This window comes from Vigna unguiculata, chromosome 2, assembly GCF_037176805.1.
Source record: "Vigna unguiculata cultivar grain cowpea cultivar isolate G323 ecotype 2 chromosome 2, ASM3717680v1, whole genome shotgun sequence".
NCBI classification, from domain to species: Eukaryota; Viridiplantae; Streptophyta; class Magnoliopsida; order Fabales; family Fabaceae; genus Vigna; species Vigna unguiculata.
Genome location: NC_140793.1, coordinates 28809301 through 28925592, shown reverse-complemented (window position 1 = coordinate 28925592; position 116292 = coordinate 28809301). Strand labels below are relative to the sequence as shown.

General features: G+C 31.3%; 15 protein-coding genes across 20 annotated transcripts in view; 9 read left to right on the top strand and 6 right to left on the bottom strand.

Annotated features, from left to right (window-relative positions):
* Positions 1-11021: 11021 nt before the first annotated feature.
* PRK (phosphoribulokinase) lies at positions 11022-14217 on the bottom strand. The gene is made up of 5 exons (XM_028052150.2): positions 13477-14217; positions 12557-12641; positions 12383-12467; positions 12010-12254; positions 11022-11487 (listed from the first exon to the last, which is right to left on the bottom strand). Exons 1-5 carry the CDS (start codon positions 14040-14042, stop codon positions 11239-11241), a joined length of 1230 nt encoding a protein of 409 aa, XP_027907951.1. The 5' UTR covers positions 14043-14217; the 3' UTR covers positions 11022-11238.
* Positions 14218-17390: 3173 nt separating this feature from the next.
* Positions 17391-24548, bottom strand: SCAMP5 (SCAMP family protein). The gene is made up of 12 exons (XM_028058595.2): positions 24340-24548; positions 22978-23070; positions 22826-22888; positions 22630-22663; positions 22407-22529; positions 21462-21524; positions 21279-21372; positions 20930-20975; positions 20778-20845; positions 20101-20149; positions 19411-19476; positions 17391-17669 (listed from the first exon to the last, which is right to left on the bottom strand). Exons 1-12 carry the CDS (start codon positions 24394-24396, stop codon positions 17637-17639), a joined length of 789 nt encoding a protein of 262 aa, XP_027914396.1. The 5' UTR covers positions 24397-24548; the 3' UTR covers positions 17391-17636.
* Positions 24549-27187: 2639 nt separating this feature from the next.
* Positions 27188-28033, bottom strand: LOC146888497 (F-box protein At2g35280-like). Its single transcript, XM_085670128.1, has one exon. The coding sequence runs from the start codon at positions 28031-28033 to the stop codon at positions 27188-27190; it is 846 nt and encodes a 281-aa protein (XP_085526254.1).
* Positions 28034-38128: 10095 nt separating this feature from the next.
* On the top strand, positions 38129-42511 carry STRS1 (DEA(D/H)-box RNA helicase family protein). The gene is made up of 13 exons (XM_028058765.2): positions 38129-38722; positions 38798-38922; positions 39492-39599; positions 39735-39815; positions 40117-40195; positions 40393-40478; positions 40557-40613; positions 40691-40758; positions 40830-40898; positions 41015-41108; positions 41645-41809; positions 41909-42001; positions 42116-42511. The coding sequence occupies exons 1-13, from the start codon at positions 38227-38229 to the stop codon at positions 42206-42208; spliced, it is 1614 nt and encodes a 537-aa protein (XP_027914566.2). The 5' UTR covers positions 38129-38226; the 3' UTR covers positions 42209-42511.
* A 3840-nt stretch (positions 42512-46351) lies between these two features.
* Positions 46352-47197, top strand: LOC146888496 (putative disease resistance RPP13-like protein 3). The gene has a single exon (XM_085669965.1). It carries the CDS (start codon positions 46567-46569, stop codon positions 47050-47052), a length of 486 nt encoding a protein of 161 aa, XP_085526091.1. The 5' UTR covers positions 46352-46566; the 3' UTR covers positions 47053-47197.
* A 1486-nt stretch (positions 47198-48683) lies between these two features.
* LOC114173417 (disease resistance protein RPM1-like) lies at positions 48684-51905 on the top strand. The gene has a single exon (XM_028057798.2). It carries the CDS (start codon positions 48847-48849, stop codon positions 51673-51675), a length of 2829 nt encoding a protein of 942 aa, XP_027913599.1. The 5' UTR covers positions 48684-48846; the 3' UTR covers positions 51676-51905.
* Positions 51906-52858: 953 nt separating this feature from the next.
* Positions 52859-56008, top strand: LOC114169100 (zinc finger/BTB domain protein). The gene is made up of 3 exons (XM_028054126.2): positions 52859-53155; positions 54642-54756; positions 55765-56008. The coding sequence occupies exons 1-3, from the start codon at positions 52940-52942 to the stop codon at positions 55836-55838; spliced, it is 405 nt and encodes a 134-aa protein (XP_027909927.1). The 5' UTR covers positions 52859-52939; the 3' UTR covers positions 55839-56008.
* A 2262-nt stretch (positions 56009-58270) lies between these two features.
* LOC114173725 (disease resistance protein RPM1-like) lies at positions 58271-62219 on the top strand. Its single transcript, XM_028058292.2, has 3 exons — positions 58271-58419; positions 58744-59200; positions 59493-62219. Exons 2-3 carry the CDS (start codon positions 58771-58773, stop codon positions 61898-61900), a joined length of 2838 nt encoding a protein of 945 aa, XP_027914093.2. The 5' UTR covers positions 58271-58419; positions 58744-58770; the 3' UTR covers positions 61901-62219.
* A 1021-nt stretch (positions 62220-63240) lies between these two features.
* SUV2 (protein dimerization) lies at positions 63241-70698 on the bottom strand. The gene is made up of 12 exons (XM_028059179.2): positions 70287-70698; positions 69691-69729; positions 69432-69556; positions 68734-68810; positions 68283-68638; positions 67747-67815; positions 66213-66295; positions 65199-65468; positions 65010-65116; positions 64719-64873; positions 64182-64381; positions 63241-63821 (listed from the first exon to the last, which is right to left on the bottom strand). Exons 1-12 carry the CDS (start codon positions 70623-70625, stop codon positions 63557-63559), a joined length of 2085 nt encoding a protein of 694 aa, XP_027914980.2. The 5' UTR covers positions 70626-70698; the 3' UTR covers positions 63241-63556.
* A 1966-nt stretch (positions 70699-72664) lies between these two features.
* Positions 72665-76081, top strand: LOC114174344 (cystic fibrosis transmembrane conductance regulator). Of its 2 annotated transcripts, none has more exons than XM_028059181.2 (3): positions 72665-73108; positions 73454-73633; positions 75673-76081. In XM_028059181.2, the coding sequence occupies exons 1-3, from the start codon at positions 73043-73045 to the stop codon at positions 75880-75882; spliced, it is 456 nt and encodes a 151-aa protein (XP_027914982.1). In that variant the 5' UTR covers positions 72665-73042; the 3' UTR covers positions 75883-76081. The 2 variants fall into 2 exon arrangements, with proteins under 2 accessions (XP_027914982.1, XP_085526090.1); XM_085669964.1 differs by lacking the exon at positions 72665-73108 and adding an exon at positions 73111-73224.
* Positions 76082-82364: 6283 nt separating this feature from the next.
* Positions 82365-88014, top strand: LOC114173715 (26S proteasome non-ATPase regulatory subunit 13 homolog B). Its single transcript, XM_028058273.2, has 6 exons — positions 82365-82584; positions 83586-84032; positions 85633-85713; positions 85866-86062; positions 86164-86263; positions 87482-88014. The coding sequence occupies exons 1-6, from the start codon at positions 82435-82437 to the stop codon at positions 87665-87667; spliced, it is 1161 nt and encodes a 386-aa protein (XP_027914074.2). The 5' UTR covers positions 82365-82434; the 3' UTR covers positions 87668-88014.
* A 1937-nt stretch (positions 88015-89951) lies between these two features.
* On the top strand, positions 89952-92333 carry LOC114171236 (Tetratricopeptide repeat (TPR)-like superfamily protein). The gene has a single exon (XM_085669526.1). It carries the CDS (start codon positions 90405-90407, stop codon positions 92220-92222), a length of 1818 nt encoding a protein of 605 aa, XP_085525652.1. The 5' UTR covers positions 89952-90404; the 3' UTR covers positions 92223-92333.
* Positions 92334-93537: 1204 nt separating this feature from the next.
* LOC114174273 (zinc finger BED domain-containing protein RICESLEEPER 2-like) lies at positions 93538-97150 on the bottom strand. Its single transcript, XM_028059084.2, has 5 exons — positions 96622-97150; positions 94540-96177; positions 94130-94451; positions 93920-94039; positions 93538-93774 (listed from the first exon to the last, which is right to left on the bottom strand). The coding sequence occupies exons 2-4, from the start codon at positions 96154-96156 to the stop codon at positions 93942-93944; spliced, it is 2037 nt and encodes a 678-aa protein (XP_027914885.2). The 5' UTR covers positions 96157-96177; positions 96622-97150; the 3' UTR covers positions 93538-93774; positions 93920-93941.
* Positions 97151-99458: 2308 nt separating this feature from the next.
* On the bottom strand, positions 99459-105366 carry XLG3 (extra-large GTP-binding protein 3). Of its 4 annotated transcripts, none has more exons than XM_028057521.2 (9): positions 105043-105366; positions 103297-104529; positions 102894-103031; positions 102362-102466; positions 102087-102266; positions 101587-101782; positions 101151-101395; positions 100521-100693; positions 99459-100206 (listed from the first exon to the last, which is right to left on the bottom strand). In XM_028057521.2, the coding sequence occupies exons 2-9, from the start codon at positions 104251-104253 to the stop codon at positions 99609-99611; spliced, it is 2592 nt and encodes an 863-aa protein (XP_027913322.2). In that variant the 5' UTR covers positions 104254-104529; positions 105043-105366; the 3' UTR covers positions 99459-99608. The 4 variants fall into 4 exon arrangements, with proteins under 4 accessions (XP_027913322.2, XP_027913323.2, XP_027913324.2 ...); XM_028057522.2 differs by having other exon boundaries at positions 103297-104352; XM_028057523.2 differs by having other exon boundaries at positions 103297-104317.
* A 10291-nt stretch (positions 105367-115657) lies between these two features.
* The window catches only part of VPS25 (E2F/DP family winged-helix DNA-binding domain-containing protein), a 4300-nt gene continuing 3665 nt past the window's right edge, over positions 115658-116292 (top strand). Inside the window, exons 1-2 of one of the 2 annotated variants that reach the window (XM_028053343.2) lie at positions 115658-115854; positions 115938-116014. In XM_028053343.2, coding sequence (XP_027909144.1) covers positions 115956-116014 — 59 coding nt within the window. In that variant the 5' untranslated portion in view covers positions 115658-115854; positions 115938-115955. Of the gene's footprint in view, positions 116015-116292 lie in introns of both variants that reach the window. The other variant, XM_085669545.1, reaches the window with a different exon arrangement.

Below are 116292 nucleotides of genomic sequence, written 5' to 3'. Positions count from 1 at the left end.
AATTTTAATAAAAAAATAAGTGGTATATAAAAATAACAAAATCTACAAATATTAAATTTAAAGGTTTTATTTTAGAAATAATATCAAATCTTATAGAGTTTAATATGTTTTCAATATCACTTTTAGTGGAAATTGAAATTAGTCCTTCTATGACGATTTAGTCTAATTTAGTTTCTCAATTTCAGAAATGTGTAGATTTAGTCTTTTTAATACAAATTTGTTAAGTTTATTTGATGCTTTATATGTGTTTTATGATAGTATTTGAGTTGTTGATATTGTTTGACAAATCTTCGTCAGTTTCGACCTTAATTGAGAAATGTATTTGAATCATCAACTAAACTCAACAAAATTTGATTAAAATAACTAAATTCATGTATTTTTAAAATTGAAAGACTAAACTAGATCAAAATTTTAAAAAGAAACTCATTTCAATGACCGAAACAATTTAATCTAATATTTAATATTAAGAACTCAGATAAAAATTTCACCATAATTACGGTCAATAAAGGTGTATTGAACTAAACAGAGATAAAATAAATGACATGAGAAATTCAACATGGAGAGATATGAAAGTTAGGATAAAGGAGCGGGCACTGACGCACCGTGATTGGCGTAACAATCACACTTCTTAAGACCACTGCTGCTGCTTTAACTGTTATACATACATACAAATGTAACATAAAAAAGATATTACAAAAAGTTATTAGGTTTAAACGGTTACAACAACAACAACACACTTTTGTGTTTGGTACACAAACATATTATCTTGCCACACAATGAACCATTCATAGAACAACAACAGTGTTTGGTTTTGATAAACATGAAAATTGAATTAATGAGTTAAAAAATAAAAATAAAAGATAATTAATGAGAAGAACGTTGTATCGAAAGTAAACAAAATAGTTCAGAGGAAATGATAAGGTACCCGTGATAGGAAAGAAAGAGGGGTCTCATTCATTCTGAGAGCGTTGTTATGCATGCAGCAAACACAAATAACTAGTAAGCAGTGTGCCGAATCAGAAACAACCCTAACGACAATTTTAAATGTGTACAAATAAATTTGACGCTTTATTCCACCAATTTTGTCGGTAATTGCAGGTTTCTCGATTCACAATGTTGTCTCATTGGTTCTTCTAATATTCATCGCTCCGAGGACATGAACCTTCTGGCTACTGCTATCAAAACACAACAACAACATCATGTGATCGCATCTTAATTCATTAACTCACCAAAGTTCCCATTTCAGGATTAGTTATCTTAATTAGATATCTTAATATCTTCATCATGTTATTAAGTGATGATTACAAATCTTAAACAAATTACAAGTTTTTAAACCCATTTGGTTCTTCTGTGCTTGGTATTCAATTTCTCTGGTGAAAATATGTTAAGGCTTTGAGTTAAGAACTGAGTTTTCAGTGGAGAATTAAAAGAAGATTTTAAGTGTAGTATATAGTTGTATACATAAATAGTTTTGAGAATAAGTTTGTATTTAAAAGTGATCATTATTGTATTTTGTGTATGTTAAAGTAGGACATATTAGTAAGTTTTTTCATAATAATTTTTTTTTACAAGTATGAATAAATTAGACTTATACATGTTAATATGAATTAATTTTATCTTAAAATAATTATATAAATTAAAAGTTATATAGAATTATATGATTGGGTGCACACCAATGTATGTATAAATAAGGATAAAAAAACTGGTAACTGATAACAAATTAGTATGTATATCATTATTATTTAATTTAATTATGTAATTTTATTTTATTAAATGTATATTTAACTGGTATAATTAATAAATTTTGATTTTAGTCTTTGTAAATGTTTTTATTTGTTTTCTTATTGTTATGCAATTTAAAATTAATATTTTTAATTATTAAAAAATGTGTGACTAATAGTTTCAGTTCCTATAACATAATTCTCTTTGATTTTAATTCTTTTAAAATCTAAAATTATACTTTAAGTTCCTGATATTTACTATAAAATAAATTTATGTGTCTTAAAATTAAAACAAAATGGATGGATTTGTGCACCATATATTGTAAAACTTTTAAACAATTATGATAATTTATAATTTTTAAGAAATAAAAATAAATAAAAGTTATGAGATAAGAAAAAATCACTTGTATTCTAACCTTCTCACCAATTATTATTTTTAAATATTTCAATAATTTAATATTCAATGAACAAATAATTTAATTATATGAATTTATACAAATTAAAAATTAACATATTCTAAATTTGAAAGTTGATAAGAGTTACTTTTAAATTGTTAAATTAATTTGAATAAGTCATTTTGACACTTACCAATTAAATAATTAGATACGATTGTTAAATTAATTTGAATAAGTAATTTTGACACTTACCAATTAAATAATTAAATACGAGTGATGTTTTGATTTGATCTATATGACTAATTTAATTGAGTAATTAAAATAATTAGTTGTTCAAAATTATATTTGACTTTTTAAATATCTATGTTAACGTGATTGTTTAATTATTGAACATGTTAATTGACATTTTATCTTTTTTTTGACATCTTTATAAAAGATATCATAATACAACAATGTTCAAAATTATATTTAACATGTTCAAAATTATTTATTACATTTCATAATGTCGTTTCACTAAATTGATAGATTTTTTGAAAGGAAATTATCAAGAGACACAACATTAATAAAATGAGTTCACAACACCACCTCCAATACAAATCCGTAAGTTAGTGGATTTATCAGTCTTTTTTTGTGTGCTCAACTTTTTTATCTCTATAAAATGAAACTTAGACTCACTTATATTTTCAACAATCTCTCTTTCAAATTTGAGTCCCTACACACTAATACTTTCCCCTTGAGCATAAACATTTCAAACCACGAGTACCCTTATCACTATTGTAGTTCATCATAATAGGACACACTTGTCTGATCTATTAAAAAGACTTTCGATACAATGATTTACTTGAATCAGTCACCAAGACGAACATTTGTCTTTGATACGTGTTGGGTTGGATCGCAATTATATGCATATAAAATTTTTAACTAGTCAAAACCATTTTATTTCACTTAACCTAAATCGAGATGGGTCTTTTATGTCAATCGAAACCTAAATCGAGATGGGTCTTTTATGTCAATCGAAAGTGTACAATTTGTCAACCTTAAAGGGAGAGTAAAAGAAGAAAATGTTATTTTTGAAGCCTATTTAGAAGAGAGAAATCTTGTTGCCATTTCAATAAAATTACAATTTTTGCACTTCGTTGACAATTGGATTGGGATAAAATTTGGACAACAGATTCACGACCTATGATTCTTCATTTTAACCTAAAGTTTGCGGTTAGAAAAATTAGTTTTGTATTTTTGTTTTATTTTTTGTTTATCTTTCTTCATTCTTCATATTTAAAAATATTGTTAGTTTGATATATTAACTAACTCTGAATGTTAACCTTAGAAAGACTGTCAAAATGATTTGATGAATCGAATACATATAAATTTAAAGCAAAAAACATAAAGTTTGAAGAATTCATCTTGAGTTGTACCATTACTTTATGTTGATGTATGAAGATGTAAGCTGTTTAAATTTTTTATAGAATGTTCTATTGAAATCATAATTGATAAATAAGTATATTTCAATAAACTAGAGGTATAATTAAATTTGTTAAAATATTTTATAATAATATTTTAACTAGTTGATTTTACTTTAAATTTGTCCAAATAATTTGTGGTTTCATTTCTCGTCAATATTTTAGTATGTTAAAACTAGTTTTTACTTGGCTAGAATGTTCAAAGCTTATGGAATATGTATACTCTCAACAATTTAATCCATTAAAATAACTATCAATTAGCTAATTTCATAAATTAAGTGAAACCAATTGATGGATTGCTTATTATTATTAATTAATTAAACTAATCAAATAATAGATCTATAAAACAACACTCAACTCATATGAGCAGATAGAATTTTGAAAATATGTTTTGTAAAACTTGTTGGAGCTAGATTGAGTGTTATTGAGAAGATCTTCATCAGATTTCTGGAAATTGAGTTCAATAAAATATCACTTGATATGTCTAGTAGTGTGCAATAGGGTTTTGTTCTTTAACTCTGTCTTGTTAGTTCTTGATAATCTGGTAGATTGTTAGTAGTGTGCAATGGGCTTTGCATGTTTGTGTAGATTTTTTGTAAGGTTCAATAAGTGTGATTGTCATATTTGGTCTTTATTGTATAATAACTTTGTAATATCATTATTTAGTGGAACACTTATCTCAGATTACAAAGTAGATTAGATGTAGCTATTAAAAAGTTAACCGGTATAAATTTATTATAATTGGACTTTAATTTCATCTTAACGACTTTCTCAAAAACATATTTTGAACTTGACAATCAACAGTTTTGTTAAGAATGTTAATATGATATATCTGTGATATTTAGTTTTACTAAGTTTTGGTATATTGTTCAAATTATTAACCAACTAAAATGAATTTCAATTGACTAAATTAGTGACATGTTTACCTTTAATTTCATTTACTTGGTCAGAAACGAAAACATAAATATTGTTTTCGAAAATTCCTTTTTAGAAACAAAAAATTTTGATTGAGTTTAATTCACCCACCTCTTGAACTTGCTGATATGTTTTCAATTGTAAACATTTATTTATGTTTTTATTTGATTCTTTTATATTCATATTTGATTTATATCTATAATTTTTTACTTCTTGATCACATTGGTAGAGTTTTCTTTTTTTTTATGTTAAAAATATTAGTGTTCTTTTTTGTAATTATTACTTCCATTTTTTATTGTTGTTCCTCGTAAACTCTTGCAAATTTTGAAAAAAAAAATTGTTTCATATTTTGATATTTTTCGTGGTATTGTTTTTTCTCTATCACAAAGATATACATATATATATATATATATATATATAGACTTCACATGGTTCATATAACAAAACATATTTATCAAAAATATTTATTGATGCCTTTAGAAAAATATGTATTAAGCAAATTTTATTAGAGATTAATACTTTACTCTTTGTAGTATTTCAGATTTTAACTTCATATATAGTAAAAATTTAATGCCTTCAACACCCAAATTTAATTGCGTAAGAGTATGAAACAATAAACTCACTTGGAAAAATCACACAACAAATTTGCTTGTCATGCTGTTTAATCTTAATGTCAATGAGAAAAAAATGGTTATTTTTTTCAATGTGTTTCACTGCAACAATTAGAGGTGTCAATTTGACCAATGACTCATGGGCTAGCTTTGGCCACCCTTCATTAAGTTCCCTTTTAAGAACCCCAAATGAGGGGGCAAAAAAAAAACTCAAGCCCCTAAAGCCCCCTCTTAAGTGGGTTAGGATCATGGATAAGATGGGTTTGACCCCCTCTAAAAACAATACTTTGAGTTTGGGTCAAAGTTCAAGCAAAAATCGTCTTGGGCCGATTAGGACCAAAAGTCAAGACTGACCTGGTCAGGTTGGGCCGAACCAACGACCAATACAGGTTAGCCCGGGTCGACGCCTGAGACCAGACAGATCGGCCCGAACCGCAGGCTGGGATGAGTCAGACCAAGTCGGGTCAACGGGTGAGACAAGTTGGGTCGCCCTAGGCCGATGATCGAGACGAGCCAATGGCCAAGAAGGGCTGATGGCTGAGACAGGCGATCTCGTGTCAGCAGCGTGGGCCGAACACCGAGATGAGACGACTCAGACTAACACAAACTCACAACAAAGATCGACCGGCTTGGGCTGACGACAGAGACGAATCAACCTGGGCCAATGACCGAGAGGGGTTGACCAAGGTTGACGACCCATACTGGTCGACCAAGGCCCACCACCAAGATGGCCTAGCTAGGGCCCATAGTCCGGATAGGCTGGCATGAGCCCACTGTCGAGACGAGCTTGCACGAGTCATTTGTCCAAAGGGGTGGATCAAGCCAGCCTAGGCTGACGATTGAGACGAACGACCGCAACTAACAGTCGAGATGGGTTGGCTTGGGCCGATGGCAGAGACTAGTCATCCTATGTCGAGGGTCGAGACGAGTCATCCCATGTTGATGAAAAATCTTTGATCTGTTTCAATAAAATTTAATAAAAAGGACTACATTGCATCAATTTTTCAAAAATTATGTCCAAATTGAAACTTAAAAAAATTGGAGGACCAATTTGACATTTTTAGACAAAAATAATAACCAAAAGAATAATTAAACCTAAAAAAACTTAATTGGTTGACAAATTAGAGACAAAATGATAAAAATAACAACTCCTTCGTCTTGTTAATATAGAATTAAATGATAGACGAATAAACTAAATATTTGAGTACTCATTAGAATAATTATTTTTAATAAAAGGCTAAATTTGAAATACCTAAATTTATAAAGTATTTAAAGTTTAATTAAATCAAAAATTAAAATTAATAAATAACTCCTTAATTTGTGCTTGATTTTTATATAAGACGCTTCAATGTATAAAATATCTGGTGGTCATTTGGTGGTTTAGCATGATTTTTTTAATTTTTTTATCTTGCACAAATCTTGGCCCAAACTAGAGATGGAATATTATATAATTTTTTCTTAAAAAAACATTATAACATTTTTATTATAAGAAGACCGCAATACCTCTCTTGAGAAAACTTAGTGTATTTGAAGAGCTCACTACGGATGGATAAGAACCAACAATAGTTTAACGGCTATACTATGCAATAACAGCTGGATATGTGCATGCTTATTTAAACAATAGAGTGTTCTCCTTTTATTAGAGTTGTCAAAATAGATAACTTGATCCGATCCAACTTAATCTATTACGGGTTGATAATTTAGTGAGTCAATCTAATCCGTCTTATTTTTTAGCGAGCCAAAAAATTCGAATCCGGCCCGGTCCACCACGGGTTGACGAGTTAAACGGATTGGTTCACAGATTCACTTAATTAAAAAAATACAATTTTTTTATTTATTTTTCGGTCAAAACTAAATTATAATTATAATTAAAATCTAAATAAACTCTAATACTATCCAAATACAAACCAAAATCAAAAAAACACAAATTATTTATATGTTGGCTAAAAAAAACCTAATATGACCCAAATGTAAAACTCAACTTAATAAAAAACACTTGTGTGACTCTTTTATTTGCGGGTAGGTGAGCCAACCCGGCTATCAATCCGGCTCACCACGGATTTAACCCGGATGAGCCAGGTCAAAAATCAACCCATATTAAAATTTAAAAAAAAAATTCAACCCAACTCGACTCGAATCCGTGGTGAGCCGGGTTGACTCGCGGATTCCAACCTATTTTAAGAGCTCTACCCGGTATAAAAATCATAATTATAGATCATCATTAAATCATACTTGAACAGTTAATATTAATAAGAAATCATGATTTGTAATTAATTTTTTACATATTAATTCATTTGGAATCTTAATAATCCATATACAGATGTACTAACGAAGATATAAAAGTTTTAAAAAATGTGTATTTGAAAATGTGAAAAACACAGGTTTTAGAAACAAAAATAGTTAATTAAGTAAACAAGTTTTGAATAAAAAATATTCTTAAATTAGCATAAAGGAATAGTGTTATACAAAATTGAAACTTAGAATATAATATAAACATAAATTTCAATAATCTATATCTATATATAAACATACAACTTTTTTTTATATCTTTTTTGTTTTTTTAATTTTATTCTCTTAATAAATCTTTTTCAAAATTTAAAAAATTATTCACAATAAAAAAAACATTTTTTTAATCATTCTAGTAACTAATTTTCTAAATTCAAATAATTACTTATTATAAAATAACTATTTACTCCTTTATCATTTTAGTAACTACTTTTTCATATTTAAATAATTATTCATAATATTTTTTACACAAAATTACTTATAATATTTTTTATTTCAATAATTAAAATTTATTTTATCTATAGTTATATCTATAACTATGTACAACCTTTTTTTCAATTTTATTCTTTTAATTACTATTTTTAAAATTTTAAATAATTTATATATATTTTAAAAATAGTACACACGATAATATGTGTTTATGTGGTAGAAATAAAAAGGTTACATTCTTTTATATTTCTAATGACTACAAATGTAAGATTCAAATTCGATGTTTTAAATAACTTAAATTCCTTCATAAATAATAAGTAAATTAAAATACATTTTGAAAATACTCAAAAAATATTGTTACTAATTAATATATACCTTCACCAATATATATATATATATATATATATATATATATATATATATATATATATATATATGTGTAAATTACTAAGAAATTTGAGGGAGGCCATGAATTCTCATCTACCACTAAGCTCCCCATTGTACGATTCTACAAGTCAAATTTATGATCTTTTACTTATCATAGTAAAAAAATATTCACTTGATGTTGTATAAAGGAATTTTATTATTTTTGTTATTGTTAATAATCATTTTGCCTTTTAATAATTATGCAGGTGATATTATTTTAATTATTGGGCTTACTTTCTTGCGGTCTTGTCGGATCAACCCATCAACATCTCTATCACATAACGTCCAAAACAACAAACTACACTTTTGAATTGGGCCACTGCTATCGGTTCCGCCTTTTTACCATATAAAGTCTTCATCTTTTATCTCATTTTACAAAAGTATTTCTGTTGAAAAAAGTTAACACAACAGAAACAAATTTAATTTTTATTTCCATTAACACGGGTTTGAATTCAAATATTTAATGAAATTTATTATATATATATATATATATATATATATATATATATATATATATATATATATATTTCTTTTAGAAATGTACTCAAGGTGTTATTGATTCAACATAATTTTTTTTACTAGTGTTATTGGATGATTTTTTTTGGTTCAATTTGATTATTCTTTTGTTGTTAAACTAAATGTTATTCTATTTTCCATATACAATAATGTTAGTTTTGAATAATGTTAAATATGTTATTTTTAAACGTTTATCTGTCTGTGTCGTGGATTTTTTTTTCATGAAAAAATTTAGGATTTTAAACACTTTTTTTAAAGATAGAAATAATAATAATTTTTTAGATTATTTGTAGAGAAGTGGAAGATAAAAAAATTGTAAGAAAGGCTTTCTTGACTCTCTCACTTAGCTAAAAGTTTCCTAGTCAGCAACTCCTTCTGTGTGACTCTCATTCGCCCAATGAAACATAAACTCATTTGGCCGAAAAGACTATTAGTTAGTGTTAGCTAAGCCAATATTAACTTATATATCTAAATTAGTATTTGTAAGTCAACATTAACTTAAATAAATTTAAATATTAGAAAAATTAAGGTTAATTTTTGCTTGATCAAAACTAATCTTATTTATTTTTAATATTTATATTTAAGTTGACGTTAACTTATTTATTTGTAGTAATCTTTTTAATTAGCATTCAAAAAATTAATGCTAACTTAAATAAATTTAGATATTGAAAAGAAACAAGGTTAATTTCCGTTAGAACGACAGTATTTTTAATATTTATTTTAGATAATGATCACTAAATCAACACTAACTTATTTATTTTTAATACCTATTTTAGTTAGCATCAATAATCCAACGTAAACATAAATATTTACTTAATAAAAATTTAAAAATAATTTTACGTTTCTCTAAGTTTTTGCGTAAAAAATTAATTTAGAAGCAACTTAGTCAACTATAATAACATTGCAATTTGGTCGACACTAGATTTGGTGACTAAATTTATATTTTCATGTAATGATGAATGGGTATAGAGTCACTCATACTAAACATATCACCCAACCTTTATAAGGTGTTAATTTGGGCTGGGCCGGATCAAGTTTAGTCCAATTATAAATGAAACTCAATTCAATATATTATGTTGGATTGGGTCAAATTGAATCATCGATTAGTCTGACCAAATGAACATCATGTATAAACATTAATAAAAAGAATTTATTGAAATTTGTATAACTTAGTTTTATTATTATTATTATTATTATGCAAGGTTAAAGTAGTAGTTTTCATATTTAATAGTAATTGAAATAATTTATTAAATTGTTTTATCCAACAAAATATTGAAAAATTAAAAAAAATAAAAATAAAAATAATTAAAATTTAATATATTTGAATTTTCTGAATTTACACATTTATATGTAAATATATGTCTTCACATATTAACAATTTTTACCAATATTAAAATAACATTTTTATTGGTTGGGATTTAAACAATAACTTTGGGAGTGAAAATAACCCATATGTTACAAAAGTACATTTATTATGTATTTCTTTTAGATCATTTGAATCATAATTTTTCTCTTATATCTCACTTTAAATTTTTTAAGCTAGTCACAAAAGGTATTTTTGTTGTGTCTAGAAAGGTAATATTGAAAATAAATTTTCTCTTAAGAAAAAGTATTAATTTGATCGAGAGAAGTAGGTTGATGGTTTCACAAAATTAAAAGTTTACTACAAAATTGACATGTGTACCTCAGATAAAAGAAAAGAATGGAGTAATGATATTTTTACACAATTTTTTTACCGTCATTTAACATTAGGGAACGTCGATGGACAGAAGTTTTTCGGATTTAGAGTTTATGTTTAAGTTCAGGTGTTTATATATAAATTTATAAAAGATCTATATAGGAAACTTATTTTTTATGACTATTTTATAATGTTTTGTTAAATAAATGTAATGTGTGTATCATTAATAGGAAGAACTGTGACCTCATGGTCCAACCTCAAAAGTAAGGATAGTGTTGTCAGACTTTGTTAATCACAGAACCGTGTGAAAGTCTGGTTGATATTCATTTTTTGTTTGAATAATTCTAAGTAAAGGCCATTTAAAAACCGTCAATGTAGCGAACCTGTCCTTTTCCAATTAGAAAATCATCGAATTGGCCTACCATGATTTTTTATTTGACCTAATCTAATTTTAGAACGAACCATGGAAACTTGATGTTATTCATTGAAAGAGGGAACATTTATTCTGGTATAGATAATTCACTCCTCTTGATTTAAACCACACACACAAATGATAAGAAAGAAGATTCATGGTTATTCGTATATGTCACAATGGCAGCACAGCACATATATATATATTGTATCAACACAACTGAATCAATCTCAGCCTCCTTTTTTCATCTCGGATAAGTACATACATAGATACATAGATATAGTGTTTCCATTATGATGATGCAGAAGAGCCTAATAGGAGAGAAAATAAGATGAAATAGAGTGGAATGGTGGAAAGCATGAAGAAGAAAATGATTGTATAAATGGTTCCTAAGCTTTTGCAGCTACTGCAGTCTCAGCCCTGGTGGCTACTATCTGTTCATATAAATCTCTTATCTTCAAACCAACGATGGTTTGGAAGAGACCTGTGCCATTGTTGCTGCCGGGGAAATCAGCATGCTTCAACATCTGTTGAGTAACCTCTCCATAGAACTTCGTAGAGAGGTTGCTCAGGTGACTCTCAACGTATATTAGTTCATCTAATCTGTCAAATTGTCCATCCATTTCTACAACTGACACCTGTTGCACACAAATACAAACAAAAATATAAGTTCATACCTAAGCATGCATGCATGCAATAGCAACAACATCTCAGATTGTGTGTAAAAAGCCTGTGAATTGAACCAGCTCATTAGATTTTCAATACTACTTTTCAAACATTCCATAACTTTTTTTAATATTCCATTATGCAGTAGACTTTGTTCAAATAGTAAGTGTTCTGATACACTCAATAATTACACATTATTTAAGAGTCGAGGTCAAGGAAAGTTTAAATACGTTTTTTCACCTTCAATCTTCTGATAAGTCTTTTAATGAGAAAACCGTGATGAATTTCAAACTCCAAAACTGACGATACCTCATATGCGATGATTCATTCTATAGATGCATTAAAGTCATTGTACAGTTCTTTAGATATTTTTAAACAGCTATTTAATTGAAATTGAAGCTTTGTTCATATAAAATTTCATTTTCAATTAGAAAACAACTCTAAAAGTTCCAAAAGAAAAGTTGTGTCAAGCATATATGGAGAGTAGTTTGTACCTCATTTCCGTAGTAAGTGTCTGGTCCATAGGAGAATTTGATGCCAGGGTAGGAGCATGTAAGCTTCCTTCCACATGGAATCCATGAAATGGTAGAGCCCTCATCGAACAAGTAAACTGGACTGAAGAAATTAACTCCCTCTTTCTGTATCAATCTCACTCTTAAAATCTTACCCTCATTGTCATCTGGAATCAGTTGAGTTGGCAACACTTCTATCACAGCATCTGCATATTGCTTTTGTGGATCTGTGAAAAACAAGTGCAGAGGTTAACTTATACATCAATAACTAGCATTGACACAATAATAGAAGTTCTAGTTCAAAAACAGTGTTATGATTGTTTGTGATGAGTTGGAAATCTTAATTTATTATTACCAATGTATGCTTCAAAATCAGGCTTTCTTGCTTCAATGCTAGCCTTGATGCTTTCAAGACTGTGTCCACGCTCTGCCATGTCTCTCTGAAATATTTGAAAAATATTAATGGTTAGTTCACAGCAATGGAAAGAATGTAAGAAAGCTATTGAATTATTATATCTTTAAAAATTACCTGAATTTTCCAAGCGAATTTCACCTCATTGCTAATGTCTAGGTAGATGCTAAAGTCCAAGAGGTCTCTGACGCGGGAATCAAACCTGCATGCAAGGAGGAGTTTCAATATCATACTCACAATCAAATAAACTGATAAGATGCAAGACAATATTACTACTGGTTTATTCAACAACTACTCGAGAAAAAAGTATTATAATGAAATATAAGACTAGGGAGAGAAACATAGAGAACGGGAGAGAAAAACTTTATTAAGATGATTAAGAAACTTAGCCATATTAGCGGAAAGAGTCATCGTAATGGTCATGTATTCAGTTTAGACATGAAAGGTTGGATTAATCGATTATTTTATTTCCCTTTTATGTAAGCTTCAAATATATAATTATGGTGTATTTTTCACACTCTTTGAGTGTGAAACGGGTAAAAAGATGAGAGATAAAAAAAAAGGTGAAAAATGAAAAATTCCATGTCATGAAGAAAGAGAACAGAAACAATATAAAAGTAGTCAAAATCCTTCTAATATTTTATCTAGTTCAGAACTATGAAAGTATCGAAGTCAAAGAAGATTAGAGTAACAGTGAATAGTACGAGAAAAAGATTAACAGTGAGTAGTATCAAAAAAGAACAACAGTGGATCCATGTTGGCCCCACCATATATCGCGAAGGTTAGAAAGTCACTACCAAATTCCTCAGCCATACAATCAAAGAAAAATAGATAAGGTATATCAGCTTAACAACTCGTGTCACATTTCATTCCACACTTCACAACCCCTTTGAATCAGAACAGAAAAAGTTAGAGAATTTCAAACACAGTAACATCCCCAACTCAACCCAGTTTCTGAAGATTCACCATGCAACACAATCAACCATTAATCAAGTTTCAATTCATACAAAAGAAACATCATGAGTATATGAACTTACATTGGGTGCAAACCTTCAATGACTAAGATTTTGGGAGGTTTAATGAGCTCAGGGGGGTCCAAGAGACCAGTGACATGGTTGTAGATTGGTTTTTGAACAGCAATTCCATCTTTGATTGCTTTAACTTGTTCATACATGAGATCAAAATCATTGGCTCTAGGGTCAAGAGCAGTGACACCCTTCTCCTTTCTGCCAGTTCTATCCAAAGAGTGGTAATCATCCAAGCATATAACAGTGGTGGTGTCACTGATGAGAGTGTTGGAATCAGGGTTGCCACCCTTTGGAGGTTCTGCAGCTCCTCCAAACACACTGGTGAGCCTCCTCATGAAGGTACTTTTTCCACAACCTGAATCAGCAGCAAGACCAATCACCACTGTCTGTTGGTCACTGGCTGCACATGTTATCACATAGCTTCTGCCACTGTTGCTGCCCCTCTTGCTGTTCCTCCTGCTTGTGGTGTAGAACACTACCTGCTTTTGGTGAAAACTCAGCTGTGTTTTTGATGGGGTTGAGATGGAGCAGTTTGTGCTCAGAGATTGTGTTGAGTACACAGTGCAAGCTGCCATTTTTTTCTTTTTTTTTTTTGCTCTCTTTCCCCCTGTAGAGAATTTTCAGAGAAGAGATGTTGAAGTGGAGGGTTATTAAGGAAGTTACATTCCAAGAACAAGTTTGGAACACATATAAAATATGAGGTGGAACTAAAACCAAAACAAAAGGCAGTTAAGCAGAAAAAGAAAAAAAAGGGTATTTTCCTGTTTGAGTTTCTGTGACTACCCCTTGTTTTGGACAACCTTTGAATGATACAAGAGGTAGTGCCTTATCAAAATCAATCTGCAACAAAAGGGTATAGTTGTCTTTGTGTATTTTCCCATAAGAAAATAATAAACTGTGACTAAAACTACACCAGATATTTTTTTGCATTATTTGAGTTATTAGAAAAAGGAGAATTTGATCAGATTATGACAGACATGAATGAATAAATTAACAAACATGGAAGGCTTGTTTAGCTGAGTGGCTGGTGCAGCTTGGATATTTGATATGACACGTGGCATGAGTTTAGTGGGTGTTTGAGGATGAGGGATTAGGGGTGTAGAGTGAAGTAGATTTCAAGAGGAGAGTATGCCATCCAATTCTATCTTTGTCTCTTGGTCTCTACTAGTCCTTGTTGTGTGTGTGTGTGTGCAAATAAATGTCTCTTTTTTTTCTTTCCTTTCTTATTTTTTATCAAGTATGTGTGAAGTGTGAACCCTTGCTATAAAAACAAGGAGGAGGACTATGATTGATCAAGGACCACATTTTTTTCTTCCACAATCTCACTAAAAGATGTGGTTAGGTGGTGGTAACAAAAGTATATCATATAATGCCTCAAACCAGAAAACGTGAAGTTTAATCTGATATAGCCATTTTAAGAACCACATGGTGAAATCAATATGCTGCTAAAAGTGATGGAATCATTTATCAGTAATATGTGTGATGTGAGTTTCTCAGGGTTCTGCTACCTCATTGTGTTGTGTGTATCATATGGGTAACTTAGAAACCGAAGAAAATATTACTACCAATCACTTGTAAAGGCTTAATTAAGTTTTAAATATCTTATAAATTTGAACATTTTTAATTGACATATGTTAACTTTTTTTTTGCTTTATTAAATATTTAAAATGTTTTTCGTTTTTATATGTTTGAAATCCAATTATAAATTAAAACTTCTAAATTCAATAAAAGAAATGAAAAGATTAAGCAAGATTTAAAAAAAAAAGTTCATAAGTAATGGTTTGAAGAGATCTCATAATCCCTTATAGTAAATCTACTCTTCTTGATACTACAATTTAATTCAAGTTAGAATATTAAAAGTCTAGAATCATAATTATCCACATAAAAGTCAATCTAGGAGGAGTTTTGAGAATATACACCCGATCTTTAACATCAATCTTCATTGTTAGCATTGAAAAATGAAAACGAATTGTATTTTAAAAAATGAAAACATTAATTAAAAAAATACTCATTGGTAGAATAATACCAAATCCGTTGAGAAATTGTTTATTCACAACAATATTTAACAATGATATCATTGTAACAATTCTTGACAGAAGCTTCAAATTTTCTTGATTTAATAAACAGACACTTTAAAGTCAAAAGACAAACGTGGATCTTGGCATCAAATGGTATTAGTGTCTGTTTGGCTGATGATGTTCGATGACAGTTAGAATACATTGCGTATGTTCAATCGTTATTAAAGAAACTCTCAGCAAAAGCTTTACGAAGTTGTTCAACCATGGTCTATATATTCTGGTCATTTTTCAACCAAGCTAATATATATATATATATATATACACATTCCTTTGACTTTGAAAACTTAAAAAAGGGGTCTTCGACATTTGCACACGGACGCTGAAAGTTGCATGCTTTGGCCCATTTACGACATTCCAGTGGAAGTCAATTTGGTTTACTCAAGATCAACATATTATATATTTATAAACATTTTGCCGACTCTATTGTCGCTGTACTGCCATCAATTTAAAATGTAAAGGTTAGTGCGCATTTTTTACTTTTGAATTGTTTAAAACGCAAGGTTTAGCATGATTCGAAGTTCTGAAGTACGTCACAGATTGAAAAACATTTTGGGTTGATTACGTACACTAAACCATTGGCGTTTACTACCAAAGGAAAATGGTTTGAGCATGTTGCCTTATCTCCCATTTGCGAATGTGGAAATTATTATAAATTTGGCATACCAGAAATGTATACTATGCAAAGTTTGGTACGAGAAGTAGCATTCAAGTAGCATTACCTACAAATACTTGGGCTTTACCACGGAGAATTTTCTTGAATATCTAAATAAGTACTTATTAATCGACAACATGATAGTTCTTTCTGACATTTGAACTGGGGTTATCTCATGCACTAAGGTCTTTACTTAGGTGGGGAAACGCAAACTTCCAGCATGCGATTCAAGGTGATAACGACAGCGTAGTTTGAAGGGAAACGAAAATGTCTTTTTAACGAAATTTGAGTCGACCATTTCTGTTTTAATTTTGAAGTATCGAAATGTCTAGTTAATGTAAATGTTTGATATGTTTTGTTTTCCTTTTCAGTAAATATTAATATGCGCGTCAATGTCTGCGTTTTTATTAGTATTAATAAACTTGTAAATGAAAAAAATAAAGACAATTTATCTTCTTCCTCGTCAAATAATTGTAATTAAAAGAGAAAAATATTATTGGCAAATAATCTTCCTATAGGAAGCCATGGAAACCATAAAAACCAAATAGTGTTTATCGTGAGGTAAGAATGTAACTTTCGTAGACACAGTAACGCTTACCCACGAGCCACAGAAAACCAGATCTCATTTGCTGGTGCGGCTGGTGGCGTCCAGCTTTCTTGCTTATTCAATTCTTTTTACCGGCACAGTTTTTTTTTTTTTTTTTATGGTTAGTTTGCATAAAAATCACTGGTAAAATGAACTTGAATTATGAGAAGAAACATAAACAAAATTCTAAACTGAATTTGATCATGATAGTACTCCCCTACTAAAATGGGAAAAACCGAAACAATACATTTTAGTATTAACAAACATTTTTCGAACAACACGGATAAATATAAAGTGCTGCGGGCAAGTGGATGCTCAACTCATCCCCACCAAAATATTGTAACTAATTAAATTATCGAATATGTGTGCGATAACCGTGAAACAGGTTATAGCTAGCAAGGTGTGACAAACATGCTGATAAGGATCCAACTTTTTGGTATGTGTATGGTTTGCCATTGAAAAATAAGTTTTACCCCGAACGCACGATTAGTCGTACGAAAGTAAAAACAGATTTAATCACGGACAATAATACGAGTGCTTTTACCCTTTTACTGGAGAGCTATCTTTTTTAAGGCGCATCAAAACTGCAACACAACTACAATAATACTTCACAGAAAATACACTACATATCTGCCTATCGAAAGCAGATTCTCTTTTTAGCGGAGGGAAATACGTTACACAGTATAGTACAAGCTAAACCCAGGTACAGTGACTACAAAGAACACAACCAATATTACACACGAAGATATTGTATGACAAAAATAAGAGGATAGACAAAAAGAATATGCTAAGAAGCCACACTGGGAAGTGACAACACTATCAAAGCCGTCGGATCAAAATCCTGAGAACAGTCTCACTTATGCCCTCGGAAATACATGTATATTTTCTGCAGACACAATCGAAAAGGAAACAACCATATTAAACACGTATTCTATAAAACTTCATGGGCAAGTCAATGAAGCTGAAGTAAAAATATGCATAAAAAAAGCTATGACTGTCTTTAGCTAATTGTTGGTGTAGTCCTTAGTTAGTTGTAGCCAGAGATCGCAGTTAAAAGAAACAAAAATTGTATCTTCTAATCATCCCCTCCCCCAATGTTTCAAAACCAGACTAGACCAACAGTTCCTGAAATGTGTGCTTCAGGTTCAACCACCATTTTGAACAATATGCACAAAACAGAGGTTAACCTTTTCATTTTCCAGTTTGGTTTAAGCATATCCCCAAATCTCGTTCTTTTGCCCCCATTAGGATTACTTAAATTCTTCTATTAGAACACTATGATAATCAAACTGTACACTTATACTCCTTCAATCCATCTTTTTTATAAATCTTGTAAAACATAGTTAAATCGAGTTTCAAATGGTTCACAAATAATTTAGTTAAGGCATTTTCTTTTTTTACTGCTTATTAACTTTAAAAATCTAAAAGTAATTTGGGAAGAAAGACAAAGGAAAAAAAGAAAATGAGTTCATCTTAGGACATGGAGATCAAAGTTTTGAACCAGTCAATAGAACTAAAATCAAAACTAATACTGAACAAGGCCACACACCCCAAGAAAACTGAACAAGGTCATTCCAGTCATATATAATCTATTTAGCAATAACAAAAGTAAAGGCACACACCACTTTTTATAAATTAATGAAATTATTTAAACAAATTTTACGAGTGATTAAATTATTTTTTATTCAGTTAAGTATTGAAAATTTTTATAACAGGTACAGTTAAATTATTGTTGATTTTTATATCTGCATGTAATATAACATTTTAAGTATATCTATATTTTATTGTTGAATAAATAACTTTTAGTTATAATATAAAGGTATATATTTTATTGTTGAATAAATAACTTTTAGTTATAACTGCATGGAATTAAACTTTTATTTATTTCTATGACAGCATAAAATACTTTATAAAATAATATATACATCATTTATTTTTAAACTCGAGACATTTTTCTTTGTATTATAATTTTAGGAAGAACTTTTGCTTTTGAACTTACATGAGTAAATCGTTAATTAGAAATGATTTATATTAGAAAATAATATTAAATTATTTCTTCATTAGTGTCAAATAAAGCAAGTACAAGTGTATCACCAATATTCTTCGATGCTTGATATCTCCCACAAATATAACTGACATTATTCTTAAGTTACGGACCATCAAAACTCAGCAACTCGCTATTGATAAAGTATTATATACAATTTACAATAAATAATACATAAAAATATCATGAGGTTGCTACCATAAATCGTGTGTTTTTCCTGATGTTAGTCCTTTATTAGTAAAACACCATTTTATTATTCTCATTGTTCGACCTCAACTTTCTTTAATACATTGAGAAAATTCAAGTTTTGATTAAAAGATTAGATTAGATGAGTACACAACAGTGATATTGAAAGTGATTTCACCCATTGTAATATAAAGGTATATATTTTTAATCATACTATATTAAATTTAAAATGGCCAGCCACTAGTTCATCATTTAAAGTAACCCCCCGCGAGTCTGTTGTTTATATGCGACAACGCCATATAAACCACAAGAAATAAAAAATTAAAAAAAAAAAATTCTAAGGTTATTTTGTGGGAATAGAAAAAAGAGAATTCAAATCAATGAAGATGTCCCTTACCTGGAGTACCCATAAGCTTAGAAGAGCCTCCAAGCAAAACATCCCGAATCCAATCAAATAGAAAATCTGCAACAATACAAAAGATTCGTAGCATCAAACAAGTAAGCACAGGGAAAAAGTATAAGAAACTTGATTTTACCTACATTATAGACCACAAATTCAAAATAACAAAGGGATAGGATTTTTTCATTTTTCCGGCTACTTTAACAATTGATAAATGCGATCAAATGTTTTTCCACCCGTCCTTTGATAATTCACGGCACCTAAACTGTTGTGTGAAAACATAATACAACAGCAAGCGCAGACTTTACCAAGCCTTACTGAAAGCTGAGCAGCACTCAATCTATTTCAGTAAATGTCCAATTCCCGCAAATTTTACATCCTGATCCTTATGATAATCATTCTCTATTCTCAGACAAAGTCAATCAAACCATCATTACTTCAACATTCTCCAACTCCCCATGACACTTAGTGCAAATAAATTGCACACGAGATCATAATTCTGAGGGAAGAAGACGTATTCAACCATCATGCAAATATTATTTGAAACAAAACACTTAACCATATCAATTGCAACCTTAGAAAATAAAATGCTCATGGCTCATTAATATTAAATTATGATATTCTAAAACATAGCTAAAAATTTCACCCATCACAAAAATAGTTATGTGTACATGGAATACAACTTACCCCAACCAATACATGGTCTGAGAAGACATCAATTGCAGCAAGGATGCCCCTGAAATGTAAAATGAATTAATTGAAATGTACCAAAAAGAAAATATACTCGTGTATACATTTACTAATACAAACGACTAAGGAAAAGGTGACAGAAAAAAACTTGTTGATAAATTTATGAAGGGTTTGATCATTCTTAGAGTCCAGCAGTGTTTTCTTTCCCCATCTCAATTTGAATGATATGACAAAATACCAATAAACATATAAAAACACTATGATGTTCATTGCTTGCATATGCCTACATAATGGAAAAAACTGGCCCAAACAAACCTCCAGAAAACTTACAATATCCTATCATTCCCTTACACTCATGTGTTTTAAGGGCATTTTTTCCAAACAAGCTGAAAAAGAACCTTTGGTTACAAAACATCCAATTTTAGCAAACTTCCTCCATCATACAAAGAAAAAGCCAATCACTAGTACAAACCAGTACAGTCTTGGAACGCCAAGCTTTTAAAATTTCCATCCTTGGGGTGACTTAGCTTTTAAACCATTTTTTTATCAGCACTTGCTTTTAAACCATACTTTATTCAAAAAGTACACACCCAATAGCAACCAGATAAAAGAAAAAGAAAAAAAAAACTTCACAAAATTCAAGTGAACTGTGTAATACAATTTGTGGGACTTACGTCAATGATTTCCCATGAAAAACAACTGGAGGGGCGATTGCAGCAAATATGCAAAATGCAATATGAAGCTGCATCAAGCCAAAATAATAAAAGAATTAATGACACTATCTCGGTAGTATGAAGCAAGTATAATGTAATATAGATTAACATACCAAGTAGAACATGAAAAACCAACCAAACTTCAGTGCACTATCCGTCCTGCATATTAGAGACAATCATGAGCTCGAACTATTTGCACAACCAACTGCCTATTCTAGTCAGATTATTTAAGAAAAATAAGCACTTTGTTAATACCAGCTTCCAGAGAGAGATTGTAAAAATTAATAATCAATTATATCCAGGAAAATAGATTTTTCACAAAAAAAATAATGCACTAAATTATGATGTCTCTCTTGCCTGTAACAAACAAAGAGACCCTGTACTACACCTAATCCGTTTTGTGCTTAGGTGGTGCTGATATGCTTGTCAAGGTAAGGACTAGGAAAGAACAACACAGCTTACCTCATAGCACGATAGAGAGGCCTGTACCAAAGAACATATGAAAGGGGAACACCCATTAGGGCATATATCACCGCAAGGAAAAAAATTTTAACACCTGTACATTGTCAGCTTCGCATTAAGGTCCAACTCACATCAATAAACTAGATAGTTGTAAATATACCAAGTTTAGAAGAATGAGCTTACCACCGCCTCTGATCCAACAGACAATTACAGCAACTACATTAAAAACAAGGCAGAGAACAATTCCTGCCAAGATACCACATAATAAGTGGAAGAAAAATAATCAGATACATATAAGTTTATAAAGGAGCCTAGGACGTGGGAAAAAAATAAGGGAAACCTACAGGGGACGTTTGTGTTTACAACTTACAAGTGTGTCTATGAAGTTAAAAGTGTCTATAAACAAGGAATGCATTTTAAAAAACTATTTGTGAGGCTCTGGATGATTGCAATATAAAACACTCCTAGCACCTCTTTCTACTAATATGTTTGGACTGATGGAAAGTAATAGAATGCAGAGGAATAAAATTTAAAATGATGGAGTTCATGACATCCAATAGCTATTTTTCTTCCCTCTAATTTGGGGAATGTGGGAAAGAACTAATTTATTTTTCTTAACCATCCCAGTTATTTCCCACATTATGCAACGCAAATTTCCTCCCATCGTTAATAAAATATCAATTCACAGTAAAGTATTTTTCAATGTAGTCAAAATCATGATTCAGATTGAAGAACTGCATGATTACACAATTTCATATCACTCTGTGATTCATGGTTACACGAAGAATTCGAAATTTGCAGATGGCTTCAATCTACACATAAAATTGCACATATGTACGAATGGACAGCCTTTTACAAGTTGGGTTTCACATGTCAGATTCTCGACTTATTAGAGAAAAAACAGATTGTGTTCCGGAATTTTTCATTCTATACAATCCTTCATTAGATAATTTTAGTATAGCCCCAAGTTATGATTACGAGAAAAACACTTTTATTTGGCAGAACTACCAGAAGTTACTAAATACTAAATAAAAGAAGACACATAATAATAAGTTATACTACCCAGGAACCAGCATGTAATCCACGAACCTTGTAATGAATAAATAGAAAATATGTGAGCCATCATACCTAACCAACTTGCAAAGGCCAAATATTGCAGCCTCTGAGCATGAACTGGTATCTCATTTGCAATATCATGGTGAATGATTGGGAAAAGTGGAGGCCAATTCTTATCATCAACAGGAACACCAGCTGATAAGCATATTTATTTTTCAAACAAGAAAAATGTTATTAACTCAGCATAAATATAGAGACAATTGAAGGGCCAACATGGTGGGGTTTTGTCATTCACCTCTAGAAACAGCCTCTTCTCTTTTTTTTATTTCCTGCAGATGCATTTTCAAAGGGTCATAAAATCAACAAAAAGTATAGGATAAAATTAACGGTGGCAAGAGCAAGACTTGTACATTCAATCAGTTAAGGGAATATAGGTATATCACTGTTGATGACATCAACAAAAATAATGCTTAATTGTAAATAAAATCTACCTTCTCTCTCCGTTTTAAATCTGCTTCCCAAGCTGCTAGCTCCTGACCTTTTTTCTTCGAGTCCTATAAAATATCATGGAGAATAAAATCAGCCCATCCAAAAATAATCTTACAGTCTTAAGAGAAAGTCTCTGAATTAGCAATGACATTACATTTGTAGTATCCAAAGGAATGTCAACTGTAGCATCATGTCTTTGACCATAGCCCAGTGGTTCAGATGCTACTGGTGGACTACGTGCACGATTCTGTAAGAACCAATAGCATGAAACAAAAAAAAAAAAAAACACGCCGTGAATTAAATCAAACAATAAACATTAAATATCAAGCCTTCAAAACTAGCAAATTGCACAAGAGATGACACGTTATTTCACAAATGTGTTCTAAAATTAGAATTTAAAGTTAGTTCGTCAGAATTTACAAGGTCTTCAACACATAAATATCTCTTGTAAACACACATGCAGCTAAATTAACTCTGAACTCATGCCCAAACCAAGCCCTCGGTTATGTTCTGTTGTAAATGATAAACATCGCATTTAGGCAATGTAGCAAGTGAGAGCAAACTAACACATAGTACCCTGCTAACTAAATGAAATACATAACCACCAAACCACACTTTAGAGCAACTTTTAACATACAAATTCAATGGAGATGTCATTAAACTTGTATTCTTTTCATATAACTGGAATTTGAATAGTACATCTACAAGCCCACGACATATTTTGCTTCTATAATACATTGGTCCGAGGGACTTCACGGTTCACAAAAAAGACGCTTAATACAGCAGATGAAGCATGTACAAATTCTAACAGACCACAATTCTTCATTTGCCTTCAGCAAGCAACCCAAAACTTCATCTAGGCTATGCTTGTCCTAATAGACTAGCATGCGGAGTAACTTGAGCTACTCAGTTGTGCGCAAAACTGAGCAAACAAAAGACAACTATGCAGCATCAATCATTTCAAACCAAAAATCCACTTATTGGCTAATTCCAATTAACTCACTCACCCTTTGCAATTACGGATGTTCCCGACATTGAACCACAACAAAGAATAAAAACACCGTACTGCAGCTAACAGCTAAGCATCGAATAACCATTTCATTCAGCGCACATTTTCCAATTCGCGGATTCACTCAATTGAGCACGTCGGAAAAAACCGTAACCGAACCACAAACCTATAACAATTCCAGATCCAAGTCCTCCACAAAATCTACACTAAGTCCCGCACCGATTTCTCGTGTCGGTGCGATTCAGGACACACACTACGATTCAGAACGCACTCCTTCTCAAATAATCGCGTCCGCAGCAAAACAACAACAACAAAAATTCGAAACGAAGACATAGCGTCGCAAATCAACGACAGATCCAGATCAAACGACAAGTCACCTAAGCAATTCTATATTTATACCAATACCGTTAAACAGAAATTCAGAGCGAAAAAACTGTTGGATCCGATTGAGAAATCTTGTACACAACTAAATATAGACGTGGAAAGAGAGTGAGTGGATTAGATTACCGAGAAAGGATTCACTTCTTCCTCATCAAACGGATTGGGGTCGTGGTTGCGGTTCATGGCGAGAAGTTAGTTAGATCCGTGAGAATGTGCGAAGAAGATATGTTGAGATGATAACGGGTACGTAAGGGAGTGAGACAGTGGTAGTGCGTGCGGTGAGAGACCGCACTTCTCACGCCTTTTCTAGCTACCTGGCTTGTTTGAAACGCGGGATATAGTTTTGGAATAGGGAGAAAAAAGCAACTGAACTTGAATTTGTACACTTTGCCCCTTCATTGCTTCACATTTACGATTCGTGCCATTGCGTCGGTATGCAGCTGCTTTCAGTGAGGTGTGTGAAGTGTGAAGCTCAGCAGAGTTCACGTGATTCTCGCGTGCAGGTGTACGATGTGGAGAATGTTGGTTGGCCAGTTCAGCTATGGAGTATGGTAACAGGTGGAGGCTACGTCAGTGGATCAGTGCTCGTGCAAGCGGTGACTTCGTTCGTTTCGTACCAACTTTATCACTTCCTTTCATAAATTTTTCAAAATTTGGTCCCAACCGACTCCGTTTGGGACAGGTAATTCGCATCTCGGCACAAGTCATAAGTTCATTACCAAATTTGTCTCTATTAAAAAGAACAAAAAAAAAACGATTAACAAATTTGAAATTTGAACCACCAAAGTATATTTAAAATTTGAAATTTACATCATGTGTTCTTCTGTTTTGAGAAATAAAGCAGCTTTGCATACATCATTACGAACAACTTTTTGTTTCGCACCATATTAAATAGGATTGCATGATATCATAATGGATCAACAAAAATAACATATATATATCTTTGTTCATCACTTCATTAATATTATGTTATTGATTTTGAATATTATATTTACGTGCATTTTTTTCCCAATTAATATTTTATTATATTTATTTTATTGATTCTAAATATTATAGGTAGGTATTTTGTTTTATTTTATTTTATTGCATCTGAATGTAATATATGTGGCTATCTATATTATTTTAACTAGCATAAACACAGCGTTGTGCGATAACGTTTGTGTATATATATTCTTTAAATATGCGTGTTATTATATTAGTAGGTGATAATATTGTAATATTATTAAGTTAATATATAAATTAAAATTATATTTACTAAAAATGAACTAAAATATATGATAACAGATGAAATAATAACTATTAATAAATAAAGACGAAGAGAAGAAACAGAAACATCCGATTTTATAAAAATCTCGTAAAAATAACGGTCAATTTTTAAAAATTTAATAAATTATTATATTTATAGGATAAAATGGATATTTTAAAACGTAAACACAAAAAGGAGAATTTCTTTTATATATTGTTATAAATTACCAAATTTTTGTATAAATATTCTCTCGATGACTCAAAAAATAATAAATAAATATTTTTAGGTGTTTTTACATTATTTTTTAATTTAATTTTAATATTATTCTATTTACTCTGATTATTATAAATATATAGTTTATCTTGTTGATAAGATTAATATTTTTATCATTTCTTTTGAATCTGAGTACTAATAGATTTTTCGCAATCTTTTTTATCTTACTTACCCGTTTAATATCTTAGTCGGTAAATACAATTTTTTCATATTTTTATTTTATTTACCGATTTAGTATTTTATTAATATATTTTATTGAGTCTGAATATAATAGATCTATATTTATCCTATTATCCAAGTTAATTTTGTTAACCATGAACATGATTAATAGATCTTGCGATCTATTTTATCTAATTTACCGATTTAGATTTTTATCAATATTATAAAATTAATATTTAAAATCAATAAATAAATCTTGCTTTAACCTATATCATATTTATAATTTAATCTTTTATTATGGATGATGATAATTTTATTATACTAACATACTGTATATTTTTTTACTTTGTTATGTTATCTCATTTTAACACGTTAAATTAGTAATTATATTTATCTGAATTATATATATGTATATATTATTTTAATATGTGATATATAATGAAAATATGTTAAAGGAGATTTATACGAAAAAAGAAAACAAATAATTACATGTGAAATAGTGATATCTAAAATTATTTTAAATGGGTATTAGTTTATCTCTATTTTTTTAATGCTTTGTAAATAGTTGAAAAATAGTTTAGAGACCAAAATTAAAAATTAGCAATGTTATTAGCGGTGAAATAAGAATTTGTAAGAACTTTCGAATTTTATGATATAATATTGTCTTAATTATGTTTAGTTCCGGATAAATTTCGGATAGGAATTTCCAATTGAGTTTTTAATATTAAGTATTCAATAATTTTACTTTTTTTCAATTCAATCTTTATGTTAAATTATGATCTTAATTTAAAATTAAAGTATATCACAATCATTTATTTTATTCTAGAAGACATAGAACCGAAAAAAATACATGAAAAGTAGGATACAATTCAAACTATGAGGTGAATTACAAGTTGACTTTATTAAAATTCAGTATTCAAAATTTATTCACCTTGTTAAAGAGAAAAAGTTAATTAGTTTTATTCTTTCTCCTTTAATTTCTGAAAAAATAACTTAATACGAAAGAATCACACAAAAATTATGTACCGAAATTAGGCGTTATAATGTAACCGTTGCTAAAGCCCCCTTCAATAAATATTGTACGGTAAAAGTTAATATACTTACAAGAAAATAAATTAAATAAAATTATGATGTTCATTCTCTTGATTATTTTGATAATTCACTAAAATAATATCAATACTTTTCCATATTAATCGTAAATACTACAAATAGGTGTTTATAAAATGTAGAACGATCTAAAAAAATATTACACATCTAATAAACTGAAATTTTTATTCATTGTAAAGACAATTAAAACTAAACGGGATGAAACAAAACATTATAGAAGAAATCGAGTTCAACATCCCACCTACAATTTTCACATGAATTTTTAATACCATCTTCATCATCTTCATTGTCTACCATTTTCCAAGAACGACATTTTTTCATATTCCATCCATTGCATCGCCTATTATAACATAAAGGGATTGGATTGCGCATCAATGTTTCATAAGGTCTTCTCCATATGTTGCTCAATAAAGCTACTACCTTGTTTCTGCAACTTACAACACACTTGGCATTCCTCAAGAATCGCATATACTCAACTCCTTCTTTTCTTAAATCATCATCTTCTGAGCATAATAAAATCAATCCATATACATATTTTGCTTCTAGGTGACCCTTTTCTGCAGCAATCTTCAAATCTCCAATGCCCTTTTCAATGTTTCCCGCATATCTAACTATTTCTTGCAGTCCCTCCCTATACAAGACTTCAATATTTCCACCTTCCTTGCAGCTTTGGAGGAAAGAATCAAACATTGATACTCTTTCTTTACAAAACCACAAATTCAATGGGACATTTTTTAAAGAAACTTGTTGCCACATGTAGTTGTCTTTTGAAGCATGGAAAAAATCTTTACAACATACTTTCATGTTGTAATGATCAATGCAAGATTCAGAGCTTACCCTTGCAACCACATTAATCAACAAGTCTATGGGAAGTGATTTTATTGGAATCAAAGTAGACTTGTCATGTTCAGTGTGTTGCCTCTTGTTATCTCTCTGAACTAATTCTTCTACTGGAACTGAATGAGCAAACTCATTACTTTCATCACGTTGTCTCTTTTTGCACTGTGTCTTCTTCACCAATTCTGAAGTTGTCATACTTGTGTGATTGATGTTGATATTTAATTTTGAACACTCAAAATCAAAATTTGTATGTTAGAGAGTTGTGAAATATGGTTCATTGTGTGTGATATATATATAAGAAATTTAAAAGGCTTATATGAGATATTTTGTATATCCATGAAATATGATAAATAAAGGATAAGAATAATATTTTATTAGATATATAAAATGGATATTCTCTATTTTAAAATTAAGGTAATAATTTATTTTAATACGGTAAAGATGTAAAAAGATATAAATTTTATAACACTAGCCAAGATAATAGATTTTTTTATCTATTAAATCTTATTTACTAGATTAATCTTTTTATAATATCATCGTCTTAATGGTTATGTAATTTATTCGACTTATTTACGCATCTTTTCTTTATCAGTATTATATCTTTATTAATATTATGTTATTGATTCTGAATATTATATTTACTTGTATTTTTTTTCCTTTCGTCACATTAATATTTTATTATATTTATTTTATTGATTCTAAATATTGTTGATAAGTATTTTATTTTATTTTATTGTATCTGAATGTAAGATATCTTGCTATCTATATTATTTTAATTACCAAATTTTTTATAAATATTCTCTCGATGAGTGAAAAGATAATAAATAAATATTTGTAGGTGTTTTTACATTATTTTTTAATTTAATTTTAATATTATTCTATTTACTCTGATTGTTATAAATATATAGTTTATCTTATTGATCAGATTAATATTTTTATCATTTCTTTTGAATCTGAATACTTGTAGATTTTGCAATCTATTTTATCTTACTTACCCGTTTAATATCTTAGTCGGTAAATATATTTTTTACAAATTTTTATTTTATTTACCGAGTTAGTGTTTTATTAATAGATTTTATTGAGTCTGAATACAATAAATATATATTTATCCTATTATCCAAATTGATTTTGTTAACCATGAACATGATTAATAGATCTTGCGATCTATTTTATTTAATTTATCAATTTAGTTTTTTATCAATATTATAAAATTAATATTTGAAATCAATAAATAAATCTTGCTATTAACCTATATCATATTTATAATTTAATCTTTTATTATGGATGATGATGATAATTATATTATACTAACATACAGTATATTTTTATTACTTTATTATGTTATCTTATTTTAACAGGTTAAATTAGTAATTATATTTATCTGAATTATATATATGTATATATTATTTTAATATGCGATATATAGTGAAAATATGTTAAAGGACCTATATATAAGATAGATTTATACGAAAAAAGAAAACAGATAATTACATGTGAAATAGTGATATCTAAAATTATTTTAACTGATAATAGTTTATCTTTATTTTTTTAATGCTTTGTAATGAATAGAAAAATATTTAGAGACCAAAATTAAAAATTAGTAGTGTTATTAGCGGTGAAATAGGAATGTGTAATAACTTCAAATTTTCAAATTTTGTGATATAATATTGTCTTAATTATGTTAAGCTCATGATAAATTTCGGATAAGAATTTTGAATTGAGTTTTAATACTTTTTCACGGTTGATTAAGTATTTAATAATTTTATATGTTTTTCAACTGTATCGTTATGTTAAATTATGATTTTAGTTTAGAATTAAAAATATATCACAGTCATTTATTTTATTCCAAAAAACATAATACCTGAAAAAATATATGAAAAATAGGATACAGTTAATATATGAGATGAATTACAAGTTGATTTTATTAAAATTCAAGCATACACAATTTATTTCACCTTGTTAAAGAAAACAAAATTAAAAAATTAAAATTAAATGAAAATATTAAATATTTAAATATTTTTATATAAATAAAAATCAGTCGAAAAGATTCAAATTTTTGTTAACCATGAACATGATTAATAGATCTTGCAATCTATTTTATCTAATTTTCCAATCTAGTCTTTTATCAATATTATAATATTAATATTTGAAAACATTAAATAGATCTTGCTATTAACTTATATGATATTTATAATTTTATTTTTATCATGGATGATGATGATATTTTTCTTATACTATTAGAGTGTATATTTTTATTAGTTTATTAATGAAAAAAATTGTTAAAGAAACTATATATAAGGTAGATTTATACGAAAATTGAAAAAAATAATTATGATATATAAAATTATTTTAAATGGATATTAGTTTATCTATATTTTTTTAATGCTTTGTAAATAATAGAAAAAAGGTTAGAGAACAAAATGAAAAATTAGTAATGTTATATTTGGGATGAAATAAGAAGTCGTAATAACTTTCAAATTTTATAATATTATATTGAATTAATTGTGATTACGTCCATGATAAATTGAGAGTAAGAATTTTCAATTAAGTTTCTAGTAAATTTTTATGGGTTTGTTAAGTATTCAATAATGTTGTTTGTTTCAATCGAGTCTTTATGTTAAATAAACATGATTCTGAGTGAGTGACCTTTAAGTGATTGATCTTACTGTTCAATTATGATTTTAATAAAAAATTAAAAATATATTGTAGTTTTATATTTTAATTTGAAAAACATAAAATCATTAAAAATATATAACAAATAATATATAATAGTTAAAACTATGAAGTGAATTGCAATTTAACTTTAACAAAATTAATTAAAATGTATATAATTTAGTAAAAATTTAATTTATACAAATATATATCGCGGGTGGTAACGAGATTAGATAATAATTATTATTGATGTCTTATGAAATTATAAATTTTAAAATAAAATTTATATAGTTTTAAAATTATATGTAACGTATTTGCAAGATAATATGAAAAGATAATAAGAATTAAGTTCCTCATTAACAAAAAACTTTATAATAAATATCCAATTGAGAAAAATAAATAGATTGAGTATCCAATATACTATAACAAATCTATTAGGAACTAAAATTCTCAAATCTATAAAAGACCTAAAATATAATTAAGCCTATAATATTTTTCAAGAATAAATTATTAAATCATATTACTTTTAAATATATATTATCAAATGTTATTGGAGCAATTACAAAAATAAAAGTATTTTAAAATTCATAAAAAGTTTATAAAAGTAATTTTTTTTAAAAGAAAAAATAAATTTCTCTCCGTGCAGTAAATTATTATAAGTCTTTTTTTCAATCGTTACAAAGTATTTAAAAAAATAAAAAGTTAGCAAGTTATATATATATATATATATATATATATATATATATATATATATGAAAGTTAATACGTAAATAAAAAAAATTAAATTTCATATATTCTCGATATTTGATATTTTAAAATTTTTGTGCACCTATAATTTTAAGAGAACGAGACTTGATGAGAAAGTAAAATATAACTAAATATATTTTAGAGAATTAGGAGATACGTTATTACTTAAATTTTAGTACGTCATTAATATTTTAAGATAAAAAAATACATATATCATTTTTATGAGGCCTCTTAGCCACCTTATATGTATTGATTTGTTAATATTATAATTATATCTACCCAGGTCTCTAATTTTGTTATATTTATTAATTAAATTTGTAATTATTGTTTTTAATGAGATGTTTCTAATTTTATTGTATTGTTTATTTATTTATTTATAAGTTTAATAAGTTATGATCTCTCATAAATTTGATATTTTTTATTTAAATTTTATTATTATTATTTTATTTATTGGATTTTTGCAATTATTTTTTATCGTGTCATTTTACTTATTTATTTTCATGTATTAAGATATATGAGTTTTTGTAATTAATAAAAATAAAATATGATAATTAGTATAAAATGATAAATAACTTTTATTATTTAAAAAAAAATTATATTCGATAACAAAATTATAACGTCTTCTAATCGCTTTTATGTCATTAGCTATAGCCATAGTAACCAATGGATCATTACCATCGTCACCAAGGAAGTAGGTGAGGTCATAATCCCTTATTATCCAACACAATTTTTCTTACAATCAGAAAAAAAAGGTTAAATGGTAAAAATTAAATTGAAAAATACATTTTCTTTAGTAACAATAGACAAAAAAAAAAGTATGATTAAGAGTTATTTTTATATTTGGTTTAATTATTTGGATGATATCCACTTTGGTACATGTGTGTCAATTGATACCGTTTTTAAAAAAGTGTTAATTACATCCCAACTTTTGAAAAAGTGCTTCAATTAGGTCCCTTTCAGACGGAGTTGACTAACGCCGTTAGTCAACATGTCACATGTCAGTCTGCTGTGGTTTTTTTGATTTTTTTAATTTTTTAATTTTTTGAAAAAAAATAAAAATGCCACCTGCCAGGTCCCTACGTGTGACACGTGACATTGTTAGTGCCACGTGGCATTGTAATGTCACGTGTCAGTGTCACTATCAGATGTCATTGTGTTGATTTCGATTTAGTCCCTATATATGTTTTTTGTTTCAATTTGATACCCACTTATGTATATCTGATTCAGTTTTGTCTCAAATTTGCTTATGCGAACAATGTATTCACTCGCTCTCTCCCTCTCGTCAATAGTAAATTGACCGAAATGAACGCTACCTTATTCTCACCAGGCAATACAAAACTAATTTAAATGAATTATAGTTTGTTTTAGATAATGAATATTGATTTTTAGATAAGTACAAGAGGTTGATAAAATTTGGGTTTAGATGTTGTGCTTAAGGTTCACTTAGAATAAAAAACCCTATTGAGAGTATCCATTACCTGATTACTACTAAGAAATAAAGTGAAGAATAGTTGTTCTTGTCTTTTTAAATATTACACCATCAATAAAGGAAGATGTACACATTGAATGTTTTTTTTTTTGTCTAAGTCTCCTTTCAAATTTAGCATAGACAAAATATATTAATGAAATCTAAAGGTGATATGTTGATGAATCCATGACTCCTCATGAGGTTGGAGAAGATCTTTGTAGGAGAATCACTAGGAGCATGACAAGAAGAGAAGCTTTTTCCTCACCTTCTTTGAATTTATTTATCATTTCTATTTATGATGAATTTCTAACTTGGTGTGTTTATTTGTAGGTTTGCTGATGACACTTCCCCTTTTTGAGGTTGTCACTTTATAGAAGGACGAAGGGCCTAACCCAATGGAATGTACTCACCACACTCCTACTTTTGCAAAAAGGACATCCTTTTAAGTGGGAAAAAGAGTATCTTGCAAAGGGAAACCACATGGGGTTTGCACTTGCATGAAAAGAGAAAAAACACCTGAGTCCCACAAATATTTAAAGAGTATCTCATCTTTTGGTTGTCACAATTTATAGAATGTTACTTTTCTTTGTAATTACTGAGAGACCCCTCTCTTTGCCTACTTAAGAGAGTTTTTCCATCACATGTAAGAGGTTAAATATTTTGAATAGAAAAGTTGTTGTGTTCAACCATTTTTAGAGGGAGCTTATACAGTAATGTTCTTAAGCTCCCAAGTCTTATCTTGAACAAAGGTTTAAGTGACAACACAACCACTTATCTTTAGTGGCTTAGTAACCCCAATTGGTGTGACCACCTTACTTCCCCTTCCCCTTCTTGTTTTTTCACCTTTTGTTTCCATTTTTTCAACTTATGTTTTATTATATTGTGTTTTATGTTTTATTATGTTGTTTCTTCCTTTCATTAACTTTAATCCATTATATTAAAGTGAACTTTCACATCTATATAACTTAGTTATCTTAATATCCAACAAGAATCTTCATTATACCTTTTTAAGCAACTTTTATATTGTCTCAAAATAAAAAAAACAAATAATCAAGTTTAAAACTATTTCAAACGTTTTTTTAATTAATGAGATCCATTTTTTAATACTTGTTAAATGCAACATGTTTATTTTTCTACTTATAAATATATAACCTAATGTGTTCTGCACACAACAACCCTAAACTACTGTGAGTTTTGCTACTTTTTGTGATGTGTGACGGTGTGTTCGTATTCCTTTTTGTCGACAAGCACCATCATTGTACTCATTTCTTACTCATCTTCCTGTCGTCTTTCCAAATTTGTTACTTCCACCACGATTAGGGACGAGAAATAAATTTGTACATATGAATGTATGCATGTAAGCTTTGTGACGTATACTAAATGAATATCCTTAATTGATACCGCAAGTAATCAGTATAAGTATTTAATTACTCACTTGCTAATTGGATGAGTATGGATACCACTACCCACTAATAATTATTAGTGAATTTTATTTGGATATATTTTTAATCAAAATGATAAAAAATATATTAGTAAAACAAATATTAATCATGAAATAATAGTTTAAAATTTGACTTCACACACGCGCGCGCACACACACACACACACACACACACACACACATATATATATATATATAGAGAGAGAGAGAGAGAGAGATTTAGACATGTGAAATTGAAGTTATTTTGTAAAAGATTAATTTTTGACGTTTATATTTTGACGCAACTCATTTTAATTTTCTTTATTAACACTAGCGTGATACACATTTTTTAAATATGCATGATATTATAGTAGTAGGTGATAATATTGTAACGTTGTTAATTTAATATATAAAATAAAATTATATTTATTAAAAATAAAGTGAAATATATCAAAACAGACGAAAGAATAACTATTGATAAATAAAGAAGAGAAGAAACAGATAAACGATTTTATAAAAAACTTATAAAAGTAACGATCAATTTTAAAAAATTTAATAAATAATTATATTTAAAGGGTAAAAGTGGTATTTTGAAATGTGAACACAAAAAAGGAATCCCATTTATATATTTACTAGTGTAAACACAGGTAGGGATGACAACGGGGCGGGGCGGGGACGAGTTTCGCTATCCCATACCCATCCCCGCATAAAAAATTCATCCCCATCCCCATACCCAAACCCAACGGGTATCAAACTTTTTTCCCATCCCCATCCCCACCGGGTAACGGGTATAATCTCGTACCCATACCCGTACCCGTGTTCTAACTACTTCAATATTAATTTTTATAAAAGAAAAAAAATTACGGTAAAGAAAACATAATATTATGAAATATTCAATATTAGGAGGATTTTCTTCGATGCCAAATACCTTAAAATAAATTATAATTGTTTACATTTTATATTAGAATACCAAATAAAATTTCATGTGAACCAAAACATTTGTTAAATTTGCAAACTACAACATTGATGAACTTAGTTGATAAAATTAAAAAATATTTCAAAAAAATATAAAAGGAAAACAAATATTTAAATTAAAATATATTTTAAATGTTTGTTTACTTCAATTTTTTAAATTCTAATGAATATCTTTTTTATACACTAATAAAAGTTATAATATATCACTTGATCAAAATGACACAAAGAATAAATAATAAACATAATAATAAAAGGAAAACAAATATTCAAATTAAAATATATTTTAAATGTTTGTTTACTTCAATTTTTTAAATTATAATGAATCTCTTTTTTATACACTAATAAAAGTTATAATACATCACTTGATCAAAATGACACAAAGAACAAATAATAAACATAATAATAAAATTTTGACATAGATTTTGTATCTTTTGAACTTCAATATATGTTGGATAGTGACAAAAAAAATTCATAGCAATTACATTAAATTTTTATATTGTAGTAAATAAAAGTTATTTATACAATTAAAGTGGAAAAAATTACAGTATGATTAATAGTGAGTTATAAAATAACAAATAATTAGATAGAATATATCGAAATATTATTCTACATGATGAAAATAAACAATAAATAAAAATATTAAAAGACTAATAAATGTGTGTTTTAGAAATAATTTGAGAGACTATCGAAAGAAATCGCACAAAGGAAATCAAATGTATAATTAAGGTATGATAAAATGAAAAATACCTTACAGAACTAATTATTAAATTATGTTTGAAGTGGTTAAAATTAAATAGAAATATCATTAGTGACCAAAAAATTTGTCATTAAATTACATATAAATTAGTAATTAAATTGGTCACTAAATCAAGTACAGATTCGATCATTGAATCGGTCACTAATTTAGTCATTGATTCAGACAATAAATCAACTACTACCACCAATGACGAAAAATAGTGACTGATATGGGTTACTGACTAAATCAGTCATCATTTCATGTTTTTCTTGTAGTGAATTATCATATACTATTCCTAAATATCATTATATATATATATATATATATATATATATATATATATATATATATATATAAAATTTTAACCACTTCAAACAGAATTTAAAGTGAAAAAATTACATTATGATTAATAATGAGTTATAAAATAAAAAATAATTAGATAGAATATATCGAAATATTATTCTACATGATGAAAATAAAAAAAATAAATAAAAATATTAAAAAACTAACAAATGTGTGTTTTAGAAATAATTTGAGAGACTATCGAAAAAAATCACACAAAGGAAATCAAATGTATAACTAAGGTATGATAAGACGAAAAATATCTTAGAGAATTAAGAAAACTTTTCAAATATTAACATATAATTAATGGTTGAAAAATAACGAAAATTATTTTAATGAAACAAAAGAGTTCTTCAAATTAAACAAAAATTAATAATAATAATAAGTAAAGAATTTTTTTTATATTATCTTAAATTGAGAGTATAAACATTCTCATGTGAAAGAAAAATTTATAATAAATAAAAATATTAAAAAATAATATAAATATTCAAATGTGAGGCATAATTTTGTTTTAATTAACATACATCATTTTAACATAATTACATAAAGGTTATGATAAGATAAAAAATATATTGGAGAGAGAATGAGTTTCATGACAAATGAAATAATTAAAAGAAATAAAAAATAGAAAAATATATATATATATATAGGGGTTACTTGATTAATTGTGAATATTTTAATAATTTAAACGAGAATGGAGATATGGCGGGGACGGGTATTATGGCGGGTATATGTACATCCCCATACCCATCCCCATACCCAACTGAAAAAGTCGGGGATTCCCCATACCCATACCCATACCCAGTCAATGCGGGGATTCCCGTCAAAACGGGGACGGATTTATTTGCCATCTCTAAACACAGGCGCTATCGCGCCTGTGTGTATTTTTTAAATATGAATGATATTATATTAGTAGATGATAATAGTATAATGTTATTAAGTTAATATATAAAATAAATGTATATTTATTAAAAATAAAATGAAATAAATAGAGAGAATAATTGTTGATGAATAAAAAAAAGATAAACAATTTTATAAAAAATAGATAAAAATAATTATTAATTTTAAAAAATTAATAAATAATAATATTGTAAAGGGTATATTTGGTATTATGAAATGTGGACACAAAAGAGGGAATCCTCTTTATATATTGTTATAGATATATTGTTATATATTCAAATTTATTTACATTAATATTTTGTTAAATAATTTGATTTTGGTTTAATTATTTGTTGGTCTTTGTTATCATCGAAAAAAAAATGTAAAATTATTATTTTTGTCTCAATTTAATTCTAATTTTTGAAACATTGATGTAATTTGGTCATTTTTGTTAAGTTGAACGAAATAGTATAGAAAAAAATTGATCCATTAAATAACAAAAGAGTGCAGATAAAAACAAGTAAAACTAGATTGAATTATTCCATTTACTAACACAACAATACAGAGAAAGAAAAATAAAAATGGGTTTGCAGTTGTCAATTATGTAAAAAGGCAGGGAAAAACAAAATATGCGAGTCAGCCTGCGGGTCCGGTAACCCGTCCTGTTGCAAGACGAATTTCCTTTCTCAATTCATTTTTAAGTGACGGATGGATCTGAACTAACTCATTTTTGACAAACTAATATCAGATTGGGTTAAAACGGAGTGAACTAACCTCTTTTGTTATCCCACAATTATTATTTATTATTGAAATAAAATTTTCTTCTTTATCGTGTGTTTCATGATTTAAAAAAAATCCTCGTAATCGACTCTTATTTTCTTTACGATCGTTAAATTCATACAATTTTTATACATTATAACACATATATCATCATGGATATAGTTTTTTTATATAATTAATTATAAACATGATTACCCTTACCATACTAATTAAGATAATTATTATAAATTATGATATATGATATCAATCTTAACCTACAAAGTCAAAAGTCAAAACCCTAAAAATTTTAAATCTCCGTGCTTGCACTTCATGCAATTTTTGGCACTGGTTTTCGCTGTTTCGCGGCGTTGATAACTTCCCTTCTCCCACTACTTCCACAATCTCCAAAGATGGGTCGGAAACACGACGCCGTTTTGGTCAGCGAACCAGTCGCCGAAGAAGCACCCTACAGCCCCGAGCTCGATTCCGAGAAGAAGAAGAAGAAGAAAAAGAAGAACAAGAACAAAGACAAGCAGCAAGAAAGCGAAAACAGCCCCAAACGAAAGCTCGACGAACTCGACCCGCAAAACGGCACCGAATCGAAGAAGAAGAAAAAGAAGAAACACCATGACTCCAAAGAGAATGCAGAGGAAACCAACGGTGATAGGAACAACGACAACGGCGCTAATCGCGATGAGACGGTGGCGGACGGGTCTGTAGTGGTTACTGGAAAGAATGCCGGAGATGCAAAGTACGCGGCGGTAAAAAGCTTTTCGGATTCTGGGCTGCCGGAGAATGTATTGGAGTGTTGCAAGGGTTTCGAGAAGCCTTCTCCAATTCAATCGCGGGCGTGGCCTTTCTTACTGGACCGCCGTGATTTGATTGGAATCGCTGCCACTGGATCAGGTGCATTGTTGTTTGTGTATGTGTGTGTTTCGCGTGACTTGAAATCGGTTCTGATTTTGGTGGTTTTGCTTTCAGGGAAAACGTTGGCGTTCGGGATACCAGCGATTATGCATGTTTTGGGGAAGCGGAAGGGTAAAGGTTCCAGGGGGCGGAACCCTCTTTGCCTCGTGCTCTCTCCTACTCGAGAGCTAGCACAACAAGTACGAAGTTTGAATATATTGAATTTGAATTTAAACTTCATTCTTCAATCATTTCATGTCTGTTTTGTACTTTTCAGTTGCAAATTTAAATTAGAGTTCTATATTACTTCCGTTGAAATGAGAGAATTTGAATCGAAGGGCTTTGTAGTGTGAATGATGTAGTTGCTACTTGCTTCTTGCCTCATTGTGGGAGATGTATACTCGAGCATGAGAAACCATGGCTTACAGACAATTCATCACCCAACTGATATTGATCAATTAAATGGTGTGATGTGTTAAAATATTGGTGTCATGTGACACTATTATAACTTACACACATCTAAACACTATATTTATATAACAGGAAATTGATTGATGTTATTTATTTTAGAATAATATTTTTAAGTTCTTACAGTTATGTGAGTTTTACAGTCACCCCAAGCCTCCCCTCCCCCAAAAATGTTTCTTTTTTTTCCCTCATAAAATATGTACTTTGACTTTATCTTACTTTTCCGACATCCAAGAGTATGGATAATATTACTGATTTACTGAATGACAATATCTTATAGTTTTCTTCAATTGTTTTATAGATATCAGATGTCATCTGTGATGCTGGTAGTTCTTGTGGTGTTGAATCAATCTGTTTGTATGGTGGAACCTCCAAAGGCCCACAAATCTCCTCACTAAAATCTGGCATTGTAAGTTGTTACTTTGGATGGTTTGTACTCAGATGCCTGTTGAATTTAAATGCTTGTTCATTTACATGTTGAGTATTTTTTGCCCTCTTTTCATTATCATCATATGGATATTTTAATACCACTTTTTCCACCCAGGACATTGTCATTGGAACTCCTGGTCGTATTCAGGATCTAATTGAAATGGGTGTCTGTTGCCTCAAAGAAGTATCTTTTGTGGTAAGCTGTAAATTTTCAAGCAGAGTTCTGTTGTTAATTCCCTCTTACTTTTTAGTGCACTTTATACTATGTAAACAAGTTGTTATACCCATCTTATCTTTACTATATTCGTTGGTGGGAAGGTCAGTCTGAGTCTCTTTGTTCTACATATAATACATTTTGAATTACCATAATACCATACAATTTGCTTGTCAGTTGACTTTTTCTCTGGCTTTAAATATGTGAACTAGAAGTAGATGCTTGTTTATAAGCAACATGTAGTGAGACTTTTGCAAACATTGTCATTTATTTATTGTTCCAGGTACTTGATGAAGCAGATCGGATGCTTGACATGGGTTTTGAGCAAATAGTCCGCTCTATACTGGGTCAGACAAATTCTGGTATGATGCATTGTTATCAGCTGTTACCCCTATAACTGGTCATTAATTTATTCCTTTTAATACCTTGGCTAATATTTGGCTATTTGTCAAAACTGATCTATACAGCTGATTCTTCAAGAAGCTTACATAGATAGTTTGTTTGCTCAAGTTTTTCCACTTTATTTTTGTCTCAATAAAAATGGTATACTTGTCTGCAGATCGTCAAATGGTTATGTTCAGTGCTACATGGCCTTTGGCAGTTCATCAGTTGGCTCAGGAGTTTATGGATCCCGATCCTGTAAAAGTCTGTATCTTTTTCACAAAAGACATCAACTATTTTCATACAAGTTTTTGGAAGAAGAAATGCTTAAACTTGTGACAGGTTGTTGTAGGTTCAGAAGACTTGGCTGCCAATCATGATGTCATGCAGATAGTTGAGGTGTGAATTTGATAAAATCTATATTACTCATACATATTTATACTTTTGATTAATATTGATTCTTTTCACATTCATAGGTCTTGGACGATCGTGCTCGTGATAGGCGCCTGGTTGCGTTACTGGAAAAGTACCACAAATCTCAGAGGTATATTCTGCAATTTGCTTACGTGTTTTGTTTTGCTACGTGTTGCTAAGATCTTGTATATTTTTTCTCAGCAATCGAGTATTGGTCTTTGTTTTGTACAAAAATGAAGCCAAACGAGTTGAAAATATGCTTCAAGAAGGGTATGTCACCTCGCACTTTATAATAATTTCCTTGTGAAAATATCTAGTGCTTGCTCTAAAGCGCGTGCTGATGTAAATATGATAGTTACTTAGGATGTGTTAAATACCATCTTCAGGGGTTTGAAGGTTGTTTCGATACATGGGGACAAAGCTCAACATGATCGCACAAAGGCACTCTCATTGTTCAAAAAGGGAAGCTGTCCTTTAATGGTAACTTGTTTTACACTGTTTTTATTAGTGATAATTTTTATATCAGCATGACAACTCAAAAGTTAAATGAAATTTATGAATTCGTATCACAGCAATGTTTGACTGTTTTCTCCATGATACTGTGGCTATATATGAGAATGGTTGTTTTCTTCTCATCAATTTGACTTTATATTTTAGCAATATGTTTTTCTGCACTTGCTATCTCTGGAAAATGTTTTTATACAAACTTATTGTTTCTTATCCCTTTTAAAGCTCCGGTTTTAGTATTTTTACACTCCTGAACTGTGGTTGAATTTAAACCCACTTTTTAATTTCCCGTTAGTCCTCAACGAAAAATATTCAGTTCAGTTTAGGAAAGAAATTTTTAGGTTAATCTATTTTTGAACTTCAATATTATTGTAAGGGCTCCTGCTAATGCCTTTAGTGGTACAATATGAAATCTTGTAACGGAAATAGCTTTATGTCTATTGGACGGGACGTGGTCCCTCAAATATTGTTGCTTTATATCCAAGTATTTGACATAATTCAATGATCAGGTTGCTACTGATGTGGCTGCACGGGGATTGGATATTCCAGATGTTGAAGTAGTGATAAACTATAGTTTTCCTCTGACTACAGAAGATTATGTTCATAGAATTGGGCGGACTGGACGAGCTGGTAAGAAAGGTGTTGCCCATACATTCTTCACACAGCAGAATAAGGTAGTACTAACTAACAACTCTATAGGTGTATAATAACTAACAATTTGTTGCTTTGTGTTTTTTTTACCCTGGTATCAATTAAGAATTGAAATATTTCAGGGACTTGCTGGGGAGCTGGTGAATGTTTTGAGGGAAGCAGGGCAAGTTGTACCCGATGCCCTCCTGAAATTTGGCACACATGTAAAGAAAAAGGTCATTTTCTTCTCCATTTTTGTCGTTGCACCGGTTCAGAATTTTTCTATGATAAAGCTAGGATAAAAATTTGATTTTGGTTGATTGTAATTATAATTTTGCAATCCATTGTAGGAGTCCAAGCTTTACGGGGCGCACTTCAAGGAAATCCCTGTTGGTGCTCCAAAGTCTCAAAAGAAAACATTTGACTCTGACGATGAAGACTAAATGCTGTGACTTGTGTTTATCTTTGGCTGAAGGAATGTGAATTCGGTCATTTCTTATTCGAGTTATTTATTACTTTAAAAGGTAATAATGAAATATTAGTTATAAATAGGTTAGTGAGTTTTTTCCTGTTGTAGCTTGCACTTGTGTGTGCATGTAAGCTTTGTTTTTTTTTCCTCAGTACGAGATGATAATTTTAAATTCACACATATTTTTATCTGTCTAGGGTTGTCTTTTAAATTTCAAAGTTTGACATTTTAGACTTTTAATTGATTAATTAATTTATTACTATTTCCTTTGGTTGCATCACCGTCTTAAATCGGAGCTTGGTACACCGATTTGCTATGCTGTTCATTCTTTATATATTATCCCCAGTAATTGGCTTCAGTTTCTTTGGGGCGTGAGTATAAAATCATGGATCATCTTTACTTGAGTTTTTAACCATTTCACCTAAGGTTGCTTTTTATATGGAGCAGCGTATTTTTTTCATATTCACTTTTGATAAAATTAAACAAAGTTGAACAAGTATAAGGGGAGTTCATTAAACAAGATTTACAGATTTGTATTAACATTGCATGAAAACTTGTATGGAATAAAACTCACTACAAATTCCAAATTCTAAAATTAAAATAAGGATGAAACTAATATTAATCAACTAGCAATGTTGCATGAAGAAGACTTATATGAATTAATAAATTACTTTATGAAAAGTTGTGGTATATAAGTTAATTTTAAGTTAATGTGAAAAGATTGATTCAAATAACAAAATTGTTTTTTTTTTATTTCCTAATTTCCCCTTCCCACAAAACTCTCATTTATGTTGGAAGTTTCTCACCCCGTGCGTGTCAACGTTCCAATTTACCACCTTTCATTTGGGACGAAGAAAACCCCAAAAAATTGAACGCACGTAGCCAATTACCTACGCAGTAGTGCGTATGAAGCAACTATTCATTGAGAAGGTGCAGAGAAACTCACGATTTTGGAAAATGTGTTCTTCCTTTATACAACCAAGGCAGAAATATTCAATGAATTCAAATATGCAGATTAGTACGGGTTTCTGTTTGTAAGCAATTTATTTTAGTTAATGCTCTTTATAGCACTCAATGGCTAGTAGTCAAAGGATGCATTCTCTCATGTTCCAATTAGGAGAAATAACCGCGTATTGAAGTGGGCAAATTATTGTTGTTACTACTATTATTCCTACTTTTTCTTAGTTTGAACAATATGAAGTTTTGATTATTGAAGTTATTTTCTGTCAACTTGGTTGAGTCTCTTCATTTCTAAAATTAGGCAAATTTCTTCATACTAATCACACTTAACCAAATATATCGTAATTTTGTTTATACAAATTTGATTTAATCTCTAATAATATTATTTAGTTAATGATAAAGCTATAAATTAAAATATAAAGTGGTGCATCTTAGATTAGACTTCTCCATTAAACTATGTGTGCCAACCTTACGTGTAATCATTCTTGTGCATTGTCCAAAGCATCGTTTTCGGAAGTTGAATACCAATGATATGTCAAGAGATTCAACACGGAAATAACTTGCGAGTTTCTAATGTTTAGACTCTAACGATCATTTTTATGTGGAGGAGGAAAGCATAAAAAAAAGTCTTGTGTTTTTTAAAATAAGGCGTATGAATATTATTTGTAAATCGAATAATTGTGATCTCATAAATAATTTGAGAGTTTGAAATATTGCTTGTCTGCATTATTATTTCAGCTATTCTTAGATAACAAATATCTCATATTTATATATAGGTCTTCCATAATGCATATTTCTCATAATGACGATAACAACAATTTCATGTCGGTGGTCATAGAGTTTCTTTAGAGTGGGTCATTATGGAGTACCTTATACTCAACCTTCAACTTGCTTTATCTCTATCGTCTTACCGTGCCAAACTTGGTTTATCCTTTTTAATCTTTGACCTAGTCTTGTTAAATTTGATTTCGATTATAGAGCACCCCGTTAGTCCTCTGATGAAAAATATTATAACTTATAAGGAATTAATTAGATGAGTCAAATTCATTACACAGAGTCTACCACACAAAGAGAAACACCAACAGAGAAACCATAAAAGTAGACTGTAATCATTTTTGTTTCTGTGTTATACGTTCTATAATGAATTTAATCGACCCAATTCTTTACAAATTGGTGTAGTGAGTGTGAAATTCAATTATCATGACTTTCGCAAAGTATGAGTTTATGAAATTCATTGGTTTGAACAATTTCAGATTGTAGTAGTTGAAGATGTATGTTCTTCTGGAAGTTCAATCCAAACTTGATGCATGCATGACGGAGAATGACAAGAAAACATTGTTAGAGAAGGGTCACAATGTGATTATTCTTTGCCTCAATAATAAGGTGTTAGGATAAGTCTCAAAGGAGAAGACCACAAGAGAACTATAGATTACGCTTGAGTGTTTGTATATGACAAAGTCCTTAGTGAACCATTTGTATCTGAAACAACTGTTGTACTATACAAGATGAACAATAAAAAGACAATTAACAAACAATTGATGAATTCAACAAGTTGATCCTTAATTTGGAGAACATTGATTTTGAGGATCATATCCTACTGTTGTTATGTTGATTGCCTTAGACGCATGATCATTTCAAGGAAACCTTGTATGAAAGAGAGACCACCTATCTTAAGGAGGTTCAAACTACCCTTAGCTTGAAGGAGGTGAACATGAAGTTTGAAGTTAAGGCCTCCAGTGTTAAGAGGTGGCCTTGAAGCAAGGGATAAACTATAGTGATGATAGAGATCGGACACACTACTAAAAATTCTCATATTATATGAAAATTTTCTAATAAATTTGTTAAAAAAATTTGCAAAAAAAAAAGAAGACTTTTTTCTACTATTGACAGGTAATTCCTTCGTGAGTAATTATTTCTTACAAAATTATAAAATTCACAAATATTTTCTACAAAATTAATTGTGAAAAGTGTTTTATACAAAATATTTTTCAAAAAAAGACAACAATTTTCTGCAATTTTTTTTATAACAAAATTTACAAGTATTTTTTACAAAAAGAATTTCAAAATAAAATTGACAGGAAATATAAGTTTTTGTTTGTAGTGACAGTTATGGTTTTTTTCCCAAACTGGTGCAATTTAATTATGTATTTATCGAAATGGTGCAATTTTTTTTAAATTCCAGCGAAGGGTAAGTCGTGCTCAGGTGGTGCGATTTCAGTATGAAGAAGTCGTGCTAAAATAAGACGATGTTAATTAAAATAAGTTGAAGTCGTGCCAACATGGAGAGACTTCTGTGTTATGAAGAAGTCGTGTCATATTCAGACAACTTAAATAATTTTTTCTCTTTTTTATTTAACTTTTTTTTTCTTTATTCACGTATAACTATGAAGTCGTGCCATTATGGCAAGACTTCCTTTATACCCAAAACACTATAGTCGTGCCATAAAGGCAAGACTTTCTTAAAAACCTAATACTGAAGTCGTGCCATTATGGCAAGACTTTCTTAATAACCCAATATTGAAGTCGTGCCAATATGGCAAGATTTTCTTAAAATCCTAATATTGAAGTCGTGCCATTATGGCAAGACTTTCTCAATAACTCAATACTGAAGTCGTGTCAATATGGCAAGACTTTCCTTGTTATGAAGTTGTCCCATAGGACGACTTTGATTATTCTCGTAATTAATTTAAGTGAAGTCGTCTCTGTTTGATACGACTTCATGAAAGATATTGAAGTCTTCTCGGTTTGAGACGACTTCAGCTCGAATTAATCAAATTCACCTTAATTTGGCACGACTTCTTCAAGATGAAGTCGTGCCATTTTCTCACGACTTACCTCTGCCGGGAATTTTAAAAAAAAAGCGCACCATTTTAAGAAATTGGAAAAAAAATTGCACCAATTTGGGAAAAAAACCGACAGTTATAGGATAAGATAGTTATAGCATAGTCTTTTGATTTTTTTCATACAATTTTTGGATTAGTAAGATAAGCTTTGTATGTATATATATGACTTACTCTTCCTTTTTTTAATAAAGAAGAGAAAAACTTCATAGCTCTAGTTCTTCCTTCCTTTTACTATTATTTCTTCTTTTCATTCCTTTTTTTTTTCTTTTTCTATTAATCAAATAATAACGCGGTAGTTGACCGTTTCCTTGGTGGTTATACTAGTAAGAGCATATTTTCTTGTACACATTCGGAGAGTTATCCAGACACTTAACCTTGAAAATGATCATATAAGCACAACAAGAAGCCAGAAAGGAATTCATAAATCCCAAGATCAAGTCCTACAAACTGTTTCTATTCTTATACACAAAAACTCGACCCAGAAATCTGATGATAAAGTTCTGCAGAAACTCTTGGAATTAGAAAAAAAATGGCAGATAGTTCGGTATCGTTTTTACTGGACAAGTTGAATGCTTTACTTCAAGAGGAAGTGAATCTGCAGAGCGGGTTTTGTGATGATGTTCAGCACATAAAAAATGAGCTTGAACGTCACAAGGCCATTTTAAGGGATGCTGATGCTATGGAGGACAAAGACCCTGAACACAAAGCATGGGTCAGAGAAGTGAGAGATGTTGCTTATCACATGGAAGATGCCATAGATGAATTCAACTGTCTCCTTGCTGTTCAACATGGACAAAGCAGCAACGGTTCTTCAAGTCAACGGCTAGAAGAAGCTGATCTGGTGGGTATTCACAAACCCAAAAAGCAGCTTTGTGATTTGCCTTTCAATGAAGAACCAGAGAGGGCTGTGATTCAGATCTATGGAAAGGGAGGGTTGGGAAAAACCCCCTTGGCAAAACAGGTCTATGATCATCCAAAAATTAAGAAGCGTTGCAGGATTCATTGTAAAGTTTAATAAATTACTTTATGAAAACTAGGATGCCTTCTCTCATGTTCCAATTAGGAGAAATAACCTCGTATTGAAGGGGGCAAATTATTGTTGTTACTACTCTTATTCCTACTTTTCTTAGTTTGAAAAAGATGCAGTTTTGATTATTCAAGTTCTTTTCTAAAATTAGGCAAATTTATTCATACTAATCATACTTAACCAAATATATCGTATATCGTAATTTTATACACAGACATAAACGATAACAATGAAACCATAAAACTAGACAATAATCGTTTCTATTTGTGTAGTGGACAATAATCCTAAAGAATTGGTGTTGTGGACATGAAATGCAATCATCATGACTTTTACGAAGTACGAGGTTGAGAAAGTCACTAGTTTAAACGATTTCAGAATGTGCCAGATGAAGATGCATGCTCTTCTACTTCAAGGCCTCCTCGATGCTTTGGAAGGTGAAACCAAGTTTGATGCATCCATGATGGAGAAGGACAAGAAAATACTATTAGAGAATGCTCACAATGGGATTATTCTTTGCCTTGATGAAAAGGTGTTGAGACAAGTTTCGAAGGAAAAGACTGCAATAAGACTATACACTAAGCTTGAGGGCTTGTACATGATAAAAGAGAACAAAAGGTTAGAACTTAAGGCGTTTAGTGTTGGAGATGATGGCCTTGTAGCAAGGGGTATACATATACTAGTGCTAACAGAGGAAGTAGAAGGAGGAAAAAGTCGAGGATGAAAAATAGTGGAATACATTGTCTACTAGATGTTACCATTGTAAGAAAGAAGGTCAAAGTTTCTGTCCAAAGAATGAAGGAAGCCTTTTTGATTACATTCATGCTAACAATCTTCAACTTCATCACACTTTGGTGTTACTTCTTATCAGATGCAAAAGTTTGTGTTGTATTGTGAGTGAGAGTTTGCCAAGAGAAGAACAGTGAAACTGTAATATTTGAGTTTAGTAAATTCTTCCATTAATGCAAATTGAAATTCATTAACCCTTAACTGAACCACGTCAATAATTTCCTTCTACCGTATAATTTTGCAGGTTTCACTCTTATTATTCTCTATTTGTGTGATAGAGGTCTTGTAGTAAATTTGTTTTGAGATAATTCATTACAAATATGTTTCTAAAAATCTTGATACAATCCATAGTTTTCCTTTGATTTTATTCGAAGGCGATATTTCTTTTTATTTAATCTAAACTCTCATGTAGAGTTATCGAAGGCAGATTCTTTATTGAGCCAAATACATCATTACTTTTCATTTTTAATTTTAAGGAAGTCAAATTTGTTCATTGTTCTACTTCTTTCACAATAACCCCGTACAACGATAGTTGAATTGATGTTCACGCAAGATTTTGACTCAAAACAAAGGGCTCAATACGCGTAATATTTAAACTATTCTCCAGAATTCTTCAGCTGATGCGAATATCTTGATTCATTAATCTCACCAAAGTTTTCTAGTCTTCTTCTTTTGGATGTTTTCGTAAAATACAACATAACATCTTTTCCATCGAAGACATGGTTTTACGTAGTAGTTTTGTGACGCGGAAACATAAGGCCTTCAATCAAATCATAGCAGTTGACCATTTCCATGGTGGCTCTAGTAAGAGCACATTTTCTTTAGACATTCGGAGTGTTATTAAGACACGTAACCTCGAAAATGGCCATATAAGCACAACAACAAAGCCAGAAAGGAATTCATAAATCCCAAGATCAAATTCTTGTACACAAAAACTCGACCCAGAAATCTCATGATAAAGTTCTGCAGAAACTCTTCGGATTAGAAAAAAAAAAAATGGCAGATAGTTCAGTATCGTTTTTACTGGACAAGCTGAATGCTTTACTTCAAGAAGAAGTGAATCTGCAGAGAGGGGTTCGTGAAGATGTTCAGTACATCAAATACGAGCTTGAACGTCACAAAGCCATCTTAAGGGTGGCTGATGCCATGGAGGACAGAGACCCTGAACTCAAAGCATGGGTCAAAGGAGTGAGAGATGTTGCTCATGACATGGAAGATGCCATAGATGAATTCAACCTTCGTCTTGTTGATCAACATGGACAAGGCAACGGTTCTTCTCTTCACAGGTTTACTTTCGGCCTTAAAACCATGAAAGCTCGGCGCAGAATCGCTTTAGACATGCAGAGTATCAAATCCAAAGTGAACGTTATATCACTGGGACGACCAGAGTTACCTGGGTTAGGCTCGAGGTCAAGTCAACGGCTTTCATCAAGTCTTGATAGCCAAGGAGATGCGCTTCTGCTGGAAGAAGCTGATCTGGTGGGTATTGACAAACCCAAAAGGCAGCTTTGTGATTTGCTCTTCAATGAAGAACCAGGGAGGGCTGTGATTCCAGTTTATGGAATGGGAGGGTTGGGAAAAACCACCTTGGCAAAACAGGTCTATGATGATCCAAAGGTGAAGAAGCGTTTCAGGATTCATGCTTGGATTAACGTTTCTCAGTCTTTTAAGCTGCAAGAGCTTCTCAAGGACCTGGTTCAGCAGCTGCATAATGTCATTGGAAAACCAGCTCCGGAAGCAGTTGGGCAAATGAAAAGTGAGGAGCTCAAAGAGTTGATCAAGAACTTGCTTCAGAGTAGCAGGTACCTCATTGTGCTGGATGATGTGTGGCATGTGAAGGTATGGGATTCTGTCAAACTTGCTTTGCCTAATAGCAACCGTGGAAGTAGAGTGATGATCACAACACGGAAAAAGGATATAGCTTTGTATTCTTGTGCTGAACTGGGTAAGGATTTTGACCTTGAATTCTTACCTGAGGAAGAAGCTTGGTATCTTTTCTGCAAGAAAACATTTCAGGGTAACTCATGTCCTCCTCATCTGGAGGAGGTTTGCAGAAAGATCTTGAAAATGTGTGGTGGGTTGCCACTGGCAATTGTGGCAATTGGTGGTGCTTTGGCCACCAGAGGGAGGGCAAACATTGAAGAGTGGCAAATGGTTTGCAGAAGTTTTGGGTCTGAAATTGAAGGCAATGACAAACTGGAAGATATGAAGAAAGTGCTTTCTCTAAGTTTCAATGAGTTGCCTTACTATCTTAAATCCTGTTTGTTGTACCTAAGCATCTTCCCTGAGTTTCATGCCATTGAGCACATGAGACTGATTCGGTTGTGGATTGCTGAAGGTTTTGTGAATGGAGAAGATGGAAAGACAAGGGAGGAAGTTGCAGACAGTTACCTCAAGGAGCTCTTGGACAGAAGTCTGCTGCAAGTTGTTGCAAAAACCAGTGATGGCAGAATGAAGACTTGCCGCATGCATGATCTTCTAAGGGAGATTGTGAATTTGAAGGCAAAAGATCAAAACTTTGCAACAATAGCCAAAGATCAAGACATAATCTGGCCAGACAAAGTTAGACGCTTGTCAATCATAAACACATTGGATAATGTGCGACAAAATAGAACTTCATTCCAACTCCGGTCTCTTCTAATGTTTGACTTATCAGATCCACTGGAGCATTTTTCTATACGTGGATTATGTTCCACTGGGTATAAATTAATCAGGGTGTTAGATTTGCAGGATGCACCATTGGAGGTTTTTCCAGCTGAAATTGTCAACCTTTACCTTCTCAAGTATCTGAGTTTGAAGAATACAAAGGTTAAAAGCATTCCAGGTAGCATTAAAAAGCTGCAGCAGTTGGAGACACTAGATCTTAAACAATCCCTTGTCACTGTACTACCAGCTGAAATTGTGGAGCTGCAACAATTACGCCATCTTTTGGTGTATCGCTATGAGATTGAATCTTATGCTTATTTCCATTCAAGGCACGGCTTCAAGGTGGCTGCCCCTATAGGACTCATGAAATCTCTGCAAAAGCTATGTTTCATAGAAGCAGACCAGGCTTTGATGGTTGAGCTAGGAAAACTCACACAACTCAGAAGGCTTGGCATCAGAAAGATGAGGCAACAAGATGGTGCTGCTTTGAGTTTATCCATTGAGAAGATGACCAATCTCCGCTCACTGTCCATCACAGCAATTGAAGATGATGAGATAATTGACATTCACAACATTTTCAAGCCTCCTCCTTATCTCCAACAGTTATACTTGAGTGGCCGTTTAGACATTTTTCCTCACTGGATAAGTTCTCTGAAGAATCTGGTCAGAGTGTTTCTGAAATGGAGCAGGCTAAGAGAGGATCCTCTGGTGCATCTTCAGGATCTGCCAAATCTAAGACATCTCGAGTTTCTTCAAGTTTATGTAGGTGAGACATTGAATTTCAAGGCTAAAGGGTTTCCTAGTTTGAAGGTGTTAGGCCTTGATGATTTGGATGAACTCAAATGTATGATTGTGGAGGAAGGAGCAATGCCTGGTCTGAAAAAACTCATCATCCAACGCTGTGATTCACTGAAACAGGTACCCTTTGGGATTGAACATCTAACAAAGCTAAAATCAATTGAGTTTTTTGACATGCCTGAAGAATTGATCACAAGATTGCATCCAAATGGAGGTGAGGATTATTGGAGAGCACAACATGTTCCAGCAGTTTATTCCTCATATTGGAGGGATGGAGGTTGGGATGTGTACTCATTGGAGACTTTAGGGGAGCGAGAGACTGATTTCAGTCGCAGTACTGCAATGAGAAGTCTTGAAATTTGTACTCTCTGGAAGGTTTAACTCTCATTTCTTTTTTTCTGTTTTAACATGAATATGTGAGTGATGACAAGTTTTTGTTTCACTTCAGCTTGCATATGCTGCTGAATGCAGTCTTTTCTTTTGTTTCTGCAGTCATTTCGCTGCAAATTCTTAAACTTTCAACCGAATAATTCAGGGAGCGTTATCTGTTTCTTGAACATGTATTCTGAGGTTAATGAATAAAATAAAGTGTTCAACTTTTAGCTTTTGAATGTTTCATTGTGATCTGCAATTTCTGAACAGGGATTTAAGAAATAAGAAGCTGACGTTCTGAACAAAATATGATAACAAAGATCAGCTATTATTACTCTGATATCACTTCATGAGTTTAGAGAAAGGTTTCATAATAAAGATACAGTAACAATGAGATTTGAGTCCGATTACATATACAGTATTAATAAGATCTGAGTCTAATTACATAAAATATTATCATTATTTTTTATCAAAAACTTTAAGACAATCAATTTATAACTCTTTATCTTTATAAGATACTCCATTTTCTCACTTTTACCTAATTTAAGTCTATCACCTTATTAGAAAAAAAAATCATAAATTTGCTTTAAAGTTTTAAGATAAAGATTAATCTTTAATATAATCTAACCTGGTATCTCACTAATGTTGTCTTACTTCATGAATCCCTTTTAAAAGATCCATTAATCCATCACATGCCATACACCATGTTGCAGGGTTTGATGTCAATTTTAGTAAGACTATTTTACTTTTTATTTTACATTAAACTAATTATATTATTTTATTATACCATAAAATACAATACAGTAAAATTTCTGTCTAACAATAGCTAATATAATCTGTCAACTAAAAATTAACCTTTTATATTACTTTTATATATTTTTTAAGATTTAGCCCTTTAAAATGAGAATTTCAAGACATATTTTTCCATACGCGCACATGCTTTTTATTTATAGTTTTAAACTGATTATTAGTAATTTTGTATTACTATAAAAATTATTTATTATAAAATTTAATTGTAATAATATATTTCATTTATTTTTTAAAAAAATCATAGCTATATAAAGTACACGATTTATAATTTATCCTGAGAATTACACACGTACTTGTATTAGAATGGAAGTTAATTTTTTAATTATTTCAATTATTCCATTTTATTTTGATCTAAAGAGTTCCCAGAAAAAGACGAATAAGTTATAACGATAACGATAACCTAATATAAGAGGATAAAAGGAGAAAGAAGAGAATTGGGATAAGGAGAATTGAAATTTCAGCGATGGCGAAGAAGGGGAAGAAGCAATTGATGTCATCGGCACCGTGGCGAGGCGAGGAGAGCGAAGTGTTCGAAGAGGGAAAGCTGAAAGTGACGAGGCAGGGTGATGGCACTGCGACCATGCACGTTCCGGCTTCCAAGTCCAACCATCTTCACCAGGACGAAGATTCCATCGAAATTGATCCCGAACTACGCTACAGTTTCCAGCGCAATTTCCAGGTTCTTGTTTTTTTTTCTTAACAACAGTCTTCTATCTATGTAAGGGGAATTTCATTTCGAAATTAGGTGTAGGTCTGTTTGGATAAATTTATCCTCAAACACTCATTCGAGTAGAAACTAAGTAAGAAAACTAAGCAAAGTTGCTGAAATAAGTTAAGATTGGTTTCTGTAACTGTGAACAAACTTTTACATAAAAACTAGTTAGTATAGTTTTTCAATGCGTAGAAGCTATTTGTAATTTTTTTAGGTTTTTATTTTTTAACTTGTGTATTGTTATTTGTTTTCTTTTTCTTTTGGAGAACTTTGTCCTGAGAGAGTCTCTGTATGTAAATTAAATTTTGGTGTTATGAGAAATTACTAGATAGATTGAGAAATTAATTACGTAAGCTAATTTTAAGGTTATGGAGAAGTTTTTTATTTTGTTTTAACTTTTATAAGTGCTCTTTTTCCTTTGTCAAACTAGTTAAATAAAAAACACAGGATTGTTCATTGTCTTGGGACTTTCCCCTAGGCCCTGCAAGTGACAGATTTTAGTGCGAAATTTTTTGTAAGATGTGGATCATTGTTTTCATAATGTACTTTTCAGAGTCTGAGTTTCGTCTGCGGAATAAAGTGAGAAGTAACATAGAATCATGCTCTTTGACCCATGGTGATCGAAGAATTAGCTCATAAAGTCGAGCCAGTTTGAGTACAGAACCTTGTTTTGAGTTAACTTGGATGAAATTTGGTTTTTTATTAGGTCAGGGTGAACTCGGATGTACTCACGAGTTTGGGACTACCAGGCAGTTAATATTTTGTTTACTTTATTACGGGATTAAAATGTTGAACTATTATGCTAATTATAGGTATTTAATATTTTTATACAGAGTAAATTCATAGTCTAAGAAAAGTTGAGTTTGACAACCTTGTTATAACCTTTAACTGATATCATTATAAATTGCTGCATATCCAGGTTGGCTTCCTTCCTAGTAATTGCTTTTGCTATTACACTCTTATGCACCATGCCTGCATATTACATTACATGCTAGTGCTACCCACTTGTGAAGCACGGACACCCTCTTTAATGGTGTGTTCCCATGTGTTACGTATATCCAACATTGATACACACATGACCCTTGTAGGACATGTAAAGTGTTAAATTTAAAAGACATTTTTTTTGTGTCTTTGGCATTCATGTTGTGTCCCGTGTCTTGTAAGTGCTTCATAGCTACCCTTTTCTCTTTTTCCATATATTATCATATTTATGTTATTAATAGTATTACTCATTCTATATAAATGATTTCGAGCATGTTTGAAACTGATGTCAAAGAATGAAATGCAGAAGTAAAATTTTGTGTTATGGACAATGAATGTGAGTTTAACTGGATGGAACTAATAGCTAAACAAACACTACTATCATTTCCTCCTTGTTTGTGGTATTGATTTAGCATTGATGTGCTTCAAATTTTATACTGATTTGTTTTTTTCTTTTTTTTGTATAACGCAGTTTCTTCAACGTGTTTTTAGCATTGACACTGTTGTGAAACCTCTTCCTCCTGTCATGGCATACAATGTCTCTCGCAACTTGAGCTTCTTCACTCGCATTTTCACCCAATTCTTTGGTATGTTTGATTTGCAGCTCCTTTTTCCACAGCTGAGAATATATGGAACGAAATTGTCACAATTATTATAAGGATCACTGTTAATCTCTTTTTAGAACAAACAAGGAAGACCAAATATATATCCTCGGAAGTTTTACCCCCTCTTTTTACACAGGATCTGAAATTTTTACGTTTTTCTAATTTGTTGTATGGTGATTATGAAGCTTATGCTCTTGGCTTTGTTTGAATATCTGATGCCAAGTTGAATGAAATGGAAATGGAATTGGGCAGAATGAAATGAAATTATTTTATGTTGGGAATGGAGCAAAGTTTCCATCTATTAGTTGGAAAGTGAACAAAATGGTAAAGGGGATTAAACAATAAGTTGATTCCATTTCCATAATGCTTCCATTGAAAAAACATCAAAGCAATGGTAATTAAGAGCATTGTACTGCATATTCTTCCCTTATTCCTCTTTCCATCAATTCAAAAATGAGAACTGTTTTCTGGCTTCTGTTTATTAGCAATTCACTCAATACATTTCTTCTATCCTTCTCGTTTATTGGTTATATTTTGATAGGGAATTACAAAATTACGAGTGATACAAACTTTTTGTGATTTTCAATAAATTTCAATGATAGTAGAGTGTGTTCAAAATAGTGTCTTAGATTGTATCTTACTGGTGTTTTTCTTCAAACGTATTTTTATTTCAAATATTTTCTCTTGCATTTTATGCGAAGCCTTCAAGTTGTCCGTTAATCGTTGCCAACCTTTACTACTTTATGCATGCACAGTAATCTAAAACCATTTTTTTCATTTCTCTTTCATTATATATTATCTACTGTCTAAATTGATTATGTGAGTTTCTCTGTTTTATTTGGCATTTGAGTGATCATATCAATGTGTATGACCTATGATGGGAAAAAGTTATTGGTAGTATTTCGGCATCTTCATTGGATTAGCTATTATGTTTATTTTGGGAAACGGGTATTTGTTAATCTTTAATGTTTCCTTGCGTTTATTTTGCAGATCCTGAAGGTATTGCAAATGCCCAGAAATCCTTGGGCATAGGACAGGAAGATAAAGTTCGCAAAGTTCGTTGAAGACAATGGGTGAGGAGACATAGAATGGGATTCGAAAAAGGGAAAGAGCACTTAAATGAGGAAATAGACTTGTCATCTATGATTAACCTTTTTTCTGATTGATCACTTTTGGTATTGTTTAACTCGTAATTCAGTTATATAGATATATTGCAAATTGAGCAGCACGACAATTCGATTACTTCATTATCTTAAAAAAAGCAAGATATTGGAGCATGTTGATAGAAACTCTAATCTTATCACAATTTAGTTTAGTCAACAATGAAATTCTCTATTGGCCGAGCAAGATGGAATATTATTTTCAGTTAAAAAGATGGGGAAATTATTCGTTAATTATCATCTTTACAACATCAACAGTTATCCGATGGAATTATCAATAAAACGTTATTTTGGAATGTAACAAAGGAAGTTATATTGGATCACTTCTCCTAAAAGAGTAAAGCAAATTTAGGAGTCATTTTGTGCTCACTGAAGATAATTAAGTTATGATCTAGAAGGTTGAGGGAAAATAATTCTCCTGCTAATCAATAATAACATTAATTGCTTCTGATTAATAAATGAATCAGCTTTTAGAAAGACTAAAATAGACAAAAACCTGCTTGTGTAGTGTCGAACTAGTTTTTTTTTTTTTTTTCAGTAACTCAACCCTTCCTTTGAAATTAAGACCCATTTTTTATGTGGATAACGTTCAAAAATTGCTTCAATGGCATTGCGTGCTAAGTACTCAAGATTGTACAAACTCTTAGTCCTTCTGTAAATTACATCAACAATGACACTTTCAATGATACACTTCTCTAGCACAGTTTCCGCAGTACACTCAAGGTATTAAAAAAAAAAATACACATCTAGCACTATTCTGTTTGGACGGAAAAAATATACTCTTTTCCGTTACCAAAACATTTTCTAAATCACAAAAATAGGTTTTGAATAAAAGCCCTACATATGTGGTTCATATACTGTATTTGACTTTGCTTCTAAAAACCATTTCCCCTTCATAACATGATACGTGTCTTCTAGACTTTATTATTTTTCTATTTAGGCTACATTAAAAATATAAATGCACTTTGAATTCACTGAACATGTTCCAAGATTCTTATTGTAGTCAAACGTAGAACCAATTATGTGGACAACATGACACCATTGCAGTGCCCACTGTTTTAAGGCAAAGGAAAAGCCGAAAGTGCCAATTTATATACAATTTCTGTGTAAATCACCTTCTGAGTATGATTGATGTGCATCATTGATATTCCTATTTCCCCATGAAAAAGTCAGCAAAGACTTCTTGCATCTTTATGGTTCTAATTTTAGCCCATACCTGCTATATTTTTGTTGTTAATAGTGTATAAGTTAATCATTTACTTGCTTATAAACTCAAATCTCACTCTTTGACGGGGTTTCATTTGATTTTTAGTTAAAAATTCGTTTGAAACATGCAAAATGTATGTGATTAGTTTAATCTTAACAAAATTTAAATCAAACCAAATCAATTTTTTTTTTATTTGGACCGATTTTGCAATTTTATTCATAATTTTTATTGATATATATATATATATATATATATATATATATATATATATATATATATATATATATATAGAAAGTACATGAATATAAGTGTAGTTTGAAAAAAAATCCAAGAAAATATCATTGAAATTTACACAGGTTGATATTCGATTGCATATTCTAAGTTAGATTTATATAAAATGAGTGATTCATTTCTCCTCAAATAATCCTAATAAAAAAAAGACTAGTTAAGTTTTGAAGTAAATTATCAATTTTAATGATTTCAATTTAGTTTTTTAAAAACAAATCCTATCTATGCTTAAAATATCTTTTTAATCTAAGTATTCTATCATTTGATTTTGTTGTTAATGACTATACATCATCTTTTTAACTTAAATTCATCAACTTGCATTTTCTCTCTTATGTCTTTTAATATATCGGTCAACTTGCTCTTGAAGAAAAAAATCAACAAGTTAACCAACAAATTAGAAGAGATCGAAAAAAAAAAAGCAAGTTGATACATGAGTTAATGACAAGAAAATAAAATAATAATCATATCATCCGTTAAAACCAAAAATAAAAGAATACTTAAATGAAAAAAAAAAAATTAAACACTCGATATAAGAAAAAATTTCAATAAAGATTTAATTAAAAATACCTATGGGTATTCAAAACATAATCAACAATACAAGAAAATAAACCCAAATTTACTACTATCATTGTTTTCGTTGATCTCTATTTTTTCCTCCCACCAAAACGTACGATATAGCTAAATTCCTTCAAGCAAAGTCTTCTAGATTAAAATTGTCCCAAAGCTCAGAATCACTGATAATACTCTTTTGATACTTTTGGCATATGCAGATGCTTTCATTCCCTTTCAGTAAAGCCTTATTTTTAGTATAAAAGACAACTTACCTTTCCTAAAATACATTATGTCTAGGAAAAACGAAGGTATCTTGCCTTCAACCAAATTTCTTAAGGCATTAATCAGGCACCCCCTAAGCAGTAGAAGTTGCATTGTGGTAAGGAATATTGTTTTAAAACCCTTGACGCGTTTTCTCTCCACATTATCAAACTAATAGTAAGTCAGCAATTTTATATCTTGATTTTTCTCTTCATATATATTTAAGATAGCTTTTTAAGCTCAACTTGACATAATCTAAGATAACTTTTGAGCTTTAATTGCACTTTTCTTTTTTTGTTTCATTTTCTGACACGTTAACAGTTATCTACTGGTGATGCTGTCATGTTTCAATTTTTTGTGAGAAAAAAAATCTTGCATCTCTATCTCCTGTATAAACCATGCATCAATGGGTTGAATAAAAGGATATTATAAGAAATTTCAAAAGCTATGCACTTCACTTCCTATAGCTAGCAAGTCTAAAACCAAGTTTCTTTCCACTAGTTGCTGTAGAAAAAATGTACAGAGTTGATGGCTGAGAGTGCAGTGGGTTTTCTTCTCCAAAGGCTTGCACCTGTTTTTGAGAATAAGGTGAAATTGTTCACTGGAGTTCAAGCAGAAGTGATATGCCTGAAAGGACAGTTGGAGCTGATAAGAGCCTTCTTAAGGGTTGCAGATGCGTTAGAAGAGAACGATGAGGAACTTAAAGTCTGGGTTAAGCAAGTCAGAGATGTTGTTCATGAGGCTGAAGATCTTCTTGATGAATTGGAACTTGTCCAGGTACATAACCATAACAATGGATTCTCTATTTATCTCCGTATCAGGAATATGAAAGCTCGCTATCGGATTGCACATGAGTTAAAAACCATCAACTCGCGCTTGAAAGCTATTTCTTCAAGTCGGAAGAGATTCCGCAGTAAACTGGATACTTCTTCAGTGGCTTCAAATTCCGTTCATACAGGTACTATACTAACTGGCACAGACTCTATTCAAGTCTATAATATGGAAGCTTCAAGTAATAACAATGTGAACACCTCCAATTGGCGACCGTGTTTATCTCTCCCCTTAGAGTAGTGATTTATTTAGTGCCACTTGCATTTTTATACTAGACTTATAGTGGTAATGAAGTAGGTGCACCAAAAGTGAACATTAGGTAGTAAGCAAATTGGATTTTAACAATAAAAATGTACTTGTTTTGCTGTTTACACAATTCTCACTTGCGAGACTAGAACAATAAACATATCCTGAAACAGGTAACGCATGGCATGATCAACGAGGAGATGCTCTTCTCCTGGACAACACTGATCTAGTGGGCATAGACAGACCAAAAAAACAGGTAATAGGATGGTTGATCAATGGTTGTCCTGGACGAAAAGTGATTTCTGTTACTGGAATGGGAGGGATAGGAAAAACTACTTTGGTGAAGAAAGTATATGATGATCCAGACGTAAAAAAACACTTCAAAGCTTGTGCTTGGGTGACTGTTTCTCAATCTTGTAAAATTGAGGAGCTTCTCAAAGACTTGGCCAAGAAGCTCTTTTCTGAGATAAGGCGACCAATTCCAGAGGGAATGGAAAGCATGTGTAGTGATAAGCTCAAGATGATAATCAAAGACTTGCTGCAGAGGAAGAGGTATCTAGTAGTATTTGATGATGTGTGGCATATGTATGAATGGGAAGCTGTCAAATATGCATTGCCAAACAGTAATTGTTGTAGCAGGATCATGATCACCACTCGTAGATCTGATTTAGCCTTTAACTCCACAATAGAATCCAGCGGTAAGGTGTATAACTTGCAACCCTTGAAAGAAGATGAGGCTTGGGATCTATTTTGTAGGAACACCTTTCAGGGTGATTCATGTCCCTCGTATTTGATTGACATCTGTAAATATATCTTAAGAAAATGTGAGGGTCTTCCCCTTGCAATTGTGGCAATCAGTGGTGTCCTGGCCACAAAAGACAAGCGCAGGATTGATGAGTGGGATATGATTTGCCGTAGTCTTGGAGCTGAAATTCAAGGCAATGGCAAACTTGATAATTTTAAAACTGTACTCAACCTCAGTTTTAATGATTTACCTTACCATTTGAAATACTGTTTCTTGTACTTAAGCATCTTTCCTCAGGACTATCTGATTCAGCGCATGAGATTGATCCGCTTATGGATAGCAGAAGGATTTGTTGAAGCCAAAGAAGGAAAAACAAAGGAAGATGTTGCACATGATTACCTGAAGGAGCTCCTGAACAGAAACTTAATACAAGTAGCAGGGACAACATCTGATGGAAGGGTCAAAACTTTGCGAGTCCATGATCTTCTACGGGAGATCATCATTTTGAAGTCTAAAGACCAAAACTTTGCATCCATTGTCAAAGAACAAAGTGCGGCATGGCCAGAAAAGATTCGGCGGCTTTCAGTGCACGGTACATTACCATATCGGCAGCAACATAGGTCTGTCTCTCAACTCCGTTCTTTTTTAATGTTTGGGGTTGGAGAATATGTGCCCCTTGGAAAACTGTTCCCAAGTGGTTTTAAACTGCTCAGTGTTTTAGATTATCAAGATGCACCTTTGAAGAAGTTTCCACTAGCAGTTATTGATCTGTATCATTTAAGATATCTAAGCTTAAGGAACACAAAGGTGAAAACGGTTCCAGGTCACATAATAGGGAAGTTGCATAATCTAGAAACACTTGATCTAAAGAACACTTCTGTCAGAGAATTGCCTGTAGATATTCTCAAGCTTCAAAAGCTTCGTCATGTCCTTGTCTATCAGTTTAAATTCAAAGGTTATGCACAGTTTCACTCCAAAGATGGTCTTAAAGCTCCCTCTGAAATAGGAAATTTAAAGGCACTACAAAAGCTTTGTTTTGTGGAGGCAAACCAAGACTGTGGAATGATAATAAGGCAGTTAGGGGAGCTAAGTCAACTAAGAAGGTTAGGAATCTTGAAACTTAGAGAGGAAGATGGGATGGCTTTCTGTTTGTCCATTGAGAGATTAACTAATCTTCAAGCCCTCTCTGTTACTTCTGAGGGTGAGAGTAAAGTCATTGATCTGACATTTCTTTGTTCACCACCTCCATTTCTTCAACGCTTGTATTTGTCAGGGCGTCTACAAGAGTTACCATGTTGGATACAGTCTCTTCATAGCCTAGCCAGGCTATTTCTGAAATGGAGCTGTTTAAAATACGATCCTCTAGTGTATCTGCAAGATCTGCCAAACCTTGCACATCTTGAACTGCTTCAGGCTTATGATGGTGACACTTTGCATTTTAGGAGTGGAAAGTTCAAGAAGCTCAAGGTTTTAGGTCTTGACAAATTTGATGGACTCAAAGAGGTGACAGTGGGGAAGGATGCAATGACTCGCCTAGAAAAATTGAGCATAGGGCGGTGTGAATTGTTGAAGAAGGTTCCATCAGGCATTGAGAACTTGACTAAGTTGAAAGTCCTTGAGTTTTTCGATATGCCAGATGAACTGATGAAGACAATATGTCCACATGGTCCAGGAAAAGATTACGGTAAAGTTTTACATATACCAGATGTCTATTCTACCTACTGGAGAGATGGAGGTTGGGATGTTTATGCTCTAGACACTTTCAGCAGAGATTGTTCTCCAAGATCAGGTACTCTCATAAGAAGTCATGAACCTCGCATTCAGTGGAAGGTGTAGCTCTGAATTGTGGAATAATTGGTACAATTCTAGAGCATGTGTTGAATTTGAATCAGAATTGAAATTTCAGTTTAATTGGACAACAAATTTAACAGCACCAAAGGAAGTGTAACAATTTCTTTATATTACCTAAACTGTACTAAAAATTGAGCAGACTCATTTCCTGTATAGAAGTCAGTGCTCTAAATAAAGGTGTAGGTTTTTGTGCACCTTTGTTTAAATTTGATCAATGTAAATAAATTGCATAATCACCATTATTGAATACACAAATTGTATAATACAATTCTTCCTATATTACATATTCAGATTCGATTCTATCTTTTCATGATTACTGAAACAATTTGGATATCAGCAGTTGTTCCATTTACAAGATATATTTTATTATCAATGTAAATGAAAATTAATATAGCTACGCTTAGCAGTGAATGAAAAAAAAAAAAAAAACACAGAGAAGTTGTAAAAAATTACCTCGATGAACTTTTAATGCAGATGGGAGACAGACAAAACCTTTCATTTCCATTATATAGATCTATTGCCTGGTTCGCTCTGTTAGATTTCAGTCAGTTTTTCAAACCCAACCAAAACTCATCCTAGCGCGTATCAACGGAATCGTATTCTGTTTTAAAATTTCAAAATTAAGCTTTTCATTCAAAAGATTTACTGAGGTTTAGTTTATAGAAAGTTACTTTGTTTATGGCTAATTTTTAAAATTTCCGTTTTAAAATATAAATTAAAAATTCATATGAATCAGTTTATGATTTACGTAAGAAAATAATAATGGTACTTAAATGTAAAAAAGATGGAATATATATATATATATATATATATATATATATATATATATATATATATATATATATATATATATATATATGTGTGTGTGTGTGTGTGTAAAGGAAATAATAAGAGAAATTACAGTTGCAAGAGAAATAAAAAAAAACAACAAAAGACAAAATAGAACAATGTCATGGTACAATATTAAATTAAATTCACAATATACATGAAGTAATTTGCCAATGATATTTATTTTACTATAATATACATGCTAAATATACTTTCATGTAGTAATATCATTTTAATGCAGTCTCGATGTTTAATTTAATGACATCACATTAACATTATTCTGTGTGAATTTTCCGTCCGTGTAGTGCAGATATTCAAACTGTAGAGTTTATCCATTCTTTTTCCCATTTTGCCTTTCTCGTCTAATGTCTTCTCTTATAAATTAAAAATAAAAACTATCGAATAACAATATTATTTTAATTTTAAATGCATTATTTTCAATTTTACATCAAAAGATCTTTTAAGACATAAAAAATTCAGTCAACTTGGCTACAAACGAAGAATAAATGGTAGACTGGAATAATTCAAGGGAAATAACATTTCGACAAAAATGGTACATCATAAAACAAAAACGTTACATCATTTTCTTAAACCTGACTGACATTGCTCAATCTCGAGCACTAAATTATAACTTTCAATTACACAAAATTTTGAATAAGAACTTTTTTCATGGCAGTCAAAAATTTCTGGGCTGAACGACCATAGTGCCCTTGCTGCTTGTGCACCATTTCAGAAGCAGCTCTCCCACCTGAGTAGAATGATACAGACACAGACGTGTATATGTACAAAAAATTAGCACTGGAAGCGGACACTTCACGATACGTCATCACCTAAATATGCGAATATTCTTTTCTTGAAGAGGCGAGCAAGGTCAACAATTTCAGTTTCTCTTATATGCTTCACCATACTCTCCTGCTGCTCATTTTTTTTCCCTTTACGAGATAATCTGCTTGCAACATCAATTGTCAAACCACCCATATCCCTTCTGCTCGTTAAACCGCGCAAGACAATGGCAGAATATGAAGGATTCGACACTAGTCTGTTGAGTAATATCAGTATCTCCCGTATCAAAAATGTCCTGACAGTGACCACAAATGAGTCACACAAAATCAATAAGAAATATCTAATTTAAAAAGTACTAATATTTTTATAATGATAGTAATTTATAATTTTTTTATTTGACAAGATTTTAATAAACGTGATTTTAATTAGGATTTCCACAATTATAATTATATATTTATTATGTTTCAAGAATTTATATACACTTTTTAATATGTACACATTGATTAAACAAATGAACTTAACGAAATAAAAGAGAAGTAACCATTAGAAAACAATTCTAGAGTACAACTTTACACTTTACTTTTCTTTATCTGAGAAAGGATAAGTAAAGAAATGAACAATTTTATGATTGTACCCTAACAGTCAGTTTTATTACCTCTCCCTGAAAATTTCTGCCTGCTGCTCATATGATTCAGCTTCAAGATCCATCTCCGATACAAGTAATTGCAAAATCAACATAAGATAGTTTACCCCTCGATTAGAGAGCCTATGACCAACAAAAATTTCAAAACCCGGTTGTCCAGACGATGCAAGGAACGCCAGCACAAGAATCACATTTCTGCTGACTTTCAATCCCTGAAATTAGAATGACCTAAATTTTAGGCAGTAATATTTTGAAATATATATAACTACTTTCCCCAAACTGAAGTCGCTTGACTACATCCCTATCATAGAAGACAATAAGAAAGCTTTAAATCTTAATTTTCGTCTCAAAAGTTTCAGAAGAGTACTTAATTTATTTACGTAATTGTTAAACGAGTGTGGAAACGTAGATGCAAATGATAATCAAATGGACTATATCACAATAAATGTGCTATCCAATCCAACATAATTCATAATAAATTAATCACATCTCAATTTATACATTGCAGAATTGTATGGCCGGTGTCAGTATCTTTCATAGCAAACATACCAGTAAACCACTCCTATGAGGGGCTACACAATCAGACAATCCTTGAAGGATGATTTTAAAATATTGAAAATCTGAAGTCGATTCATTCTCATTCATAGCACTGCTAGCATCACCCTCTTTGCATCCACAGCAGAAAGCAGCCAACAGTTTTGGACCTTGAATGCGTGAAAATAAAAGTTCAAAAACATGTAGCAATTGCTAAAACAATTGAAATGAAGGGTGCTAGGAATCAAATTATGTAGTAATGAACGAAAAAAAAAATTGGCAAATTGGTTAGCAGAGGAAGCTTACAATTCAAAACCAGGTATAGAAGTCTTAGAGTGTGTTTCTTCACACACAGCCCAGCATCCTTCTTTAGCAATTCTGAAATAGTTTCAAAAAGTATTTTCTGGCTAAACCTGTGTTCACACAAACTCTTGGCATAAACACGATATCTTCATAAGTCAATTTTTAAGAGTAAAACACGACAGTTAAACTTACTGTTCCCTCTCAAAGTAAGTATTACTTCTCAGGAAAAGCAGCTTCATAATAGATACTGCCTCCACTCTCACTCTTTCCTCTGTGATCCTCATGGCAATTTGATGCATTATCTCAAAAAGATACACCCAATTTACATGAGGTTGTAAGGAGTTTTGATGGTTCTGGCATTCTTTTCTGCTTTCTATTTCTTCATCAACAAGATTTTCATCTTTTACACCAAAATCCACAAGGTCCTTCCCATCGCAAAGTCCTTCAATGAAGACATTGTCCCTGAGCAGAGTGCACTGGAAAGATCAAATCATAAGTTCATAAGAACAGGAACAGCAACAAGGAAAGAAAGAAAAAATGACTTCACAAAAAGTACAGCTTATCCACCAACTTATAACCTATCCTGTATTCTTAGTCTAGCTGCCAAAGGGGCAAATATGTACAGATCACTAAACTGTAGAAAAGACATATTCTATATCACAAAGGCCATGCAGAACTTTCTGAATGCGTCATATTAAAGAATTGTTTACTACAACGATGCATTTCAAGCAAATCAACAACAATAATGCTGACCAAACTTCATTCCTCGATTTCCCTCCCCAAGTCACCAAAGTTCCCACACCCAAATAAACAGTCAAACTAAGGGACAGGGACAGATCGATAGCCCAGGTACAACATTCCACCCTGTGAGTGTTTCTTGATCCTAGTATTACCTATACATATGGCCAAGGGCATACACATTTACACTTGATGCATACTTAAATTATAGGGCAAGTTCGACATGCTTGAGAAGACATTCTATTTTCTCAGGTTTTCATCATACGAATCAAACGCAGACCAGCCAATTGATCACAACTCACGGATCTAATAGACTTGTTAATTAAATATAATATAAATATCATGATTCATGACACAGAAAGAGAAAAAGGGACCAATTCAAATGGTAACCTTCGGCTAATGGACAAGGGATACACAGCTAACACAGTTGTTAGAAACAAGGGAAAACTACATTTAAACAACGCATACCTCCTTCCAGCATTATTTTCCGATTCCAGTAGGAGCTTCAGAAGCATATGCAGTACACATAGAGAGCTATGGACAATAACAACCTATGCAAGAGGGAGGAGCTTTGTCAGTAAAGGTTTATGGATTATAAAAAATACCGAGCAAGAGAAAAAAGAACACCCAAGTAAATTAGTTTCACAAAGTAATATGATAACTTTCAAGCATATGGCCTGATAAGAACCTTGGTAGAACCATACCAAAAAGCTAGCAGTTGGCAAGACCAAGCCCCTATAAACCCCTCACTAGACTTTCAATTTTAGAATAGCATAAAAAAGCATAACATGTCGTGAGCAAATAATGACTCAATAAGCCCTAAATAAATAAAAAATATTTTATAAAATGCATTGCAAAGATGTCCATTATAATACAGTCAAAACTTGGTTCTATAAGACAGATGTAAAGAACTTCAATCCATGTCAAATATATAAAATACAAGGCTCAAATACTTTGAACCTTTATAATGAGGGGAGTTGTTACAGCCCAGGAAAGAGAAATGAGAAGTTGATAGAAGCAAACAAAGGGAATGAATAATTTCATTAAACAACTGAGAAAAGGAAAAATAGTTCTCCTCCTCCATGGGCTTCCCCTTAACAAAGGGTTCCCATGTTCACACAATCATTGTAATTACAAATCCTTTTCTTCCCCCAGTTTCTCTTAATGATCCCCTCTCATTGGCTAACCTCTCAAACTGTCCCTAACTAACTGATCTAACTGTGCCTAAGAACCTACTATCTCTTTCCTTTCTTTCTAACCACTTTTTAGGGCAAGGACGGGTGGACACTTATGTCCAACGTTCCAACTCTTCATATGTTCAAATATACAACAGGGTTTTGAATAGTACAAACAAGCTTTTGGCCTTGTAAACTATGTGGGTCTCAGGATTGCAATTGAATTAATGGTCAATGATCGTTCAAGAATCAAGAGCTTTGTTGAAATTTAATATCCCATGCATCCTACAGTACCTACCATAAAGCAAACTGTTTTACGAATCTTTTTGACAACATTGTAATCCAATACGTATTGCCTATATGTTAGCAATACAGATTTAGGAGAGAGGAAATAGCAAATTAGTTGGTAAAAGTTGGAGTGGTTAGTTAGCTGGTAAGATAGTTAATAAATACGAAGACATAAGGGGAAGGTTCATCATTGCTTATATCATTTTGCAGGTCAAGCATTTGCTCAAAGGAGAAATCATTTGTGAATGGGAAACCCTTGAAGGATAGTTCCCCCATTTTCAGTTCTTTCCATTCAATTCTACATAAAAAATATTTTTCTGTTCATTTATAATCTTCCTAAACTATGAATATTAATTATTACTTTCACTTACAGAGGAAAATAATTGAATCCTTAAGAACCTCTATAATCCATTAAAATATCTATCAAATCATCTTTCTGTAGACCTAGTACTTAAAAGGAAAATTTATTACCCACAGGTAATAGTAATATAAATTTGCAAGCAATTGGACAACAAAATATTAATTCACAAAGTACTTACATTTTCCATTCCACAGAGATCAAGCAGTGGTCCAATTAAAGTTTCCAAAACATCTGTCCCATCAGCTATCTGTAACACATTAATAATGGATGATATACAATCTCACTAACATGATTAAACAATAGAACCAGATTTTAATACCAAAAGTTAACATATCCAATATGTTAACATGCAAAAGGAACCAGTTAAAAAAAAATTAAAGACAGACTAAACTATGATACTATTAGAGAAGAGAAATGCAGAAAATGATGACTGGGAAATCCTCCTAATAGCACACTTGACATGGATAAATTACCAGAAATAAAAATAATAGTGCACAAGAGAAGAGAGTTCCATATATCTAACAACAAAACCACTTTAAAACAACCACGTGGAGAAACCAAAGAAGCAAAAATTATAATCTAACAACAAAATTCAGAGTCCGCGCTAATTCTTTAAACCAAACTATTTGATGTCTAGAAATTTCCAGCGGATCAGAAATGCACAAATTTGAGTTCTACAGGAAGATATATAAAAATGGAGAGCTGAATTGATACCTTTGTTAATGCAAGGTAGAAATTTGATATCTTTGCTGACTCTGGAGTAAGATAACGATCCTTGAGGTGATGCAAAGCTACTCCTGAAGAGCTTAAATCTAAAAATAACTCTCTTGTTATTTCAGAGGGCAGGCTCATATTCATGCAGCCAAAGAGAATATGAAAATCTCTTTGACAACCCGCAAGCAACTTGGATATCACATTATGTCCCATCCTTTTAGTTGGAGATCCCCTTATTGCAAGCAATTTCTGGGAAAGATCAAGATAAGCAGAGAGATCATCACTTGAAGCACCTTGGGCTTCTTGATGACTAACTATGTCTGTTTGAACTCCCTTAGCTTTAAAAGTAGTTTCAGCTGGCATAAAACAAAAACAATTCAACAGGGTGTCACATGTAAGAAGTAAACAGAAATTTTTTTAAAATGAGAAAGAGATTCTTCTCATGTCTCACCAATTGGAACGGGTGAGGATACTCCATTTTTAAACTTTGAAGTGTTATGACAGTTGGGATCGAGAGTTCCAAAATCCCTGCCATTTTTACCCCAGGTTAATAATAATTTTATGCCACATAACACAACATTGCATTAGACTGAGTGAGGATAAAAAATAATAAAAGACAACTCTGGCCTGATATGTAACACCTGGATAATTATTTGTCATGGTGTACCTTGACCCTTCTGCTTATGGCTTAAACTCAATCTAGACTATTACTCAAGCAACTTAATTACAAAATATATCAGGCAAAGTCTTAATTTAGCTGAGACATTGGTCACACAAGACACAATTTGCAATGGCTTTATACAACAAGCTCTGGTCACTCTCACCTGTGACATAAGTAATACAAACAAAGATACGGAAATATTCACCAAAAGTTACTTCAACAGTTACTTTCAGCTTCAGCTCGAGCTCATAAACTTCATAATAACAGAAATTTAAGTGCACCTTTTTCATCCTACTTCATTTTCAGTGGCTTCCACTTCATGACATGATTCAATATATAAAAGCAACACGTATAAAGCTACAATAAATTAACAAGCTAAACTGCAAGCTTTCTTGTTGACTGATCTGAGATGCAACTGAAAAGGGACATTATTGTCCTAGAACCACACAATTAGAACATCGTGTAAAAAAAAATAAAAAATGACTTACTTGTTTATACTCTTTGCCTTTGAACAGTTAGCGCAAGCACTTTCTCCTTCGTTGCTAGAAGACGTAAATTTGGGTTTATCTTCTTTCCTGTCTCTTTCTTTCTTTAACTTGACACGCTCCTTTTCCTGAAAGCATGCAATTAAGTTATGACACTCAACCAAAATTTTGAAGCAGCAACAGAAGTGTCAACAAAAAAAAACATAATCTAGTCAACAGAAAACAAAAAGGCCAATGCGCGTATATAGTTGCCCAGGCATACCAGATTCTCAATCTGCTTTGTTGCATGTTCCAGCTCCCTCTGTACTTGCCACCAACCAAAAATTCCAAGTTTAGTACAAGAAAAAAAAAAAAATGAGCGAACACTTTAACAAAAATTGGAACAACCCAGCATGGCAAATACCTTTTTCCCTCCTTGTAACTTCCAAAACAAACAACACAACTAGAGGAGCACTACCAATAGAGACCTCAAGTGATAACAATGAAAAGGACACCTTAAAATCTTAAAATCAATTCACAAGATTCAACCGACAAAACCAAATAACAGGTATATTATAGTCCCCTCTACTATTACCCTCCACGTCGAAATTCCAAAACTAAAACTGAATCCCCTTTGAGAAAATATTTACATTTTCACTTAAACAGACACTTGTTCTCAATCTGTTTCCTAACAGATTTTCTTTTCTTTTCTTTGTTTCTCCTGTAGAAATATTTGAAAGTAGTAGTATGACAAAGTGGCAGTTCTGTAAATAAAAATAAAAACACAATAAACAACGACACAGCGTTTGAATATAAAGTGCAAGACCTAAACATGGAACAGGCGTGCATTTACTTCCATTTGGAATTAGTGGATACTACCTTTAAGCGCTCGATCTCGAGTTCTTTGTCGGAAGGAGGATTGGGAGGCGAATCGACAATGACAACGGCGTTCCTCTGAGAGAGCTCCCGCGGAGGCGAATAGCAAGCGGCGGAGTAAACGGAGGAAATGGCGGCGGAAGGAAGCGGCTGCGGCGGAGGGTGATAAGAAGTTGAGGGAAGTGCGTGAAAATATGGTTTTGGTGGTACGAAACGGTGGTCGTCTGAGAAAAAGGAAGAAGAAAAAGAGTTCGGGGTTGGTTTTGGTGCGCTATCAGCGAGGACAGAGACCTCTTCGATTATCGAATCATCCCAATTGTCGAACAATTCGTCGTTCTCCATCGTCTCAAACCCTCGCTCTCTCACTGGTTAGGGTCTTCCTTCACCTTTCAACACTCTCCAAATAACATGTTAGCGGAATTTAAACCTTTAATTGTACTTTTTTATTTGGAATATGAGAAAATTGTTTATATGGTTTTCAATTTAAATTTAAATTAAAATGTGAATTTCCTAAGTCACTCCTTTTTTTAATTATATTATACTGTTTTTTTTAAGTTGAATTGGTCGTACAGGATGAATATTGGAATAAAAACGATAATGATCTTGATTGGATATACGTTTCCCTAACAATATTTATTAAAGTGATGTACATCATTTGCATTCAATATTAGATATTAAAAAATAAATTATAATTGTATAAATATAAAATAAAATTATAAAATAACAATCAAATACATCTTAAATAATTATAAACAAGTAAAAATGATTAAATGTTTTACTTAACTTAAAAATAAAGTATACATTTTTTAGACTATGATATGGGAACTTGACAAATATTAGAACGAATATTGAAACTAGAAAGATAGCTAGTTACTTATTTTTGACCTACACCCAATTTAAAATATTAAGTATTACATATACCAATTTAAAAAATCATTATTAATTATATGCATACTTTATTAACGTGAGTATTCATGTCAAAGAAAAATTATATAGGTTCATTTGTCATATCTACTTCTCTTTCTCATACATATTTAATTTTTACTTACCATCTTCAACACATATATAAACAATACTCAATACATTAACACACATATTTTATTGAATTAAAAACAAAATGGAAGTTTTTAAGTAGACTTAGAATTTCTCTGAGTTTTCTCGTCAAAAGTTACAGAAAAAATGAAATAAAATCAAATAATTTTGTAGAATTTCATTCACAAAACACTATATATATAATTAGTTTATATACAAACTAGTTTTCATTGTTATGTTTGCCGATAAAAAAATATAAACTAATTTGTATTCACAAAGAAAACAAAAATTATTTTTTCCTTCATGTATTATTCTCTTTAAATTATTTGACATAGATAATTGGTAAAACTCAAAAGGTCAAGGGTAAGTTTCCCTTGCACTTGAAGAAGAACAATTGTAAGGACTTGAATTTGGGTTTGAGTGTTTGTTGAGCAACAACCAAAGAACACCATCACAAAGTCATGAGAGAAAATGAAAAAAAAGATGGTTACAAAGTGAGATGGTGAAGAAGCCAAGTTGGACAAGAATGTGAGAGAAGGAGAAAAATAAAGCTTTACGAAATTTGGCACAAACAAGAATAAAGAAAATAGTTAACATTTGGGGTGATTTTTTAACATTCTATAGGATATTGTTTAAGAAAAATAACTTTATTTTGACAGACTAAATTAGTAACATTGTTTATTCAGAAGAGCTGGCATCATAAACTAATGCACCAAGTTTATGGATTCTCCACCAATGAATAAAAAATAAAATAAAAACAAAAGCAGATATCAGAAAAATTATATTACTTTTGTGCAATAAAGAAGAATCTGAGCGTGTAGTTGAAGAAGACACCGTAGCAAGGGCGGTGGATGTGGTGGAGTCATCACTCGTCACTCGACTGTGACACCCTTCTCTGCCCAATCAACAACACCTTCATTCCACCATTCACATTTTTAATTCTTATAAATGTTTTTTTTTCTGCATTAATACTCTATGAAGTTCATAAAGTATTAACATTTTATTTCTTTAAAGAACACATAGATTGATATTTATTTAGAATTATTTATTTTCTTTTAATTTCTTCTCCAAATAGGAATTACAGTACAGAAAGAAAGAACATTTATCAGAACAGCTACATCCATGTCAAAGACAGAATGAAATCACTTTTGTTAATTTATATAATTCAAATAAACAAGTTAATTTATATAATTCAAATCACTTTTGTTAATTTTTTTTTTACTTATTTTTTCTAATTAATTTATATTTTGTTTGTTTGTGATGGATTACAGTTTGATACTGTCTGTTCAGCTGATTCCAAAGCATTATTATTACTACATTATTATTAACTTCCCCAAACGAGAAACTCCTCGTAACACATCTCAGCACAACGCAACAAACCCAACACTATCATCGTTCACGCCAAGTAAACGATTCCTCTCTTCTCCACCTCAACCTTTCTCTCTCTTCATTCTCTTTATTCTCTCTCTCTCTCTCTCTCTCTCTCTCTCTCTCTCTCCTTTTTCTCTGTGGCTTTCCAATTCCAACACCACCTGCTTCCGGGTTGCAAAACTTGCCCCGGATCAGGACCCTTCTCATGTAACCACTGATTCAAGTGTTTTTTGCCTCCCCCAGACAACAACTATAAATAGCTAATAGACCTTTCGCTAGATAATCACGCAGACGTCAAAAAGAAACGTTTTTTCTTGGTGGGTATTGATTCTTTTTGAGGTGGGGAGAAAAGAACCATGGTGGGTATATTTTCGAGATTCTCTGTTGGAAGGAATGTCCACCGACGTACTCAAAGTGCTTTGGTAAGAGTTACTCTATTTTTTTTTTTCCTTCTCATGAACCCTTTTTTGCAATTCAAATCCAATGATTTTGATTGATTTTTTGTTGGGAGTGGACTTTGATTGACCAATAAATGCTGGTCAGGCCTAGTTCTTTTTTATTTTTGTGCTATTTGATTACTCACCTTAAATTTAATGAGTATAAACCATGTTCTGTTTCGTTAGTGCAATCATCAATATAATTGCTCATGTGATTTGCTGTTGGATTGGAGAAAATTAGAAAAGCCTGTGCAATTTGGTCTACAATTTTGTTTAATTGGTGGCGTGATCTTACTATTGTTTGTTGTGCGTTGACTTCATGTGTTGCAGGATGAGAGGGAAGTGATGCCCCCAAACTCTGAGGCTGTTGCTGCAGTGGCGAGTGCTGCAACTGCCACTTCTCATGGAATTGAAGTGGCTGTGGAGTTTAAGCCTGTTGAACATCCGATCGAACCTCTTGACAGTGATAGGCCAATTCAGTGCCCGTTGCCAGAGCCATCTATTCTTAATGTAAGAATGATATCTGGTTGTCTTATGGTATATGGCAAAATTGATCATTTGATCTTTGGAATGATGCATGTCTGTTTTTGCTACATTACCGTAATTCATTTCTCTGTGGTACATTTTCATTGTAAAATCTATGGGTCAGAATAATATAGGCGTGCTTCCATTTACATGCAGCAGTTTAAAATTAATTCTATCAAAGTCAATCCTGCAACTTTAAAACAAATATAACCAGTTTGGGTGTATGGTAGCAAATTGCACATTATTATCATCATCATCATTGTTATTGCTGTTGTTACTATTTGATTTTTATATAATGTCAATGTTAGGTTTTTACTCTTTTAACCAATATGTAACACCTTAATGTGAGAATTGATGATTGAATGCCAATATTCAGTGCAAAATTAAATTTGCATCTCATGATTGCTATATACCTCAATGAAAGTATGAGTTGTTTTGTTGAGCGTGGAATTTGGTTGTGTTGGATACTAGGCATGCTTTTGATTTAATTTATTATGAGGAAGAAACTATTTTTAGCATCTTTTAGAGAAAACATATTTTTAAAATTATTTGTCTAGAATTAAGCTAAAACGAAAATATTTAAAACTCATAAGAAATGTTGTTTGTTAACATCTGCATATCATTATGTTAAACTTGTTTTGCATTATTAGCTTCAAGAATAAGAGGCAAATATGCTGTCCTTTTTAATTAGCAAACAGGTTACCTGTTTAAACATGTAATAAGTAAAGTATCTTGATATCAAATAACTTGAAAAAAATACCATTTCAACTATTCTTCTAAGGCTATTTATAACAATTTACTTTAAAGGTGAATTTGATTTAGAAAGAGATATACTCTACAGCTAAACATTACAGCAAATGAGGAAAGAACATAAGCAACCCAGTCTCTCTGAATATGTATCAAAGACATCCCCTTAAAAAGATATTTGGTATGACTTCACAAAGATACTAGTTGAACTACTCTCTGAAAGTAAATTTAAGGGTTGATCTGACCAGTGAAAATTCTTGCATTTCTTTACAATCAAATAAACCAACCTACTGCAAACTGTGAACACCTCCAAAGCCTTTTGGCATCTCTATTGATGCAGTAAACCTCTAAAATTATTACACAAGAAAGACTAAAGATCCTTAGGATAGACTCTATCCTTCACCAGCCACACCAAGTAAATGGGAAGCTGAGAATAGGTACTACTCTATGCTAGAGATCCAGGCCTCTGCCTAGCTACTACTCATCGGGGTTACCTTTCAGAAGACTTTCTGAACTCAATCCACACTTAATACAAAAATCATAAGATAAAGCTGTTTGTCTAATCTTGAGCATTCCAGCAACTATCTACAAAACGCTAACATAATTACTAAATATGGGATTTGGACTTTAGGAGAATTCTTTGGATTATTTCCTACAACAGTTCTCTTTATTTTTTCTATTTTAGTTTTTCTGTGCATCCATGTGAATATGATTACAACCTATTATTGTCACTACAGTTGACAAGTATGAACTAGTCATTGCCAGTTATGTATTTTAGTGTGGAATACACGTGAGGGGATAGCTGAGGTTCCACTTAACTTGGTGGTAAGGTGGTTTTGGTCATCAACTCATCTTTCCTTTGGGTTTCATGTTCATTGTATACCCTCAACAAAAGTTGTGGTAGAGCAGCCATATTTTTGACTTAGTTTGAAAATAATGTGGTGTAGCTAGTCACAGTGTTTTGAACCTTTAGCTGTTTCTAACTTCATATCTGAAGATCCAGTGATGGTTGGAAGTTGGCCATTACTAAAATTATCATCAGTAGACACCTCCGCCTGTAAATTTACCTTGTACAATTTGTTGGTAATTAAGGATAACCTTTTGAAAACCAAAATTGTATTTTGAAAAAGAAAAAGAGTGTAGTTAAGGACCCGGGGAGGTTGTACATGCATGAATGCCTTTCTTTCCTGTTTGTCAAATCTGAAGAAAAAAGAGAGGAGGGTTTCTGTCATTTATTGGATATAATAGGATTATGAAAATTTCTTCCTCAATGCTAGGATGGAAGAATATGGAAAGAAAGAGTTTCTGCAACTGTGCGAAGAAGAGGGGACCTGCCAGTAATGAAGGAAGGAGGAACACTTGAATCTGAAGATGCTGGAATCAAGCCCCGGACATCCCGGTCGAATCGAATGATCCTACCATCTGTCAGTGCTCCGGAGCATAATCTCTTAAAACTTCTTGAAGAGTGTAATGCTTCAGGCATCTAAACTGGTATTGATTTTAATGATGTATTTTGTTGAACGTGACACCCCTTCATCTCTTTTTGCTGTTCTTTGCTATTTCTATATGTTATGCGGCACAAATATGGCTATGTATATTCAAATATATACTCATAAAAAGTCAAGTGTGGCACATTTTCGCTATCTGCTTTATATGAAGACTCTGGTAATATGCTTCAAATTTTTACTTTGGATCCATTGTTATTAAGCTTATTTATGCTTTCCTTTGCAGCATGTACCCTTGATGAATATCTGAATGTATTTAGGCCATGCATGATAGAAGTTAAAATCAGAGGAATGGAGAATTAAGAATGAAAATTTTCTATATGTTTATTTTTCTTTCTTCTGAATCCGTCAAGCACGGCATTGTGTCACAATTTAACAAAAGGTGAACCGAAGAAATGCTTTGTTACCCTATTCATACTGTCTATATTTAGCACATTCCTCTCATCATTCTAAAACTTTTTTTTTTTCAAAAATCCATGAAACGATTGAAATCATAAGCTGATTTGTCATAACACTCAACCATGATCAAGAATGATATTTTGGTTAAACCTGTTCCCATTTATATGGAAGGAGTTTCATATCAAATGCTGTTCTTATTGTTCCAGCTCAAAATGCAAACAATGAATAGAATTCTCTGCTAGTCCATTTTGGCTGAAAATATGAGGAAAAAGGCTTCTCTCTGAATCCTGTGCCTCATGCTTGTCTTGCCTTGCACGGCTAGTATTCTAAAATCAGCTTTGTTAGATACATTAATGCAGTAAATAGGTTAGGGGAGTGTATCTATATGTCTACTCGTCAGTTATAATCAACAGGCATCATTTGGAACAACCACCTTTCACGAGCTAAGGAATGTAGGAAAGAGTTATCAATTTAAGGAATCTCTATATTTTCATAAACAAGTTCTTGAAAACACTTTTGACTTGTTTTAAATATATCCTTTTGTCTATGAATGATGAAGTAGAAGATAAAGACAATCTTTGCATATAGAATTCAATTCAAAACCACGACATGTTTGGTAAAAGAGGTTGAGTTGTGTTTTGAACATACTTTTGTGTGGTAAATCTTAGTTTGAGTAGGAGTGGAAAAATGCTTCATTATTGGCTCAAGACACGGGTTTACCATTACTTTGTTTGTCCCGTTATGATCCTTTTTTGTATAAAAGAAAATATCATTATGCTTTAATTCTTATTTTACAATATCAGCAAATAATTAAATGTTACTGTGTAAAGAGAAAATAAAGGAATGAGGTCAAGAGAATCCAGTCCACACGAAAAGAAAAAATATATACAAAAAAGTATTTTCTACGAAATCTAAACTATTAAATGTATTTTTAATTCTTATATCACAAGTTCAACCGAACTAACATTGACACTATATATAGAACTTTCAGTGCATGAAAACTTTCATTCTAATTTAGAAAAGTTAAATTTTTATCCCTTTGCAGGAATAATATTATGGGGAATTTGATAAAACTATTTTTGAAAAACATTATTTTCATACTATTCATTGACCTCTTTTCTCCTTGATTATTGACAATTATCAGAAGCATTGGGACCATGAAACTTGTGAATCCTAGCTCTCATCCATAGAAAAATACATTTTCTTTTCAAATAAATAATAACAAAAAATGGCTGATGAATTATGCAACTTGCAGTCAAAACCAACTTGGTTCAAAAAAAGCCTTCATTTTTGGTTACTATGCATAACTTGATAAATTATACAGTTCATACTATAATGACTAAGGTAGTTGTGCTTTTTAAAATATTAGTTGCAACGACTATTCAATCCCATTACTGTAGCATTGACCACAAACTCTAACTTTTGTGTAAACAAGCAATTCCATTTTGATCAAACACTCATCCATCATCCACCAAAAGTTGTGTGTTATATGCAGCATTCATTTCCAGATCATGCATAAGTTTTTTCTTTACCCTCTGATCCTCTCATTCCGTTTCCACCAAATCAGACACGAGTTAAGAATTATAAAACAAAAAGACAACCTCAATTGTGATATCTGATATACTTATATATGTATAATAGACAGAAACAAGAGACAACATAAACAGTATTGGAAGGTGCTACTGAATGTGTTTTGCTGTCAAGATACTAACACAAGGAACAAGATTTTTGGAATTGTTGTGACTTCCAGAGAAATGGGCATGCATAAGTGAATCAAAAAGCTGAGAAAAGGAACTTAATTGATTCATATTACAGACAAATAACTAAGCAGAGAGCTACACAGGGAATTCACGAGACTGAAATGGATTGTGAATTGTTGGGTTGAGAAGGTGCTTCTTGGGACCACGGTGGCTTCCATGGTTAATCCTTGTCTTCCTGTGCAAAATCTTGTTATCTTGTGTGATGAGAGTGTTCCTGGAGTGAACTGAGAGGAAGGAAGTGGCCAAGAGAAGGAGGAAAAGAATAAAGCATGTGAGTGAGGCTCTGATTTGGTGCACCATTTTGCTTTTTGTGGTGTTGTGGTTGTGACCTTTGTTGTTGTGTGGTGTTAATATAGAAGAGTTTTGTGGGTTGGATAAGTTTGCTTTGGTATGAAGTCACATGGTAAATGATTAGTTGCAGTCTGTGCACTAATTGGATTGGTGGAACTGTTGCAGATTGGGTTGGTTTTTGATGATGGTGGGTTTAGTAATTGCCACTGATTATGCCACCAAAGTCAGAAAGAAAATATTAATAAAGACACTTTATGTTGTCACACTTCAAATGACTTGTTTGGTGGATGTGTTGTTTGTTTGGTTGGATGACCTCAATCATATGATTCAGTTTAAGTCTGTATCATTTCCTCTCTAGAATGGTCTGCAAGCAAGGAATCATTGCAATGTTGTCATGAGTTTACAATAAATTTAAGAGTTAAATATGTTTTTTTTTCTTAACTTTTAGTAAATTTAGAATTAGTCTATTTCAAAATTTTGGATCAATTTAGTACTTTATCTTTTGAAATACGTTGATTTAGTCATTTTAATCAAATTTTATTAAATTTATTTAACATTTTAAGCGCATTTCATAATAGTATTTGACTTAACATTAAAGTAAAAATGTGTCAAATAATATAAACAACTCAAATACAATTCTGAAATATGTATGAAACATCAAATAAATCTAACAAAATTTGATTCAAAAGACTAAATTCATGTATTTCGAAAGATTCTAAATTTGTCCAAAATTTTAAAATTGACTAATTCCAAAATTCATTGAAAGTTAATAGACCAAAAACATATTTAACCATAAATTTAAATTAATTTTAGTTATTATTACTATCCGATAGTTTCACATTATTTAAAAATCAAATTTAAGATGTTTTTAATATTTTTTCATTCTTTATTCTTTTATTTTAAGATGATTTTTAAGAACAAAATGACAAGATGCACGGTGATCGACACAATTGATCTTGGAATTAGTTTTTGTTTGTGTAAATTAAAAATAATATTTGAAAGTAATTAATTTCATTTCGATGAAAAAAAACTTGTCACTTAAGAAACACACAAAGAAAAGTGTGTATGAATCTAAAATACAATTGGGTCCATATCCTTTATTTGTCACGAGGAATTCGAGATAGAATAATTATACTTTTTTAATGTTTTGGATTTGACGTGGAAAGGTAAGTACTACAACTAAACAATAAACATGATATTTAGATAAGATTCATATGAAACCAATTTTAATATTACATATTGGGTATATAAATTAAATTATTTATTATGTGTATAATCGATAATAATTTGAACCTGTTTTTAATAATTCATAAAACATTTTAAATTAATTAGTTTATCTAAACATAACAGGACCCGTATGAAGTTGAAAGGAAAAAAAGTTCAAAATTTTAAAATAAATTAGCATCATATTTTTAGGAGAAAAATATCTACCGAGAAAAAAAAAATCATAATAATTGTATACTGTAAAAATAAACTTGATTTTGAAATTTTAATATTCAACTTCAGATTTGGTGACGACGTTATGTCTTGTCACGTGATTGATGCATCTTTGTTTTACGAACATTGGATTTGGTATAAGCTACTTTGCACATGGTTTCTTTTTCCACTTCTGTATTTGGTGCATCTGGAAACATTTTCAAAAAATTGATCTTAAAGGAACAATTAAAAGGAGTTGATTTTTTTGATGTGAATTTTTTATTTATAATTAATTTTAAAAATTGAATTTGGATGTCTCTAAATAATTTATTAGTATAAATTGATTTTAGGTGCTTTCAAAAAGTAAAACCAAACACATAGTTTATTTATATAACAAACGTGTAGGAACCCTGATTACGGATAAAATATATAATTTTTAAGTGTTTCTTTATATATAAAAAATGATTTTAATTGTGCAATAACAAAGTGCCTTTTAAATTTTACATTCTGAAAGTTTATTTTATTTAGAAGATAATTTTCAAATTGTGTAGTATGAAAGTTACTTCAAAATTCAAAAAATTATTTTAGATTATATAATTTAAAAGTTACAAGTTTGTGAATTGTATAATTTAAAATACAAAGTCTTTTGGATCACACTGTTTGAACGTCGAAATTAACTTTTACATTATTATTATTATAAATTATTTAGTTTAAAATGTTTATATCATAATTCTGAGAAATTTTTCTATTGCAGAATAAGAGGTTTTTGGACTGCAAAAGAACTTCAAACTAAACGGTAAAATAGAGATTTTAAAATTTATGGAGAGTAAAAGAAAAAGTATGGTGGTGCAAAAGGAAATTTCCTTTGGTATATTATAGGTTTAAGAATATGATCCGGAACATTTCTTTCATCACCCTCTTTTTTCTTTCTGCATCTCTATAAAATATTTTATCCCCGTCTTACCCTTAAACAAAAATATATTAAAAATTTTATTTTATTTTTCTCTTTTTTCACACAAAGTCTCTCTTAACATTCGTAATGCTATCTTTATCATATTCCTTATCCATCACCAATTTCATTTTCACATGATGCACTCTTGAATACTTAATTGGATAAATTTATATATAGTATTGTCCAATGCAGTATATATTACTAGGTTTAAAAAGTATATCGAATTGGTCATTAAGTAATTTGGTATACACTTTTGAATTCAGAACTGCATTTCAGATTAACAAATCCGAAGAAATAAAATTAGTGATGAATGATAAAGATGATGGAGATATCATCATGAAGGTGAAGAGGGATGATGTGTGAAGAAAGAGAAAATTTTTTTAGATTTTTTATATATTTTTATTCAAGAAAAAGATGGAATAAAATATTTTATAGGGGTGCAGGAAGAAATGCTCTATGATCCAATGGGCGTTAGATCTTACCGAGGTGCACTAAACTCAAGTTAGGTAGTTTCCTAAGAAGAAAGGAAAATCTTCTCGCTAATGCATGGTTTCTTTCTGCACCTATGTGCTCACTTGTGGATGTTCCTCATCTCATCTCCTTCCATCGTTATCTTTTTCTACTCTTACATTTTTCTACTTTTCAATTTTTATTATTTTTTCATGTTCCTCGTCTTATATTGCATTTGGATGGAACTTTTGTAATCTTCACAGATGAATTATGAGCGGGGAAATCCGAAAATAATTTTCAGAATCTACCATTTTTAATATTTATTTATGAAAAGTGACATTTAAATTATACAGTCCAATTATTTTTTTATGTAAAATATAACTTTTAAAATTATGTAATTCAGAAATAAAAGTTCAAAATCCTACAATCTCAACCTCTTTTTTTTTTTCATTAAAAAATGATTTGTGTTTATTCGGTTAGTGTTTTGAAAATATTAACAAATAAGATAAGTTGAATATATTATAATTTGATTTCTGTTTATATTATCATGTAATAAATATCTCAAGATAAATTTACCCTAAATCTCACAATTGTCATAATTTAAAAGTTATGAAGTAGCGATCCTTTAATTTGGATCATAAATTATATATTTATATTCAATATGTATTTGTATATAATATTTTATTTATATTTGTTAATGAAGTATTTGATATTTAAAATAATATTTTTATAATAATAATAATTTTTAATTTTTTATACTAATAAATTTAATATTTGTGATTTAATTTGAATATATACGATAATATTAATATATTTATTTATTATGTTCTTAAAAAATATTGTACATTTATATATATATATATATATATATATATATATATATATATATATATATATAATGAATCGTATCTTATTTTTCTAAATATAAATATATTTATCTGTTGAATATGTGTCGTGTTCCAGATACAAAATCATAATTCGGAAATCATTATTTTCATGAATAAAAAAAAGTTAAATAAAAATTTTCATATAAAGAAAATTACAACGAAGCACACATAAATTCCCAAAATTAAAGACGTAAAACAACGTTGATGAAACCCAACTCATGCCCGATACATTTCTTTGAGAAGAAGTAAAAGAGGAAAGAGAAAAGTAACTGTTAAATTTAAAAATAAAGAAGAAGGGTATATATAGAGAAGAAATAAGAGGGCACACTATAAAGTTTCTTTGTTTCGGATTTTGGGTTTCTCTCTTCCGTCAATCGTAATGGCTGCTCTGCAATACTTGGAATCGCTGCGCAACGCGCACCCTGAGCTCGCCGAATGGTACAATTCACTCGCGGATCTGTACCAGAAGAAACTCTGGCATCAACTCACCCTCAAGCTCGAGCAGTTTGTCGCACTCGCTGTTTTTCAGGTTTCACTCTTCTTCTTCACTTCACTTTTTTATTCCGGTTTTTGCACCCACAATTGATGGACGGCTGTACTGTAGCTCGAATTGTTTTGTTTCAGAAATTGTTAGGTTTAGGTTTAATTTGTTTTTGTGTGTGTAGTTGTTGGTGTGAGCTTGATTTGGGAGTTAGGGGTGATGTTGTCTGGAGAGAGTGATTGTTCTGCTGTTAGGGTTTTGTTTTGGGGGGTTTGAATTATCGTGTTGGGAAAGATGGGAACTTTTTTCACAGGGATTGCGTTTGGATTTCGTTAGGGATGAAATATGTTGGGCGGGGCATGTGGATGTGGGATTTTTTAAATTAGGGTTCTGCTTGAAAGTGAATTTTTGGGGACCTGATTTGGAGTCCAGTTTTATGGTTTTAGTTATTTAGATTTTGAGGAGAGTGGTGAGTGATGATTTTTAGCGATCTGGTATATAGTGGTATAACGTGTGAATCATCTGATTGGTAAGTCAAGGACCATGAAGATCAGAGGGCAGTGTCGTTTGGATGGAACTTTAGCCACATTGGACGGAATGTGGATGTTTCACTTAAAACAAGATCAAGCGAGCCCTGGTAAATTTGGGAACGGCTTAACTAATTAAACTGAATACAAATTTATATTTATTTTGTTGATGCCTATCAAGAGGTTGAAATGGGAATTCCCCCCTTGCATGCTCTGTGGCTTTTTTTTGAGTTGGGATCTCTGTAACAAATCTTTAGGTCATTAACCTGTGATACTTTTATATCACGCTCTTGGCTGGAAGCAGTCCGATGGTAAGACCAAGTTTATTCATGGTACTTAACCATTAACTATTATGTTTGATTCATTCATCATGTTAGTTTGTGAGTATTACTATTCCTTTCTGCTTTTGATATAGAAAAGTACTCATTTTCTGGTGTGTGTGTGTGTGTGTGTGTGTGTGTGTAGCTTATTATAATTTATAACTTCTTTTGTTTCATAAATGGTTATTGCTTAAATTTTCAGGCTGGTGATGCGTTGATTCAATTATATCACAATTTCATCACAGACTTCGAGACTAAAATCAACCTTCTGAAGCTTGCACATTTTGCTGTTATAGTTTCTCGGCAGTATTCTGAAAAGGAAGCTGCCGTTGGTTATCTTGAAGGGGTTATTGAGAAGTTGCAGGCCACTAGAGAGCAGCGCATCAAAGAACCTATCCTTTACATTAAGATGCAAATAGCAATATTCAAGCTTGAGCAAGGTGACCAGAAGGAATGCAAGAAACTCCTGGAAGATGGGAAGACTACACTTGACAGCATGACAGATATTGATCCGTCTGTATATGCTAACTATTACTGGGTATCATCTCAATACCACAAGACCCGCCAAGAATTTGCTGAGTTCTACAAAAGTGCCCTTCTCTATTTGGCATACACGTCAGTGGAGTCTCTGTCAGAATCATTTAAGCTGGTGTGTCATCATAATTGTTGCAAATTTCCCTTTCTGTTGTCTCAAGTTATGGCTATTTGCTTACACGGGTTACTTCTGAACCAATTTATGATTTGTATTGCAAGGGGAGACAGAAAGCCAAAAAATAGGCCACATAGAGTGGTTGGCATAACGGCTTATGGCAGACAATGTTTTTATATACATGCATACACATAAAAATAAAAAAAACAAAAATGTAAAAGTGACAAATATATTTTAAGCAACATAAAACTAAAACTCATAACATTCATCTATGTTAAGTCTCAATCTCATGATTGTCATCTCATCACATAACAATAGGGCAATGCTAAAGACACAATGACTCATTGGAAAACAAATCCTCATCCTCATCCCCTCTTCTAACCCTATATAATCATTTTTCTCATCATCCAAAGAGGCATCTCCTTCAGCTTTCTCTCCTAACATTTCCAAATTAATATTTGGCAATCCTTCTTCTAATTCTTCCTCGTCACTACTATTTTCTCCAATTCTTTAACTATAACCCCTTTCTAGTTTCAGAAGCTCTTCCTTTTTCTTTCTATAGAAACTCTTTGAGATGATGTTCCATCTTGACCCTCTCCATTTGCAACTTGCTTCCTTTTGTTATCCATCAGGTTCCTTTTCTACAAACAGTGGATGGCAATGGATGCCAGCACATTTTGAATTAGGCAACACTGGTTGTGACTGTGCAGCCATGGCAATTCTTTCTGAATTATGCAAATTGTCTTTTCACTTGAACAAAATACGTAGGGGAGTTAGATGACAATCATAAGAAGCTTGATAATCTATGATACTTTCCAAAAGCATATGACTAACGCTGTTTATTAATTTACAGTGTGTGATAATGACAATGAGTGTGCTTTTCTGCAAATCCAAGTGTTGGTATTAAGGAGTGATATTTATTCTCTTGAATCACATTTTGCTACTATAGAGTTACTTAGATATAAATATATGGAGCATAAATCTCGTGGCAGCTGAAGTCCAATATTATGTTGAGGCTCTCTCCTCTTGTATTGGCCTGCACTTTAGGACCGCATTATTTACATTAGGCAATTGAGAGTATGGTGTAGCTAAATTATACTTTGTAAGGACTTCATTTATGTAATTAAAGGTAGTTGATGTATTTAAACGCTCTTCATTTATGTAATATTTTATCTATTATCTGTTAAAATTTTAGCTTATTTTACTTTTATTTGGCTACTAAGTCATGACATTGCAAATTTTATTGTGTCATCCTTAGAAAGATTACTTTTAAACGCCCTTCATTTATGTAATATTTTATCTATTATCTGTTAAAATTTTAGATTATTTTACTTTTATTTGGCTACTAAGTCATGACATTGCAAATTTTATTGTGTCATCCTTAGAAAGATTAATGTGGAGGTTTTTGAAGATAGGTTGATGCATTTTTTTTTAGTAAAATGGAAACTTCAGCAGAGGTTTATAAATACATTTAGGTGCATAGTGTTCTATAAGGAATAAGAAGAGGTAAAGCAGAGTTCATAGTTGTCTATCTCATTTGTGGCTTGTTTCTATTTGTCTGCAGATTATATGAATTAATGTGCTATTTTTTATTTGTTAGGATTTAGCATTTGATTTGTCCCTCTCTGCCCTTCTTGGGGACAACATCTACAACTTCGGAGAGCTTCTTGCCCATCCTATAGTGAGTAATTACATCAAAATATTTGGAGCACCTATTTTCTGAAATTTCTCTGCTTTGTTTATTATTTTACTATGTTGGTTCACACAGCCTATACTTTGTTTTGTCTATCATTTTACTATGTTGGTTCACAAAGCGTATACTATGTTAAACAGATCAAGAGCCTTCTAGGGACAAAAGTGGAATGGCTTTACTATATTCTGCAGGCATTCAACTCTGGTGATTTAGTACGATATCAAGAATTGTGTCGGGTACATAATGCTGCTTTAAGTGCCCAACCAGCACTGGTTCAAAATGAACAGAAGTTGTTGGAGAAGATCAACATTCTCTGTCTGATGGAGATTATATTCAGGTGTATAATTTAATTAGATTGTCAATGTTGTCACCTGTTGAAGTGTATTTAATATCCTTTTTAATTTTCATCCCAACTAAACTGATTGTTGTCGCTTGCAGTCGGCCATCAGAAGATCGGACAATTCCATTGAGTGTAATTGCTGAGCGTACAAAACTTTCTATAGAGAATGTGGAACATCTCCTAATGAAGAGCTTATCTGTAAGTTGTATTGGAAGTTCTAAGGAAAACAGTGTAGAAAATTTGTTTGATTTTCTTTGCAACCATTTAAAGTTGTACACTTTCAGCCCAAACAATAGCTTATGATGTTTTCTTGATTCTTCTCATTTTTCTTAGTCTATATTATGTCTACAAATATAATGACAATTAATCATAGTGTTTTTTAAGCTTTTATTCTGTTTGAATGGAGATATAAACTACAGTCTAACTGATATTCTTGAGTCTTCAGCTGTTGACATGTCCCTACTCAGCCAAAGAATTATGTTGTGCTGGTTGTTACTTATAAAATGTATAGTTGATTATTTTGAGTTTTAGTTATTAACCGTGATACATAAGCAACACATAATGTTATATTTTTGCTATGCTGAAAATGACCTCCCATCTTGTGGCAGATTTGTCGAAGTGAGTGGTATGACCTGACTGTTCAAACATGTTAAGAAGAACTTTTTATGCTTGATTTCATTTAGGGCATACATAACTTCTTGCTATATTGTTGGTAGTATGTTGCAACGCAAATATTCTGTTTTGACTTTGATTTTCTATTAGATAATTCCTTGTAGTTTTCGTTGGCAATTAAATCTATTTTTATCGCCGGAAAATTACTAAAAAGTGGGTTATAATGGGACAAGTGAATTGGTTGATTTGGACAGTTTAATTGACATAAAGTGAAGAAGTGTATTAGGTTACATATTTTTTTTTAAAGCATTTGCGTCTTTTACTAGGTTTTGTAAATCTTGGGAATTTTGCATGGAATGCATTATTTTTGGCTCTTTTGAATTGTTGTTGTGTTAACTTTTTAGTGTTGCTTTCATCTTGTCCTTTCATAACCTCCTGAAGCTTCTTTAGACGTGGGATCTTTTTTCGCATTCAAATAAATGTTGTTTTTACTTGTAATTTCTACACCTTTTCTGTGATTAAGCAGAGGTTCTTGTTGAATATTGTGGCAGTGGTTTAGAAATACTTACTTTGCTTCTTAACTGAATGTTTATCACAACAAGTACATAAGACAACTTCATTCTGAATGTATTTATAGCATTGTGTACTTGTTCCAAAGAATTTTAGTTGTCCTTGATTGTTCTTAGCAAAGCATTCCGAAGTTTGTTTAGTTGAATTTCTGCATTTGAGAACTTTATTATTATCATATAGAGGTTTCAGCAAATTGAGGGTATAATTGAAAGTGAATTTCTTCTTTATTTGCAGGTTCATCTAATTGAGGGTATAATTGATCAAGTTGAGGGCACGGTGCACGTTTCCTGGGTGCAACCAAGAGTTCTGGGTATTCAACAGATCAAATCCTTACGGGATCGACTTGACAGTTGGACAGAGAAAGTACACACTGCATTGTTATCCATTGAGGCAGAAACACCTGATCTAATCGGATCGTGAATTTTCTTTCATTTGTTTTCTGCCCTTTGTAACAATTTCTTAGGTTAAAGAGAACAGATCCTAAGGCGACAAAAGATGAGGTATGAGGAGACTTCCAAGTGACATGGGGCCAACTTTGTATGCTTTATTTGGGTTTTCCTGCTGCTTTCTGAGTGATTGCTGGAAGAGCAACCCCTTGTACTTGGGTCACAAATTGTTGGTTCTATGCTTGCAAACTTACAGACACGGTAACTCATTTCCACCCTCCCCTGTTTTTACGCATTAGAGTAAATTACAGACCTATGTATCTGGAATTTTCTTTGATACGGCCATTTTTATTTACTTTTAGAAAGTATTTTCATTGAACAGTTCCAAGCATTCCCCTTCGTTCTTTTGCCCAATATTTCCTCCACTTTGATCTGGGTGGTACTTGCGTCTGTTATTCTAACTTCTGTTATTTTTGTGCGAGGCTGTTTTCTTGTAACAGCAATAAATTGATCAAATGACTCGAATGGTGATAGAGATGCTAAATGTTAACACTTTGTTGAACATACCTTTTCCTTGTGGGTTAAAATTGTGTTTTACTAGCATTTCTCATGGAAAAGTTTGGTTCAACTGCTTTGCGATGTGAGTAAGTGGTCGTTTGCATTCAAAAAAAGTATTCGTGAATGGATGTGAGTTTGTGGAGGATTTGCGATTTCATTTCAAACACGATTGTTATGTTACATTGATGATAAGTCCAATCAGAAATATGAACCGTAAGAAGGAAAAGAAAATGGATGCATTGAAAAGAAGATTTATGTTGAAGTGAGAGTGGAAATTTATGTAGAAGTTGAGAGCGAATATAAGAATGATTTTTCTTTTTAAATAAAAATAATGGTTGATAATAATCTATTAGATATTCTCATAACTTAATGAAACATGGATCCATTTCAATTTTGGAACTAAAATATATACAATCTACTAGTAAGTTATGATGATGTTAAATATATAATTTGGATTGAAAATATTGTCTATTATATATTTTTTAATTAAATTGACTTTTAGAAAAAGCTTTGTATTAAAATTTATTTAATTATTGTTTAAATCTTAAAAATACTTAAAGTTTCATCACATTTTTATTTTATATATAAATTACGTGCATGTTTTATATTATGATACCATTTGATATTATATTATGTTATATTACAATTAGGTTGAATATCATGTCTCCAAACTTTAAAAATTGAATGAATGAAAGAATTTATTTAATTAAGTTATGTTAATTTTTTTATGTGTCATAAATTTTAGTTGATATTAAAGGATGAACATGTTAACCGGTAAAAACAAATGAAATACTAAGTATAAAATGAGTTAAATACGTAAAAAGGAATAATATAATTGAATTAAAAAAATTATATTTATCTATTTTTAAGTTTGAAAATAAAAATTGTATCAAAATTTTAAATAGTGATAAATTTTAATTTTTTTAAGAAATTAAATGACTAAAAATATATTTAATATAAAGAAAATAATATAAATAAAATAAAATGATACATTTTTTCATATAACATACTTTTTGTATCTTTTATTCAAACATCATAATCCCAATAAAATTGTTTCAATTCATTATGTCTGTGTGCAACAATAATTAATTACAACCATATTATAATTTATTATATTATAAAATGCAATAATAAAATATTTTATAACACCTAAATATAATAATAAATAATCATGTTATACCATGATTGTTATGAAATACTATAAGAAAAGTTATACAGTAATGCAACATTTTCGTTGTTACCGTTAATTCGTGGTCCAAAAAGGATAGACAGTTATTTTTATAGCAACATGGTTGAGTTGTACTGGTTAGTTTAAAACAGTTAGTTGCCTAATGAATTCCAAGAAGAAGAAGCTTCTGAGTTTTCTAGATATATGGGCACTGTGGTAATGCCATGAAAAATCAAAGAAAAAGGTTAGTCCATCGATTCTAGTAAAGCCATAAATAATCCCATGATAGTATGATAATGATCATCCAAAGATTAAAAGGGTCTCATGACACATTTAACTGTTGTTCTTATGTATCAGATTAGAACACAGTCCCAAGAATGAGAGAGTAAATCACAACAACTATCGAATTAACAAAATAAATTTGTAATTTTCAAGGGGTTGAAAAGTAATTACACAACTAAATCCAAACATACACGTGGTGAGATATGAGAGGCCTTCTAACTTGCAAGGAGAATCTGGTGGGTCCAAACATTATCCTATCCAGAAATCCCATGTTTCATAATGCAACTTTCTTTTTTCTGTGGCCGCAAATGCTGTCTCAAATTTCATGGATCACATTCAAATCCTATGAAAATTTCCATTTTTTTTTTCTTTTTCTGAAAAAACCCTCTGAAAAAAAAAAAGGAAAATCTTTTCCCTGTCACGCCCCAAAAGGCCAAAACCACACCAATGCTTATCACAGTTCATCCCCATGCCATTTCAGTAACTGGGATAATCACACCCCAGTTTCATACATATACACACTTGTCAAACACTCTGCAGCCATCTGATCAACTTTCCTTGCATAATGGACCATAAAGTTCATCCTTTTCTGGTGCATAACCATCTCTCTCCAGTTTCTATATTCAAATTTTGAGTCAAATTCTTACTTGTATTGAAGATTTAATTTCATCAATTGTAACTTGTATCTTCTTAAGATAATGTGTTGGATACTGTTATATGTTTTTAGCTTAGCTTGCTGGTTTAACATGGTGTGGATGGAAGGATGAGTGGGGCATCTGTTCTTTGCCAATCCAATCTTTTGTCACTTCCAAATAATCCACCACAAAATTCTGAATTGAATGCAAAGTTCAATGATCAGGGATGGTTGTCTTTGCTCAAGAGATGCAAGAGCATGGAAGAATTCAAGCAAGTTCATGCCCAAATTCTAAAACTGGGCCTTTTCTGGGATTCTTTCTGTGGCAGCAATCTTGTTGCCACTTGTGCTCTATCCAGATGGGGCAGCATGGAGTATGCTTGTTCAATCTTCAGGCAAATTGAGGAACCTGGTCGCTTTGAGTACAATACCATGATTAGAGCAAATGTCAATAACATGAATCTAGAAAAAGCTCTATTGCTGTATGCTGAAATGCTTGAAAGAGGAATTGAACATGACAACTTCACCTACCCGTTTGTACTCAAAGCATGTTCTCTATTAGGTGCTCTCAAGGAGGGAGTGCAAATCCATGGTCAAGTTTTTAAGGCAGGTCTTGAGGATGACACCTATGTGCAAAATGGCTTGATCAGCATGTACGGGAAGTGTGGGGAAATAAATCATGCATGTGACGTGTTTGAACAAATGGATGAAAGGAGTGTGGCTTCATGGAGTTCCATCATTGGTGCTCACGCTAGTGTGGAATTGTGGCAAGATTGCTTGATGCTTCTTGGGGACATGAGCAGTGAGGGACGTCACAGGGCTGAAGAGAGCATTCTAGTTAGCACACTTTCTGCTTGCACTCATTTGGGGTCTCCTGATATTGGAAGGTGCATACATGGGATCTTGCTGAGGAACATTAGTGAGCTCAATGTTGTTGTCAAGACTTCACTGATCGATATGTATGTAAAATGTGGCAACCTTGAGAAAGGGCTTTGGGTGTTCCAAAATATGGCAGTGAAGAACAGATACTCTTACACTGTCATGATCTCAGGGCTTGCCTTCCACGGGCATGGAAGGGAAGCTCTGAGAGTTTTCTCTGAAATGGTGGAAGAAGGTTTGGCACCTGATGATGTTGTTTATGTGGGTGTGTTAAGTGCTTGCAGTCATGCTGGTCTTGTCAAAGAGGGTCTTCAATGTTTCAACAGCATGCAACTTGTGCATAAGATCAAACCAACAATTCAGCACTATGGTTGCATGGTGGATCTTATGGGGAGAGCAGGGATGCTGAAGGAAGCCTATGACCTCATAAAGGGCATGCAAATTAAGCCTAATGATGTGGTTTGGAGGAGCCTTCTTAGTGCTTGTAAGGTTCATCTTAACTTGGAAATAGGGGAGATAGCAGCTGAGAATATTTTCAAGTTGAATCAACACAACCCTGGTGACTATTTGGTGCTGGCAAGTATGTATGCAAGGGCTCAAAAATGGACTGATGTAGCCAGAATCAGAACAAAAATGGCTGAAAAATGTTTGGTGCAAACACCTGGGTTTAGTTTGGTTGAAGCAAATAGGAAGGTGCACAAGTTTGTGTCACAGGACAAGTCTCAACCAGAATGTGACACCATCTATGAAATGATTCACCAAATGGAATGGCAGTTGAAATTTGAAGGCTATGCACCAGACACCTCACAGGTGTTGCTTGATGTAGATGAAGAAGAAAAGAGAGAGAGACTGAAATATCATAGTCAGAAGTTGGCAATTGCTTTTGCACTGATACAGACATCTGAAGGATCTCCCATAAGAATATCAAGAAATCTTAGGATGTGTAGTGACTGTCATACTTACACCAAGTTTATTTCCATGATCTATGAACGGGAAATTTCTGTAAGAGACCGTAATCGCTTCCACCATTTTAAAGATGGAACTTGTTCATGTAAAGATTATTGGTAAATTTCATTACATCTATGCATAAAGGGTTCTTATAGGGCTAATATTTTTTCCTGTATTACATTTGATGGTTATATTGCAGTAAATAGACTAATTTGGATTCTCTTGGTTTTATTGTGATGTTTATCTGTTATATCTTCAAAATATATTAATAACTACTGATTTTTAAATTTTTAAATATATTAAAAGTATTTTCAAAATACTAATATAATGTTTTTTAATGATCAGCAGCAAAGGAGAACACCTGAAAAATCTATTAGAAAATCTGAACTCTAAATAAATACTGATGGATATAATATTGAACACTCATCTTTTGCATCTATTTTTGTACCAATTATGTTGCTGTCAATGATGTCAAGAAAAATGGTTTTCAGAGAATTGATGAATCCTTGATGAGTAATTTTTGTTTTCTTTTGGCTATAGAAGACAGTCACAGAAATTCTTGGATTTCAGAAACACATGCAATCTGATTGAAGAACACATTTCTCATTGTACTATTCTCAATCTTTTTTACTCCATCCCACAAACAAGTTCTAGACACATTGGTTATTTCTATCTTCATACATAACAAAATGGTTTTTAAGAATGAAATAGATTCTGATATTTTATGATCAGATATCTTTAAAAATTTAATAACATTATAATAACGTTTTTTTTTTCATTTTTTACGTTATCTATTAATAGATTTTTTTGTTTTTCTTAATTTCATTAATAATAATTAAATGTTGTCAATCAGCATTAAGAATATTTTGGTAAATTATCTGTAAAATAATTCCTAACATCGGACGTTTTCAGCAAATTTTATATTTTGATTAATTTTTTATTAGTTTATTCAATCTCCTCTCCATGCGCGGATAATATATGGAGATGAAAAAAAAAAGATAATTAAAAATCAATGGAAATTTGTGTAAAAATGAAATAGTAATAATTTTTCTATTTAAATAAAAAGTAAAGGTTGATAGTAATCTATGTTAAAAATACAATGATATATGCATTTAATAATAATCGACTAAACTGATATATGTGACCAAGTGACGAACCACTAGAACTGAATGCTGTTTCTATCGGAAGACCAGAAGGGATAGAAGAAATACAACAATTATATCTATTCTTTTTATTTCTTCACAGAAATTGGGCCTAAAATTAAGGGTAACAAAGAAAACATTGTATTAGAATATAATTTGAATAGTATATCTAATGAATTAGATAGATGATACTGACGTACTATGTTTGAATTATTTGTTTTTGGTAAGTTCAATTATTAAAAGTTGAAACAGTTCTGAGAATCTAAACATCCCACCAAACACACATGTACACATAAAAAAAGTACCAAGCGTTAATAAGAGCTTGAATTAATTAACGAGGTGCTACAAAATCAGATTATGGTGATATCTATCAGAGGTAAAGAATTTCAAACAAAAAGGGAAGAAAATATCCCATGCTGACTGCAGTTAAACTGATAACTAGAAGCTTCAATAACCAAACTATCTACTCAAAATGTGAGATCCGCAACGTAAAAGAAAACAACTTCAGAAACAGCCTGGCACTTGACATCCTGTAACAAATAATCAAAACTTCAGAAAAACCTCAAATAGGTTATTTTTCTTAAATAAAAGCTCCTCAAGAGAATCTTAACACATTCAAAAACACATGGAACAAGCTCCTAAACCATAAATAAAGTTTGAGATCAGAACTAATACTTCTTAGCACCATGGTAGTCCATCATTCTTCGTCTTTCATGTCCATGTCAATAATGTTAGATGAAATTTTGAATAAACCTTCATCTACTCCATTTTGATAATTAATATCTTCTCCATCATCTGCATATATTTTAACAAAACAATGACTATTTTCGAATTTAGAAGAAATAATACAATAAAAAATAGTATGAAAGAAAGTAAAATAATTACCCTCAAGAACAAATCCATACTTCCAACTAGAAGTGCACATAGGTGCTTCCACATTCTCATATAAAAGGCGATCCTTATATTTGTTAACGATCCAAGAACCAATACTAAAGGCAGATTCAGATGCAGCAGTGATTATTGGAATGCTTAATAGGTCTCTAGCCATTGAAGCAAGATCAGGAAATCTTTGACTATTATTGTTCCACCATTCTAACACATCCATGTGCTCCAAGAATTCAAAATCAAGAGTTGGTTCATCCAAATAAGTGTCAAGTTGTGTCCTTTCAGATTTGTTACTTAATTGGAGCTTGCACTCTTTTAATTCCTATTATAGTATAATAAGTTAAATAAAGGCATAATGGAAAAGCAAGTAAGTGTATTGAAGTGAAGTAAATTAAAAATAAGCAACTTACATCAAAAAGGCCTGGTATAAAAGCGGATGAGGATGAAGATTGTCCATGTTTGTGCCTTTGAACATTTGATGGTGTTGGCAAACCTTTATTATTATATTCAGCAAAAAGCTTGTACAGTTTCTCCTTAATTTTTCCCAAATTTAGCTCCCAATTAAGTGGATCAATTTTTTCAAAGCAAAAGGCCAATATTTCTAATTTCATTCTTGGATCTAAAATTGCACCAAAAGCAAGCACAACGCTATACTCATCCCAATATTTTTCAAATTTGACCATCATCAATTCAGCCATATTTTTAATTACTTCATCCTCATCCTTCATATTTTCCATCAACAAACATTGAATCTTCCAAACTTGTAAAAAATACAAATTGGAGGTAGGATAACTTGTGACAGAAATTAAGGTAGTGATATCATAAAAAGGCAATAAGAACCTACAAATATTTTCAACTCTCTCCCACTCTTCCTCTGAAGGACAATATTTGTAAGATTCATCAACCAAGTGCAAGCTCCCAAAAACATGTCTATATTTAAGAGCACTTTTGAGCATCAAATATGTTGAGTTCCATCTTGCAGGGACATCAAGACACAATCCACATGATGTATCTAACTCACTAAAAAACCTTTGAAGACATTGTTTGAATTTTAGCATTCTAGTCTCAGAACCCTTAACATATTTGATGCTAGTTCTGATTTGATCCAAACCATTGCCAAGCACACTTAATCCTTCTTGAACAATTAAATTTAATATGTGGGCACAACAACGAATATGAAAGAACTCCCCCCCACATATCAAACCATTTTGTAGAAGAAGTTGACTTCTTAAGGTATTTTGGAGCACATCATTTGCAAAAGCATTATCCAAAGTGATCGAAAATATTTTTTTCTCTATTCCCCAATCTTGCAAAAGTTCATAAACTTTCTTAAACAACTCAAAACCAGTGTAGGGGAAAGGCATACGACAAAAGTTGAGAAACTTGCTATTTAACTTCCAATTCAAGTCAACAAAATGGGCAGTCAAAGATAGAAAACCCTTAGTATTAATAGGTGTCCATAAATTAGCAGTTAAGCAAATCCTACTAGGAACAGAAACAAGCAAATCCTTAAGCATTCTCTTTTCTTTCCTATACATTCTTTCAATATCAGCCTTAATAGTGTTTCTAGAAACCATAACTGCATCTGGACACAAGTAGCTTATCCAATCCCTAAGATCAGGGTACTCAACAAATTCATAAGGCAAATGGTGCCTAACAATTAGTTCACACAACAATTCACGGTGCACTACTTGATCTATTTTTTTTTCCTCAACCTTTCCCTGCATATCTAACATCATTTGACCAATATCTTCAGTTTTGACTTTATCACATTTCATAACATGACGATTCAAATGAGAAGTACCATACTTTCTTCCACCACACACAAATATTTTGTTGCAACCATTGCACTTTGCTCTTTCTTTTCCATCCTTACCCACCCTAATCTTAGTAAAATACCTCCAACAATGAGAAGTGGTAGCCTTACTTTTCTTTCTCACAGTTTCACCAGTCTCAGATTGTCTTTCCATATCATCTTCATCAATCTCAATTTTACAAAAGGGCGTATTAGTATCCTCCTCATCCATTCTAAATTCCAATTTAAGATCCTGAGTACATATTAAATAAGATGAAAAGAATCAATAAAAAATGCACTGTATATATATAGAATTGAACAAAACATGAAAACTGAAAGCCCCTATGAGGGGCAGCTGCTAAGTATTCAAGTTCTAACAAACCCGGTTAAGGTTCAAAATATCATAACATTGCTCAAATAAAAGTTATTCAGGGACCAGCAACCTTTAACAAGCACTAACATGTGCTTTTAGAAGTATTAAAACTTATTGACTTCAACTCACTTATGTAGATGTTCATTGAGGAAGTTATGGAACATGTAGAGCTTAATTCCCCTCTCATCTTGCAGTGAACCCTCCTGTGCACGTTTTAATAAACCCTACTCTAAACCTCTAATCCACACAGCAGACAACAAACCCCTAATCTAAGAACAAAGAGATCCCATCGCATAATGCAACGGAAAAACATAAACCCCATACCTAATATTGCGCTTATAATCAGCAGTGTCAAAAGCTCCAACCACAGGGAGAATGACGCCGTTGCAAAGGGAGACCGCCGCTGGCTGGGGGTGACCGCCGGTGCTGGGAATCGCCGCTGGCTGGGGGGACCGCCGGTGCTGGGAATCGTCGCGCGCGAATGGGTGCAGAGACAAACCTGATGTTTTGATGCTGCGCTGGTTTGAGGGTTCAGAGACAAACGGGAATTGCTTTTACTAATAAGGGTTGGGAAAACGGGCTGGCTAGCGGGCCGGGCTGCGGCGGTTAGCGCAGCCCGCCCGCAGCCCGCCCGCACTTTTTATTGAGGGCCCGCGGGCCAGCCCGCGTGGCCCGCCCCTGGCACCCTACATTGATAGGAGATGATTTGAAGAGACTCAAAGGATGGCCATTGCTGTTTCACTGGGATTCCAAATTCAATACAGTGGTTAAGTTAAGGAGAGTAGAGACCGAGTTGAGACACAGAATGGGTAAGGTTTTGTACATGACTACAATGCACCTTATTACGCTCATAGTGATATACAATGATAGTACTTTTAATATCACATAGGAGTAAAACTTTTTTGTACAGAATTAGTAAGCTTTCATTTATAAAAAGTGGAAACATGAGTGGGTTATAATTGGGCCTCAATTAGGATTTGTTTTGGACCAGAGCCACCATACACACCCACCTTACTATGAGCTGAATCTTCTGTCTGCTATTCCAACTTCTGTTATTTGTGGGAGGATGTTTTCTTGTAAAAGCAAAAACTTGATCAAATGACACTAATGGTGATAGAGATGCTAAATGTTTTAACACTTCGTTGAACATACCTTTTCCTTGTATGTTAAAATCTATTAGAAATTAAAGTCTTCTATTCTTACTTATTCATAGTATGAACTGTGTGCCTTAGCGTGTTACTATCAGTTCTCATGGAAAAATTTGGTTCAACTGCTTTGCGGTGTAAATAAGTGGTCATTTGTATGAAAAAAGAAAAAAAATTGTCAAAGAGGAATGTGTGATTTCATTTCAAATACGATTAATTACATTGATAAATCCAATCAGAAATATGAACCTTAAGAAAGTATCAATTAGATCGGTAGTAGACAATGCAAATAGAGGAAATGAAAATGGATGCATTGAGAAGAAGATAATTAAAAATCTCTTGAGTTTTCTATGTGGATAATATATGGAGATGAAAAAGAAGACAATTAAAAATCAGAGTGGAAATTTGTGTAAAAGTGAGAAGGAATATTGTAATGCACTCTGTGATTACAAAAGTGCACCTCAGTTGTTGTAATATGCATGATACTATTTTTGAACTTGCCATGTACACATCTTTCTAACTCTTCAGAAAAACATCAATGTCACTCCATCTGCAAAAGTGGTTACAAAATGAAACTGACTTTTAGAGAATAAAGATGACAATGTAACTTGGTACAATGTTTTTTGGAGGTCTAAAATAGATAAAATCTGTCATATTTGGTAGGACTTTTTCTGCATAAAAGTCTGAAAATATCCATAAGAAACTCATTTCTCACAAACTTGTGTAGAAAATTTACAGGAAAAGTTCTGCTAAGTAAGATTTTTATTTGAGCAGCATTGATGGGAGATGATTTGAAGAAAGAGACTCAAAGGATGGCCATTACTGTTTCACTGGGATTCCAAATTAAATGCAGTGGTTAAGTTAAAGAGAGTAGAGATAGGGTTGAGACAGGTAGGTAGGTGGAAGTGAACAGAATGAATATAATGGTCTTAAACAAAGAATGGATCAGTTTTTGTGCATGACTACACTGCATGTTATTATGCTCATAGTCATAGACAATGATGGTACGTTTAATATCACATGGGCATCTCAGTATTTAGCGAACCAAGTCTATGAAAGAACAATAATGCTGACACACAAACAGCAGCATATGGAAAGGACAAACACTCTGGAGAATGGCAGGTGCTATAAACATGTGACAACTCTGTCACAAATTAATTTTACTACACCCTTTAAGATCAAGCAAACTAGGGTAAAGTTCAAAGAGTTTCATCTTCTGAGTTTTGGTGTAACATGCTGATTATTGATGGTGTAACATGCTTACTTCCACAGGGTTAAGATTTTCATTTCTGCATCTGTAACTATTCTTTTTGGAACTTAGACATCACTGAATTGAGTTGTGCTTATGTAATAAATCTTTTTGATACATACACAACTGTTACTTAATTAGATCAAATTTCTGACATCAAATAATTTTTTATAGTGAACTCCAAAACATACCTTAAAAAGGCCATTCTCATATGAAACTTCAAGATTTGAGAACAATCTTGTACTCCTGCATATGTGTTTGCAGTGGTGATAATGTGAATTGGCCAGAGCAAAGAATCTGAATACTGCTTAAAGTTTTACGTACACTTCACTTTATAGAATTTCTTCCATTGTGGCGCGTAAGTGTTATCAATGATTACACATTTTTATGTAATTGACACGAACGAAAAAATTGGTAGAAGAAAATCCACCCAGCCGTGTAGATTGATTTGATATTGATTTAGTTAGACTAAGAAACTCTCAACAATTTCTCACTTGTTTTCTGTTCTGGTTTTCGTGCTACATGCTATACGTAACAAGACTTTTAAATGCAAATTCAGTCTCAGAAAATTCAATAACTCTAAATATGTCAACATCTTTTTATTACCTTTTTATTTGTTTTTTCACTTTTCCTTATCCTGGTTTTCCATTCTACATTCCCTACTACTGCTAAAGTAAATGTTCCATAAAGTCTGAAGGCACGAGAACCAATTAACAGCGCCACCACATGCAAAGAAAAAGTAAGCATGCAGATAAACACTACAAAGGTTCAGCTTTAAAGAACTCTACCAAAACCATCAATAACTTTCACTTAACATTTCAGAATATGTAAATACCAGAGCACAGGCTGGCCAGCATGTCACATTTTCCACCCTTTTTTTCAATAGCCAAATAAGAATTTTTCTTATGCACACTCATTCACTCTTGTCTGACAAAGGGAGAGGAGCTTATGTCTGTTGTGCTGTAAAACGAATCCTCAGGTGGACCATAGAAATTTTCGTCCTTCTCTTCATCCCATTTGAGGACCTCTTTTATGTACTTGAATGCCTCATCAACAGTCACTCGTTCCCTTGCCCTGGCTTGTGCCACAAAGAGTTTTTTCCCTGTGAGGGATGCATAAAGGTCCTTGAATTTCATAGCAACATAGAAGTAGGCCTGATGGGCCAGTGACTGGTTATTATGGTATGCACGCACGGGACAAAAATCACTGAACCATTCACATGTATTCAGGGACACCCTGCTGATTTTTTCCTCAAAGATATCATACTTGTTGAGGACCAGAACCAAAGGGGTGTCTTTGAAGCAAGGGTGTCTCACCATCGTCTCGAAAAGCTCCTTGCTTTGTACCATCTTGTTTTGAACAAGTGTTCCACTGCCATTGCTGTCTGGGGAAAGCCACAACTGATCATAGTCACTTAGGGAAACGCAAAACACCACAGCTCGAACATCTTCAAACATTTCAACCCACTTGCAGCCCTCGTTAAGGCCCTTGGCATTCACTCTTATAAGTTGATACCTAAGACAAAAGAATGAGTTTACTTTCTGTTCTTTTTGATTGTGAGGTGTGTGAAGTTGGAAGCAGCAGCAACAATAACAACAACAAAGAATTTCACAATTGGTTGGAGTTGGCAACATGAATCAAACAATGTCATGAGTAAACAACTTTTCTGACATCATTCTAGAAATCACTCAGTGATCTTACCATAAATAACATCACTAGAACTTTGGTCTTTATCTGACTGAATGACAATGTATGATTTGTGTGGCTGATCTCGTTAAATGAGACAATACTTTGTTGTTAAGAATTCAAAGAGAATGAATATAGCTTACTTGGTCAGTGGTGGCAGCTGAGCATCCAGATTATCTGAGTAAGTATCCGACTTAGGGACACGGTCATCGAGTGAAAACTCCATGAAAGCCAAACCATTTCCCTGAGTGACCCCTTCTGCATATACTATGTCCCTTTCAGAAGGTTCGTATTCATTACTAGATATCTCCACAGCCTGAAGGAAGCAAGAGTTCATCATCTAGCTATACATGCCAATACCATCAAATTTGTTGAAGCTGAAAAGCATACCATTCTAGCAAAGTAATAATCATTTGTACTTATCATACATATACAATGGACTTAATTTGCTCCTAAAAGGCAAACCCAAGTACACATGACTTAAAACTTTTCTTTGTTCCAAAATTTTCCTTCCAACAAATTCTAATATACAAGTTGCAAACAAAATCAACATTGCACTGAGATACATAGGTGAAGACACAATAGGCAAACGAATAGCATGTTTTGTTATATGGATAAAAAATGTTGGGAATATTACACCTCTTCTCAGAACATACATTAGTAAAAACATGGCAGGAAAAAGAACAGATGGCTAAGGGAAGATTTGGTATTACACCAGATAACTTTAACAGAACAAAAGGGCTCGGTTTCAAGGATGACATTTAAGCATTTACCCGGCTTAAGAAGTACTCTGCAACATCAGGAAGAAAGTGAAGCTCATCTTTTCTTTTGAAGGTTTCTTGTATGGCAGGATCCTTCCATACTTCTTCAACTAATGGTGCATATTCACGTGTGGCTGCTGGGAAGAAGGCATCTAAATCCCCAGTGGCTATAATGTCCAGGAGCCAGTCAGAGAAATGTTTTAGCCTTGGGTTGAGGGAATAGATGCATTCACTAGTACTACTTTCACCATTGCTACCTGAATAGAGATCAAAATCAGGTTATATATCAGAAGCATTATGATGCCATAACAGGATTAACATATTTTTCAAGAACAAATGAAGTGTATAGGTTCACTACATGTAGTTGATGATAAACATATTTTTCATACGCTGTTTCCGGTTAGATAAACAGCATACACATGAAGTGAGAGCTTGAAAACTAAATTACCATGGAATGAAATATTACTTGTTTCCAGAGTTTGACCAGGAGAAGCTTGTCCATTCATTCTAGAAACAGCCTCCTCTTCAAATCGCTCTCTCCCGTCAAGTAAAATACTAAGATATTTATACATGTTACTCTGGATCATCAGTTTAACATCCTGCAGCTCTTCAGCAGAAAACTTGTTCCCATACAAAAACTTGGCCTGCTCAGCAATTGCAAGAGAGACACAGGACAATCAGGTTACTAGAAAATCAGTAATAAACACTGAGATGCAAAAATATGTTTTTTTTTTTTTCTTAATTCTATTACAGTAAATGAAGAGATTATAAAATCTTTAACTCAGTCTCATGCCAATTCCATCCCACCCTTCCATCTATCAATAAAAGAATTCAAGAAAGTGGGGTCTGAACATTATTAGAAGTAAATTATCAATCAAGTTCTCATACATCTTTGCTACTGTTGATTTGAAACAACTCAATTGCTTATTTGAGACATATTTACCATACCTGCTTAAATATAGTGCTAGTACCAGATCCTTGTATTCCAAGAAGAAGAAGCTTCTGAGTTTTTTTCTGTTCCAGATAAATAGGAACTGTGGTATAGTGACTAGTTTCATCCTTTAGCCCATGAGGCTGACCATGGGGAAAGGGTAGAGAGAATAAGGCACATATGAATCTTGTTGAGGCCTGTCAAGAAAAAAGTAAACAGATCTTTCATTCATATTCTACATGCTCCTACAACGTCAAATGTTCCCACCAAGAAATGTTAAGTTGGCAAATACCTTCTCCCAAATGTTTCCTCTGATATTATTTTGACCTTCCTCCTCGTAACGACCATCATCATAAACCCAAAAGTGCGTATCACGAGGACACTGCACATTTGCCAGCTGAAAAATCAAAGAAAAAGGTTAATCCATTGATTCTAGTAATACCATAATCCCATGATATTGATAATGATACATATCATCCAAAGATTAAAAGGGGTCCTCATGACACATTTACGGTCTGGTTGTTGTGAACTTTTTACTGTTGTTCTTATGGATCATCCAAAGATTAGAAAAGTCTTCAAGCAAAGTAGTAAGTGTATTTATTAGCTGATAAATGTTTCACTATTATCTTTCCTCAGCTATTATGTAAGAATATTCTATCATTTCCAATATCCTCTCAGCTTTGGGAAACAGGTGCAGTCTATTGTTCATATCTTGAACAATCTGATAGCACATCCCAGAGTTTCCATTTTCTCTTCCACCTCTGGCATTGGAGATAAATTTAATAACTGTAAGTGGCTAAAGTTTAGTAAAGATAAAAACTTACCTTGAGTACCCTCAGTTCAAGTTTTGTGATCTCTCGACCATTCATGTAAACCTCGGTGTTTCCGTTACTAGCATTGAGGCTAAGCTTGCCAGTGAAATTCAGGTTTGAACTTATGATTCTGTCAGGTTTTTCCCCTTCCTATTAAATAAATAAAGACAGATGTTAATTCCCACCATCCAATGACCAGTTGAAATATAGTCCTTTGATAAGTTAACCTCATGAACTTAAAAATAAAACTTTTAAAATGCTACGAAAAATGGAAATGACGGATAGTTTCAGTTAACCTGTGAATTTGAAAACATAATTTATGACACTCCATCTCATACCAAATGGAAAAATAATAATTTGCACAAGGGAAAATTGAAGCAGAAATATTCTCAGTAATAAAGCATGAATCCATCACCTTTCCCCAGAGACCAGATTCTTTGTCATACCAATATCTACCAGGTTTCAGTTTACGTGGAGGCAACAGGCATCCAAGTAATTCGGCCATCTCATCCGGCTTCAGCGGCAACCCATTGACGATAAGCTGCTCCGGCCGAAGCTGATTAGCCGAACATTCTTTCTCTGCTTTCATAATTTGCTTGACTTCAAGAGGACTTAACAACCTGGACAACACCCTTGAATATTTACCTAGTTTCAGACGCTTTGATTCATCAATTGGTTGACCAATGCATGTTACACATTTGCGCCCTTCAGGCATTGATCCCATTGCCCTTAGCACACAGTTGCTGCAGTACTTGGCATTACACACTATGCAAGACTCCTTAGTTTCCCACTTCCCTTTTCCACACCTATAACAAACTCTTATTTTCTTTTTCTTCCTTTCCTTCAAAACTCCAACATATTCAGAATAAACAGGCTTCACAACCTCCACCTCTTTCCTCTGAGATCTATCAACAGTATTAAAAGTGACAACCGGTGCTCTCTTCACTTCATTAACCACCGGCTGTGGAGGATTATGAACTGAAGCAGGTGAAGCCGATGGTGAAGCGGAAGAAAGATCTGGGTTTTGTAAGACAGAAACCACAGAATCTGAGCTTCCAGACACCCTCGGACTTTGATTAGGAGACCTTGTTACACCGGCAATACGAGACACTGGCAGAGGGATTGCCTCGATCACCATAGACCCCACATGAGTATTTGATCTTTGTGATCCAGAGAGTGGCTCAGCAGTGGGAATGGTTCTTGAGTTTCCATCAAGAGGCTCAACTTTTGGCAATTCGTATGAAACTGGTGGACCAACATATTCCGTAGCTATGGAGTAATCAAGATTAGAAGCATCATCAGGTATGGAAGCACCGGGAGGAAGCATCTTCTTCATTAATTCCCTCCAACTCTCTTCTCTATTTTGATCCATATTCTTCGTATTCACAAACTCAGACACCCCTTAAACTTCAAACCATAAGTTCCTCAATCTTCAGCTTCAGATATCAGTGCTGTAACTGTAAGTTACTCTCTAAAACAACAAATCCAAGATCTTGTAACCAGATAGAAATCAACATATATCTTCAGGAAGAAACTTGAATTATGTTACAGTATAAAGGGGTTTCAGGAGTTTTGTTTTGGCAAATATAGAATGAGTCACAGGTATGGCCCATCAAGGAGCCGCAATCAAACGTTGAAACCTGAAAGCCTTCATAGTTGAACGGATTCATTTTGTATTAGAAAAACCGAGAAAGGAAAGTATGCTAAACAAAAATAAAATGGAATGAAATTAAACCAAATTCAACTTGTGGTATCTCAGCATGACAACAGACAAAATCACAGAAAACACATGAAAAGGCGAAATATTCACAGTCAAAAAAATAGACAAAAACAAGAACCGAACGTGTAAGCCGTTCAACTTTATCAAGCTTGGAAGTTAGTAGGAAAAGAAGATGGAAGAACGGGTCACAAGTTTTATGTTCTTCAGAGTGTTGAAAAAACTACAGAGTCAAAGCACTAGTAGCTAATAAATGCCCCCCCGAAGAAAACCAACTTAGAAACAGACTCAAATGCTGGAATTTTCAGGCAAGGATAAATAACAAGAAAAGCCAAAAAAAGAGAAGGTGAAAAAAAACATCACTTTCAAACTTTATAGTGAGAGAAAGCAGGTGGGGGAGAGTTTAGAGTTTAGAAAGAGAAAGAGGGGACGATGAGAATGTACCTGAGTAAAGGGACACAATGAAAGCGAATCCGATCTTTAAATCTAAGGTGCTCTTGCTTTTGAGCTCGAAGAGCCAAAAGACAGAGCTTTCTCAAAAGCCACCACCACCATTGATGAAGGAAAGGAGGAAAAGATAGAAAGGGAAAGGTGAGGCTCAGAAAGTAAGAAGTAGAAGCTGGAGCAGTAGTAGCAGAAGCAAAGCAGAACCAGAAGAAGATGAGGGTGAAACTCAGTGGGTCCCACTTACCACCCCTTTGCCAAATTGTAATAATCTCACTCTGTATCTCTTTGTGTTGCTCATGTGTTCTTCTCTCATGCCATGTTAGATCTCTCCACTTATTCTTTATTCAAACAAGTTGCCATGCTTTACAAATAATCATAATACTTAAACACATAATTAAAAATTATGAAAACTATAATCATACATTTAGTAAAAAACATTGAAGCATGTAAATATTCATAAATATTAATATATATTGTTACTAAAAATATAATTTTTAAGGGATAATTAAGTAAAGTTGAGTATTTTAATGAAGATGGTTTATGGGCAATGAGTGTGTGTGGATGCTTAAGATATGATGTTGTTTCTTAATTAAAACAAAAAACTGGTCGTGTTGTGATGAGGAAGACAACGAACTCGTGGGGCTGTTGTCAGACCCTACATTCCCCACGCGCCTACTTCTCACTCACTGCTATTGCATCCCACCGATATTTTTATACTTCAACTCTGTTGTGTTGTTGTGTCGCATAATAGGTTTTTCTGATTTTTAATGCATCCAATTTCTTGGAGTTGTGCTAATTTTTAGAATATACGACAAGGTATAAGTTAGATTAAGATTTGAGATCTGGTTCAGGTTTAAGGTATCTAGAAAATGAAAATAAAAACAAATGATAAGTAAGTTTCTTTATATATAAATTGAAAGCAGGAAGAAAAAAAACCGATTTTATACAAGAATTATTTAAGTTAATCCAGCATGAGTTAACGCATAATTTGACGATGGTTACATTAAACTGATTAAATTTATAAATAGAAAAGAAGAAAACTTACGGTTTAAAAGTAACTTTGCATATGATAATAATTTCCTTGATTTTTTTCTTTTCTGGCTGGAGTCTTGAACATTTTAAATTGTGGTATAAATGAGTTTTTTAAAATAAAAAACTCTGAGAAAATAAAATATATTTTATATTTTTGTTTAATCATAAATTATTATATACAATAAAAAATAATTTTAATAATATTTTTAAAATTATATAAAAATATTATTTTGAATCAGTTCACATTGTAAGATGATTCACACTAAATATTACATGAAGAAATAAAACCCTGAAGTATGAATAATTGGAAAGGGTCTGAGGAGACGTCTATGGTGCACGCGCCACAAGTAGTGAGTATGGTTGGATCTTACTGTTCATTTATTAATGTTTCAAGTTTCAAACTTTGAATTTGTTGACAATGTCAAAATTAAAGCATATTCGCCACGTAACCTCATAGCAATCTTATATGATGGAAAAAAAATATAAATAACGTCTTTTATAGGAGTAAAAAATGTATCAACTACATATTAATTGAGAAAATCATGTCAAATCTGTAATACACTCAAGAAATAATTGTAATTCAATAAATATAATAAAAAATTATTATTTGAAAAATAGGAAATGTGAGGAAATGATAAATTGTAAAAGTATACTTAATTTTTAAACTTAAAGCTTAAATTGTTCTGTGTGTTACAACCCATTTTAGCTTCTTTCCCTAAGAATGGATTAAACATTACTAGAAAGGTTAAGAACCCTGACTTGATTATAATAGGAAAAGACCATCTATGGATTTTTTTTATGATATTATATATATATATATATATATATATATATATATATATATATATATATATATATACACTAAAATAGGTATATTTAATCAATAAAATATTATTTTTAGATTTTTAATTTATCAATTATTTTTTAATCAAATAAATTATAAGGAATGTTATATTTATATGGTAGATCTTCTTATTTAAAAAATTGTGTATCTTTAAATGATATGATAGAATAACTTAAATATATTATTCTTTAACAAAAATACAAGTTGGTGAGTAAAAGTGAATTAATAGGTTAAATATATTAATTTATCCTACTAAATTGGAAATATGTTGATGGTTGTAAAGTAAATCAATTTTCTAAAGTTTACTGTCAAATTGAGATACTTAAATTGTTTTTTTAAGTAGAAAAAAGTCATATCTTAACTATGAATCATAACTTTTATTCTAATTGTAAATATTTCACTCTAAGAATTGATATTTCGAATCAAGGTCACAAGTTATTAACTAATTCATTATCTTTCACATTCTTTGTCATTTCTATCTTTTTAAATTTGAATATTTATGTGTTTTTTTTAAAAACATACTATAAAAAAGTATATTTAAGTAAAAATGCAATGCATAAAAAAATATAAACAAGAAGATAAAAAAGAATTGTGCAAAACGTTAATTGTTTAATGTTTAGATAATAAAATGAATGAAGTTAAAAGATTAATTCTATAGTATTTTTCTCTCCTTCTTCTTTGGACTAAAGTAAAGTCAAACATTATCAAACTAATCTTTACAACCATAGAATAAAGTGGATGATTGATTAGAAAAATATTGCACGCTTCAAACTAATTTTTGCATGCTTCATAACAGTGCACACTGTAGTTTCCCACAGCGTAAAAAAGTGTCTTCACTTTGATCTCAATGTAATCATCATATCTAACACATGATTATTGATTTACACCAACTAAGGGTGCACAATTATGTTAATTTTCCTAACCTTCTCAAAAGTATGTTTATGGAAAATAAAGGCTTAAGTAATTTTATATTTATAATCATAGAAACCGAGGAGTGGAGAAAAAATATGTTTATTAGGTTTGACCATAAGGAATTGTCATGTAGTTGAAATGGTACTGTAGTCCAAACTATCTCGGTACTCTCATCTTGTTAAGACATATTTCAAAAAAAAATTAAGATTACTAGTTAATTACATGATTAAAATAAAATTACTCTCAAACAACACAGAAATCATGAGAAATAACACATGTGTCTTATATAATAATATGTATAAGTATTTTGATACACTCAATAGTCTTATATAACTTATTTAAATATTATTTTCTTCATTAATTTTTTGAGACGTTTTTTAAAACTGTGACGAAATTTTAAACTTTCAAATATACAATACTTTAAATGTGATAATTGATCATAACAATATTATTTTATTAGACTTGAAATCAGAACAACAGGTCAAATATCTATTAAAAGTAGTATAAATAAATAAATTAATATTTCATTAACTTCTCTCGTATTTTTAATTGGACATTTCTTAAATATCGATTTGACTAGTACCTAGACTTTGTATCGCTTACTCAAAAACCATACCAAATACCAAGATCCGAAAATAACATCAAAGACCGAAAGCTCAATAGTTGAAGATATACAAATGGTTAAATTACTCTTTTGGTCCTCCTATTTGTTAAGTAATATCAGTTTGGTCCTTAAGTTTTGTTTTGTCTCAATTTGATCCTCATTTTCTTAAAAATGATTTCATTTAGTCCTTAAGTAATATTAATAGTAATAACCAAATTGAATCATTTTTAAGAAAACGAGAATCAAATTGAGACAAAAAAAAATTAAAGACCATACTGATATTATTTGACAAATAAAATAACTAAAAGAGTAATTTAACACATAAAAATATAGTAATGGTTAAATAGGTAGGGTTACTTTAAATTTAATCTTGCAAGAACATCTTCGGATCTTTTACACGTCTTTTTCGATCAAAACAATATTATTTATGGGTTCAAACATCTTCAACTAATAAAATTAAAATGTGTTAATCAAAACTATTAACATTAATAACAATCAAGTTTGAATGATCAAAATAATAAAAATTAATATAATTCATTTTAGTTGAGCATGCTTTTGTTTTTAAATTTAATAGCAGTGAGAATGGTGACGATAAATATAATAAAGAACAACAAACTAATAGTTTTGACAATCGAGTTTTTTTTTTTTTTCATAGAGATCACTATTGAAACTTCACAAATTTAAATATATTATTTTTATAACCATAACACTAAAATGGATTTAAACTATTGTTTGTATTGTTCGTCATCACATGTAGTCTTTTATACTATATTCATATTTAGTGAGATATGTAATCATGTAATTTCTTAGAGACAAAATTTAAAATTTGATTAAAAATAACACAAACAACTATTTAATTATGCTTTTCTCGTAACTAAAGTTATAACTTAATTTTCTTTTTCTGTTTTATTCATTGAATTATAACTGTTCAAAAAATAAATTAAAAATATATATTATACCTTATTCTAGTTAAACACGTGTTGTTTCAAATTCACATAGAACCCCTAAAACCTTACAATAATCATATAAACTACTCAGCTTTTTAAGTGTATATACTTTTACTTTTCTATCAAAATGCATTTTAAGAGGAGAAAAAAATGTTAAATATCTATGACTTGCCTTGACTTTTTCTATGTACATAACATATATAACAAAAGTCAATGAGGTTTGAAGAGAGAAAGTTGTCTTGGACCGCCATTGCAGAAATGGATAAATTAAAGTTAGTCAAAAGAATAATATATATATATATATATATATATATATATATATATATATATATATGGATGTATGTACATATAATGTATGTATATGGAGATCTTTCCATGAATTCACGTGTATGTATATGGAAAGGTTTCAGAAAGCATGTGAATTCTTAGACATTTAGGAGTGCATATATCCCAAGGTTTGGAATATTGTGTCATTGTAAAGTATGTAATTGCAAGGTGAGTTCTAAACGATTTTGGATTTTTTGTTGAATTTTTTTATTGTTTATCATACTTTTATAATAATAGATTATTATTAATTTGATGTTTTAAAGTATATTAAAAGAATATTTAAAATATTAATCCAGTGTATTTTTAATATTTATTAGAAGACAATATCAAAATACTTAGTAAAGATCTGGACTCGTTCCAAATATGACGATGAAGTTATTTTAATATCATGTAAAAAGGTAAGTGCATGTTACAAAGTTTGGAAACAATTTTTTTTTTAAAGTGAATGTTTAGATAAACCTCTGAATATAGACCCTATTTGATAGCGTTAATGAAAAAATTAGGGTTAGAAAGAACAAGAATTTTAAATGAGAAAAAAAAAAGTGAAAACCCTAACTTTTCACCGTAATCAATAAATTCCAGGCTCGAGTTGAAAACATTTCACCCCACATGGGAGTGGACCCAGAGGAATATTAATTTAGTTTACTAAAACCACTTTCCAGAACTTTGAATTTTTAATTATAGATGGGAGTTAGGAGAAGTAGCTATCTTTAATGCATTAAATACAACTTTAGTTTATAAGAAAAAAATAGATAGCGTATGAGGTTATGTCTTTTTATTTACATCTAAAGTCATGTTTGATTTACCCATTTAGTAATGGAGACCTATGTTTGGTTTTAAATCAAATAAAAAAAATAGCATTAGAATAGCTTTAACTTGACTTTTTTGGAAAAAATTACAAATCTACATTGAAAAACTATATTAGAGATTTTAAAATATAAAAATAATTTATTAAACTAAATCAACAAATAAGTAGGACTAAATATATTTGTAGTTTCTAAACTTTGTACTTATAATTAGAATTCGTTCTTATTTTAAAATTTGATACATTTCTAAATTTTAAAATAAATATATATAGTCATGTTTTCATCTCTGTTTTGTGGATTTTAAGCAGATTTATAATGTTATTTTTTATTTTTGGCAGATTTGTATTTAATTAGTATTTTAATGTCAAACTAGTATATCGATGTATACATGTTAACTTTTTGTATAAGGATTAAAACACATCTTAAGTATTATTTCAATTTTAATTAACTATTTGTTAAAAAAAAGTCAACAATTTTACATTTTCTTTTTCACGTTAAATTATATTTAGATTAATTTTTGAACCGAAACATGTCAAACTTTATAAAAATGTCTATATATATATATATATATATATATATATATATTCTTTATCGATCTATCATGTGGGAAAGGGAGATTGAGATTTTTTTTATTATTATTTTGCTTTTCACATATTGGGCCTTTGAAGAGCAAATGGGATTTTGCAATTTAGGGTTTAGTAATAGGAAACAAATGACCAATTCCATAGGCTCTATTTGCTTGTTTTCACTTTTATGGCTTTATTTGTGGGAAACAACAATAAATTTTAATTTTTAGGTTAGGTTTGTAGCTCTTGCCTTTTTATCTTATCATCACTATTAATTGTGTAAAAGAAAAGACAAGAGTGTAAACCTTGATAGTTGTTGAATAATTTTTCTTAAATCATTAATAAGGTTTTGTCTTCACTTTTTGAGAGATACTTGGACCAAGCACTACCTAAAGAGACATAGAGGTGGAAAATCAATGTCTATTTCTCTACGCTTCTTTATTACCAATTTGAAGAAAAAAAATCACTTTCTCCATTGTTTTTAGAAAATATTATACGTATATCATCTCATGTCATGTTAAATTGTACTTGAATTTAATTTGAAAATAAACATTCACCTTCTTTATATATTTAAATTTTTAAATAAACATACACCCTCTTTTAGATTTAGTGAAATGACATTCATTCCTCCTCTAGCTTTTAAATATACATTCACTTTCCTTACACATTTAAATGACATTCACGTCTTCTATATTTTTAATAAAATTATACACATACTGCTTATTTTTTAAAAAATAAAATATTGATTAAAACTTAATTAAAAATTTAAAATTATATAAATAAAATTGAGTGACCTAATTACTATATCATAATATTATGAACAAATTATACTGTCACTCAATAATAAATTATCTAATAAAAATAATCGTTTATCAAGTTTATTAACTAATTATTATATTTATATACAATTTTAATACAAATATAATTTTACATAGAATAAGGAATATGAATGCTACTTTATTAAAATTAAGTAAAAAAAAGGAATATCTATTTTAAAACTGACAAACGTTAATGTCATATGAAAGAAAAAAGAGAGGAGAGATTGTGTACTTTCCCATAGTTTAATCATTCAAATGTTTTTTCTTATAGAAATTCCTTATCTTTTACGTTTTAAAAATGTTAAAATATATATATTTGGTCTTATTTTTGTTTAGTTTTGTTAATTTAGTCATAACATTTTTTTTTTCAATTGGATCCCAATTTCTGTTAATTTTGGTTCATTTTTGTTAATGTCGTTTAAATAATTAACACAATGATCATCACATGTCATTTCATGATTTTTCTTTTATTTTTTAATCTTTTTAAAATGTTCATGTGTCAACTAGCAACATGCCACATGCCATAGTCAATATTTTTATATTCAATTTGATTTTCATATTCGTCATTTTTTTCAATTTAAATTGAGAAATTTTGTCCCTCTCCAAATTGTGGAGACCAAATTTATTTTTTATATAAATATTATAATGATATTTTTATTAAATCTTTTGATTTATGGTTACAATTAATTTTAAATTAGAATGAAAATTTAAGTAACACCTTTTATCTAAAATTTTAAAAGGGTAAAAATTACATAATCACATAAAGTAAAAATGTTAAACTAAGTGTAATCCTAAACCAAAATATTTAATAAAAATGTGAATTTTAATAGAAACATGATGTTAACATTTATATAAAATTTAAATTTGGTCTTAATATGGATAGTGACAAAATTGCTTCATTTAAGAGAAAAATAGGATCAAATTGAACAAAAATAATAAATATAAGACCAAATTAAATATAAAACATCAACTCTTACAGGTGGCATTAGGGGTGGCAACAGGTTGGGTCGGACACGAATAGTGTTTACCCGCAAAAAAAAAAAATCTACCCGTTATTCGCGTGGATACCCGTTTGAAAAATACCCGTGAGTATTTTAAAATCCGCGGGTACTTGTGGATACCTACAAATATTTAAGAAATATATTTTATAAATATTTAAAATTAAATTTAAATAAAAAATTACAAAAAATGTAAAATAAAATAAAATAAAAATTTAATTTAATTTAATAAAATATAAATTAAATTAAATTAAATATAAATTAAAATTTAATTTTAATTAAATTTAACTTAATAAAACATAATTTAATTTTAATTTTTTACGGATAACGGGTACTCGCGGGTACGGATAGTATGATACCCGCACTCGACCCGTTTATAAGCGTGTATTAAAATATCTGTTACCCGTGGTTACCAACTATCCATCACGGATTTTATCCGCGGATATCCACAGGCACAAGTATTTTTGTCATCTCTAGGTGGCATGTTGTTAGACTGACATGTGAACATTTTAAAAATAAAAAATATAAATCAAAAGAACCATGAAGTGATACGTGGTAATTATTGTTCGTTGTTGTTAATTGTTTAAATGCCATTAGCAAAAAATAACCAAATTGGACAAAATTAACGAAAATTGAGACCTCATTGAACAACAAAACAATATTAGAACTAAATTGACGAAAATAAAGACTAAATGTATATTTTAACCTTTTAAAAAAAATCCTATTTTCTCTATTTTATAAGATTATTGGTTACTAATATGTTATTTTGAAATAGAATAAAAGAGGTGAGTGCAAATTATTAAAAAAAAAAAAACGAGATGAGTTTCATTGGTTACAAAAAGAAAGAGAACATATATTTATTTAAAAACAAGATGGTGGTTTGGTAATATATTTTATAATAAGATTAGTTTTAAAACTCGTGCTTATGTATATATTGGTTTGTTTGTGTGCGTATTAAAAGAAATTTAAAGGTTGTATAAAGAAATAATAAATATTTATAAGTTTATAACTAAATTTTTAATATAATCAATGTGAATAAAGATTTGTAGGTTTAAAAAGTGAATATGTTTATAAAAATATAAATAATAGATTTTGTAAAAATACAAATGATAAAGTATGTGAAAAAATATAATGTAGACTCTCTAAAAATATAAAGGATATATAAAAATAAGTAGAGTAATTGTTGAAAATACAAATCAATGAATGAACTAACTTGTCTAATGGTCTAATGTGCATTAAACTCGTGTAGTTTGTGTATGGAATTAGTTGTTTAATATATATTGCTAGAGTTGTCTAATAAATATATGAATGACTCGTCTAATGTATATTGTTAAAATTGTCTAATTAATAAATTGATTGACTCATCTAATGTTTTTTGTTATACCTATCTAATAAATGTATCTTTAAACTTGTATGATGATTTTTGTTATACTCGTCTCATCAACATATGAAATTACTCGTCTAATATATGTTGTTATATTCGTCTAATTAGTGTATGGAAAGTTTTGTTAACGAGCATCATTAGACTCGTTTAATCAATATGTGGAATAATTCGTTTGATTTTTTTTACTACACTCATCTAGTGATTGTAAGAACAATCAATCTCGTCTAATGTGTATTGTTAGACTCGTCTAATTAATATGTGAAATGTTTCGTTTAATCTATTTTGTTATACCCGTTCAAAGATTGATAAACAAACTTGTCTAATATATATTGCTAAACTTGTCTAATCAACAAACTCATTTAATATTTTTTTTGTCATACCTGTCTAATTATAGTATATTCTTAAACTTGTCTAATCAATATATAAAACATTTTGTTTATATATTTTGTTATACTCATCTAATTAGTGTATGGATAACCTCATTTATTTTGTATTGCTAAACTCATCTAACGACTCTTGTTACACTTGCCTAATCAGAGTATAAACAAATTTATCAAATGTGTATTGTTATATCACTCTAACATTTTTTGGTATATTTGTTTTAATGTGTATTATTAGATTCATTCATACAGATAATATATAATATATATTTATAAATTCATCAAATGACCGTATAAAATATATTAATGGTATATATATCGAAACAATTAGTTAGTCAATTTTTTTTTTCTTTTGTTTCAGTCTTATTAAAGTATTTACATACTGAAATTAAAAATAGTAAAAAGTGAATTCAAAAATATAAAACAAACTTTACAATAATTATAAGATAAATGAATCTATTTCAGAATTAGATGAGCTGCAATACAATATAAGGAAGGTAATTTTTTTTTAGATTATTTTTATTTTATTTATTTCTTACAAATTATAACAATCAAGGGTGACTAGTTGTATGAGATGGATAATATTTAATTAGAATGTATTTATTACATAAAATTTTAAATGTCATTTAATGACATGTCATTGTATATAATGATTTTTAATTTTAATAAAAATAAAAATTATACATGAAATTGTTCATGGCTAATTAAAGTGTAATTGTGCAAAAGTTAGAATCTATTTATACTATATAAACAAACTAATGGATAAATTTAGTTAAAATATACTATCAATATAGCTATAATTCAATTACAAACTATCATACGATAAATTTAAATTAGAATATTGATGTTAGTTAACTATATAATTATTTTGAAAAAAAAGACTATATAAATATCTATTTACTCATGAAATTTATATTCTAATTAAATAATATCAAGCTCCAATTTACGAATTAATTTTTGTATAGAGATTAAAAAAATCTTTTAATGACCAAACGTGCGCAACTTCCAAAAACACAGTCGTTTCTTGTTTCACGATTTGCTTCTTCATCGGTGATCTTCTTCCTCCGTCGTGATCTTGTTAGGGTTCGCAGAGTCGAACTTTCCTCTCATTTCTACACTTCGCATCCACGTCGAGATTCCTCAGCAGTTTTTGTTTCCACAATCCGAGAAACCAACAATATCGTGTGCCCGGTACGATATTCTGTTACGTGTCTGTAAGTAATCAGTAGGAAATTGTTTAAGCTTCTGAGAAGATCGTAAATCCCTCTGTATAGCGTTGAAGCACTTGAAAGATGCAGAAACTGGGAGAGTTCAAACTGCCACATTTCTTCAATTACCCACCCTACTTCACGTAAATTACCTTTTTACTCTTCGTCTTTTGCCTTTTTATGCCTGTATTCTGGTTTTTTGTTTATGTTTTTAATTATATGAAGAAAAATTAATTGTTTTTAGTTACTGGGACCATTTTACTGTTTGTGTTGGATATGTTTTCAGGTTGCTTGTGATATTGTATTATTGTTGTGTGATTCCTTGTTTTGCCCCTTTATTTACCAAATCAATTAATTGTTTAGTGCTTAGTGGTCAGTGTTTATTGATCAGAATGTTGATAGTAGGGTTGTCTTTAAGTAA

What these genes read in the sequence shown, in the direction of transcription:
- LOC114173417 (XM_028057798.2), top strand. Translation starts at nt 48,847, where the DNA reads ATGGCAGATAGTTCAGTATCGTTTTTACTGGACAAGCTGAATGCTTTA.
- LOC114174344 (XM_028059181.2), top strand. Translation starts at nt 73,043, where the DNA reads ATGGTGGGTATATTTTCGAGATTCTCTGTTGGAAGGAATGTCCACCGA. An exon ending in GACGTACTCAAAGTGCTTTG is followed by an intron (nt 73,109 to 73,453) that starts GTAAGAGTTACT and finishes CATGTGTTGCAG; the next exon opens with GATGAGAGGGAAGTGATGCC. An exon ending in CAGAGCCATCTATTCTTAAT is followed by an intron (nt 73,634 to 75,672) that starts GTAAGAATGATA and finishes CCTCAATGCTAG; the next exon opens with GATGGAAGAATATGGAAAGA.
- LOC114171236 (XM_085669526.1), top strand. Translation starts at nt 90,405, where the DNA reads ATGAGTGGGGCATCTGTTCTTTGCCAATCCAATCTTTTGTCACTTCCA.
- SCAMP5 (XM_028058595.2), bottom strand. Translation starts at nt 24,396, where the DNA reads ATGAACCGCAACCACGACCCCAATCCGTTTGATGAGGAAGAAGTGAAT. An exon ending in AGAAGAGGCTGTTTCTAGAG is followed by an intron (nt 22,530 to 22,629) that starts GTGAATGACAAA and finishes TATGCTTATCAG; the next exon opens with CTGGTGTTCCTGTTGATGAT. An exon ending in GGCCTTTGCAAGTTGGTTAG is followed by an intron (nt 21,525 to 22,406) that starts GTATGATGGCTC and finishes GTATCTTGGCAG; the next exon opens with GAATTGTTCTCTGCCTTGTT.
- SUV2 (XM_028059179.2), bottom strand. Translation starts at nt 70,625, where the DNA reads ATGGAGAACGACGAATTGTTCGACAATTGGGATGATTCGATAATCGAA. An exon ending in ACTTACTTTGAGAGGGAACA is followed by an intron (nt 65,117 to 65,198) that starts GTAAGTTTAACT and finishes GTGTGAACACAG; the next exon opens with GTTTAGCCAGAAAATACTTT. An exon ending in CTCATAGGAGTGGTTTACTG is followed by an intron (nt 64,382 to 64,718) that starts GTATGTTTGCTA and finishes TTCTAATTTCAG; the next exon opens with GGATTGAAAGTCAGCAGAAA.
- LOC114173715 (XM_028058273.2), top strand. Translation starts at nt 82,435, where the DNA reads ATGGCTGCTCTGCAATACTTGGAATCGCTGCGCAACGCGCACCCTGAG. An exon ending in TCGCACTCGCTGTTTTTCAG is followed by an intron (nt 82,585 to 83,585) that starts GTTTCACTCTTC and finishes TTAAATTTTCAG; the next exon opens with GCTGGTGATGCGTTGATTCA. An exon ending in AGCTTCTTGCCCATCCTATA is followed by an intron (nt 85,714 to 85,865) that starts GTGAGTAATTAC and finishes TATGTTAAACAG; the next exon opens with ATCAAGAGCCTTCTAGGGAC.
- STRS1 (XM_028058765.2), top strand. Translation starts at nt 38,227, where the DNA reads ATGGGTCGGAAACACGACGCCGTTTTGGTCAGCGAACCAGTCGCCGAA. An exon ending in TCTTCACACAGCAGAATAAG is followed by an intron (nt 41,810 to 41,908) that starts GTAGTACTAACT and finishes GAAATATTTCAG; the next exon opens with GGACTTGCTGGGGAGCTGGT. An exon ending in GCACACATGTAAAGAAAAAG is followed by an intron (nt 42,002 to 42,115) that starts GTCATTTTCTTC and finishes AATCCATTGTAG; the next exon opens with GAGTCCAAGCTTTACGGGGC.
- PRK (XM_028052150.2), bottom strand. Translation starts at nt 14,042, where the DNA reads ATGGCAGCTTGCACTGTGTACTCAACACAATCTCTGAGCACAAACTGC. An exon ending in ATTGAAGGTTTGCACCCAAT is followed by an intron (nt 12,642 to 13,476) that starts GTAAGTTCATAT and finishes CCTTGCATGCAG; the next exon opens with GTTTGATTCCCGCGTCAGAG. An exon ending in ACACTTACTACGGAAATGAG is followed by an intron (nt 11,488 to 12,009) that starts GTACAAACTACT and finishes TGTGTGCAACAG; the next exon opens with GTGTCAGTTGTAGAAATGGA.
- XLG3 (XM_028057521.2), bottom strand. Translation starts at nt 104,253, where the DNA reads ATGGATCAAAATAGAGAAGAGAGTTGGAGGGAATTAATGAAGAAGATG. An exon ending in GAGGAAACATTTGGGAGAAG is followed by an intron (nt 102,267 to 102,361) that starts GTATTTGCCAAC and finishes TTTTCTTGACAG; the next exon opens with GCCTCAACAAGATTCATATG. An exon ending in CAGCTGCCACCACTGACCAA is followed by an intron (nt 100,207 to 100,520) that starts GTAAGCTATATT and finishes CTTTTGTCTTAG; the next exon opens with GTATCAACTTATAAGAGTGA.
- LOC114173725 (XM_028058292.2), top strand. Translation starts at nt 58,771, where the DNA reads ATGGCTGAGAGTGCAGTGGGTTTTCTTCTCCAAAGGCTTGCACCTGTT. An exon ending in TTCAAATTCCGTTCATACAG is followed by an intron (nt 59,201 to 59,492) that starts GTACTATACTAA and finishes ATCCTGAAACAG; the next exon opens with GTAACGCATGGCATGATCAA.
- LOC114174273 (XM_028059084.2), bottom strand. Translation starts at nt 96,156, where the DNA reads ATGGATGAGGAGGATACTAATACGCCCTTTTGTAAAATTGAGATTGAT. An exon ending in TTATACCAGGCCTTTTTGAT is followed by an intron (nt 94,452 to 94,539) that starts GTAAGTTGCTTA and finishes ATACTATAATAG; the next exon opens with GAATTAAAAGAGTGCAAGCT. An exon ending in GTATGGATTTGTTCTTGAGG is followed by an intron (nt 94,040 to 94,129) that starts GTAATTATTTTA and finishes AAATATATGCAG; the next exon opens with ATGATGGAGAAGATATTAAT.
- LOC146888496 (XM_085669965.1), top strand. Translation starts at nt 46,567, where the DNA reads ATGGCAGATAGTTCGGTATCGTTTTTACTGGACAAGTTGAATGCTTTA.
- LOC114169100 (XM_028054126.2), top strand. Translation starts at nt 52,940, where the DNA reads ATGGCGAAGAAGGGGAAGAAGCAATTGATGTCATCGGCACCGTGGCGA. An exon ending in GTTTCCAGCGCAATTTCCAG is followed by an intron (nt 53,156 to 54,641) that starts GTTCTTGTTTTT and finishes TGTATAACGCAG; the next exon opens with TTTCTTCAACGTGTTTTTAG. An exon ending in CATTTTCACCCAATTCTTTG is followed by an intron (nt 54,757 to 55,764) that starts GTATGTTTGATT and finishes TTTATTTTGCAG; the next exon opens with ATCCTGAAGGTATTGCAAAT.
- LOC146888497 (XM_085670128.1), bottom strand. Translation starts at nt 28,033, where the DNA reads ATGACAACTTCAGAATTGGTGAAGAAGACACAGTGCAAAAAGAGACAA.